General features: G+C 36.1%; 1 protein-coding gene and 1 long non-coding RNA gene across 8 annotated transcripts in view; one reads left to right on the forward strand and one right to left on the reverse strand.

Annotated features, from left to right (window-relative positions):
- Positions 1–23,233: 23,233 nt before the first annotated feature.
- LOC145664381 (phenoloxidase-activating factor 3-like) lies at positions 23,234–92,218 on the reverse strand. Of its 4 annotated transcripts, none has more exons than XM_081731042.1 (7): positions 91,839–92,218; positions 54,772–54,837; positions 40,992–41,276; positions 37,216–37,318; positions 33,561–33,748; positions 30,924–31,013; positions 23,234–23,805 (listed from the first exon to the last, which is right to left on the reverse strand). In XM_081731042.1, exons 2-7 carry the CDS (start codon positions 54,824–54,826, stop codon positions 23,477–23,479), a joined length of 1,050 nt encoding a protein of 349 aa, XP_081587168.1. In that variant the 5' UTR covers positions 54,827–54,837; positions 91,839–92,218; the 3' UTR covers positions 23,234–23,476. The 4 variants fall into 4 exon arrangements, with proteins under 4 accessions (XP_081587168.1, XP_081587170.1, XP_081587166.1 ...); XM_081731044.1 differs by having other exon boundaries at positions 23,234–23,796; positions 91,835–92,218; XM_081731040.1 differs by having other exon boundaries at positions 91,835–92,218.
- Positions 92,219–115,675: 23,457 nt separating this feature from the next.
- Positions 115,676–144,179, forward strand: part of LOC145664384 (uncharacterized) — a 338,163-nt gene continuing 309,659 nt past the window's right edge. For all 4 annotated transcript variants that reach the window (XR_014127428.1, XR_014127427.1, XR_014127426.1 and 1 more), the window contains exon 1: positions 115,676–116,454. This is a non-coding gene — a long non-coding RNA (uncharacterized LOC145664384). The remainder of the gene's footprint in view (positions 116,455–144,179) is intronic.

Raw genomic sequence — 144,179 nt, forward strand, 5'->3', positions numbered from 1 at the left:
TACAATTCTTACGGTGTCAGTGCTATCCGAAAATATAGATCCACTATTGGACGGAACTTTCCAGATCAAATAACCAATCTAAAATTCGACAGAATTTTCAGGACCACCCTTCACCTCTCTTTTAGATACCTAGGTCCTTCTAAAATCTAGTTTAATCCAGTTTTTACCAAATTTTATTCGTTTCAAAGCCCCACCGCCAAAATGCTTAGTTTTGATTGGCTGATAAACCCACGCTATGATATTAGGGCGCAATTATTCCATTCCACGCCGGAAAAAGTGCTACTGAAGACACTGGTTTTTGTTCGTCTAACTTAAAAGTCGAAAGGACTGAGAGAAACTAAAAATAAAGGTAATATTGTGACGTTATTAACGTATAGAAAATCTCTGGAAGCTAAGGAGCCATAAATTTGCCAATTTTTATAGTAAAAAACCGGACTGTAGAGCAGAAATAGGAAGTCAACTCGGTAACGCCATGTTTTGCTGATATAATTAGTGGTGGACAGGTTCTGTGAAGTGCATCAGTTTGCTAGTTGTTCTTAGAAAGAAAAAATCTATAAACAGTTTCGGAAGAGTAGTGTTTCTCCCTTAAAATATTCTCCTCCTGAAAATTACTCCTTTTAGAGTTACGTTAGGCCTGCCCCACTGCCGATTGTGTTCGTGTATGTAGTAAATGTGATTTCTTTTGTACTTATTTAGTAATAACATGGCGGTATTTAATTTCTTTGTAGCTAGGATAGTGATCACAATGCACGTGTGAATTATCAGTAAGGGCTCCTATCTGACTCCCAAATTGGGAGTACGGCTTCCAGCGGGATGAGTTAAACATTTAGTTTGTTTCCGGGTTCCTGCCCCTTCAGGGCAGGGGTCCTATTGTTAGCTAATACTTCGATACGTCCCCTCAGGGCGTTGATTAAACACTTAAGAATGTGATTCAGTGAAACAAGGGCCAGTTGGCCCTGTCCCTTTCTTTCCTTTTCCTTTCGAGCCGATTTAAAATGGTAGAATATGAATGTTTTCTGTGTGTATTTATCAGTACAACATGTATTAATGGTAGTGATAATTGGTGTGTATTGGCATGATGTGTCTTGTAGTTTAAGTAGTATGTGTATATTTGTAATGTAGTATCAGTGGTAGTGGTAGTTAAGTGATGAAAGAGTGTGTGATATAAGTAAATGTGGACAGTGTAGTATTTACTATGCGATAAATTTTTATTACTCCGTCATTAAGTGAACGTAATATAGTATAATAATTCCGTGTACAAGGTCACATTCCGTTGTTCAAGGGTTGATTATATCGTCGCTAGCCCTAGTGTCAAAAGTCAGTACTAACCGCCATTCTTCCGTCGAGGTGCTTAGTGATTTAGTTTTCATGAAATTGACCTTTCTTTCCGAAATAAAATCTAGAAGGTATAATTCACAGCCCATATGAATGTACAGTTAGGTCAAGTGACCCAAAATTAATATATTCTGAAAGTTTCAACATTCTGCATAGTCTAGAAATCGAGATATTTAAGTAAATAAACAATACGTAAATTTTTAACAGAAGTCGGGCGATATGATGCTAGTTCTTCGCTTTGGAATTATATTAGATGTTCATTTTTCTTCGTGGCTGCAGAAGTCAATTGTTGCTGCAGAATTTTATAAACATTAAATATTATCGCGGATAATTCTATTTTCAGTGAACATACGTAGGATTTTTTTTTTGTTCTTAATAAAGCTACCAGGTATTACATAGTATTGTGTGTGGGATGAAAGAGTCTTGGGTTCGAGTGAGGTTGTCGTGCGGTGATCGGAGCGGGAAATGTTTGTAGTGATTATAGATTTTAAAGTATTATGATGAAATGTGTAAATAGGCTGGGCGTAGATAGAGGAAACAGGGTGTTTGTAGAATATAGCGTCGTGGCAAATGAATATTAATGTGAATATGAATATTAATAAGTATATGAATATTGTAGTAAATGAATATAGAATATAGGACACCCATATAGTTAAATATATAGTAGCCCAGTGAATACTTCGCCGCGTGTTGATATATAGATATTGAATAGATACGTGTAACTACAAACATCTCAGGTTCTGACCCCTGCACCATAATATCACGCGGACCGGAGGGCGATATATAGTCGGACTATGGTAATACTTTGTAGTTTAATGTGTTATAGTAATAATCAACCATAGTAATACCATCTGATAGAATGGGTAGCATCATATAATCGCAGACTAGACATATTGAATAATAAATTATGAAAAGACAGTAGCAGTTATACAACAGGGCTGTAGTGAATTATATTTTCTGGTCGGTTTTAAAATAGAATACCCTGCTCCGTGAGATTTTTTTTTTCCTTCACGTTACCTACTCGGGCTAGCTTACAATGTTCATGGAGGCGACAGCTCTGATAGGGTACGGAATCAAAACAATTAGTTATTGGAATTTATTTTCGCGTACCCGGATGTCGACCCCTAGTCCCTTTAAGTATTTTCATTTCTTTTCTTAGTTTAATTAGACGAGGGAAATTAACGACATCCCAGACTGTGGCGTGTCTGCGCAGGGTAGCTATCGGTGAAGTTTGGCAATAGAAATCACCGATCCAAAATTCAGTTTATTTAATTTCTTTTTATTTCGGCAAATCATTAGTTAGGGATATCTTAGATAATACTTCTATTCTAGTTTCATTACTGTCCTCGAACCTTCTTAGTTTTTCTAAGGGGTCGAATATTTTTTTTTTTACTTAGAGATTTCAAAATTGGGGACGTAGTTACCTGGTCCCTTTCCCCCCCTCCTTTTATCCTGCTGGTCTGGGCCGGATACGGGGATCGGATTTCAATCTTACAAGCCAACTCTTGTGGGATTGGGATCTGATGGACACAGAACTTGCATCCTTGGCAGCAGGGCGCCCCTTGAGTCTACGTATTTGAGTAGACCACCCTTTTTGGCATATTAAGAATATTTTGGCTATGGATTTTGTTGAGAGCGAAATTCGACTTCTAACTTTGTAGCGTTAGTTATTTCTCACTTAAGTCTTTGGCGCCCCTATTCTTAGTCTTCCTTCTTCTCTATCTCTCTCTCTGTCTTCATTTCTTCAAGTTTTTTTAAATTTTTTTTCAACCTTCCCCCCCCCCCGAGATTTTGAACTTGTTACTTACGATTTATTTAACGTACAACTCTGATCTGAAATTACCAGCTGAGACGTTGCAAGACACGATTCATGAATGGAGTAGATAATGATTGGGTCCTCCATCACATTTTGACCTATCGCTGAAATGAACAAAGACTTAGTATTTGACGACACTTCGATTACGTTCTTTCACCGTCGTTCCTCTTAAGTTTTTTTTTAATCCGTTGGTCACTTTCCTTTCTGTTTTGGTTTTCAATTACTTTGTAGTTAACCTGGGCCCAGAAATTGTATTTTGATTTACCTAGTTATATCTAGAAATGCTCTGTGTTACGTGCCTGCCTCACAAAGTTTTTTTTTCTTCATGATTTAAACACGAATTGATTATATAAAAGTTAAAAATTTATAGACGCGCGGTATCAGATAAAATTTAATTTGTTTCCAAATGTAATGTTGGAAGTCATTTGTTTTCTTGGACAATGTTGCAACCTTGTAAAATTTTATTGTTGGGGATGATTAATTTAAATGTGTGCCCATTTATTATAAATATATATATATATAGAGAGAGAGAAATAAATACTTTGAAATGTACGTGTAATTAGTATGTGAATATGATGTTAAAGTAAAAGTATGATATTAAATGTATTATGAATATATGTAAGAGCGCTCGTGTCTGTCCCCCTAGACGTGTATTGGTTGCTATAGTTTACCAGAAGTCTTCCGACGAATTTAAGAACGTAGATTTTGTTAAGAATACCGCCGTGCACTTAAGTAATCTTCCTTTTCTTCTGAATCAATGTAAGTGATAACCTCTGTACTTATATAATGGCATGCATTGAAAAAATATCGGCAGGTCTAAACGTAACCCACATCATAACAAATATTATCCCTGAACAATTAACCTAAAACCATTGTGGAAAGTGTACCTTGAATCCTTCTCACCTACATGTGTATCCTATGACTTGACCAGTTTTTTTTTATCCTCAATTTGAACCATCATACTCCGTACACCTGTGGAAGATCATTTTTTTTTTAATCCGAACCATGTATAAACATATACGAAAGTGATCCTAATGAAAGGTCTCGTGAAGTGTCCCAGTGTTGGATAAATAACTTGAAATTATTCGATTAATAAATTTGGAAATAGACCGTCTAAGAGGAGAAACTTCCTCTAGTGAAAGTTATTTTCTCGAAATCCCTAGATGGGTATAGACGTAGCAGTGTGCGATTGCAGATATAAACTGTTACCAGTTACAAACCAAATATAGACGACGAATGGTTTTGTAAACCAATAGATATATATATATACATATAGAGATATATATAAATGACCACAAACTAAGTTAAATGGAGCGAAACGTTTTGGACACTACGACTAGTGCGTGAGTTGTGATTTGGACGCTCGAAATTATTAATATTTTAATATCTCGACGTGAGGTAGAGACTCATATAAGTTCTAATACACCAAAAAGTTTTTTTTTCTTTCCTCTTTGTCCAATTTTTTTTAGTGAAATAAGTTTTTTTTTTGCGTATGTCGCAAATCATCATTTTGCTTTAGCATGCCTAAGATATGATACGTGTAATTATTTTTTTTCTTTCTTTTTCATTTGTCAATATGATTGAATATATAAAAAAATTACTAAAATATAATACTATGTACTCTATTAATATATAACCAAGAACTTGTGCTTTTAATATTTTCTTCATAATTATATGTTTGTCTTTCTTTTTTTTCACTATGAATGTAATAAACTATTTGTACCTTTGTAGTTAGTTGGTTTCCTTTAAACATATATACACTGTCCTGAGTGAGTGAGCGAGTGAATGCATGATAGATTTAATTTAAGTAATTTTAGTGATATCATTTGTCATATTAACATCTGTAATATATGTGTCATGTTTTAATATATGTGTTAAGGTAAATAACCTAGGTCATGAAGGACCGTCACTAACGGTTTAAATCGGCTCGAGGAGTGAAGCAAAAATAGCAGGATAAGCCTAAATACATCTTTCTTCCAGGAAGTTGAGACTTCGATTGATACGACACATAAATTTATATTGAGTTAATAAGTTTTTTTTTTCTCTTGGCTAATTCATATGTGTGGTCGATCCTAGAGGACAGCGTTCAGATGCTGGATAGCTATCAGTCACCGGTCGGAATAACATTACAAAGAATTAAATTTCACTTTTCTCATTTCCAGGTCTAGGTCTGGGCAACCCCATGATCGTGGTGCCTGGAGCTAGGTCTGGGTGGTATGAGGGAACATGTGTCTATTCCGAAGCATTCCAAAATTGATTAGTTGTTAATAACATTTAGAATGATTCATTTTTCAACGACTTTCCCGACCTTTTTACTATATTTCCGGAATTATCCAGTAATCTGTTTCTCATTAAAATACCCTATTTCTTTTCTTTCTTCTTTACCTACCTCCTTCTTTTACCCTTCTACTTTCTTCTCTTTCTTTCCTATTTCTAAATGAAAGAAAACGGAGTCATGATTGAGAGTAGTCGCTATTGGCACGGTCAATAAGTTGTTTCGATGAATTTTCTTCGGGAGTCCGATATGGAATAATTAACAATAACAAAAGGTTTATTGGAAGTTACTCTATTGGAAAATAATCTGGATTTCAATCAGTAAGTGATCTTTCGTAATCGTCCTCGTTAAAGAAAATTAATTTTAGCGACTCCTCTCCAACTCTACATTAGCTCTTTTATCTTCGTTAAATTTTTACGTCTTCTTTCAATTTTGGCTAACCGTGACAGGATCTGTTGCCCTAGAAACGGCGGTTTCTATGGCAACGGACAGGAGTTTTCTTTCAATTTTGGCGACCGTTGACATCGGACAGTTACCATGGAAACAATTGTTTTCCCTGGTAACGAATCTGAAATTATTTATTAAACACTGTTTAGGATCGAGCACATATTGACTTGGCCACAAAAGGTGCATAATTAAAAGTTACAGTGAGATTAAATAATTATAGTCATTGGCTGTTCTGCTATCTTTGTCTCTCTCTGTAGAAAGGGGGAAATGAAGGAATTTGTCAAAGTGACTTCTAAAATTTGAAAATGCTGGAAGTTGACCCAAGGAGGGAATTAGATAGGAGTCCCTTAATTTATGAATAATATCTGATTAATAAGTATTGTTAGTATATAAGAATATAATTGCATGTGTTTATATTGTGTCTTTTTATATGGAAACTATGGCAACCAATAGGGAAGTAGTATCACACGAGAACGCGGAAGTCTCATGTACGCAATGTACTTTAGAAAGTAGTGAGAAAAGAGCTCGCGTCTCTCGTAGGCTAGTGAGGTGTCACGAGTGTGGGCTGAAATGGATTCATTTCAGTTGTATTAATTTAGAGGATACTGCGGAAAATGCAGAAAAGGTCCGGGCTGGTGAGATAGTCAAATATTGTAAAGAATGTGAGGGGAAGCTCCACCAGTCGCGTGAACCCATGAGTTTATCCTCTGAAAAAGAAAATGAGCATCCCGATTCGGACGGTGAGCGAGGGTATAGTACCCCGAAAAACCGAGGCCAAATATCTCCAGTGGAGATATCTGACCTCGATGATGATGAAAAAGATGGGGATCCAATTGGTGATAAACCCAAAGAAAAGCAAAGGAAGACTGTGTCATCTAATAATGACGCTCTCCTCCTTTCATTGCAACAAATGCTACAAGAAATGAATGAAAATAACCGGGAAATGAGACGCGAAATAAATGAAAAAATAGATAATAATAGCCGAGAGATGAGACGCGAAATGAATGAAAATAGCCTGGAAATGAGACGCGAAATGAATAAGAATAGCCGGGAAATGAATGAAAAAATAGATGCCTCGAACCGAGAAACCGAATCTCGATTCGAAGCATTAACTCACAAAATAGACAACATATGTTTGGACTTTGCTTCCTCAATAAACAAATTGAGAGAGCAAACGTCTACTGACATCGATTTGGTCAGATGCGAGGCTCAACAGTCCATAAAGCAACTTCAGCAGGAGACTGAAAGTAAATTAGATCATGTAAATTCTGAAATTGAAGAAATGGATACAAAATTACATAAAATCGACAATAAACTAGAAACACAGCAGGCCGAAATTGATAGTTTAAAGTCAACCTTGTCAGACTTATCATTGAAAACCGAACTGGAAGTAACTGACCAGAAAATTTCGAAAATTCAGAACGACATAGTAAATATTCGAAAAGAAATGACAAAATCTAGTCGCGAAAAATCAGAGGTAACCTATACTTTCCCCGGTAGCGATTTCTCAGAAATATTACCTGCGATAACAACTACATGTAGCGCAGGAAAAGAAAATTTAACGTCAGTTGATGCACGGGATATTGCGACTCACTACCCCATGTATCGGTCAGAACCAAAGTCGTGGTTCAATTCTAATAGTGTACCGAATCAGTCGAGTGTTGTGACGACTACGGTCACTAGCGTGAGTGCTCCCTCCTTACATGGAGGTATACAATCACATAGCGTGTTGCCGGGAAAAGGAGATGGGTGCCATTCTGAGTCGTTGTTCATGGGTGCGATTGGTCCGGGGATGGAGCCCAACATATTCAATACGACCAACAGAATCCCTTTCACTTACATGGGTAGTTATAACACCGCTACTATGTCGTCGGTGGTAAATCCGGTGACGACTCCGATCGTGCAGGAGAATATGTTAATTCCCAGTAACTATTCCCCTACTCATGTTAGCGTGAGCTCTAAAGTGTCCCTCCGGGATATTGAACATTTTCCCACTTTCGATGGGAACATTGCGAACTGGTTACCTCGTGTTTTCCTGCTACCTAAAAGGTGAACTCGCAATTTTCAAGATCTTAAGCTTTTCAACTGTACTGAGGACAAAAAACGGGAACTTCTATCTCAATACCCAAAGTGAATGTTACACTGTCTCATTTGAGTGCATGAGTGTATGAGTGAGTAGTTAGTTTATTAGTATTAATACATGTTAATTCTATTCAACAAAATTTTGTTATTCAAACAAAATTTTTTTTTAACGACGCCGGGGAACTGTAATATGCCATTACAGTCTAATGATATTATGTTCTTAATAGGAGGGTGCCCGAAATTTTTTGCACCGACTGTACTTGATGTTTAACAAAAAATTTCTGGCTGTTCATATAATTCGTAATTTTATTTGTTATTCTATTTCAAATTAACATGGAAAAACTGTAAAAAATTCATTCGGAATGATAGTTTTGGGAATCAATATCTTTATTTATATTTTAAATTAGTTATAAGTCTTGCATATGTATATGTAAATGGATTATTACAATTCTTACGGTGTCAGTGCTATCCGAAAATATAGATCCACTATTGGACGGAACTTTCCAGATCAAATAACCAATCTAAAATTCGACAGAATTTTCAGGACCACCCTTCACCTCTCTTTTAGATACCTAGGTCCTTCTAAAATCTAGTTTAATCCAGTTTTTACCAAATTTTATTCGTTTCAAAGCCCCACCGCCAAAATGCTTAGTTTTGATTGGCTGATAAACCCACGCTATGATATTAGGGCGCAATTATTCCATTCCACGCCGGAAAAAGTGCTACTGAAGACACTGGTTTTTGTTCGTCTAACTTAAAAGTCGAAAGGACTGAGAGAAACTAAAAATAAAGGTAATATTGTGACGTTATTAACGTATAGAAAATCTCTGGAAGCTAAGGAGCCATAAATTTGCCAATTTTTATAGTAAAAAACCGGACTGTAGAGCAGAAATAGGAAGTCAACTCGGTAACGCCATGTTTTGCTGATATAATTAGTGGTGGACAGGTTCTGTGAAGTGCATCAGTTTGCTAGTTGTTCTTAGAAAGAAAAAATCTATAAACAGTTTCGGAAGAGTAGTGTTTCTCCCTTAAAATATTCTCCTCCTGAAAATTACTCCTTTTAGAGTTACGTTAGGCCTGCCCCACTGCCGATTGTGTTCGTGTATGTAGTAAATGTGATTTCTTTTGTACTTATTTAGTAATAACATGGCGGTATTTAATTTCTTTGTAGCTAGGATAGTGATCACAATGCACGTGTGAATTATCAGTAAGGGCTCCTATCTGACTCCCAAATTGGGAGTACGGCTTCCAGCGGGATGAGTTAAACATTTAGTTTGTTTCCGGGTTCCTGCCCCTTCAGGGCAGGGGTCCTATTGTTAGCTAATACTTCGATACGTCCCCTCAGGGCGTTGATTAAACACTTAAGAATGTGATTCAGTGAAACAAGGGCCAGTTGGCCCTGTCCCTTTCTTTCCTTTTCCTTTCGAGCCGATTTAAAATGGTAGAATATGAATGTTTTCTGTGTGTATTTATCAGTACAACATGTATTAATGGTAGTGATAATTGGTGTGTATTGGCATGATGTGTCTTGTAGTTTAAGTAGTATGTGTATATTTGTAATGTAGTATCAGTGGTAGTGGTAGTTAAGTGATGAAAGAGTGTGTGATATAAGTAAATGTGGACAGTGTAGTATTTACTATGCGATAAATTTTTATTACTCCGTCATTAAGTGAACGTAATATAGTATAATAATTCCGTGTACAAGGTCACATTCCGTTGTTCAAGGGTTGATTATATCGTCGCTAGCCCTAGTGTCAAAAGTCAGTACTAACCGCCATTCTTCCGTCGAGGTGCTTAGTGATTTAGTTTTCATGAAATTGACCTTTCTTTCCGAAATAAAATCTAGAAGGTATAATTCACAGCCCATATGAATGTACAGTTAGGTCAAGTGACCCAAAATTAATATATTCTGAAAGTTTCAACATTCTGCATAGTCTAGAAATCGAGATATTTAAGTAAATAAACAATACGTAAATTTTTAACAGAAGTCGGGCGATATGATGCTAGTTCTTCGCTTTGGAATTATATTAGATGTTCATTTTTCTTCGTGGCTGCAGAAGTCAATTGTTGCTGCAGAATTTTATAAACATTAAATATTATCGCGGATAATTCTATTTTCAGTGAACATACGTAGGATTTTTTTTTGTTCTTAATAAAGCTACCAGGTATTACATAGTATTGTGTGTGGGATGAAAGAGTCTTGGGTTCGAGTGAGGTTGTCGTGCGGTGATCGGAGCGGGAAATGTTTGTAGTGATTATAGATTTTAAAGTATTATGATGAAATGTGTAAATAGGCTGGGCGTAGATAGAGGAAACAGGGTGTTTGTAGAATATAGCGTCGTGGCAAATGAATATTAATGTGAATATGAATATTAATAAGTATATGAATATTGTAGTAAATGAATATAGAATATAGGACACCCATATAGTTAAATATATAGTAGCCCAGTGAATACTTCGCCGCGTGTTGATATATAGATATTGAATAGATACGTGTAACTACAAACATCTCAGGTTCTGACCCCTGCACCATAATATCACGCGGACCGGAGGGCGATATATAGTCGGACTATGGTAATACTTTGTAGTTTAATGTGTTATAGTAATAATCAACCATAGTAATACCATCTGATAGAATGGGTAGCATCATATAATCGCAGACTAGACATATTGAATAATAAATTATGAAAAGACAGTAGCAGTTATACAACAGGGCTGTAGTGAATTATATTTTCTGGTCGGTTTTAAAATAGAATACCCTGCTCCGTGAGATTTTTTTTTTCCTTCACGTTACCTACTCGGGCTAGCTTACAATGTTCATGGAGGCGACAGCTCTGATAGGGTACGGAATCAAAACAATTAGTTATTGGAATTTATTTTCGCGTACCCGGATGTCGACCCCTAGTCCCTTTAAGTATTTTCATTTCTTTTCTTAGTTTAATTAGACGAGGGAAATTAACGACATCCCAGACTGTGGCGTGTCTGCGCAGGGTAGCTATCGGTGAAGTTTGGCAATAGAAATCACCGATCCAAAATTCAGTTTATTTAATTTTTTTTTTATTTCGGCAAATCATTAGTTAGGGATATCTTAGATAATACTTCTATTCTAGTTTCATTACTGTCCTCGAACCTTCTTAGTTTTTCTAAGGGGTCGAATATTTTTTTTTTACTTAGAGATTTCAAAATTGGGGACGCAGTTACCTGGTCCCTTTCCCCCCTCCTTTTATCCTGCTGGTCTGGGCCGGATACGGGGATCGGATTTCAATCTTACAAGCCAACTCTTGTGGGATTGGTATCTGATGGACACAGAACTTGCATCCTTGGCAGCAGGGCGCCCCTTGAGTCTACGTATTTGAGTAGACCACCCTTTTTGGCATATTAAGAATATTTTGGCTATGGATTTTGTTGAGAGCGAAATTCGACTTCTAACTTTGTAGCGTTAGTTATTTCTCACTTAAGTCTTTGGCGCCCCTATTCTTAGTCTTCCTTCTTCTCTATCTCTCTCTCTGTCTTCATTTCTTCAAGTTTTTTTTAATTTTTTTTTCAACCTTCCCCCCCCCCCCGAGATTTTGAACTTGTTACTTACGATTTATTTAACGTACAACTCTGATCTGAAATTACCAGCTGAGACGTTGCAAGACACGATTCATGAATGGAGTAGATAATGATTGGGTCCTCCATCACATTTTGACCTATCGCTGAAATGAACAAAGACTTAGTATTTGACGACACTTCGATTACGTTCTTTCACCGTCGTTCCTCTTAAGTTTTTTTTTTAATCCGTTGGTCACTTTCCTTTCTGTTTTGGTTTTCAATTACTTTGTAGTTAACCTGGGCCCAGAAATTGTATTTTGATTTACCTAGTTATATCTAGAAATGCTCTGTGTTACGTGCCTGCCTCACAAAGTTTTTTTTTCTTCATGATTTAAACACGAATTGATTATATAAAAGTTAAAAATTTATAGACGCGCGGTATCAGATAAAATTTAATTTGTTTCCAAATGTAATGTTGGAAGTCATTTGTTTTCTTGGACAATGTTGCAACCTTGTAAAATTTTATTGTTGGGGATGATTAATTTAAATGTGTGCGCATTTATTATAAATATATATATATAGAGAGAGAGAGAAATAAATACTTTGAAATGTACGTGTAATTAGTATGTGAATATGATGTTAAAGTAAAAGTATGATATTAAATGTATTATGAATATATGTAAGAGCGCTCGTGTCTGTCCCCCTAGACGTGTATTGGTTGCTATAGTTTACCAGAAGTCTTCCGACGAATTTAAGAACGTAGATTTTGTTAAGAATACCGCCGTGCACTTAAGTAATCTTCCTTTTCTTCTGAATCAATGTAAGTGATAACCTCTGTACTTATATAATGGCATGCATTGAAAAAATATCGGCAGGTCTAAACGTAACCCACATCATAACAAATATTATCCCTGAACAATTAACCTAAAACCATTGTGGAAAGTGTACCTTGAATCCTTCTCACCTACATGTGTATCCTATGACTTGACCAGTTTTTTTTTTATCCTCAATTTGAACCATCATACTCCGTACACCTGTGGAAGATCATTTTTTTTTAATCCGAACCATGTATAAACATATACGAAAGTGATCCTAATGAAAGGTCTCGTGAAGTGTCCCAGTGTTGGATAAATAACTTGAAATTATTCGATTAATAAATTTGGAAATAGACCGTCTAAGAGGAGAAACTTCCTCTAGTGAAAGTTATTTTCTCGAAATCCCTAGATGGGTATAGACGTAGCAGTGTGCGATTGCAGATATAAACTGTTACCAGTTACAAACCAAATATAGACGACGAATGGTTTTGTAAACCAATAGATATATATATATACATATAGAGATATATATAAATGACCACAAACTAAGTTAAATGGAGCGAAACGTTTTGGACACTACGACTAGTGCGTGAGTTGTGATTTGGACGCTCGAAATTATTAATATTTTAATATCTCGACGTGAGGTAGAGACTCATATAAGTTCTAATACACCAAAAAGTTTTTTTTTCTTTCCTCTTTGTCCAATTTTTTTTTTAGTGAAATAAGTTTTTTTTTGCGTATGTCGCAAATCATCATTTTGCTTTAGCATGCCTAAGATATGATACGTGTAATTATTTTTTTTCTTTTTTTTTCATTTGTCAATATGATTGAATATATAAAAAAATTACTAAAATATAATACTATGTACTCTATTAATATATAACCAAGAACTTGTGCTTTTAATATTTTCTTCATAATTATATGTTTGTCTTTCTTTTTTTTCACTATGAATGTAATAAACTATTTGTACCTTTGTAGTTAGTTGGTTTCCTTTAAACATATATACACTGTCCTGAGTGAGTGAGCGAGTGAATGCATGATAGATTTAATTTAAGTAATTTTAGTGATATCATTTGTCATATTAACATCTGTAATATATGTGTCATGTTTTAATATATGTGTTAAGGTAAATAACCTAGGTCATGAAGGACCGTCACTAACGGTTTAAATCGGCTCGAGGAGTGAAGCAAAAATAGCAGGATAAGCCTAAATACGACATCTTTCTTCCAGGAAGTTGAGACTTCGATTGATACGACACATAAATTTATATTGAGTTAATAAGTTTTTTTTTTTCTCTTGGCTAATTCATATGTGTGGTCGATCCTAGAGGACAGAGTTCAGATGCTGGATAGCTATCAGTCACCGGTCGGAATAACATTACAAAGAATTAAATTTCACTTTTCTCATTTCCAGGTCTAGGTCTGGGCAACCCCATGATCGTGGTGCCTGGAGCTAGGTCTGGGTGGTATGAGGGAACATGTGTCTATTCCGAAGCATTCCAAAATTGATTAGTTGTTAATAACATTTAGAATGATTCATTTTTCAACGACTTTCCCGACCTTTTTACTATATTTCCGGAATTATCCAGTAATCTGTTTCTCATTAAAATACCCTATTTCTTTTCTTTCTTCTTTACCTACCTCCTTCTTTTACCCTTCTACTTTCTTCTCTTTCTTTCCTATTTCTAAATGAAAGAAAACGGAGTCATGATTGAGAGTAGTCGCTATTGGCACGGTCAATAAGTTGTTTCGATGAATTTTCTTCGGGAGTCCGATATGGAATAATTAACAATAACAAAAGGTTTATTGGAAGTTACTCTATTGGAAAATAATCTGGATTTCAATCAGTAAGTGATCTTTCGTAATCGTCCTCGTTAAAGAAAATTAATTTTAGCGACTCCTCTCCAACTCTACATTAGCTCTTTTATCTTCGTTAAATTTTTACGTCTTCTTTCAATTTTGGCTAACCGTGACAGGATCTGTTGCCCTAGAAACGGCGGTTTCTATGGCAACGGACAGAAGTTTTCTTTCATACAGTATATACAAAAGCTGCATATCAGTTTAGTCTTCTTGCCAAAGTTTTTTAAAAAGAAATATGTAAAATGTGTAAAATAGCTGGATTGCTAAATACAACTTTCTTACAAGGCTGTCTATAATCTTTATTATAAATTAACAAGAAATGTTACAGTTTCGGAAGTATATCACTTCCTTCTTCAGACTACTACTTATAGACAAGACTTATAGGCAGTTGTAAGAAAGTTGTATTTAGTTTGTGTTTAAGAAGGACACAAGGCCTTTTTATCATAATATTTAAGCTGGATTGTTTACATTGTCATAATTTGGGCCGTCTCTATGGCTACAGTCGAATTACTGAGGGTAGAGATACTCAATAGCTCAAAGAAAGTCTTCAAATAGTTCTTGGTTTGTACGAAACCTGCTACGCCATACGTGCTCACATACGAACGATTCTGTTTTAATTACGCTCATAATCCCAATTCGCCGTCGCATGTCACGCTTTACTCGAGCCCTATATCCTTCTATATCCTGGTTATGTATTGCTCCGTCATTAGGGCTTACAAAATATAAACTGTGGTTAACAGTATCGTGTTGGTATCCTAAACGCACCAACCTGCTATACCCTCTCCAGCAATACTATGCCTTCAATTTTTTGGCTTGTGTCCAACAGACACATTGAAAGGAGCTGTCTATATTCATTCATCAGTTTTGTGACAGTTCTTTTGTCTAATCCTGTCTTACTTATAATCACAGTGGCCGAGTAAAGCAAAATCCACTTAAGAAGTACTTCTGAAAATCGCGAAATTTTACGTGTGTCATTGCCAAAAAAGTACCTTGCCAAATATACGTTTTTCTCTGAAGGTTTATGTCCCGAATATTTACATGGGCTCCCTACCTACAAGTCAAAAAATGTTTCATCGTTAGGATGACTAATTACGGATTTCTTTTTTATTCAACTTTAAACATTGAAGTAACAATTGTGTTTTAGAGCTAGGAATCCCAGACGTCTCGGTTTAGCCGGGACAATCCCGGATTTAATAATCTGACCTCCAAAATTGTTCAAAACTCCAATTGTCCCGATTTTCTTCCAAAGCATCAGTTACTATTGTTCATGAGAAATTATAAAATTCTAGAATTAAATAATTTTATACTGAGCAATTTAAAATCTCTTAAAAAAAGCTACGAGAGTAGGGCTTCTGTATATTTAAGATAAACCTACATTTACTTCAGATCAGTAGTATCAGTAACTCAGATAAAAATTAAAAGTGGCAGTTACTTAATTAGTCGAAAATAATAGTCTCCTACCTTAAGTACAAGAAAAAAGATAATATGCCTCATTCCGTATTGGTTTTCGCAAAATTTGTGGATTGCAACACAGCAATCAATATAGCATGTTCCTGCGTTAAGAGTCGCCGGTGCTCGTGTGATATTTCATTTTTGTGCGTCGCCATTGTATGCATTGTATTACCTCTGTGCGTGTCTGGTATTTTTGTTTGTATAGATTTTTAACATTACTAGCATCTATGTGCTACACGAGTCACCAGTGACATATCCTGCTTTGGCGTAATGTTGCTTCAGAGTCTGTCAACAGATGGCTGAAACACAAACAAACTATTTGCTGAGCAAAACAATATATTCACATAATAAAGTACATACGTGTTACAGTTTCGCCAAATAACACGTATGTACTTTATTATGTGAATATATTGTTTTACTCAGCAAATCGTTTGTTTGTGTTTAAGTATATACAGAGCAAAGCTTCTACTTATGGAAAATATTACAGATGGCTGAAGTGTGAATTTGAAATACCGTGTCGTCATCTGCGGAGAGAAGCTCAAAGTAAGATCTGTGGACGACTGTACGAGTCACTGCTGACTCGTAACGCACCGACGGACAAACCTTCAACGAGACACACAGTGACTCGTATAGTACTGCGATTCAAACTCGGTTTTACACTGCCGGAGCGAACGTGATAATCGCTGTGCCGATTATCACTAACTAAAACGGAAATAATCCACTCAAACCACTACAGAATGGGACCCTAGGCTTTGGTAGGACCTTACACAGGCTTGGTTTTTCCATAATACTGTGAACATTAATAGCATACTATTAAGATTGCAAGTGCTTTATACTGTTACGATTACAAGTGCTGACTCTCTCTTTCAATCATTTAGATTTGAACAGTATTAACCTAAAATGAATCAATTCAGTATGTTTAGTGTGGGATTTTAATATAAAATAATTTGTTAATATGGGAGCAGAGACAATGTTTAACAAACCACTCGGTAACACTGGTTTCCATGGAAAGATTGTCAGTAAAGAAATTAGACTGTATTATTTAGCATTTCCATTTCCTTAAATCCCGCTGTTAACTCCACACAAGCTACAGACTTTCAAAGGTCTAATGAAATTCCAGTTCAGAGGAAAATCTTTTAATCCGTTCCATTCAATAGCAGCCCGTAGGCTTGTAATACTGTTTAAAGCCTCCTGTCACCACAGCATGGCGCGTCCTCAGGTTGCGGATCGAGGAGAAGGCCTCTAGATATACAGGTTAGCTGCGAATATACTGAATAAGCAGTCGCGGACAGCCGACTAGGAGTGGTCCTCCAGCTTGGAGGTTTGGGTAAGGCTAACAACCTCATCCTGTTAAAAAAAAAAAAAAAAAAACGTTCAGAAATATTCACAAAAGCCTCGGACAAGGATTGATAACTTGGCACGACCTCAGCAATAGAAAATGGGCATGAGATTTGGAACTTGGAATATTAGAAGTCTTTATAAGGCAGGCGCGTAAAAATCCGTAACGAATAAGTTAGAGAAATACAGGATGGACTTAGTAGGAGTTCAGGAAGTTAGGTGGGAAGGAAATGGATCTGTGAATTCCGGAAATTTTACGTTCTTTTACGGGGAAGGAAATAAAAATCACCAGTTAGGAACAGGGTTTTTCGTTCACAAACGAATATAATCAGCAATTAAACAGGTTGAATTTGTTACTGACAGACTTTCTTTTATTACTCTTAAGGGACGGTGATGTGATATTATTGTTTTAAATGTATATGCCCCAACTGAAGATAAGGATGACGATATAAAAGACAGTTTTTCGAAGAAGTGGAACGGATATTTGACCAACTCCCGCGATACCAGATGAAAATTCTATTAGGGGATTTCAATGCGAAGATAGGAAGAGAGGACATTTTCAAACCGATTATAGAAAACGAAAGTCTGCATAAGGAGAGTAATGACAACGAAGTTAGACTCGTGAACTTTGCAACATCCAAAAATCTAATCGTGAGGAGTACAAAATTCCCACATCGCGACATTCATAAATACACGTGGACATCACCAGACGGGAAAACACCTAATCAAATTGTAGATAGAAGAAGGCAATATACCTAATTGATGTCCGGTCGTTTAGAGGAGCTGGTTGTGACACTGATCACTACCTGGTAGGAGCGATAATACGAGAGAGATTATCGTTGAATAAAGGTAATATTCATTGTCCGAAAACGGAGAGATTCAATATAAAGAAATTAGAAGAGAGCCAGGTAAGAGAGGAATACCAGATTGAAGTTTCGAATAGATTCTCGGTTTTAGAAGATTCGGAGTGCACTAGTGTTGAGGATACTTGGATTGAAATTAGAGATAGCATTAAAATTTCAGCAAAAGAAAAATTGGGACACGCGGAAATACGTAAGAACAAACCATGGTTTGACCAGGAATGCATTAAACTAGCAGAGAAGATAAAACAGGCAAAATTACGCTGGCTACAAAATCCGAATGAAATAACTACACAAAGTTTCGCAGATACCAGGCGGGAAACTTCCAAAACTTTTAGAACAAAGAAAAGCGATTTTTTGAAAGCTAAAATTAAGCAACTTGAAGATAATAGTAAAAACAAAAACATCCGGGACATATATAAGGGGATCAGCGAATTTAAGAAAGGCTATCAACCTCGTGCTTATATATTAAAGAAATCTGACGGTACAGTTCTCACTGATACGGATAGCATCTTAAATAGATGGAAAGATTTCTTTGACGATTTGCTTAACAAGTGTGAGTGGAGAAAAGAAGATACACACCGCAGAACCCTACATTCCAGAACCCAACCGAATAGAAGTAGCAACTGCTATAAAGAAATTGAAGAAACACAAATCTCCGGGTGTACATAAAATTCCGGCTGAGTTAATTTTAGCTGGAAGCCAAAAATTGTGGAACAAGATACACAAACTCATCCTCCTTATCTGGAACAAGGAAGAATTGCCACAAGAGTGGAAAGAATCAATCATTGTTCCAATTCACAAGAAAGGCGACAAAACTGACTGTAATAATTATCGAGGCATTTCTCTTCTGTCAACATCCTATAAAATCCTTTCAAATATTCTATTAGCAAGATTGACCCCATACGCAGATGAAATTATTGGAGATTATCAGTGCGGATTTAGACGAAATCGATCAATTATCGACCAATTATTTACCATTCGCCAAATACTCGAAAAAAAGTGGGAACACAATACCCCGGTACATCAACTATTTATTGATTTTAGAAAGGCATACGACTCGGTTGGGAGAGAAACATTATACAACGTTCTTATAGTATAGAACTTGGAATACCGAGAAAGGTAATTAGATTAATTAAGATATGTTTAAATGAATCCCAAAGTAAAGTCCGGGTAGGAAAATTTTTGTCCACGAGCTTTCCCGTCGAAAATGGCCTGAAACAAGGAGATGCGTTGTCGCCATTATTATTTAACTTTGTTCTGGAATACGCTATAAGGAAAATCAAAGATAACAACCAGGGCCTAGAGTTGAACGGTAATCACCGGGTTATGGCATATGCTGATGATGTAAATTTAATAGGGGATGGTAGGAGAACAATAGAAAGAAATGCAGAGATCTTATTAAACGCTTGCAGAGACATGGGTTTAGAAGTAAATGCAGAGAAAACTAAATACATGGAAGTGCGTCGGGACAGTAATACAGCAAATTATGGATGCGTTAAAATATGAAAAAATATTTTTGATAAAGTGGATACTTTCAAATATCTAGGATCAATATTTACAGACGAAAATCATATTCATGAAGAAATTAAATCTCGACTAAAAGCAGGGAATTCGTGTTACTATTCGGTTCAAAATCTCTTGTCGTCGCGAATTCTGTCGAGAAATTTGAAGCTTAAAATATATAAATCGATAATCATGCCTGTTGTTCTGTATGGTTGCGAAACATGGTTGCTTACTCTGAGGGAAGAACATATACTGAAAGTATTTGAGAACAAGATCCTGAGACGAATATTCGGACCCAAGAGGAACGGGAATGGGGAATGGCGAAAACTTCATAACGAGGAACTACATAATTTATACGGTTTACCAACATTATTACGATAGTCAAGTCTAGGAGATTTAGGTGGGCAGGTCATGTAGCTAGAATGGAAGAAAGTAGAAATACTTTCAAAGTCTTGACTGGAAGACCAATCGGAAAACGATCATTAGGATGACCTGGACACAGATGGGAGGACAATATTAAGATGAATCTCGCAGAAATAGGAATACGAAATAGAAACTGGATTCAGTTGGCTAAGGATAGAAGTCAGTGGAGAGCTTTTGTGAACGCGGCATTGAGCCTCCGGATTCCATAGGCCATAGAGTTAGTTAGTTAGTTATTCTTCGTTTCTTACTTACTAGTAATAGATTAATTAGTAAGTTAAATAATCTATGGTCTATCGTAATATGCTACGTCTTCTAAAGCTTCTCAAAAATGTCAGTTTTCATGATGTCCTCCTGAGATTGGAACGTGTTATCCTTATTGGCTGGGGCAAGATAATAGAGATGCTACTCGGGAAAGGGGAGCGAAGCTGATTTGAGCAGGAAGAAACTTTGTTGACAGGTATGAAGAAAGAACGATATTCCGCTGAGATCATATTTTACTGCCTCTTGGAAACAGCTCTTTTTTGTAAAAGAATGCATAAAGATCGCTTTTGGGTGTTACAATGGTCTGTGCAAGCAGCTTGATAAAAATTCAGCATGGCGTAACAACAAAAGATGCTTCTCTTATATGTTAAAAAAAGGAAAGCTTGATAACGTGAGTTTAGGAGCGCCGAATTCTACTTCGCCCCGGGTGCCGAAATCTCTAGCTACGGGTTTGATAATAATACTCGAGATGTAGATATGGAGAGGGATGGAAAAATCACCTGGAAAGAGAAAATAATAAATAAAGAAGATCTGAGAAGAGTGAATGAAAAATAGAATACTGAAGTTGAAGCAAAAAGGAAAGGAAATTGGTTAGGATACTGTCTAGGAATTATCTTATAAGAGATACTTCGGAAGGATAAGTTTCTGGAAGAAGAAGGTGCCAGCTTCTGAACCATATGAAGATTGAAAATTCTGATTCCTTAACAATGGAGAAAAGTTGATTTGCTATAAAGACCTGTTAATATGGCAGAACACTGATAAGGATAGTAAGGTTATAGTCATGCTCATAATGAAATATGTAGGATTTGTTGTCTTTATCACAATACATAGTAACGCCCTTTCGTTGGGTAAAAAATTACGATTGTTTATGCGTTATATTGACATTTTAACAAAATATACATACGACTATAGTGCAGAATTGTAGCTATTTACAAATTCTGGCTGAACAGATGTAGGGGACTATTGCAAATTGCAATCGAAAATATTATTATTATTCTAGCAGTGGTAGTAGTAGAAGATGAAGAAGTAGAAAGTTAGGGACAATTTCACAGTTGCTAGGAAACAATAATGTTTTTACTTGATCGGTAAAATTTTTTACGCATACTAAGGATTTGTCTTACCTATTCATCAATTGTTTGTTATACACATTACATTCCCGGACAGTACGAATCAGGGTTTATACGGCTGACGTCATTATGTAGATATGTTGGTATTTCATCTCTGAGAAAAGCCGTTTTAACTTTAAGACCGAGAGAAATGAAATATTTTTCATGTTATTATCTATCAGAAGTATCAATATTGCAAATGATAACAATTTCTTTGATTACCTGAGCGGGAATCGAATCCAAGTCCCCAAGATGGTGAGACCGACACTTAAGTCACTACTGTAAGACATCATGCTTGAGTAATAGAAAAAAATACTCGGTGTGCAGATTATTTTGCAAATTCTCGTCGCAATAGCTGCTTAACTGAAAGTCTAAAATTTACCTAAAAAAGTGGAAGTCTCGAAAGGGTTAAGCATGTGCCCATAAAATTCTTAAGCCGTTAGGGAGGGTATTCCAGAAATGCTCCCGTGAGTAGAAGTATCATTGGAGTTGCTGTGCTCAGTCAACAAGGTACTATTTTAAAACAGATGGCATTTAAGTAGACCTTACTGTGATTCGTACACTATAAACACAGTCTTTAAACTTTCCAATCACACCAAGCATGTTTGTAAGATCATAGTGAGACTACTGATTGAAATGCGTTACACAAAACATAAGTCCAAATACGGAATGCGTCTTACACGCTGATACACAAAGTTTTATTCCCTATTCTGTGTTGTTAGCTATTTCCTTTGTTTTCTTACGGTGTGCAACAACACTCCAACTAGGTAAAGTTCAGTGAGTCAGTAAATGTTTGGTACACATTTTAAAAAAATGAAATCTTTGAGTTTTACGTCGCACGGTTATGCCGGTTAGGCTAAAGGAGACGGTGATGATGAGAAATGAATGAAATGGTGAAATGAAGAAAGTGGGAGGAAACGGGAGAGCCCCGAGGGACCCCATGCACTAAAGGTGAACGCTCTACCACTGAGCCACCGCGGCCCCCACATATATTTTTTTTAAGTTCATGGTATGTATGTTTTTAGTTCGACATGTATGCGCTAGACATTCCCAGACGCACGCGCATTTACATTTAGTTAACTTTTGTAAAATCCGTATATGTTGTAACTAATGTATCACTGTATTTTCTTAAAAATCTTTATAATATGCAGTGAAAACATTCTTTCCTTGTAATTGAATACACAAAATAAGACGTGTCTTATGTGTCCGCAAATACAGTAAGTTTATACTGAATTTACCATACATTTTTTCTGAGCAGTTTGCTTTTTTCTCTTGATAGAAATAATGTTAATTCATAATGCTTATGTATTATTATTCCCAGTTTCTACATTTGTACATCTTGAAATATCATTTGATTTCTTTTGAATGGTATCTTATTGTAAAAAGGAAAATTACTTAGAGCATATTGTTGCAGCTGTTAGATGTATTATCATTTTTTAAATCACTTTTCCACGAATGTCCTGAGTAGGCATCAGTGACGACGCCAGCTTTAAGTTCTTAGGGGGGCAAAGGAGGGGCAACGGAGAACCCCAAGGAAACCCACGCGCAAGGTGTTTGTCCACCACAAAGTTCACTTGGCGGGGGCTGGGATCGAACCCGGCACCCCAAGCACCAAATACAAACAAGTTACGTAACTGGTTTTACCTTTCTTTTGTTTCCAATCGAAGTAGATCCAATGAGAAGAAAACAAGTCGACCAAATCTACTATTGTTCGCTAGGCACAATAATTAAAAATCATAAGAAAGAAGTATAACTAAAATTTATCGGAAAAGGTGCTAAATTAGAAAACAAATATGCGTGCATACCCTGACGCTCAAAGAAGAAAGCTTGAGGACTAATCTGCCACATAGTAAATGCATGGAAAGTAGACTACAATTTGACAATGAGATTGGTTATGATACTCATATAAAATACTATATGTAAAATGTTTAAAGATTGTAGGAGTCTGGGGGGGGGGTAGTCTAGGTGGCAGTCAGGGGGCAGAAGTAGCTACTAGGGGGGCGCTCGCCCCCATTGCCCGCCTCTGGCGCCGTCACTGGTAGGCATATTGAAAGAAGCGACATCGAACTTACAATTTCACAAAAATACAAATTAGGATGTGAGGCAGAAAAGAAAGTATCCCTATAGATGCAATTAAAATATTCTTTATTTGTCGTCTACGTTAAAGTTAAGACAAAACTATACATCAACAAAATATATTACAGTTATTAGGTTTTTCGCACAATAGAGGCAATTTTAACACAACCACAAAATTAATTTCCAACATATAAATTTATTTTGTATTATATCACTATTCTAAAGAAGCGAGTTTTGTACTTTATTAATACTATTTAATTCAGATTTCAAGGATGTTTCAAGTATCAAAAACTACTCTCGTATATTATCGAGTATCCATTTAAGATAATACGAAACTTTCGTATACACACTAGGTATATTTTCTTCACCACATGGAATAGAACCAAATGACACTATACCAAATTGAAATGTACGAGGTTCAATTTCATCGTCGAATTTAATATGATGCATCAGTGGCCCGCCACTGTCTCCTTTGCATGCGTCCTTGCCTCGGTCACCTCCCGCACACAATTGACTTTCTGCCAATGGTTTCACATCTTCAGATTGCAAAAATTCACAGGCGTCACGATCAATCTCTGGCACTGTTGTGTATTGTAGCACATCACTCCCACCTTTATCAGCTGCAAAGATAAGTACAACCACTGAGAAGAAAAGGAAATATACCACAAGACCTTATGTTATTTCTGCTTTACATAGATTTTGATCAATTTTCTCAAGATTTTCTACAGGATGGTGTGCGAAGTAGAAAAATAACAGTCAGTATGTTTGTCTAAGATTTCACACAGGCATATTAATGATCCAAATGTTAAGAGGAAAAGAACAAAGTTACTGAATTTCATTTACCTCAAGCTTTTATATGCATAGAGTAAAATGACTGAATACCGGATACTCCTTAATCTCCGAACGTAAGTGCTGTCTTCAAGTGACAGACACAGAGTTGTATCACACTATAGGTAATGCGTCGCGTGTCATCTGAATATTGGCGCCCGTCAGTGACAAGTATGGATACCAGAATGCTTTGTATAATTTTCAAGATCAGGATTTTATATTCGAGATTAGTATGCTAGAGCTAGGGCTTTAAGAGCATACGTATGTAATTGTCTTTGAATATGTGTTTTTGAATACACAGCTGAGAGGTTTTAGTTTTCATCTATGTACTTGTATGCTTGCTTTGTCGTTCCTGTTAAACATGGTGCCGGATTATTTACTCCAGTTTCTGTGCTACCTAATATCGGATAAGAGGATTGCTGAACATCGCTTTCTGATATTTGAGACAACCGTTATAAGTGGTGTTGTTTATATATTTTCAGATGTCATCGAGAAAAATGAAAACCTGGGACCCTCAAGCTAAGTAGAATGCAGTGGATGTTGTTCGAAAGAAGATGGGACTTCTAAATGTGTAAAACATACAAAAAAACGTAGTTTAAGTTACAGAACTACATAAACTATACAAAAAAGTGGAGCAAATAATCAGTACTTCACTAGGAAGGAAACCAACTCTGGGAATGGAATTAGAACAACAATTGGCTCTTTATTGTTCTGTGATGAATGAACATTTTCAAGTTCAACAGATATTAGAAGAATGGCCTTTCAACTGACAAAATATAACCTGACACATCCTTTGCTCTAAATAAGAGAATGAGGGAAAGAGAGTGGTTACGAAAATTTCATAAACGTTATCGACAGAGAAATTTCCTTAAACCGTCAAACATTGTCCTTGCTAGAGTGAAAGGTTTCATGAAGCAAAGGTCGATGGGTTTTTCAAATTTTTAAAACCAGTGTTAGAAATAGTGCAGTTTGAAATATCTTAGATATTCAACGTAGGCGAAACTGGAATAGCAACCGTTCGGCAAAAGAATTCAAAAGTTATTTTTGTAAAAGGAAAGAATTGCGTAGCAAAAATTTTCACTGCAGAACTAGAATCATTACATACAAATGTTACATGCATTAGTACGGAGGGTGTAGGTCTATTCGTACTTCCAGTGATAGTGTTCTGATGAAAGGGAATGAAACAACAATTGTTAGACGGTGCTCCTGCTGGAACTGTAGTGTATGCTACCCTCAGGTTGGGTACAGTCAAATATCTTCACACAATGGTTCAACCAATTCATTTATTTTTCATTTCATTTATTTTGTGCAACCCGTTCCTGAAAGGTCTGTAGTGTTACTCCTAGATGGACATTTCATGCTTACACACAATCTCGACGTGATAGACTTAGGATGGGAGAATGGTTTTCATATTGTTTACCCCTCATACAACCTATTAATTATAACTATTAGATATTACTTCTATGTCACCGTTCAAACATTTACTACGCAGTGAAAGTTGTAAACTGGTTGCTATCTCATAATTTCCGTGCTGTTACATCATATCATACAATGTATTTAATCGGTAAGTCTTACATAAAAGCTGCATCAATGAAGCTAACTGTCAATGATTCAGAAGATGTAGAATTATTCTCTACAATCTACACATATTTACCGAAGCATCTAAACATCTTGACAATTGCTGATGGGAGCGACACACGTGAAGTCAACAAAACGCCAATTTGAACACATCAGACGAAAATATTTCCTCGTCCACAACACCTTTTTCCTATTACAACTTTTTTCATCAACAAATTTATTATTAATATCCTTTACAAACAACAAGACAGGTAACGCAAATGTAATAACATCTTTCCCAGATAAACAAAATATCTCAAATAAGGAGTAATTCCAAATACCCACGGTAAAAAAGAAATGTGGATAAGAAATTTGTTTGGCTATCCAATAAAAGACCTCTGCCACAAAATCATTTCATGGGGCTACAGATCAGAGTATGACAATTATATCATGAAATTACTATAAACTTCCAAAAATATATAAATAATAGCTTAAATTACTTTCTTCAATTAAAAATGGGGGATAGGCCCCAGGTTAGATCCACCACTGTGCGCCATTCTTGTAATAATCAATTATTTGCATTCCGCGAGTATTCTTGTTCCCACTTAAAGTGAAATTTTCTATTTAATCTAGGAAGCAATTGGACATATGCGCGCACAAGGCACAGATAACACGATGTTTTACTTTACAGAGTCTGGTAGCAGATTGGAGAACTAATGGTTTGAACTTATTTCGTACATGTTTTTTTTTTCTTCTTCTTATCAGGAGCAAACTAGCTTGAGAGCTTCTAAAATCTTTAGCTAAGTTAAACGAGATATTATTAATCTATTGCCTTTACGTATTCGTGGCAATTAAAGCTGACAAGAGAAAATAATTGGTACGAATGCAATATAATTTCATTTTCAGATATTAAAACTTACCAGTGTTGTAAGTTGGTACTCATCATTATGGTATCCATATGTCCGCTATACAGAATATATTATTCAGTACACCTTTCTATTGCCTGAATATAATTGAATTATTAGTCTAATAAAGACAACGCATTTACCTATCACAAAAAAATTATTCAATTCCATTTAATCAATTGAGTTACTTCGAAGAAACATGTTTACACTTCATCGTTGGTCTAGTGACTAGCATATGTACGTTTCGGACACTAGGTCCCAGATTAGATTCCCTGTAGGAGAATAACGAACGCACTACAATGGTAAAAATCCTACTTTAAATTGTAGGTCTTGCCCTGTAACATTGCTGCTGACAAAGGACATAAATACAAATTAATCCGATCCAATACAAAACATTTTTATACATCGTTTAACTTTCGATGACGTTGTAGTATATCATTTCCAATTCATCATGTAAATAACTTGTAGTAAAAGTACAGTGAAATCTGTTAAGTTGGCCATATTTCTAACCAGGGGCGTAACCATGGGGGGCCCATCGGGGCCAGGCCCCCCAAATGACCAGCTTTAAAACAACATCGTAAGATTACCTCGCTTCAGTCATTTAAAAATAACAAAGTTTACATATGATTAATAATTTACGGTAAAATAGTATGTAAAAATACTATTTTACCATACCAATCGAAAAATAGTATGGAATCACTTTCTTATACCGATCGGAAAATAGTACGGTATACTTTTATGTGCCAGCAGATTACACAATTTACTGCCAATTATATTTGACAGTTTGAAGACAAACGTTTTAACAAGGTACTATAAATACTACCATAAAACAATGGTACTAAACTAATTAGTAAGTACATTACATTTTTTGTATGCTATAACTAGTGTTTTAAACATTTTTTTATCAGATCGAAAATTGATGAAAAACAACGTTTTTATTCAGTTTCACAGTTTGGATTTCATTCGTTTATTTTATGATACCTGGTGTAAACAGGAAGTGAGATACTGCTGTTAATATTTTTTTTAAAGTCACGAATCTATATTATAAAATTGAAAATGACTATGTTTGTGACTCTTAATGTCTTGAACTGCCTGACCGATCTCGATCAAATTTTTGACGTAGATGCGATTCTGACCTGGGAGCGTCTTCAGCTATTCACTTTGACGGTAGAACTTAGTTGAGGGGGAGGTAGGGGGAGATGGAAAAAATAAATAAAACTTAATAACTCTTGAACCAAACGACCAATCTCGATCAAATTCTCAACATAGATGAGGTTCGAGACTGTAATGGATTTTGTCATTTCACTTTGACGGAACAACGTAGGGAAGAAGGATGAGGGGAAGATACATATAAAAATCAATATAAATAAAAATAAAAGTGACTACGTTTGTGACTTAATAACTCTTGAACCACCGGACCGATTTCAATCAAATTTTCAACATAGATGAGGTTCGGAATCTGGAAGTTTTTTTATTATCTTTTTATCATTTCGCTTCGACGGTAGACATTAGGGTAGGGGAGGAGGGGAAATATACGAAAATGAATAAAACGTAATAACTCTTAAACCACCCAACCGATCTTGATCAAACTTTCAAAATGGATAAGTTTAGGGCCTGAGATGGTTTTACCATTTCACTTTTACGGTGCAACTTAAGGGAAGGGGTGGGGGAAGATATTTGTAAAATAAAAAATACATAAATAAAATTGACTGTCTTTGTGATTTCATCACACTTAACCATCCAACCGATCTTAATCAAATTTTCAACATAGATGAAGTTCAGACCTGAGTTGGTTTTTTATCACATCACTTTGATGCTAAAACTTAGGGTAGGGAAAGAGGAGGGGAGAGATATATGAAAAGGAATAAAACTTAATAACTCTTGAACCACCCAACCGATCTCTATCAAATTTTCAACATAGATGACGTTCGGTCCTGGGATAATTTTTAACTTTGACGGTCCAACATAGGGAAGGGCGAGGGGGATACATATGTAAAAATAAAAATTAAACTATTTTTGTGACTTCATCGCTCTTGAACCATCCGAACGATATCGATCAAATTTTCAACATAGATGAGGTTTGGGCCTGACATGGTACTTATCTAATCACTTTGACGATAGAACTTCGGGGAGGGGAAGGGAGGAGTTAAAAAATAAATAAAACGTAATAACTCTTGAGCCAAACGAGCAATTTCGATCAAATTTTTAACTTAGATGTTTTCTATCATTTCACTTTGACGGTAGAACTTAGGGGAGCGGGTGGGAGGGGGAGATACATAAAAATAAATAAAACTTAACAACTCTCGAACCTCCGGGCCAATTTCGATCAAGTTTTCAACATAGATGAAGTTCAAACCTGAGATGGTTTTTGTCATATCACTTTGACGGTGTAACTTAAGAGAGGGGGAGGGGGAGAGACATTTAAAAATGTTCGAAAATGACGAATATTTGTGTCGAATCTATAGATTTTGGGGTCGCTGAGATGAACAGTGACACTTCCGATGCCGTGCCCCGCAAATTGGAAGAGAAGGGGGATATATAAAAAATCATCAAAAATGAAAAATATCAAAGAGAGCTTTAGTAATAGTAGAAAGTGACTGACTAGGGGATATATATTACTATTTTTTCTTAATTTAACCCAGCGAAGAGAGCAATTGATGCTAGTCTATATTATAAAATTGAAAAGTGACTATGTTTGTGACTCTTAATCTTTTGAACCGACCGACCGATCTCGATCAAATTTTTTACATAGATGCAGTTCTAGCCTCGAACTGATTTTAGCTATTCACTTTGACGGTAGAAGTTAGGGGAGGGGAGATAGAACATAATAAATAGAACTTAATAACTCTTGAGCCACCAGACCGATCTCGATCAAAATTTCCATATTGATAAGATTTTGGACTGGGATGAATTTTATGATTTCACATTGACGGAACAACATAGGGGAGAGGGAGGAGCAGGATATATCTATATATATATATATATATACAAGTCAATACAAATAAAAATGAAAGTGACTGGGTTTGTGACTTAATAACTCTTGAACCACCCGACCGAACTCAAATTTTCAACATAGATGAGGTTCGGGATTGGAAGGTTCTTTTATAATTTTACCTTGATGGTAGAACCAAGGAGGGGGGAGGGGATATATATATACATGAAAGTAAATAAAAGTTAATAACTCTTCAACCATCCAACCGACCTCAATCAAATTTTCAACATAAATGAGGTTCGAACCTGGGGCGATTTTGTCATTTTACTTTGAGGGTACAAGATAGGGGAGGGGAGGGGGAGATATATGTAAAAAACGAAAAGAAAGGTAACTGTCTTTGTGACTTCACCACTCTTAAACCCACCCGACCGATCTCGATGAAATTTTCATCATAGGCCTATATGAGGTTCAGACCTGAGACGGTTTTGTCAGATGCAACTTAGGGGAGGAAGAAGGGAGAGGAACATTTATAAATTATTTTAAAAAATGACCGGTATTAGTGCCGAATATATAGTTTTCGGGGTTTCTGAGATGAACAGTGACACTTCTGATGTTTATTAAATCCAAATTCAGGACTGCAGCTTGGAGGAGGGGAAAGGGAAATACATAAAACTGATCTAAAATGACCCATATTAGTGTCGTATCCATAATTTTCGAGGTTGCTGAGATGAACTGTGATCTTTCCGATTCAGTTGAAATTGATGCCACTAAAAATGAAAACAGCATATTTCAGGGCACCAAACACATGAGATGCGGAATTGTGCATTTAATTTTTCATTTTAACCCAGCGAAGTGGATAATAGATGCTAGTAACAAATAAATATTTTTGGCAGGAAATCTTAAAGAAATTATGTGCAATTTCAAAGAAAATCAGTCTTATGTAGATAGGTTTTATGTACAACGGTTAAATTGAAATAGTTATGCACAACAGTGTGTTTGGTCCGGGGCAGTAGTTCTTGGTTAAACATAATAAAAACTACCTGGACTATAATTTATGGAGAGAAAGCAAAAATAAATAAATAAATAAATAATAATCATCTAAAAAACAGTGTTTTTAGTTTTTCGACGGAAGCAAATCAAATCTTTCCTGTTTTTTCAAGCATCAAAAACACTAGCTGCAACACATTTTTTTTGGGGGGGTTTATACATTGTAGCTGGCCCCCCTTGAAAAACGGCGGGCCCCTCCTACATAAACTTGCTGGCTACACCCCTGTCTCTAACTGATCTATTTGCTTAATTTGACCACTCAAAGTGAAACTTACGTGCATTACCCATGTAATCCATAACTTAACTACTTGCTTAAGTACATTGGAATATTTTGTGAGAGAGATTAATTTTGGCCAACCTACATATTTCATTGTATTTGCTAAATAAACACTACTGTATTTGATGTATTACTTGTTTCTAACAAATAGCTTATTCAATGAAAGGGAATAAATAACAAAATAATGCTTACCGTAATGCACTTTTCCCCAACCTGCAATTATATATTTCGCTTTTTCTGGTGCTTGAACATCAAAAGGTAAACAAATTGGCCTTATATAATCTGAAACAAACAAGTGCAATTTAAAAATAGTTTTCAGACAAAACTATAAAATAGTCTGTTCCAATGTGAAAGCTGGCATTGATATAGATATTTCATTAGATGTTGTAATTAAGAAAGAAGAAGATTCAAAGTTGGGAAATAGATCACATGATGGCCAAATTACTACCAACAACTTCACTTTAGACAAATAGATGGCCAAGTATATGATACACAGCAATCATTACAATTTATTTATCACTGCTTAGAATGTTCAAACTTTATGTGATATGGGACACTTCGTGATTGGCTGAAGCCGAAAGCACACGTTAATTGTTGAGCTCTGGAAGGTATTGAAATTGATTTCGTGTTTCGACTCTTGTTTGATCTACTGATCTTGAGCAAGACTATTTTGGTTACTTTTTGAGTGCTATGTGGCTTCAGTGTCTACTGTGCAATAACATCGTAAGAATAGTATCAAACTTAGCTATCGTTTCAATTTTTTACCCATAGAAGGAAACAAGATGGACTACCCAAACTTACAGAAGTACATACTCAGGTTCTATACTACTATACGGATTTTTTAGTTTTGGCAATTTCCAAAATTTAAGAGGATGGTTTTGTGCATCTCTCCCAAAATTTGGGAGTAGGCCGAGGTACACTGCCAAAATCAAGAGAACACTGACTCCTATTACACGATATCAAGTAATCCAGTCATGTGATGTTCCACAGCCAATCAGAGACGAATGTGATTAACAGTTGCAAATACTATTGATATTATCTCTGAATTAATTTTCTCAGCACAGTGTTCGATATAAATCTTTATCCAGTATGCAAGTATTAATGTGGTTTTATGATTTCCGACGTTACTCCCAAAACTGTACGGTTGCAATTATTAGAAATTATATGGTCAAACTTTAACCCCGAACATATCATCCGTATCTTATTTACGCTTTGTATAACTTTTTGTCAATTAATTTCACTGTTTAAGTATATTCAAATGAGAGCTACCTTTGATATCCCTCTGCATATATTAAAATTCCTATTTACCTAAATTCGTGTCTAATAATTCATGTTTGAGTAATTTGTTGGATAGTTTGTGAGATTACCTTTCATGTACGAAGTTAATGCCTATTAATTTAGATTACTCTATAGAATTGTACTATATACGTATTACTAGCATTGCTGAGCTGTCTAGAATATTATACAGTGAAACCTCCCTTAACGGACACCTCTCAATAACGGACACCTCTATACTACGGACAGATTTTTTTGTCCCGGCAAAAATATATGTTATCTTACAGAACAAAACCCTCCCTTTTACGGACACTCTCAGATACGGACGCGGACAGTCCTTCCCCCCCCCCCCCAAACGTTTGAATAACCTCTTCATAACGGACAATAATTATTCTCGTTTCTGCGATATATTTACAGTAGACAGAAAAGCCTTTTCCCCACAAGTGTGCCTATCATGAGTCTTGACTTGATGAACTATCAAACAGAGTAGCTTCAAGCTGAACTTGAATTTCTTCTTTTTTTCTGTCCGCAATAAACTGCTTTCTGATGGAAATCCTAGAAAATTTTCTATAAGCAATAACACTCATGCAGGGTTAGTCATAAGGTCAGGAATTCTATGCGAAAGATCTTTCCTTCCCTAACAAATTTAATCCTTCTCGTCTGGACCTTGCATCTTTACCGACAATTTCATAGATAACAAAACAAACATTGTTTGTTTTACAATAACATTTTCAACCAGCAATGCTACCTCTCTTACTTTTTTTGGAAAAGAAACATTTTTCTTTTACTCATGATACTGGAACAAGTCTGGGTTGGAGTTTTTCCGGCTTCCTCTTTCATTTTCTCTAAAAGAATATTCTTTGTGATTGGGCCTAGGTCAATAAATATGCACCCCCCAATAGCTTGCCTTTTCATCCATTCTGTCAACGAAGATACCGCGCCAGTACACAAACACACCCACACACTTGTTTCTTCTGCAATCGTACTGAGGATTTTTAGAGGACACTCGCTAATGAGTTTTATTACCATTGTAGAGGAAAAAACATGCCTTTTTCGTTAAACATTGCCCAGCAATAATAGGCTGATTTAATAGAAATGAATTTCCCCTTCATCCCTCCCAGTCAAATTGTACTAAATAAGACTATTTTCATATTGAATTTTACGTATTTAAGCCCATACATAATGTATTTACTGACATTACTGCATACAATTACCCTTATGAAAAATTAAATTTCTGTAACCTCTCTATAACGGACACCTCTCAGTAACGGACAAAACTTCATGTCCCATTGCTGTCCGCTATTGAGAGGTTTCACTGTACTATAAAAATGTAGGATCTGTCTGTCGTGGAATGGAATCCTGCTTATGGCATTGATGCTATACATTGTCTTATCAACATTCATTTCACATCGTCCCCTTCGGCTAAAGGGCAGAGTTATGGTGCGTTAAAGTCATAAATATAATACAATAAAATTGGACCATAAAACAGAATTTCCCATCTTGAAGAAACTTAATATGCATAATACTCACTGTGAATAGAAATTAAATATATACCTGTGTAGGTTGAAACGTTTCTTCGTAAACGAATAAGCGCAATATCATTTTTCAGAAAAGGAGAGTTGTAGCTTTTATGAGGGATAACTTCTTCTATTTCGTAGTCTTGAACAGGGTCACTACATGAACGGTTACCCAAGCAGTCTCTTTCACTCGATAGGTTGTATTCTCCAAGTCGCACACCAACTCTGAAAATAATAATAATTCATTTGTAACTTAAATAAGGTTTTCGAAGATTTTAGTTTTATCTTCATCTTCCAATTTAGCGGATTGCCAAACTATTATACTTAACATAAAATAAAATTTTTATTTAACCCTTTGGGGATCTTATGGTACATTTTGTACCATACGCGTTTTTCATGGTACATTGCGTTATTTCTCTTCTATTTGAGCTTTTTCGTCCGGTTTTTTTTTTTTTTTTTGTTTTTCAAGTCCAGAGACATTGTAGAAGACATTACGTATGGTTTCGGACCATCCTGCGTCCAGACATGGGAGGTGATGACGTCATAATCTTAAAATGTATTTTTTCCCTTTTTAAGCCTATGTTCATTATTTTTTGGCGGGCTTATTTTTGAACGTAGAAGATTGAAATTTTGCACAAACATTCAGTCCACCGAGTAGTATTTACCAGATTTTTTGTTCCGATGTCAGTGCTAAACCAGGGGGGGAACCAGAGGGGCAAAGGGGTAAGAAAAGGGATATTTTTACCCCAAAAATCCCGTTTGTCGTCATTTTCCCGCCTCACATACATCATAGGACCACGTGAGTCATACCGTCTGAAAGACCGTTCCATTCTGAAGAGAATGACGGTTGAATTATTATTCTAGGGTAATTAGGGATGTCTCAGGGATTTTTTGAAAAATATACTTCTAAATAGGGAAAAATGGGGCATTGTCGGTATATATATTTTTTTGGCGGGCTTATTTTTGAACGTAGAAGATTGAAATTTTGCACAAACATTCAGTCCACCGAGTAGTATTTACCAGAGTTTTTGTTCCGATGTCAGTGCTAAAACAGGGGGGGAACCAGAGGGGCAAAGGGTTAAAAAAGGGATATTTTTACCCCGAAAATCCCGTTTTTCGTCATTTTCCCGCCTCACATACACGATAGGACCACGTGAGTCATACCGTCTGAAAGGCCGTTCCATTCTGAAGAGAACGACGGTCGAATTATTATTCTAGGGTAATTAGGGCCGTCTCAGTGAATTTTTATCCAAATATACTTCTGTATAGGGTAAAAGTGGGGCATGGTAGGGAATTTTTTTCTGGCGGGCCTATTTTTCCACGTAGAAGATTGAAATTTTGCACAAACATTCAGTCCACCAAGTAGTATTTACCAGAAGTTTTTTTCCGATTTCTGCGTAAAAACAGGGGGGGTCCAGAGGGGCAAAAGTTGAAAAAAGGGAAATTTTGCCCCCCCAAAATCTCTTTTTCCAGGAATTTCCCGCCTTAGATACATGATGGAGATATATGAATGGTACCGCCTGAAAGACAGTTTTATTTTGAAGAGAATGATGGCGGATTATAGTCCTAGGGTAATTAGGGATGTCTCAGGATTTTTTTTCCCTGAGATCATAGTGTTTTATGGTGATTTGGGGCATTGTGGGAATTTTCGATAAAAATTCTCCCGCCCTTACTATTCAAGATAGAAACTTGAAATTTGGCACACACATTCAGTATACCAAGTACTATTTATCAGATTTTTTTTAGATGGCTACGATCACACAGGGGGGGTCCAGGGAGGGCCAAAGTTCGAGAAAAAAATTTTTCCCTCCAAAATTTTTACTTGACAATTTTTTCCCGCTTCTGGTATATGGTATGAGCATGCAAGTGATACCATTTGAAAGCCAGCTCTATTCTGAAGAGAATGAGGTATGAACCATGATCCTAGGATAAATAGTGACGATGCAGTGGCTGCTTGACTGAAAGTCTCAAAAATAGCCCAAAAAGCCAAGATCTCCAAAGGGTTAAAAAAGGAAGTTATACGGGAATCAATTTGATACAACAGTCAATGCTTGTTACCTATCCATTTTCTTTGAATAATTATTTATGAACCCCAACTGACGTAAGTTGAGAATATATAGTGTAATTTCATTTATTATCTATGTTGTTATATTTCGGCGGCACGGACTTAACCAGCTGTGGGCTTTAGTGGACAGTGTCCCATCCAAAATTAGGCTGACTCACCTATTGACAACTTTAATAAAGTTAAAATCTGATATCATGTTATAAGAAAATTCCACTGCACTGTGACTATATTAATATGCTCACATCATGCTCATATTTTGCATCCAATATCATGCATAGTGGCGTAATTGATCTTTATTAGTCAAGATGAGGCTGATGTTTCAATCTAGTACTTTCTTCTGCGACATCCTTCACACTCGTTTCCCTAAAGTATAATCTTACCAATCAATGACACCGCTAGGTTTCTCCAAAACGGGACACGAAACAAGACACAAGAGCAACAGCGAAAATTTTGATTTATACGTATAAATGATACTTCATGTGAAACGACAACTCCTTATGCATAGTCCATTTTATTAACTACCTTAATAAAAACTTATATCATTCTTTATTTTGTAGTCGAAATCACCGACAGATATAAAGAACTATGTACATATTACTCCCTTCACTATAACTCATACAGTTAACTTAGCAGTAAGTTTTCTTATTAAAAATTTTAGTATAGTTTTCTCATCGTCAGACAAAGTTAGCCAGTAGTTCCTTTCTTGTTAATTGCAGTTCAATGTATTCAGGGGATTGTAGCACATAAGAGGAGATGAAAACAGGAGTTTTGCAACCTATCCTACTGGAGCAATATCTAAAGTAGTTCATTCATTATTCTTATCGTAATTTAGTTTAATAATCATAGTTCCATCCCTTCGCAAGTTCTAATTGATGTTTATGTCCAGCAGTTCAGTTTAATGTTGTCTATACATCAAAACACATTCATGAATTTATTGTAGCTTAACTTCTCTTTTCAGCAACAAATCTGAATCAGACGTGGATTTCACAGTTTAATGTAGGATGCAAACCACATGAGCTCACAGCAGAATAGATTCCAGTTCTCTTGCGCACAGGCGAGGATGATTACCGTTTACTGCAATGAATCACTTAAACTAGAATGAAAATAAAACCTAGTAGGTCTATTTTCGATCTCAAGCATTCATATTTAATTTGATAGAATCATACTTGTACAATTAAAATTTTAATTTTAAGAAATTTCTGATTTAGGAAGAGGTTTTGTAGAAAAAGGTGATAAAGTTTATCTAATAAAAAAGTACTATATTATTATATATTATGGTACTAATATCAAGAACGCTTAAACTCTTCTCTGTATCTTTACTTTCTTATTCGCCTCTTCTACGTGCCTCTTCTTTCGTCTTGTTGGCCTCAGAAAGCTTCCTAACATACATGACTCCTCGAATTGCTACCCGTTCAGCATGATCGGAAATGTTTTCCAAGAAACCACAGCTCGCATACACACCTTTGTTCCCATACTGTTTGGCAGATAATACTAACTGCTTTCAATGAGTCCAACAGGTCATGTTATGTCACTGTGTTGACGTACGGTACAGCGTTCTTGATGTTAGTAAAATTGTAAATCATATATTGTCTTAAAAAGAAGATAAACGAATTGTTATGGTACTTACAATGTCACATTTGTAGCATTTAAACAGTGGGCTGCTGTCAAAATGTATCTGTTATTAATAAGTGTTCCACCACATAAATACGATATGCTGCGAGTAGTCTGATCTGTAATTAATTTTTCGTATTAGTTTATTTACCAAACTTGAAAGATATAAGTAAAACGAAAACAAATAATTGAACCTATGGAATTAGGTATACCATAGAAACAATTTCAGTGAGTCTCTATTGTTGTTAGTATAAATACCATTATTAGATATTTTATGTTACATCGCAGGTAAAGAGCTGTATATAAAAAAAGTAAGCTGTATATAAGAATTAATACATAAGGGAACTTACCTCCATTAGCATGTAGCTATAAAGATTGAATTTTTAATGATATTACTTCGATCAAGATCCACCAAGACTGATTCTGTGTTTAATAATTTTTGTAGAATATTTATAAGGATTTGAATGATACGTTTAAATGATCTTATACACATTAATGTTTCGAGAAATTTCCTAATGATCGGAATTCATTCAATTCAGTTACTGCGAAATAATTCTCACAAACTATCTGAATATATTTAATTCACGTTTGTCTCAAAAACTTATATTTTGTCAAAAATATTAATCTTAATGTCTTCGTCCGCAACCTGGTTAGTTTCGTAAACATAAACCTACATAATGGTTATATGATTGAGTTTGTCTATTTACCATTGTCTTCATGGAATTAGTAAGAACTGTAGAAGTGTGTTGTATGCAGAGGCGGCTCTTAAAGGAAGTCACATAGGTCTGAATTTAAAATTTATTGCTGTAACCTAAAGAAAGAAAGCTTCATACAGCTTCAGAAAGCTGTATATGAGAATTAGCACATAAGAGAACTTACCTCCCTTAGCTTATAGCCATCAACGTTTAATTCTTACTGATATTACTTCCATCAAGAGCTGCGACTGGTTCTGTTTTTAATATTTCTTTAGAATATTTATTTTATACAATTTTAACATTTTTAATTTTACAATATACAACTGAATCCAAAGAATTGATGCAAATAAAAATACAATTAACTAGAAGATAACGATTTATAACATTGAATTATAGCTATCCTAATTATAAAAGAAAAACATGCTAGTTTGTACGTAACGCTAATCTGAAATGTTACGAGTACATAACCTTGAGTATGAGATTTGTAATGTTGTGATGGAAAGACAAGGGCCATAATGAAAATACCTACAATAAACAACAATCACCTCAGTACGTCACATTAATTCCTAATAGTAAACACATGTCGCTAAGTGCCTGCCTGACGCTAATAGATATCTCTATCTGCGGGATTGATTTGTACTTGAATAATTGAATAAAAATATGGTATTGAGTTTTGGATGATTGACAAAAAACTCAAATAAATTTATTAAATCTGAACAATACAGCTTTTAATTAAGCGCGATGTTAGCCTCTGGTATACAGAGGGCGGAAGGCTTTTGCATTGGTTTATGTCCATGGTGCAGTTCCTGAAATCATGATGTTTCACCAACCAGTAGAAGGTGGAAACTGCAGTGACTGACTTCTTTGCCTCTAAGGACAAGACCTGATATAGACGTGGAATCATGGCCGTGGCAGGAAGATGACTGCAGACAGTCCAAGACGAAGAGATATAGTTTAAGCGTTTGCCTGCTTTCATTGAACTGTAATAAATACAGGTATATTGGGTACCAGAATATTGTATGACATGTAAGTTATCTTTGTAACGTCCGAAAATAATTTTGCTATTACGTGAAATGAAAAAGTGGTATTAATCATTTTCGATCAGCAACATAGAAATTAAATGATCTTGAATGCTAATTACTAGAAAATAGCCATTCATGCTTAGTTAATATTTAAGAATGATTCCTTACTTTCTTAATAAGATTTTATAAGGCTGTATTGTAGGATTCTGAAACATATTATCTATATTATCCTTAAACCGCTTATAATTAGGCCTCATACATAGTTTTCAAGATATGTTGAAATACAAGGTCTGTATGATAAGTAATGAGACTCGCCGCGCCGCGGCGCGCGTGTCGCTGGAGCGGGTTTGTCGGTGATGGAGGATGTAGGGGGGGTCCGAGCAAAGCAACGCACCGCGCGTCAGTTGGCTCCGAGCCTTAGTGGAGCGCGGACAAGCCTTGGACAAAGCCCTTGTGAACATTCTTGTCACGGCGGAAAATCAACAAACATGGAGGGTTCCATCGAACAGCGTTATGCGATCAAATTTTGCGTTCGCCTGCGGAAAACGGCTACTCAGACGCTTTCTCTCATCACGGAGGCCTACAAAGAGGAAGCCCTATCCAAAGCCCAGGTGTTTCGTTGGCACAGTGCGTTCCGGAACGGCCGGGAAAGCGTTGAGGATCTGGACGAGAGGCTGGACGCCCGACAACAGTGACTACGGACGAAACTGTGGCAAAAGTGAGGGATCTCCTGAACTCAGACCGTCGATTATCGTTGAGATTGATTGCTGATGAACTCGATATGAACCACACAACAGTGCACAAGATTGTGACGAACAATTGGGAATGAGAAAAATCTGTGCGAAACTGGTGCCGCTGACGAACAAAAGCAACGACGTGTTGATTGTTGTCAGGAACTGTTGAACCTCATGAACAGTGTGACCCTAACTTTGAAGATGACGTCATAACAGGTGACGAGTCGTGGGTGTTCCAGTACGACCCTGAAACGAAACGTCAAAGCGCGGAGTGGCACACTCCTGCGTCCCCGCGCCCCAAGAAGGCCAGAATGTGGAAGTCAAAGGTGAAAACAATGTTGATTGTTTTTTTTGACAATGTGGGGGTGGTCCACAAGGAGTTTGTACCCCAAGGACAAGCCGTCAACGCCGCCTTCTACAAACAAGTCCTTGAGAGACTGCACAGGAGCGTCAAGCGGAAAAGACCGGCGATCGCTAGCCGGTGGAAGTTGCATCACGACAATGCCCCTGCCCACACCGCCTTCTTAGTGACCTCCTTTTTGACCCGGATTGGGGTGGAAGTCCTTCCACAACCACCCTACAGCCCAGATGTGAGCCCGGCCGACTTCTTCCTCTTCCCGAAGCTGAAGCCACGCTTGAAAGGAACCCGTTTTGCAGACGTCACAGCCATCCAAGCAGCCGTGACCACATTTCTAAAGGACATGCCGGCTGCTGACTTCCAGGGGGCGTTTGCAGCGTGGAAACATCGATTGCAGAAGTGCATCGACGCAAGAGGAGAGTACTTCGAAAGCTTTTAAGTCCCTGTACAGATCAGATCAATAAAACAATGTTTCCAGACCTGGTCTCATTACTTATCATACAAACCCTGTATAGTTCCCTACCAACCACTTTCCATCACCGGTAAATATACGCGTAAAGTGAGATACTAAATATCGACTTTAATATTGAGTATTGCTGTTAAGTTGTTACATTTTCGAAGGAAGTGTAGATATTCAACTTAAATAAATTATGCTTTATACTTTCTGGAAATTTACCAAATTATCTTCTGATGGAAATTCATACTGTATTCACTCTTTGTATATTTATCGTGGGAAGTTCGTATATTTTTCACTACCTAAAGTGGCTTTGTTTCTATATCTTAAGAGTTATTTCTTTTTAACCATAGTGACATAATTTAGCTGCTTTCGTGCATATCGATTTTGCATTCCTGCAATTACCCTTTAGAATTATTAGAACAACTTTGCTTTACGGTATTCAAGCCTATATGAAATCATTTGTCTCGTTCATCTAGCTATAGATATATGACAAATACACTACAGTTATCTTAATGTATTATTTTACCTTGAAATGCTAACAAAGCCATCCATGGAAATTGTCCAAGATCAGCATCCTTCCCACTAGTTATTCTGTCTCCATTTGCAATTACTCCACATGTTTCCTGAGGTAGAAGTCGGAGGTTAGGGTGCAGTGGACAACAGACTTTCAAAATCAACCTTTGAAACCCACACGCAAAGAGAATAGTATCATTGGAAAGGCCTCCATGTCTTTTCAGTAAGGATTTACATTCGTTTATCACTGTACAGCTTTCGTGTTGTCTACAAAATTCTTTGGCTGCAATCTGTATTTCTGTAAAATAAAAACTTAACAGTTACATAGCCTATACAGAACAATTGAAGAAATTTGATGTTATTCAACAATCAGAAAATGATTCAGTCCATATTCCGAACATATTATAATACTCTAACAAATATGTACAAGTACAGTCATGTTCAGAATCTTTGAAAATGTATAGGGGAGAGGGGGGTACATTTGAACAAGGGGTACCTTTGAACATTTAAAATAACAGGCTAGAAATAATAGCATATCTGGTGGTTTCAAAATTTTTAGTTTGGCAAAACTGCGTTGCGTGACGGTCAACTGTTATCTGTCATTTTAGTGTAACTGTTGATGAACAGCAGTACTTTGTTATATTTGTGGGGTGGAAAGTTGGAATTTTTGTGAAGTTTTGTAAGATTTTTGACAGAAGCCTGTGTTTTGATATTATCTGCCATTCATTGCAGAAGCAAGTACATTAATTTACTTAAATAGTTTGTACTATCTGGGTATTACCAAATTCCGCTTGTTCATGCCGGTTGGGGCAGTTTTGAACAAAAATTAGGGGGCACATTTGAACATTGTTCTACCTCTACTTTTCTGAAACTTATAAGTACCACCAACATGTTTGTGTTCTCAGACAAGGAAGACAAATGTTCAGTGCCAACTGCTGATATTGTGTGTAGATTTTCTAATCCCACAACTCCTGGAGAGACAAAGCGTACTGCAAAAATTCTGACATTTCATGTTGATTTGCAGAATTTATGCTAGAATAAATTTTCTGTCCAGTACCCGGTTACTGGTGAAAAAATGTAATTTCTTAGATCTCTTAGATTGCTAGTAGTAATAGGTTTTCCATTAAGCCTATCAGGTATGTCGAGCAAAATTAAAAAGTGAATCATAATCATATTTTCACAGATATGCTACGATGATCGTATTCTTTTAAATTTTTCTTCTGATCACACCTACGCCTATAGATATGTTGTCCACATATCCTTTTGTGTGTGTGTGTGTAACGTATAACGTACAGCATATATGCAGGCCCGTATTTAGGTAACTACTATTCTGTGCTCGAACACAGGACGTCACAATTTAGGGGGCGGCAAAATTTTGGATTTTTTTTTTAAAAAAAGATTCACAATAAAGCTATATTTAATACTATCACACTCAGAGTTTCGCGCAAGAGCGAGAAAATGTTTAATTCGTTCTAATTACAGTAGTTATTAATTAGCTAGCTTATCTGATTATTTTTAAAAAAAGTCATTCTCTCCTACTCCCACCCCAAGGGGTGAGGATGAACTTGAACATCATGAAAACTGATACCCTTAAACTCAGCGACCTCGAAAACATTGAATTCAACACTAATATCTGTCGTTTTCGATTACTTTTAAAATCTCGCCCGCCTCACTCGGGAGTTGAGTATGACCTTGAAGTTGAATTGGATTAAAACTGTCATTATTCATCTGTGAACCCAAAAACTATGAATTCAACTCAATTCAGATGTGTTTCCGAAGGGGAGACAAATTATTTAGAGCACAGAGGCGCACAATATACAAATACGGGCCTGCATATATGTTTCAGCAATTATTACTATTATTATTATTTCCTTGCCATACGCGATTGGTTAATTCTTGTGCCTTAAACCTTTAATGGTGCTTTGTTACATTAGCCTTGTTGTTCGTAAACGAATTCATCCTGAAAATAACGATTATTCTAGTAAAATAATGGTTTGTTCAAAACTGCCCCACGTATGTTCAAATCTACCCCATGCTTGTTTAAATCTACCCCCAAGGGGGTACATTTGAACGACACCCCCTACGCCCTTGCACAGAATGACAAGATCAAACAAAGTATTCTATTTTATGGCAAATATAATGTATATTATATTTAATTTTTGCTATAGTTCTAGGAGGAAATTTACTGTGTGTTTGGAAGCAAAAACGAATATTCGAAAACAGATGTTCAAATGTACCCCCCTCTCCCCTAATTCTTTTAACATGTCTTTATTTACCCCGCACGATATAAAGGCATGTTGATATACAAGGGAAACATGAAGAGGATATACGAAAGAAAAATCTTGTGTCCGAAACATCGTCATCCAATATACTACGTGCACAAAACCTTGCGAACCAAAATCTCAACTGATCAAAACCTCGTGGGTTCAAAGTTCGCTAGGACAGAACCTTACATAAAAGATTATGTAATCCAAAATATTCCAAAAATATATAGAAATGAATGACATAATAAGCTTAATTGCTTCCGCGCTATGCAAAACCTCGTTGTTCTTGGTTTCATTTATAATGGCTTTTAATGGAATAATTGCAAAACATTACAGAAAATGAGGATAATAGACGTTAATAAGGATTTGGTTATTTAAAATTATTAAATTGGCAAACCTATTTCGAAATCGTAAATATATGTAGTAATAAAGACCGCATTACAGTAAAATCCGCAAAAATTTAATGAGTTTTTGGGATATTATTATTATTAATAATAATAAGAAGAAGAAGAAGAAGAAGGAGGAGGAGGAGGAGGAGGAGGAGGAAGTGGAGGAGCATAAACAAATTAACGCGTTCAAAATAAATTAATACATCAAAAAATCGTAAAATAAATTCAAATCAAAGGAAATTTTACCCATCACATATTTGTATTTTAGTCAAATTATGAACATGTACTACGAAGACTTTTTTCGAAGGAAATGTATAGTATGTTAATCTATGCAGGGAAGCAACTGCTAAGTTTTCTTTTTTCTCTTTGTAAAGATTAATAAAATCGCTTGTGTTGTATGGCTAGTCCATTATTTACAATTATTATTTTCTGTGCGTATGTTGGAAATGATCTTCGCCATTTTTAGAAAGCAATTATGTGTTATTTTCTAATATATGATTTATACATACAGCAATATGTTTAACCGTCTACATCGAAGAAATCGTTATGGCCAAATTTAGTTCTGGAGTAGTTATGTCCTATTCGAGATTTCGTCCCACGGGGTTTTGTATCCAAACTATAAAGAAGAAGTATGCTGTAATCCTGTTAGGGATAAAGATATAGAGCTTCTGGGAAACAGATTGATGTTAAATTTCTTTGAACATAATTGTGCAGTCACCGGCAAAATTGTATGCATACGACCTACATGTTCTTTTGTTAGTAACTTCCGAACAAATTGCCATAAAATAACTTAATATTTATGAGCTTTCTGACCGCGTGTTACTTTCATTATTATTTTCAAGTAAATGTGCATATTATAATATATTGCTGGAATAACCAATAGGGTAGGCATATCTAAAAAAAAATGCCATTTTAACTTAGCACCAGTATCTTATATCGTCATACGATTTTACAAGATCTATCGATCGTTGTAAGAATCATCAGCGACGAAGTCTTCATTTCTGAGATATCGAGTTGATGAGAAAGCGAATTTTAAGGCGAAAACACATTTGCCGTATCACGAAAAATAGTAAGTCGAGTAAAGTGAAGTAAAGTATTGAAATTTGAGATACGCCTATTGGCTATTCCAGCGACTATAAGTGAAACTAACTTGATGGAACTTTCACTGCATTAAATTAAAAACGTACCCTATGTAGATAACATTATTTAAGTAGTTTTTAAGTAGTAGTAGATTTTAAGTAGTTTTATACGTATTTTAAGTAGTTTTATATCTGGAGAATATCATAGTTGGTTATCAGAAATGCGAATAACATAAACCATATATCTATATCAGTTTTAGTACTTTACTTTGCACATCCAAAACCAAATATGTAAAATCCATTAAGCACGATGAAATTCCAAGCCGAAAGCATTAAGTTCAAATAAGTACACTGTATTTTTCGACTTTAAAAATCCATTTAACAAATTTGATTTCAGCCTGTTGCGGAATTTGAAGATTTCACCATTAGATTGAGCGTTCAACATTTAGTTATGATACGAACATTAACATTTTGATTAATATTTTCACAACACTCATTTTCTTCAACTTTAAGGAAGGTCACCATGCATGAAACTTATTTTCTCACCACATTTCCAATACAAATTTTTGAGCAGAGGAGGCATTTTTTCATGCTTCATTTTATTATTTTTCTGAAAATATCAATCACAAGAATATATATCGTAGACGGTCGATTTCATCATAACCACATTTGGAGTGATAGTAGACCTTCACGAGCTTAGTAAGCATATAAAAACATTTTAACAAATAAACAATATTAACCGACTTCCACGAAAGCCCTAAAAATTAGAAAATACTAAAAGTGCTAAAAGCTGAAAATAATAATAATAAAGAACTTAAAAGCAGAAAAAAACTCACTAATGTTAACTAAAAAATTTGGAAGTTCGTGGCAAACCAATCACATTATTTCGTGCAAAACTGATACATTAGGCATTGATTTGTTTGGATTGGCACAAACTTTTAAATTTTTTTAGTTAATGGTAATTAATTACTTTCTGTTCTTAAATGTTGTTTTACTATTTTTTGCTTTCAGTACTTATGTTATTTCTAATTTTTAGGGATTTTGTTGAAGCCGGTTAATATATATATATATATATATATATATATATATATATATATATATATATATATATATATATATATATATATATATATATATATATTTCAACTTTCTAGTGAGTTTTTTCCTCTTAAGTTCTTTAATTTTTTTCCCAATTTTTCCTTACTCCAGTGGTTTAGTTAGATATCTAAACTAAAGACAGGACGCTAACTTCTTATAAAATTGGTCGGCCTACGAAACATGCGCGAAGAAATATATTTTCTTTAAAAATTCGGTCTATGTGTTACGGAATCATACGTAAACATACAGTGTAGCGACAATTACGGCCTGCGACATTGGTTATGAACAAGTAAAGTTCATTATTCTAGTTATTTTAGTCTGAAAACTTTACTGACAATTGCGACCAATTTTCGTAGTTTTCGACCAAAACGAAATTTTACTAATCATTACTCTATGATATCACTAAAAGTTTAGCTGACGGGCTAAAGTAGACTGAGTTTCCAAGTCGGATTGTTGAGTCATCGATGACAGAAGGTCATTCTTTACTCTTGCAAGTGCACTAAACGATCTTTCAGACAATGGTAAAGTACAAAAAATACGAAGAGCAATAATAACATTCGAAAAAATGTTGTCAAATTTTTGGTCAAGAAATGTATTAAGCAGCTGAAATGGTGTCAGAGCAGCACTGAAGTTGGCAGATTGAATCGCTGGTAGACGAATCATTTCGTTAATGATATCATCTAATACATCATCGCTGTATAGTTCTAACCACGTTCTTTCTTTTCCCTCAAGTTCATCATTGCTCAACATTGGATACTTACATAACAAATCGAATTTCGTGCTTAGATCATATATTGGTCTTATAGCGGCATTTAAGGTTGAATGTAACACAATCCAGAATTAAAAAAATGACTGAAAATTTCTTTGAGGCTGTTTCTTTCTTGTTCTTCAACACTTGTCTGCTAAACGTTTCCTGATTATGCGCTTTTCTGGAAAATCTAAAGCCGTTCCTAGATTATAAGTTTACATTCTTCCAAAATGTTTTCCTATTTATTGCGTAGTAGTATTAGATCTTCTATCAAACTTGTAGTATTGTCAACTTCGACATCCAAAGTAATTTCTCTTGCTTGCAAGACAACGCTTATGTGGTTGATGACTGTCAATATTTTAAACCAAATTGATTGTATAAATATACACTCAAACGTGTTTAGGTAACTTTATATCATACAGAGTTTCAGCACTCAGTTTGAGCTCTTTCAGATCCATGATACATTCTTTTACCTTCGGAAGAATAGTTGCAAATGGCTTCACGCATGCTACGCTTGCAGACCAATGTGTATCTGACATGCTTTGAACAGAGCATCCAATTCCTTTCTTAATTAAATCCCATCTCTGAAGACTAGAACTGAATATATTATGCAACTTTTGTAGTACCAAAAATTTAATAGCTTCAGGACAACTTTCAGCTGCCTCAACACCACAAAGATTTAAAGTATGGCACGCACAAGGAGAAATAAGGTTAGAGGATTTTTATCTGACTATCCGACTTTGCGCACCCTTGTACTGTTCATTCATATTACTTCCATTGTCATCTCTGTAGTTACTAAGCGGAATGTTATTCTTTTCTAGGGTAGAGCTTCGTAGCTAAGCGGTTAGCGTACGCGCCTTTGGCGTGGAAGACTCGGGTTCGATTCCCGACGGGAGCTCATGTGATTCGGATTCCACGTTAAACTGTAGGTCCACGTCTCATATGGTCTTGCTGCTCAAAAGGGACGCTAAACTGAAAATCAAATCAAATCAATAAAATATTTTCTAGGGTAACACAAATAAGATCTGCTATTGCATTTCCACTTTTCTGGTGACAATCATCAAAGGCTATATTTCTGTTTCTGTTATTCATCAATCACTAAACTCAGAAACCGTAAAATGAAAACTGTCTGTTCAACATATGCGGAATCAGGGGTTGGATCAACAATTATAGAGTAATATTTGGCAGCTTGTCTCTCATCCAGCCTTGGTTAGGAAAGCTCTGGGCCTCAGTCACGGCGCTTAAAATATGCAGTAGCCGGCCCGGATCCGGGTTGAATTTAAGAACTTCTAAAACCACAATGGTTAAGTATTTTAACTATATTAAACAATAGCCACATTCTTCAAAACATGTAACTTTATATGTTCCGAAGGAATAACATAAAAGAATAATCTGTACATGAAAATGCTTATTTTTTATATACCTCCTTATAATTTTGGAATGATTCAACCAGTGTTCCTGTAATTAAAGCCAGTCCGTCGCTCAGTCTAGTACAGTGCGTAAAGTTTTCACTTATCACCTTGACCTTGGTTTATTATTTAAAAGTTACGAAGCTAACCGTTTTCATTTCATGCGCTCAGTGTTTGTGTTTCGTGAGCGGAATTTCTGTTTGTGCTACTGCTCCAGCTTCCTTTTCAGAAGGAAAATATTTTCTTTTGATACAGGAAGTGATGTAAAGGATACTTTTCTCTTTTTGTGCACACACATAGCAAAAAAATCAAGAACTAATAAACAATCTAACAATAAATAAATAAATGAACATTATACGATATCGAGGTAAACATATTTTTTAAAAAAATACGGGAAATATTTATAGCAATTTTCTCTTTAACATAAGGGTTATAACACTTTCTGCATTCGCCGAATCCCTAAGCAGTCCGGGCCCCTGGGGAAGAGCCTCGGCTCCCCCACCCTCTCGTCGGGTCTGCGTGAACGTACCCACAATATATATATAAACGGGACAAATTGAGAACCACCTCCTTTTTTGAAGTCGGTTAATAAAATATTATAGTGTGTAGACCTTTGGTTTCCAAGCTATTGGACATTAAAGTAGGAATACTCGATCGAAAAAGTGTAACAGCTTTCTTGAATGAATCTAAACCGCAAAAATGGTCAATAAGTCAGGAACCAATGACCTGCACAAGAAAGTATTTCTTTCTACTGAGCTCAAAGTCTACTATCATTTCAAATGTTGTCAAATGGGTACCTTTGGCTCCCGAGTTATTGGCCATCAAAGTTAGGGCTTTTATTTAGTCCAATTTACGAAGAAAGAAAAAAATTCTACGAAATGAAATTATTTTTTTTAGTTTAACATCCCACGCCCTCAAGGCTAAAGAAGATCGATAATTAATAAAATTAGTCGCTCCGCGTAGCTCGAGCGGTCCTGGTTCGATTCTTCGTGGGGACACTCGGTCAAAAAAGTGTAACAGCTTTTTCAGATCAGCCATTCTGAGTGAAGTTTCTTCTGGGTTTTTCTTATTCACATCAGACAAATTGCGAATTTATACCTAACATACAGGTCCCAGGCCTCTTCCTTCCTTGCCCTTCTCCAGATAGTGTGATCATCGATGAACGTCATTCATTTATTTATTTATTTCATTTTCCGCCGTAAAAACTTTGCGTTCATGGCTTTCTCAAGATATACATTCCTACAATTATATGCGACGAGCTTAAGGCCATAGATGTCGGTAATGCCCAGAAATATATATAAATAAATAATAGATTAATAAAACTAAATGACAGTGAAATCAAGATTTCCTGCTCCCCTACCGGGAATCGAATCCTTAATCACACCTGCTAAAGGCACATGTACTAGTCACTAGCACAGGAGAGAGGGCGAACTAATTGCTATTTAGAGGCCAAAGAAGGAGCTCATCCGACCTTCATAAAATTTGACCTGATTTTAGAACTCGATTAATTTTGCACATATACGAGACATTATGGTGTGTGTGCATATCTTTTGTTCTCTAGTGGCCATCAGAGTTGGGATTTGAACTTATTTTTAAAAGTAAGTCCAATTTTTTTTTAAATTTGAGACAAAGGGCCTTATGCAGAGTCGTTTTGACGTATGATTAGCATCATACTAAAGGCCTGACTACTGCAGGAAACATATGTTAGTCGAACTCTTTAGTAAGGTACTAATCAAGCGTCAGAACGACTCTGCATAAGGCCCGAAAGCTCGAAAACTAAACTTCTACACACAGTAATATTTCACACACCTACTGTGTTCACCATTCCAAATTTGCTCAAGTGAAACCCTTTGCTGCCCGAGTTATAGGCCATTGAATTTTGTTTAAGTAAATACAAGTTATATTATATATATATATATATATATATATATATATATATATATATATATATATATATATATATATATACACCGTAAGACGGGGTTACTTACCAAATGGATACCCAGTCCCAGCAGTTTGGATACCCAATACACTCCACTACTGCAAAAGGTGAAGTGTGCTGTCAACATCAATGACGAACAAGTCCTTGATATGACTCTCCGAAGAATTCCTGTCCGTGTGAAATCACAAGGACAGCTGAAAGCATATTTCGCATTTGAATTAGTCCCTTATCCATTATCCCTTTTGAATGACGTGGGAATGTGTAAGACACGCAAATCAGCTATGTATAATTTGTTCATTCCAGTCAGCGCTACTGATATAAACAATACAGATTACGTCGTCGATCGAGGATTCTTCTTACACCAAGTTGCGTGGCACACTAAGGAGCAGTTTTATCTATCATTGACAAGAAAGTGAACTACGTTAAGAGTTACTATAGGCCCAATGCTACCATTGTATTTGATGGCTATCCTTAAGATCCAACATAGACAAGCATCAAATCAGCAGAATGAATGCTAAGAGCTCTTAACTCGTCTCAGCTTCAGTTGTGTTTGATAATACTATGACAGTGATGATGCTACAAGAACTGTTCTTGTCAAACAACCACATAAAAAGCGTTTTTTGAGCTCCTTCGTGGCTAAGCGGTTAGCGTACGCGCATTTGGCGTAGGAGATCCGGGTTCGATTCTTGGCTGGAGCTCATGTGGTTCGTTTTCCACGTTAATCAGTAGGTCCCGTCTCACATAGCCTCGCTACTGAAAGGGACATTAAAATCAACTCAACACATAAAAAAAACATTTGATATCAATGCTTACTGATAAATTGACAGGTCAACGTTTTTATGTCAAGCAGGCCGTTGAAGACGCAGATTCCTCGATTGTCAGCACCGCAACTGATCTCGCTAAACGGGGCGGAAGTGTTTTCATTGTGGAGGAGAACATCGATCGATTGGTTCTTCTGGCTTATTGAAGGCTAGAAAAGGACACCAAGATACTTTGATGTATAGTCCTAGTAAAAGCTGTCTAAGAAGCAAAGGAGAATTTTGTATTCTTGAATACCTTCGGTGGATGTGACACCACGTCCGTATATTTCAAATAGGGGAAACAAAATTGAGAAAAACACCAACCTACAGAGAACAGTAGCAGCATTCATGGACTCTGACCCCTCATCAGATCATGTTGCTGAGGCAGGAGACAAGTTTGCTGTGACATTGTGTACTAGTAGCATTACCGAATTATTGAATGAGACACGCCTTGAACTCTTCTAGAGAGTATTTTCAAAACATTACTTCAAATTGGCATGTTTGCCTCCAACGAGGCAGCTGCTTGCTAGTATTCCCTGGGGATTTATTTCCAGCTGCAAGTTTGAAAAATAACAACTTCCTCAACACGCAGCAGTGTGATTGGAAGGCCATCAAACACAGTGTCCTTCCAAATACCATACATCAACCAGCAACACCACAAGAATTACTAAACAAGGCTTCATGTACTTGTGAAAAAGGTTGTTGGATACCTAACTCTTGCCACAAACCAGAGGTCAATTGCTCGATGTGCAGAAGACACATATGCACCAATTTCCCCATCTCCAGACGAAAATCTCCAAGTTGACGTTAATTTTGATCCAGACATCGAAACGACAGAACATGAAACTTTCGAAAAGGAAAGCCCCTGTTCATCTTATTGCGAATGAAGAAGAAAATAGTAAATTCGTTGTATTGATTATTCATGTATTGCATTCTTTGATTTTCTGTATTTTTATGTTGAAAAATTTGTATTGAGGACCGTTTATATGATTCTTTGTATCAACTTTGGCGTATCCATTGCAAAATTTGAATTTATTTTTGTTTTAAAATAAAACTTAGTGACGCTAAACTATCTTTTTTATTTTTTATTTTAAAAAAAACATTATTACATTTCTACAATCACTAGCTTCACTTTCATGAAAAGTAAACATTTGCAGAACCATTATGCCTGCTGCAATTATTATTTTATATATATTTTTTTAAATTACGTTTTTTCAACTATCAATTAAACAAAACGTGTGCAGATATGCAACATTAATAACATGCAGAATAATGTTTTATGAAGTAAACATTAACTATGAGAAGGAGTAGATTGACATGATCGGTTTCCGAAGTCAAAGAAGCGAAAGTAAGACAAATGTATTATTACTATTTTTTTAAATCTCCAAATTCTATATTTTCCCATTATTAAGTGACGATTTTGACCATATTTTGCTGTTGCTACAATTTCAAAATTTAGGTACTCATTCGATGCAGCAGTTAATATTCTACAACTTTGAGCATAGCAGCTTGTGACCAGAAATGCTTGTTTTCGAATTATTTTCGTAAACCTGAAACAAAAAGCAGAAATGTGCCTTCTTGACTATAGCGTATGAAGCACCACTGAGAAAATGCTGCAAACTCAATTTTTTACTCTTATTTGCACGTCTCAAGTGAATTAAAAACACTTCTGGCGTTACCCTAAATTTTTGAAGACATGGCCTTTTTCTGGACTAATTTGACTGGCTTATATTAGTATAATATTGATTAATATACTGTATATGTAGGCCTATGTAAAAATCAGGGGGTAATTGTCTACGTCTCCTAAATGACACTTCTGCATCCAATACTGCATCGACTTGTTGTTACACTCTTCCTGCAGCCCTTCATGATACTGACGTGCATTTTTGACATGAGTCGTGGATTTCTATCCAATAATCCACGACAAGTTTCGTACACATACTTAAGGACACCTCACACAACATGGGTCATTTCAACAATGCATGGTACCACAATTACTCGTTTTACCGACTAGTTTTGGCACTTAAAAACCTCGACAATGGTTTGCTTTATCAATTTTCAGACTCACTTCACGCACAATCATGTGTATATTCGCCTTCCGATCAGGGGGTCATTTGGAAAGGCAGGAAGCAAATGCCTCTCCCCTGAATTTGAGTATAGGTGCTTTTTTAATCAACTGTATACTAATAAAAAAAACTTGGAACTCTCTTCTCGATGGACAATACCTCCCCACAGCAAAATCTGAAATAACACTACACTTCCGGCCAGGTAAGATTTCCTGGGGAGGGAGAATTCCTTACTTAATATATTTTGCTGTAAAATTTCTCCGTTAATACTTTTTTGGAATAATATAAATTATTGAGGGCTAAACAAAGTTACACTTTTGTCAAAAATTCGCAAAATAATTATAGTAATTATATGTAACTAGCAAACCCGCACGTCCTGCGCAAGCGCAGGACACTATTGTTGTCTGAATGATTGCATATGACACAAAATTAAAAATATTTATGGCTAGCAAAGTAGTTTTAATAACACGTTAATAATATCGTTAATCAAGAATTTCTCGATAATTACTCGAATTTAAGACGTTCGAACCTAAGACGCACCCCGATTTCGCTGGGTTAAATTAAGGAAAAATAGTAATATGTTCCGTTTTTACTATTAGTAAAGTGCTCTTTGATATTGGTCATTCTTTGTGATTTTTATATATCCCTTTCCCCTCCCCATGTTGCGGGGCACGGCATGATAAAAATTATCCAGGCCCGAATGTCATGTATGTTGAAAACTTGATCGAAATCGGTCAGATGGTTCAAGAGTTATTAAGTTATATATATATCCTTTCCCCTTCTCCTACCCTAAGTCCTACTGTCAAAGGGATATGATAAAAACTACTCCAGGTCCGAACCTCATCTATGTTGATAATTTGATTAAGATCGGTTCGGTAGTTTAAGCGTGATGAAGTCACAGAGACAGTCACTTTTATTTTTATTTTTTTTAACATATATGTCCCCCTTCCCCTCCCCTACATTGTGCTGTCAAAGCAAAATGACGAAAACATCCCAGGTCTGAACCTTATCTATGTTGAAAGTTTGATCGAGATCAGTAGGGTGGTTCAAGATCAAGAGTTAATAAGTTTTATTCATTTTCATATATTTACCCTCCTCCCTTCCTCTAACCTAAGTTCTACCATCAAAAGGAAATAATAGAAAACTTCCCAGGTTCGAACTTAATCTATGTTGAAAATTTGATTGTGTTCGATCGGGTGGTTCAAGAGTTATTAACTCACGAACATGGTCACTTTTATTTTTATATTTATTGATTTTTGTATATCTGCCGATTCCCTACGTTATTGCGTGAAAGTGAAATGGTAAAATCCATACCAGACACGAACGTTATCTATCTTGAAAATTTGATCGAGATTGGTCGTTTGGTTCTAGAATTATTAAGTTTTATATATTTTCTTATAATTCCCCTCCCCCCACCCCTAAGTTCTACCGTCAAAATGAATAGCTAAAAACACTCCCAGGCTCGAACTTCATCTATCTTGAAAATTTGATCGACTTCGATTGGGTGGTTCAAGAGATTAAGTCACAAACATAGTCACTTTCAATTTGGATCTGAAGTGTTTTTTTTTTTTTTTTTTTTTTTTTTTTTAGACACCGCTATTAATATATAGATTAGCATATATTTTATATGTAATTAACGGATGATCTAGTGATTAGCAGTGTCCCTAATCTTATGTCGTTTAATAATTATAGATGTTCAAATGTGTGAACTCTCTACGTCGAAGCATTCAAGCGCGAGGATTATATATTTGCATATTACACATCTCCCCTCTTCCACATACATTTCAACTGTTACGATTTCGCACCCTGCTTTCGCCACTATTGTCAGTAGTTTATTTACAACCCACGTATATGTGAGGATCTACACCCAAAGGTAATAATTGTTCACTTAACACAACATTCAAACTTACACTTAAAGAGGAGAGAGGAGATCAAACGGTATAGAATAAAGGAAAAGAAAACTAGATTTTCTTTGTATGAGAAGAAATGAACATTTACCTGGAATAAACAATACTACGAAGATGGCCACGAGTGATGTATGGTAAATCGTCATGGTTTTTTAACCTGAAAGAATAGATATGATTACGTAAGCAACATACAAGTAAACACTTCCACGTTTCCTTATAAAAACAATACATCTTTATATTATACGTATATTCAAGAGAGTGTCCTTCGGTGACAGGAAAATAGTATGCTCTGTAGAATTTAAATACAAAACAAAATTATTTTTTGAAGGAAATTATTATATATAAAAGAAACAAACAGTGTTGTGTTTCGACTCGTGGTCTTCTTTACATAAAGAGAAATCTTCACAGTACGAAATTAAATTTGTGATTTCATCTATTCAAAACAAACTAAACACCAGTGGCGGATCTAGAGGGTAAAAGCTAGGGAGAACAGCCAGAACTTAGTCTATGATAGATTTATCATGAGTTTACAAACTTTCAAGAACATATAGCCTAAATAGTAGCTTAAATTATATTTGTAATTTAAAAAACTGGGGAGGTGGCTGGGTCCTGCTTCCCCAGGCTAGATCCGCTACTGCTAAAGTGCCCTAGTGTTTCAGCTCACAAAGGAATATGACCAGCCAGAGTTATTGAAAGAGTATTATTTTGTTATACACAGCAGCAGCGATTTTCAACTTCAGTAAAAAAATATGGAAAGATGTTGGAAATCGAAAAAGTAGAAATAAATCCTGCTTGATTTGAAAGCTTCTTTTTGTGACATTCACTACTAAATTTCACAATTTTTAAGAATGAATTCCACAAATATTGAGGCTTATGTTGGTAACATCTTGTAGTAGGGCTTTTTTTTTATATAGGGTTTCCTTAAGATCGAGTTCTTTACCTAATAACCTTCAAATAAACTAGGATAATTTGTATGCAGTTTCAGGCAAATTCAAGAGAAAGTGCTGCGATTTAAGACGTTAAACACTTTACTCTCATTTCTCAATTCATTCATAATTACTGGTAGAAAGAAGTACCAATATCACGTCCACACCACGTCAAGGAATTTGGTTTGTGTGGCGTGTGTCTTCTCAATTAATATTGAAACTAGGGTATCCGGTCAAAACAGCGCAAGGACAAATGAAGCATGGACAAAAACAGCGCATGCAAATACCGCGTGGACAAAAGCAGCGCATGAACAAAAACCGCGCAAGGACAAACAGCGCATGCAAATACCGCTTGAACAAAAACAGCGCATGAACAAAAACCGCGCAAGGACAAAAACTGCGAATGCAAATACCGCGTGAGCAAAACAGCCCATGGACAAAAACGATAGATGAACATTTTGAACTAGGCTCGCTCGCGCTCGAGCTCGCTTTTTCAACTGGGCTCGCGCTCACTCGGCCTCGCGATCACTTACCTCAATTGGGCTCGCGCTTCCGACCGCTTCCCTCAACTCTTCTCGCAATCACTGGCGCTCGCGGTCACTTGGGCTTGCACTCACACAAACGGGTCAAGATATGAATTAGGTTGAGAACCACTGCCACAGACTGTTTACAATTTTTATAGACATCCTTAGAAAAGATGAGTCACGAATAATTACAACTTTGACAACCCAAATGTCTTTACTGAATTTCAGGTTGCATAATTGACAGGCACTCTTCACAGTTAAATAGATATAGAGATAAAAACAGCGCATGGACAAAAACCGCGCAAGGACAATATCAACGCATGCAAATACCGTGTGGACAAAAACAGAGCGTGAATAAAATCCGCGCAAGGACAAAAACAGAGCGTGAATAAAAACCGCGCAAGGACAAAAACAGCGTATTCAAATACCGTGTGAGCGAAAACAGCCTATTTACAAAAAAAAAAAAAAAAAAAAAAAAAATGAACTAGGCTCTCTTGCTTTCTAGATCACTTCTTTCAATTGGGCTTGCGCTCAGTTACTTCAATTGGGCTCGCGCTTCCATCGACTGTTCTCGCAATCATTCACCGCTCGCGGTCACTTGGGCTCGCACTCACCTCTTTTAACTGGGCTCGTGGTCACTCAAGCTTGCACTCACACAAGTAGGTCAAGATAGGAATTAGGTTGAGAATCAATTTTGTTTTATTTATTTTATTTTTTAAAGAAAGAAGAAAATGTATGTATTGGATGTATCCAATATATTAAAGAATATACATAAAAATACATAAACATACCAAATTATAAAAAATAACAATATAGAAAATATTAATTCAATAAAATAAAAGTATAAGAATAAATTAACTGCTACTGAAATTAGCAACTCAAATTTCCTACTTATAAGTGCTATTACTTCTCCAAAGGAAGACGGACTTCCTAGATTCCCTTTATTAACAGAGTTTAACGTACCCGGTATTTATAGATGACAGGACTTTGGACATTCAGAAGTCATGTCTAACTTCCTGTGTCGGGCAGATTAATTCAATGCACTTATTTCTATTACGAAATTTTTGTATTTCTTATGCAAAGAATACAGAAAAGAAAATGCTTGTGTGTGAGCCTGATTCTCATGTTTTATTTATTTGTTTTCTTACCGTAACATATGAGGTTTATAATTCTTAGTTTTAGCTAACAATAGATTTTAAATACTTTGTGATTCTTTTAACCACTGTAAAATTAGCCTTTTATATGCTTTGAAATTACTTTCCTCTTTGATTCGGAGTGGGAGTTCGTTACAGATCTTCGGAGTTCTGTAATATGTTTGGTATTGAGTTATAGATTTGCTCGTTGCTTTAATTTCAAAATTATTGTTTGTCACATTTCTGGTTATATGCATACTTCTGTTTTATTACGTTGCATTACGTTCTGTTGTCATATTTCTGTTTTATTACGTCCCATTTGTTATTATCCTTTTTAATATATATTAATATCTTCTGCAAATATAATTTTGAAAGTGTTAACACTGAAAATTGGTCATAGAGTCTATCTAGTCTACTTTCAAGACCCTTTATGGATCAAGAGATTCAATATATTTCAGGCAAAAATTTTCTTTTAGGCCTTAGATCTCGAGAACTATATATAGTGTAGCCAAACCAAAAATAACAATTGATGAAAACAATTGAAGTAGGTACTATGCTCCATAATTCATTTAAAACCAGACGAGCCGTTTTCTGTGATACGATCACAAACAGCAAAGAATTTGAACTCCATTGTAGCGAAAAATATACAGGAATTGCCCACTTCCTTCCTTAAGACCATGTCCAATACCTCGGAAGCGATAGAACTTCCCTATATAATAACATGTCATATTTTATTTCCAAAGTGTAATGAAAACTATTTTATACATTTTTGAAATGTATCCAGATGTTCTCTTTTCTTTTCAATATCAATAATGTATGTTTGCTTTTTTTTACTGGGGTAATATCTGAATACCGTAGCAAAAAATTAATTTTCTTCCATTTGGAAACCCTTTGAAACATGACTTCCATTTGACATCATGTAGCTAGACACGCTTATTTGGTTCTCTTTCTCCTTCAAAGACACGCGCATGTGCTTCTGATTGTCGCCGGACACAAAGAAAACGATGAAATGCAGATTGACTGCTAATAAGCCCAAAGTCTGTTCCCTCTTTCTTTATTGAAAGTAAATATTTTATCGATGCTATGTAGATATCTCCGTTAAGAAAGCCATGTTTATAATTGGAGGCATATTGCAACTAACGACATTCGTAAATTCAGATTTTTTTCTTATGCTATTTACAAGTGAAGTAAGTGCTATGAATTGGTGTAGTTTCACAGTTCGTTCTTGTACTCGTAAGATAAGCATGGTTGCCTATCCTGGGAGCCGGGGCACCTGAAGTTTGATTGGGGAAAATAGTTGTATTAAAATCTTCATTGATATGTTATTAGATGATATCTTAGAAACCTGGATGGACTTCCCAAAAAGTTTACAGAAAATCGGGTCCACTGGAGTGAGATGGTCTCATTTATGACAATGAAATCGAACAAGGACATAGTAGAATTTTTTCTTTATTTTCAAGCGACGACAAGATAGAAGATCGTTAGGGAAAACAAATCGAATTCGAGATTTCAACGAATATACACGTCTGATGGCCCCTACAAGTAATTTTGAATTGTATGATTTAATAAAAAAAGAGGAAAAAAGAACATAAAACATCAAAAGTGAAAGAAGAATGAATCGTAAACTCGTCTGTTTGTTATTTGTCCCATCAGTTGAAAAAAGTTTACATATCAAACAGATCAAATACCATTCTCTTGTGACGGTTAATCAACTTCAAATTAGAAGCCTGGGGGACGTGGATATCGGCACCAATACAGCTTTCTCCTGATTACCTATGTATTTTCTATTTATTCCGTTCGGTTTGTGATTGCTCCAGTTTACAATAAGGCCATTTCGTTCATGTAGCGACTAATTCTCATTTGAGAGGTTGATAATATTTCTAAGCTAAAAAGAACAAATCTAGTTTGAGACAACAGGAAATTGGTTCTTTAAATAAATTTAGAAAGGATAACTAACTGAACCAGTTACCCTATATTTGTTTTGAAATTATAAGAGTTACAAACTTCATAGAAGAAATATCAATAAACTTCTCTTCGTTCAAAAGGTGACACAATTGGAGATTCCTAAGAAATAATGGCCAGGAAACTGAATTAAAATACTGAACTGCAATGCATAGTATGAAAGTTAGATACAGTTACAAATATTTTAATTGTGTACCGCATCTTACGTTACAAATCCTATCTACTGACCAAATGTTAAATTTCTAGCTTAAGCGGTTTGATCAGTCAGTCATCCAAGACTTCCTTTATATGGAGAGATTTATTTACTTATTATTTGACAATGGGCACCCTGTATTTACAATGGGAACATTACCAACCCTCTTATAGCACAACTACCAAAACATTCGTCCAAAGTCACTCTTTTATAACCAATCCGAACATGGACTAATAGGCTTTACTGCATTAGGTAGTTTTCTGTTTAGCAGAGATTCTGCCTAGACAAAATCGAACGCTGGAGCGAGTGTTCTCTTGAGCAATATAACACCACATCAACTATTTGGTTGTACCATTGATTTTCGAATCAACCTAAGCTCCATTTCCGGGAAAATTGAGTTATTGGGTGGAATGGGTTGAAATCGTACCACAAAACAGTATGTACGTAGATAGTTTAATTTCGAAAATGTACAGCAGGGGAAACTTGTTTGGCATGTGTCATTAGGGCGTGTCGATTTTTTCAACTTTCAAAATCCTAAAATGAGGGGTGCTAAAAAGTTGAGACCTGACATTGTATTTCGAAGCATATATTTACAAATTCGATATAATGTTGTTTTGCTAGGTAAATAACAGTCCAAAGTTTTGTCATTTTCGATTTTTGTTTTAGAAATTTAATTTTGTTGTTCATAGATGGCGCCAGCGTTGTATTTCTATTATTAAGCAGAAATACATGCTTGTTAAGATTAGTTTTATCTATTTGCACATTGCTGAATTACAGTTTTAATATTATGTCAAATTTATATTCTACAATCATTAAATTAGATACATTTTGAATTTTAAACGGGTGCTAAAGTTTTCACATTTATTACTTAACTCCAAGGGTATAAGATTAAGAGCTTCAAATTTGAGTGTGTAAACTTTTTCAACTAGTTTTTATATTAACATCGTGGTTTCTTGATGTTTTTTTACAATGACTTCTAAGACAAAAACAAAACGTAATACATTTACGCATAGGAGTAATTTGATTGGAACCGGCAGAGAATTGTTACCCTCTGAACTTCCCGTCATTAAGCTATGTTGTTATGCAGAGCATTTGGTATGGTGTCGGCTTACGTGTCCCAGCTGGCATATCTACTGCCATCCTTATGGATGTTGGCTTGATGACCGACAAAAATCAAAGGCTTGTGATTGATCACAATAAAATGAAGAGAGCACAAGAAAAAAGTAATGAAATCCGTGGACCAAGAATTTGATGAGATCTGTCAGCAAAGTATAATCGACTGCATCTTCTTTGACGGCCGTGAAGATATTACGAACGTTATGTTGGTAGCAGAAAATTCAAATCACCAGTTCCCTGGGATTATATGAGAACAAACACTATTCTGTTTAAAGCGAGCCAGGTGGACGCTATCTTTGTCATTTTACTCCTCAGAAAGATTGTGACAATAAAAACAAAATGAAATTTTTGCTGATATTCTTGAAGATTTTAGAAGGGCATTGATAAAATCTTACAAGCAATTGGAGGTGATTCCACCAACGTCAACATTGGTTGGGGAGGTCCTACTATGCATTGGGTAGAAGTCAAACTCGGTCGTAAGATAAATTGGTTAGTGTGTGCTCTTCATACCAGCGGATCACCTTTGCGACACTTAATCACAACACTGGATGGCATAATTTTGTCTAGCAATCAGTGGAAAAGTACTATTGGAGATATGCTAGACGCAGTTACTGGACTTGAAATCAATCCTTCATAGCAAAACTCCCAATTGGAGAGCCTCTTATTGCGCTGAGTGAAAATATCGTAAAAGATTTATCTACAGATCAAGCATACGGATATCAGATTACACAGGAAATTCTCACTGGAAAACCTGCATGGGATCTGGCGCTTCTTGAAATTAGTCCAGTCAGTCATTCAAGATGGTTGACTACAGCAAATAGACTGCATCGTTTGTGGTTTTTTAAACATGAACTTAACGTCAAATATCTCATAAATCTTAGGCGGATAGTGAAATACATTGTTAGTGTCTATTAACCTGCTGATTAAACATCAAAGTCAAGCATTGCTGGGAAAAAGGGCCACGCCACATCTTGTTTCAACTGCAGTGACTTAATATGCAGAAAATTGTCGTGGATGCTGTACTTCAAAATACACTTAACTTGAGAAGTGAGGCAGTACAAGGAAATCTCTCTGTACGTCCGAGAAAAACACCTGCTATCGACCCCAATGTTTCGTTGGTGCTAGAGATGATCGACTGGTCTAAAGATGTTTATGAACCTCCCTTGACATGCAGACTTTCAACAGTAGTAGTAAAGAAATTTGTAGACGTTCTGATGAAAGTACCACAGAGGCCAAATCACGCTCAATCTATAAAAAGGTGTATGAAACAAGACACAGAGGCTGGCGGCAGCAAAAGTCTATACGCATGAGAAACGTGAGGGGTGCATGATAGTACAAGAAGCAAGTCCACAGATGATGTCCGAAAATGAATCAAAACAGGACATAAAGAAACTTGTTTTGTGAATAACTTGTGCGTTAATAGTATTGCGTACTTGTTGCTGTTTCTTGAATACATTTGTATTAAGTAAAACAAGGACAGCTTTATCACAAAATGTAACACAAATGTAGCATATATATAGTAATACTATAATAGTAAGTAAGAAGTGTATGAACTGTATGATGCAGGAGTTACAAAATAATTCATGATAATGAAAATTAGTAGTTTGTCAATGTGGTTGAGTAATGTATTTTTAAAATCAATGAAAAATGTGTTTCTCAAGATTTGAAACAGAAGCTACACACTTCAAACATGGAGAATGTTACATGTTTTTACTAAAACCAGTGGTCGAAGTGAGACCGTATTCGGAGGTATGCCATACCACCTCTCGTTTTTGAGGGATGAAGGCATACCGTCTCTGGTTTTCCAATGATTAAAACATACCGTCACTGGAAATGAAATGACAAATACCTTCACTGAAAAGTAGATGCTAAATACCTTTAATAAATCCAAATGTATACATAGTAATTGACGAATAACTTTGCACATAAAAAGATTTTATTTCTTTATATAAAAATAATTTCTAAGTTGACAACACCGACACTTTTCTTCTTATCTTTTTCCTACCTTTTGCTTTTAAAATGAGGTGTCTTCAAGAAAGTTACCTATTTTATATTTTGATGTCCCACATTGAATTGTTTCTTTTTTATGTATATGTATGTATCCTTTTCCATTAGTGAATATAAATGTCATGTTTTGAGAATTGTCGGATTTAAGGGTTAACTGCTGTGGGGGCGGACCTTCCGGGGGTTGGAATAGTTGAGTGGGGAAACTGGGAGGTTTCCCGCAGGAAATTAATATCTTCATTTTGTTATTGAGCATTTTCGTGTATAATTCTCTATAATACAACATAAGGGGATTTTTAAAATATTTTTTTCAGAAAGTTTTTGACGGGGAATCAAAGTTTCTCCATATCCTCCAACGTTACTACAAACAAGTTCTCCGGTGGTTTTCAGTCATTATGTATATAGAAATGCAATCTTTTAGACAACATACCCTCACTGCATTTCAACATTTAGATAGCCGGTATGTTGAGTCAAAATCGTAATTAAACATACCGTCTCTGCCTTTTTTCCACTTCGAACACTGTCTAAAACAATTATAAAGTATAATAGTACGTAATCAAAACAATGCTTTTTGTTCGTAGTAACCGCAATGCAATAATATAAAGCCTAAATATAGTATTTCAATAGTACATCTATATATGGAGAAATTTTATTGAGTGTTTTCTCAAAGTATTGGTTATATACTCTTCTTACTGTACCTCTAGCTTTATTAATATGTTTGATGACTAATAAAATGTTTCATACGGAAAAATAGTTTATTTTATAGCATTGCATGGCATTTTCGAAAGTATTTCAGTATTAAATTCCGAAAACTGCTCGTGTGCTATATTCAAATCTTGATTTACCTAGCTAGAATTTCTTTAATCACAAAACTAAGTACGGATTTGAATTTCTCATTCCTAAAAACATACTTTTAAGACCCCTCATCATGAAAAATTGCAAAAAGTATATTTCACCCTCAAAAATGACACACCCTAATGTGTCATGTGTCGCATTGCATGAGAATATTGAACTTTTTTTCCAATTTACTCGAAAGTTAGAAAATGTGACATACTATTGTCTTCCCCCACGACTACGAAACTAATCATTCCAAAATTGTGTCATGTTCTTCTATAACAGTCTATTAGTACGCTAGCTATTGATTGATTGTGCGTATTTAGCAAATTCATTTGCACCCGTTAAAATATGTTACACAGGTACCACAATATTTACCACAGATTAAGTATAATACTGCTTTGTTGTCAAATAACTAACATTCCAAGTACATTAATTTTGTTTTGTTAAAGGAATAACAATTACACAAATACGTGTGAAAACGTAAAATATATTCTTTTTTTTTTTTTAATTTCTTCAGTGGGCCATAATCTACCAACACAAGAGATCGAGACTCCATTAATCTTGATCGTATTCCTACAGATACATCATCGAATTAGATTTGTGTGAGGTTGTATTTGCTATCATAAAATGAGCCTCAGGAGATGAATTACAGAAGTTCGGAATCAAAGGAACGCTAGAGTCCTAGAATTACAGTTATGAATCTCAATCAATCTTCATGCAACAGACTCATGATAACACAAACGAATTCGAATTTGGTTGTTTGGATGTCGGAGTAGAATTAGCATAAAACTACACTAAGATTTAAGAAATGTTAAAGTCCCTTATTGCATCATTCCTTGAAAAAAAGACCATGTGACAAAATCTGTACTGAAATCAGTTCGAATAACTCACATCCAAATCCAGTAGAGTAAGACTCATATCCAAATCTTCTCCGGTGTACCAATCTACTGTAGGCCTATGTATCTTTAAAGATCTTTCCAGATAAGTAAAAGGCTCTCCCTTCAATGCCAACCTGAGATACCAATAGCTAGACCAAAATCTGAAAGTTTAATATTTGATAACATGCCCGGTTTCCGCAATTATAGAAAGTTTATTCCATAGTCCATAGTGTTTTTTTATGTTCCATGAGTTGTAGTAAGTCACATCGGGATTTTGTCATAGGTTAAGTCATATCCAGGCAAAATCTAGTCAATAATTAGGAGCAGTTACTCTTACGAGTAGCTGGATTGTTAATCGACTTGCGTGTTGTATTGCAGTGTCGCCTTGATGTTGGCTGTCCATACTTAAAAGTCTTATTCGGTGAAGTCATTATTAGTATTGCCAAATTTATAGTCGGTGCCAGTACCTTCAAAGCAATGATGTTTTTCTACTAAAATTTAAATCACTAAAGAGATTTGATATTGTCCTTCTAACCAGCTCTTCTGGTGAGGAATGTCTGCGACTGCATAAGAAATCATTCCATGGTCTTCGTCTGATGCTGAATTACTTATGGCTTGTATTGAATGTTTAAATGAAAACTTTTTGACAGTTTATTGTTCATTAGTTAACTATGTAAACACGTTCAGGTACGAATTGTTATTAATCATCATCATCATCATAGGTATTCTGCCTTTATTGGCAGGTCACTTGCCGCAGCTGAGAAGCTTCCATGCTCCACGGTCCTCCGCTAACTTCTTCGTCTTCGCGTATGATCTTTCTGTTTTTATATCATCCATTAATTGTAGTCTCCTTCGCCCCCTCCCTCTCTTTCCCGACACCATACCCTCTAGGACGTCCCTCATGATACAATCTCTTCTTAGGCAATGTCCCAACCAGTTTCTCTTCCTCTTCCTAATAATATCTAAAAGTGTTCTTTTCTCACCCACCATTTCTAACACTCTCTCATTCGTTTTGCGCTCGACCCAACTAATTCTTTCCATTCTTCTCCACACCCACATTTCGAAGGCTTCCAGTCGATTTTCATCACCTTTACGTAATGTCCACGTTTCCGCCCCATACAGTACAACACTCCACACGAAGCATTTTATGAGTCTTTTTCTCAACTCTTTGTTCAAGGTCCCACAAAACAGACTTTTCTTCTTCTTAAAGGTTTCTTTCGCCATTCCTATCCTTGCTTTTATTTCACGTTCGCACTTCATGTTATTACTAAGTATACTACCCAGATATCGAAAACTATCCACTTGTTCTACTTTCTCCCTTCCTACTTTTATATTTGACACAGACCCCTTCGTTCCAATCACTATGGCTTTTGTCTTTCTAACATTTATTTTCATCCCATAGTCTTCAAAGCCCCTTCTCATTTTTTCTAACATTTTATTTATTTTCTTTTCAGATTCTGCAACAAGCGCCATATCATCTGCAAATCTTATGCATCTAATCATTCTACCTCCTACCGAAATACCATCATCATCATGTAAACTCTTTTTCACTATCTCTTCTAGATAGACATTAAATAGTGTTGGCGAGAGGCAGCATCCTTGTCGAACTCCCCTTCCAATTGCACTCTCTTCCGTCAGTTCTTCCCCTATCCTAACACTTACTTATTGGTTCATGTATAAGTTTCTTATAAGTCTTCTATCTTTCCAATCTAACCCTATCTTCCTTAGAACTCCCAACAACAATTCCCAATTCACGTGGTCAAAAGCCTTTTCTAGATCAATAAATATAACATACACCTCTTTCCCTTTTTCTATAAATCTTTCACCGCCGCCCTTAATAATCCAATTGCATCTTTTGTGTCCTTGCCTCTTCTGAACCCGAACTGCTCCTCCTCAACTTCTTTATTTGTTCTTTCATATAACCTTCTGTTCAGTATTCGGAGCAGAATTTTAGCTGCATGAGATATGCGACTAATAGTTCTATAATCCTCACATCTCTTTGGGTTCGATTTCTTAGCCATCGGTATCATGATCGTTTTCAGGAAGTCTTTTGGCCATTCTCCTGTTTCATATATTTCGTTGCATAGTCGGAACACTTCTTTCTTTCCCTTGTCTCCTATATTTTTAATGAATTCGATTGGTATGATATCTATTCCGGTTGCCTTCCCATTCCTAATCTCGGATATAGCCTTTTCAAACTCATCCCTAAGAATACTAAATCCTTTATCATCCTCGCCTACTTCATTTTCTACTTCAACATTTAGGCTACACGGTCTATCCCTACTCTCATATAAGTCTTCAATGTATTCTTTCCACCTTCCTATGACCTCATTTCTCTCGCTGACTACCTTCCCATTCTTATTTTCTACTGCCATCATAATACCCCCTTGTTTCCTCCGAAATTCCATAGATTTCACCTCCTTGTACATTTCCTCATATTTCCCAACTCTTTCTAATTCTTCTATGTCCTCGCATTTTCTTTTGTAAAACTCTTCCCTCGCTCTGTCTGTTTCTCTTCGTAATTCATTATTTAACTTTCTGTACATCTTTCTACATTTTTCAGTTGAATATCTACTTCGGCCAGCACAAGATTATGATCGGAGAAAATATCAGCCCCGGGAAGGGTCTTCGCGTTCTTTAAGCAATTCCGATACCTGTCCTGAATCATAACATTGTCTATCTGATATCTTCCGCCGTCTATTGGTGATTTTCATGTATATCTTCTTATCTTGTGCTGATTGAACCAATTGTTCCCAATTACTAGTGAATTCTGTCTACAGAAATTCACCAGTCCCTCTCCCCTTTCATTTCTTTCGCCTAAACCATATTTGCCTACGATACTACCTTCTTGTTTTTCTCCCACAACTGCATTGAAATCTCCCATTAGAATTATGCATGCACCTTTCTTCTCCCTATCTATAATCTCTTCTATTTTCTCATAATTTTCCTCTACTTCTTCATTTGCATGCGAAGTCGTCGGTGTATATGCTTGTATCACCACTAGATCCTTCGTTTTTCCTTTAAGTCTTAACATCATAACTCTATCATCAATAAATTCTACTTTCACTACCTTCTCTTTTAAGCGCTTTCCAAGAATTATTCCTACGCCATTATGACCGCCCTTTTCATTACCCGAATAAAACATTCTATATTCTTCGCTGTTCAATACCCCATTACCTTCCCATCTAACTTCACAAACTCCTACCAAATCTAAATTATTTTTTTCATTTCTTCTTTAAGATTTTCTAATTTTCCTCCCTGTAACATAGTACGTACGTTCCATGTCCCTATCCTAAACCTTTTGCTCTTCCTTGTCTTTCTTTCTCTGTCTGTCTTCCCCCCATTATTACTTTCTCGTCCAATAGTCCTTCCCAAGCCATCCCCCTCCCGGAGATCCGAATGGAGGGATATTTTAATATAAAAAGTTATAAAAATGTCAACAATCACTTTAAATCTCAATTGTCTATTGTTTCCTGTGTACGTAAATTATGTTCTAGTAGAAATTCTACAATATCATCACCATTTAACGGGGGAAAATGTCCAAATATTATATCAATTGATAGAGCTATTTAAGGTGAACAAAATTATACGAATGGCTGTATAATTTATTAGGAGGAAGCTGATACTGAAGTACACATTAATTAAGCTTTTCATTATGAAAGTAGGAAGACGAAAGAACACAGCGTGGTTAATGACGCATAGACCAAATTTGTGATCATTTCTGAAATCTTGCTATTATGGTAGACTATTACTGTCTTGTTTTATTGATTAATTGGCTGATTAGAGCTTAGCGTCCCGGTCAGCAGCGAGCTGAAACGTGGATCCAGGCCTGTATCCATGGGGTCTAGGGGGGCCGGGTCCCCCTAAATTTTTGCTGCCCCCTAATATTTTCACGGTAGGCTTGAAAATGAACTACAATATGGTGATGAACTATAATGTTGTTGGATCGGGCCCCCTTAACTTCTACCGGCCTTCCTACATTTTTGGGCTGGCTACCGGCCTGCGTGGACCTACAGCTGAATGTGGGATTCGAACCATATGAACTCCCACCGGGAATCTGTCAGTTATTGTAATGTGCATATTGCTTAGATATTAGGTATGTACCAGATATGTTAATATCGTGGCCCTTGAGTAATTTTTTCTGCGGTCTTCGGTTCATTCCGAGAAAATAATAATAAAATATTATTTATTTTATAAGAGCTTATAGCTTAAACTAGAGAGAATTATCTGCTTTCTTGGGAGACTTAATAAGCATATATTCTGGCCTTCCTTATTACGTAAAAGTGCGCTGACTATCATTGTCCATGGTTCTCGAAACGTTCTGCAACTTGAAAGACGAAATTTTCTACATTAAAAAAAAAAAAATCAAAAACAAAGTACTAGCTTACTGGTGTATTCTTTGTGGCTATGAGATATCTGTTTTATGGCTGATAGAACGAATTGCCAGTTCGAGTTAAAGGGAGAGATATAATTATTAGGAACATGAAGGATCAGGTAAAAACATTGAAATGCAAGTCACTGCTCTGGAAGAAGCAGATACAGAAACATAAAAAAATGAAAAGTAATAATTAATTACTTTTTTTTAAATAAAATTTCTGCAACAGCTTGAAAAAAACCATCCTAAAATATTCTGCAACCAGAAAATCAACAAAGTAATTCGGGTTGCATACAACCATACGGGTACGAGTCCTTTTCAATCAGCTTTCCTCCGAATGATTTAGCATCTGTGATGGATGGCGATGTCATGACTGTTTACATGCCGGCTTTGCTCAAATTTTGTCAAAATATCATGCACTTTTTCTATAATTGGTTACCCACGGTGAGAAGCATATTGGAGATCGAAATTTCCAGAACGAAAGCGACTGTTTTTTCTGACTTTCGTGTCTTGTTTCCTGTTTGAAGTACTTAAATATTCGCAGCTTGGTAAAAAGCAAACCTATAGGGAGTCACGATTGCCATTGATACAGGATTACATCTTGCTTCAAGATTCAAACGTTTGATCCTAGGCAATATAAGTTCGTGATGAACGAAATTGAGAAATTCAAATATGAGGTCAGAGAAGGATACACTCATGTATGCAAACTCAGAATATTGGTGAAACAAATGATCAGATAGCATCCATATTCTGAGGAAACTTGTGATTTTATGAATCGTAGGTTCTCAGTAAAACTTGTGAGCATCATATTTACAGTTGTCGAATTAAGATGTAGAACTATTTTTTTCTTTCTTTTTTTCTTTCTTTTCTTTTTTTTTTAAAGCATCAGATGATTGCGCAGGAAAGATCTTTACATATGGAGAATGAAGAATTAAAAGTTTCACAGCTTTCGAACTAAGAACTTTTCAATTATGAAGTCACGACGTTAACCACTCACTTATGGAAAATGCTACGTGATAAGAGATGTTTTTCTTGCATATCTCGATAACGCTAACGCTTTCAAGGGATAAAAGTTAGAAATATATATTTTAATGTGTCTATATTTCATGTTTGAAGTGACTAAATATCTGCAGCCTAGTAACAGGGAAGCTATAATGAGTCACGATGCTCAATTGGTAGAGCACTTGCATATGGTTCAAGAGCCGAAGGATTGATCCAAGGTCATGTGAGTTCGTGATGGAGGACATTGAGAGTGAGATAGATTCAAATATGGGGACAAAAAGGAATATATATATTCACATACGCAAGGTTAGAACTGGAGAAACAAATGATCGGACAGCATCCATATCTGACTGAAATTGTGATTTTCTGAAGCATAAGAATCAAAGTTTCTCAGTCGAACCTGCGAGTATCAAACACGGTGGAGAACTCTTTTGAAGCATCAGAGGGTTGTACAATAAGAGAAAGATCTTAACATACGGAGAATGAAAAATTTAAAAATTCACAGCTTGTGTTTCGATCCAACAATCTCTTGGTTATGAAGCCACGACATTCCGTAACCATCGCCACTCAACCACAGAGAAATGTATTTGATAAACCATGTTCTCGCATATCTCAAGAATACCAACACTTTCGAAGCATGAAAATTAGAAATACTATTACTTCTACTAGAGATAGTTACTCAAACAGGCGTTGCAATGTGTCGAAAAAAACATTTAAGGTAAATGACAGGCGAGAAAGTTGAATGTTTGAAGTACTACAAGGTCTCACAAGTAAACGTTCTCAACTAACACTCAGGGGTCTAGACATGGTATATATATATATATACATAGATAGATATAGATGTAGATATAGATATATTCGTAAAGTACTAACCTATATGAGTAAAAATATGGAATCTGATAGAAGGATATAGGAGTTAGAAGGATGTAAAGCTAACATTGTAATCTATGAAAAATCTTATTTGCACGTTAGTCTCGATCTTTTACAAGCTCTCTTTGCTGGTCTAGTGGTTAGCGTGTGTGTCTTTGTGTACGTGGTGCCAGGTTTGATTCCCGATGGGAGAGTATAAAATTTTCATTTCCAATCATTTACTTTTAATAAATATCCGTCTCCTTTAGCATATAAGGAATAATCATGGGAAGTAAAACTAAACAGTTTCATTTCTCGAACTTCTACTATATGTTCAACTGAGAAAGTTTGATTCGCATGCTTTACAAAATCACAATTTTCCTCTGGATGGATGTTGATCCGGTAATTTATTTCTCCGATTCTAACCTTGCGTGTGTAAATGTATCCGTCTCCCTCCACATTTGAATTTCTCTCTCTCTCAATGTTGTCCACAGCGAACTCACATGATATGAGATGAAATCTACTCTTGGTACTGTATCAGATACAAGCGTTCTACCAATGGGTAATTGTGTCTCCTCATAGGTTTGTTGATAGTAGGCTACATATATTTAGGCAATTCAAAGAGGAAACATAAACAAAAGTCAGTAAAACAAGAACTAAAACTAGGCATTTAAAATAGCCAAAATTGATGTAACGTACATCTAAAGTACACAAGGACTATATGAACATTTGTATGTAGTTACTGAGAAAGAAAGGAAATGAATCAGTAATTTCTTTCAGTAGTTTGTAAGTAAATGAGTCCAGGCGAATTTAACTCTGAATGCAAGGAGTATAGACCTATTATGTCACAGCAGCAATGAGTTGACGATGCTTGTTTTAGACAATTTGCATCTTTACTGAAATAAAATTGTAAAATGTAGCGCAGTTCTTTGGAAAGTTCACTTATTTTCACACGTCTGATTAGAAGAATTAAAACTCATTTCACCTGTTCTAACATCAACTGTCAGCTGTTAAATGATGTTAGGCCGGACTCGCTGCGACTGATATACCTTGCGATATGAGCCACTAATGCTATCTCATGCGGAAAAGGCTAACTACATTTTAGACTATACGTGATATTTTGATGCAATTTTCACTAATGTAAAGAGCTATTCTCAAGAAAAGCTGTTTACCTATGATAAAAAAAAATCAATAATGTGACAATTAATTATTACGCATTTCTTCATACATGTTTCGTAGGAAGGCCTATTTTATACGGAATTTATCGTACCTTTAGTTTAGGCATCTAACTAAACTATTGGGTAAAGAAAGAATGAAAAAATAAAAATAAAAAACAGAAGAAATACTGACTTAAAATGCACTAAAAACAGATAATAATAATAATAATAATAATAATAATAATAATAATAATAATAATAATAATAATAATAAACAAGCGCTTGAAAACAATAATTTATTATATTACTTATGAAAATAATTTAAAGTTCTGCTAAGCCAAATATATTAATGACTCATAAAATTACTATCGAAATAATTTTATATTAGGCATCAGTACAGATTTAAGCGAAATCGATCAACCATCGATAAGATATTTACCATTCGACAAATACTCGAAAAGAAATGGGAATACAATAGTTCGATACATCAATTATTTATTGATTTTAGAAAGATCTATGACTCGGTTAGGTGGGAAACATTGTACGATATTCTTACAGAATTTGGAATACAGAAAAAAACTAGTTTGATTAAGATGTTTAAATGAATCTCAAAGTAAAGTCCGAGTAGGAAAATTTCTGTCCGCTAGCTTTCACGTCGAAATGGCCTGAAACAGGGAGATGAGTTGTCGTCATTATTATTCCAGGGGTGCCCACAAGGGGGGCTATGACGCAAACTGCGTCATTGAAATGTTTGGGGGGTTAAAAATCTATATAAATATGTTTGAGGGGTGTAAAAATTAATCGAAAAGATTTTTTTTTCATGGAAGAACACCTATGGATAGACAATTGCGGGGGGTGCGTCATGGACATAAGGGGGGTTGGCACCACTGATTATTCAACTTTGTTCTCGAGTATGGCAGTATGCTGTAAGGAAATTCAGGACCTAGAGCTGAATGGCATTCACCAGGTTATGCATATGCTGATGTTATAAATCTGATAAGGGATAATATAGTCCAGTAAAGATAGCTTATTTTTCTGCCAAGAAAGGAACAAATTAGTAACAAGCTGAAAATTGGCATGGAAGTAGGGGAATGTGTCAGGAATAACATACTAAAAGTCTTCTAAAATACCATTGTAGCTTTTCCCACAATTTTGAAAAATGTCCGCCATCCTTAGACGACGACAAGGAATTTATGGGAATCGTCACCCTTTACGTTTATTCCTCTAGCCACCGTTCTAATTATCACAAAGCCATGAATCATATATTGTTGGAAAGTTTGAAACACACAAAATCTAAGTAAATAACATATCCCCACCGTGCTAATTTCTAGAAGAGGAAGAAGAAAATAACTTTTTATTTCAAAAAGATATATTTTTACAAATCACGGAAAGTTTGCAACACTGACAGTTATTGCACATCAACAAAACATCATCAACAAATGTCCTTGATATTTGTCTCAAACATAGCCAACAATGACATAATTCGGTGCAATACAAGCTGAGAAAAAAATGATAACCAATAGGTACTACTTTCTGACCTCTCTGTACAAAAGTGCATAAGGTGACATTCACTTTCATGGCTCTAGTCGCCTTCTGTTATTACACAGAACTAAAAGCTATATATCATTGGAAATCTTAAGAAACGTAAATTCGAACGAGGTAACACATAGTAGTAATGGGGTTACTTTGCCTAAGTTTTTGGCCCCTGGGTCCCTGCCTCAGGACCCATGGTCCCTGGCCGGGGTCAATGACCTAGGGGTACATAGGACCACCCCCTCTAAATTTTGGCAGGGGTACCATGGCCAACCCCCTAAATTTTGGCAGGGGTACATAGGACCACCCCCCTTAATTTTTGGAAATTGCCAAATCTAAAAATTTGGTATGGTAGCCTAGGACCATAGTATGTACCTCTATCCGTATTGGGTGTCTATGTCGTTCCCTTTCATGGGTAAAAAATTGCCAAAAATTCAAATTTCGGGGGTTTTTGACCTAATTTATCCTCTTGGATGAGGTGTTATTACCCTATATGGTTATATGGGCGTATACAGGGGTCCATTCCCTTTCACAAGACATGGGTATATTAATGCACCCCTTGAAAAATTTGGGAGGGGTACCTTAGCCCACCCCTTAAATTTTGGAAATTGCCCAATTTCAACATTGGGTATTATAGTATAGGACCCTAATATGTATTATGATAAATTTGGGTGGTCCACCTCATTCCCTTTTAGGGGTACATAGGACCACCCCCTTAAATTTTGGAAATTGCCAAATCTAAAAATTTGGTGTGGTAGCCTAGGACCATAGTATGTACCTCTATCAGTATTGGGTGTCTATGTCGTTCCCTTTCATGGATAAAAAATTGCCAAAAATTCAAATTTCGGGGGTTTTTGACCTAATTTATCCCCTTGGATGAGGTGTTATTACCCTATATAGTTATATGGACGTATACAGGGGTCCATTCCCTTTCATAAGACATGGGTACATTAATGCACCCCTTTAAAAATTTGGGAGGGGTACCTTGGCCCACCCCTTAAATTTTGGAAATTGTCCAATTTAAACATTTGGTATTATAGTATAGGACCCTAATATGTATTATGATAAATTTGGATGGTCCACCTCGTTCCCTTTTAGGGGTACCAAATTGCCAAAATATAAACGTAAGCAATACGTAATACCACGTGTTTGGTTTTGACCTAATTTATCCCCTTTGATGAGGTGTTATTATCCTATATAGTTATATGGTCATGTATAGGGGTCCATTACCTATCGTAAGACATAGGTACATTGGTGCACCCCGGGAGGGGTACCTTGGCCCACCCCTTTAATTTTTGGAAATTGCCCAATTTAAACATTTGGTATTATAGTATAGGACACTAATATAGATCACTATAAATTTGGGTGGTCCACCTCGTTGCCCTTTAGGGGTACAAAATTGCCAAAATTTTAGTACAACCACGTGTTTGGTATTTGGTCGATTTTATCCTATATAGTTATATGGGCGTATACAGGGTCCATTCCCTTTCATAACATATGGGTATATTTGTGCACCCCTTGAAAAATTTGGGAGGGGTACCTGGGCCCACCCCTTAAATTTTTGGAAATTGCTCATTTTATATATTTGGTATTATAGTACAGGACACTAATATGTATTATGATAAATTTGGGTGGTCCACCTCGTTCCCTTCTAGGGGTACAAAATTGCCAAAATATAAACGTAAGCAATACGTAGTACCACGTGTTTGGTTTTTTTGTCGATTTTATTTCCTTTGATGAGGTGTTATTATCCTATATAGTTATATGGTCATATATAGGAGTCCATTACCTTTCATAAGATATGGGTATGTTTGTACACTCCTTTAAAAATTTGGGAGGGGTACTTTGGCCCACCCCTTAAATTTTGGAAATTGCCCAATTTAAACATTTGGTATTATAGTACTGGACCCTAACATGTATTATGATAAATTTGGGTGGTCCACCTCGTTCCCTTTTAGGGGTACAAACTTGCCAAAATATAAACGTAAGCATTACGTTGTACCACGTGTTTGGTTTTTGACCTAATTTATTCCTTTGGATGAGGTCCTATTACCTTATATGGTAATGTATAGGTGTTCATTCCCTATCATAAGACATAGGTACATTGATGCACCCCGAGAGGGGATTCGGTATCATAGTACATGACTCAACATGTATTATGATAAATTTGGGTGGTCCACATCGTTCTCTTTTAGGGGTACAAAATTGCTAAAATATAAACATAAGCAATATGTTGTACCATGTGTTTGGTTTTTGGCCCAATTTCTCCCCTTTGAGGAGGTTCTATTACCTTATATGGTTATATGGTCATGTATATATTGGTCCATTTCCTATTATAAGACATGGGTACATTGATGCACCCTTTAAATTTTTGGAAGGGGTACCATGGCCAACCCCTTAAATTTTGGAAATTTTCCAATTTGAGCATTCGGTATCATAGTACATGCCTCAACATGTATCATGATAAATTTGGGTGGTCCACCTCGTTCCCTTTTAGGGGTACAAAATTGCCAAAAATATAAACGTAAGCAATACGTTGTACCACGTGTTTGGTTTTGACCCAATTTCTCCCCTTTGATGAGGTTCTATTACCTTATATGGTTATATGGTCATGTATATGGGTTCATTTCCTATCATAAGACATGGGTACATTGACGCACCCCGGGAGGGGTATCTTGGCTCATCCACTCGGTTTTAGAAATTTTTTAATATAAGCATTTGGTATCATAGTACAGGACTTCAATATGTACCACTATAAATTTGGATGGTCCACATCGTTCCCTTTCATGGGTAAAGAACTACCAAAAATCAAATTTCGGAGGTTATTGACACCTATTTAGCACGTTATATGGGTATGTACAGAGGTTTATTACCTTTATATGTTTATGTTCCCTTTTAAATTTGGGAATTATCAAATAACAAAATTCGGTAAACGTTTTCTAGGACCCATTGGTGTTCCTCTTATGACGAAATATTCAAAATTTAAAGGTTATTGACCGGCTTTATTATTGAATAAGTACAGGATTTATTACTTTTTCATAAGACACAGGTGTATTTGTGTACCAATCTTAAATTTTGGGAGGAGGTACATTTCTTATTGTCATATCAATAATTGGTAATTGGATAGTATCTCATTCATTGGGTAAATCATTGTCAAATATGAGTATGATCACGTGATCAGTTATTAACCTATGATGGGATTAGGAGTCCAGAACATTGGTACATTGAAACTTTGTAGGATAATTTGAGAATGCGTCATTGGTTTTGATTATTCCCGCCAAATATAAACGTAAGCAAGACGTTGTACCACGTGATTGTCCTTGATGAGGTAGTGTACAGGGATTCATTTCCTTTGTTGTGGTACTTCTTAAGTTTGAGTACACACACACTTCTAGAAAACAGTTGGTTCTACTCAGGTAAACAATTGACGGACATTATTGACCTTATTGAACATATAATGATATGATTAACTCTAAGACTTAGGTATATCAAGAGAAGTATTCTTTAAATTTGGGAATGGTGATAAACAGAATTTTAACATAAGGTGCGAAATTTGAAACAATACATTGAACTTTAGTCACAGCTCATAGTCTAAGATCATTGGTGGTGATTGATTTGAAATCTGATAGCTAACCTTATTGAATCTTATGACTCATAGACGAAAGGCAATACATGCTACAACAGTTTGAAATTTAATCATAAGGTGATGTAATCTGACACTAGCAAAGTTATTGTTAATGCAATTTGATTGGATGATCACTATCTTTCCTGCAATCTGATTGGTTGATCACTATCTTTCGTGCAATCTGATTGGTTGATGATTTTCAAATCTTTGCTGTATTCAGTTTTAAGTTTTGTTTAACATTTAAAAATCTTGGTTTCGTTCAACATTTTGCACTCACTGATAAATATGATCAAAACCGTTTATTTGTTAATCGAATAGTTAAAAACCGGATAAAGTTTGACGGTTAACCGTGAAACGTAAAATTTTTAGTTTGAAATTTTTTTGTTTGAAACTTTGTTTGAAAATTCTTGCTTTCAAATTTTTGTTTGAATTTTTTGTTTCAAAATTTTGTTTGACATTTTTTTTCGTTTGAAATTCTTTCGTTTCAAAATTTTGTTTAAAATTTTTGTTTGAAATTTTTCGTTTCCAAATTTTTTGTTTGAAGTTTTTTGTTTCAAAATTTTGTTTGAAATTTTTTTCGCTTCAAAATTTTGTTTGAATTTTTTTCGTTTGAAATTTTTTGTTTGAATTTTTTTTGTTTGAAATTTTTTGTTTCAAAGTTTGGTTTGACATTTTTAAAAGTTTGTGCACTCGTTAGTAAAGAACCGGAACTGTTAGAACAAAAACCTCTGGCAACATTGTGGTGCAATAGTACACGTCAGAACATGGTGCAATAGTACACGTCAGAACACGATAATGCAACGTCATCAGTTTTGCATCATATATAAGTATCGTTCGAGTTAGTATTCATGATAACGTCATCATGGCTACTTGTCTGCAGTTTCTAAACACACGTGATGTGATGAAATCATTTACCAAGATTACTGATTTACAACAGAATGTACCTTATAGAATCTTAGCTAGCCAAATGATCCCTACAAAGTTTGGATTAAGAATCGTAGTGAAGCTTGAAAATGATAAGAATATAATTTTACCAGCAAGATATTTACCCTTGGAAGCATCAAAACAAGAAGAACTGCTGCGTTTCTTAAATACTGGATCTGTATCTTTATGTTACAAAGGATTCTTGGGTCGAAGTCATCAATTTGAATTTAGTACACAGCCGGATTCGTCAGCAAAATCATGAATCAGCACATTCCTTTGACGTCAGACATAGTTGTATGAATTTGGTTGGTCGGCATGACGTCAGCAACTGTGATGAAATCATGAATTCAAACGTCAGCACATTCCTTACCAATGACGTCAGCAATAACTATAAACCAGCAAATACAGTGTCATCCCACGAAATCATTTGAGCAAGTGCTTTTCAGGAGGAAAGATGTGTACTTCTAACGATAAAGAGTTCATCTTCGCAAGCTATTATCCAATAAATATATTTCAAACAAAACATGTGATGATTGGTATCAGTGCTAGAACATTTGAACCTGTGATTCGATTGGGCAAAGCAGAACAATTTGGTGTACAACTGACCTGTGAAGAATGGCAAATATTATGTTCACGAATCGACCAAATGAACGATTATTTTCATGATGAGCTAAATGTGACCATAGTCAAATCATTAGGCTCAAATCATGAAGTGGTGCTGCGTACAGTCCTCGAAGAGAAGATGGTGCTGTTACGTAAAAAGAGTACATTTCATGTCCCTCGCAATATGGTGTATCTAACACAAACGGAATGCGCGTATTTCAGTGTGTTAAACATGCAGTGGAAGTGTGCAACAAAACTAGTATATTCCTGAAAAAGTACTATTTTGAAAAATGTGTTATGCATATTGTACAACATGTATCTAGATATTGTGATGGTTGTCAACATCGTTCGTGGGTGCATACCTGTATTGATAAACAGTTTATTTGTGATCAAATGGACATTGAGTTTCCACCAATTGATATTGCAATAGACCTTAAAAGACTTCAACTGGAATTAAAATTATATGCTAAAGACAAACTAGTGCAAGAAGTTCAAAATACATTGTATCGACAATATCCAGAACCACTATCTGGTATGGATGTATGTGGAGTGTAATAAAATGATCCATTTCAATGAATTGTGTTTTTTCATTTCAAGTACAACCCCAGGTTCTGACGTGTACTATTGCACCACAATGTTGTCAAAGGTTTTTGCTCTAAACAGTTTCGGTTCTTTACTAATGGGTGCACAAACTTTTAAAAATGTCAAACCAAACTTTCAAACAAAAATCTTTGAAACAAAAAAAAATTCAAAGAAAAAATTTCAAACGAAAAAAATTCAAACAAAAATTTGAAGCGAAAAAACTTTCAAACAAAAATTTGAAACAAAAAATTTCAAACAAAAAATTTGGAAACGAAAAATTTCAACCAAAAAAATTTTAAACAAAATTTTCGAACAAAAATTTTCAAACAAAATTTCAAACGAAATTTTGAAACAAAAAATTTCGAAACAAAAATTTTTAAACGAAAAATATCAAACGAAAAAATGTCAAACCAAAGTTTCAAACTTTTTAAATGTTAAAATAAAACTGAATGCAGCAAAGATTTGAAAATCATCAACCAATCAGATTGCACGAAAGATAGTGATCAGCCAATCAGATTGCACGAAAGATAGTGATCAACCAATCAAATTGCATCAACAATAACTTTGCCAGTGTTGTAGCATGTATTCCCTTAAGACTATGAGTCATAAGATTCAATAAGGTTAGCTATGTATCCCTGTACACTACTTCATCAAGGTCAATCACGTGGTACATCGTATTGCTTACGTTTATATTTGGCTGTAATAATCAATACCAATGACGCATTCTCAAATTATCCTTCAAAGTTTAAATGTACCAATGTCCTGGACTCTTAATCCTATCATAGGTCAATAACTGATCACGTGATCATAATGATTTACCCAAAGAACAATTACCAATTATTGATATGACAATAAGAAATGTACCCCTCCCAAAATTTAAGATTGGTACACAAATACACCTGTGTCTTATGAAAAAGTAATAAATCCTGTACTTATTCAATAATAAAGCCGGTCAATAACCTTTAAATTTTGAATATTTGGCCATAAGAGGAATACCAATGGGTCCTAGAAAACGTTTACCAAATTATGTTATTTGATAATTCCCAAATTTAAAAGAGAACATAAACATATAGAGGTAATAAACCATATAACGTATTAAATAGGGGTCAATAACCTCCGAAATTTGATTTTTGGTAGTTCTTTACCCATGAAAGGGAACGATGTGGACCATCCAAATTTATAGTGGTACATATTGAAGACCTGTACGAAGATACCAAATGCTTATATTAAACAATTTCTAAAACTGAATGGATGAGTCAAGATACCCCTCCCAAATTTTAAAGGGTGCATCAATGTACTCATGTCTTATGATAGGAAATGAACCTATATACATGACCATATGACCATATACGGTATAAGACCGCTTCAAACGGAATAAATTGGGCCAAAAACCAAACACGTGATACAACATATTGCTTATCTTTATATTTTGGCAATTTTTTTACTCATGAAAGGGAACAAGGTGGACCACCCAAATTTATCATGATACATATTAAGGTCATGTACTATGATAGCGAATGCTTAAATTGAAAAATTTCCAAAATTTAAAGGATTGGCTATGGTACACCTCCCGGGGTGCATCAATGTACCTATGTCTTACGATAGAAAATGGACCCCTATACATGACCATATAATCATATTAGGTAATAGGACATCATCCAAGGGAATAAATTAGGTCAAAAACGAAACATGTGGTTGTACTAAAATTTGGCAATTTCGTACCCATGGAAGGGGACGAGATGGACCACCCAAATTTATAGTAATATATATTAGGGTCTTATACTATTACACCAAATGTTTAAATTGGGCAATTTCCAAAATAAAGAGGTGGGCCAAGGTACCCCTCCCAAAATTTTAAAGGGTGCATCAATATACCCATGTCTTATAATAGGGAATGGACCAATATACATAACCATATAATCATATAAGGTAATAGGACCTCATCCAAGGGGATAAATTGAGCCAAAACAAACACGTGGTTGTACTAAAATTTGGCAATTTCGTACCCCTAAAAGGAACGAGGTGAACTACCCAAATTTATCATAATACATGTTAGGGTCCAGTACTATATTACCAAATGTTTAAATTGAGCAATTTCCAAAATTAAAGGGGTGGGCCAAGGTACCCCTCCCGGGGGTGCACAAATGTACCTATGTCTTATGATAGGGAATAAACCCCTATATATGACGATATAACCATATAAGGTAATAGGACCTCATCCAAGGGAATAAATTAGGTCAAAAACGAAACATGTGGTTGTACTAAAAATTTGGCAATTTTGTACCCCTAAAAGGGAACGAGGTGGACCACCCAAATTTATCATAATACATGTTAGGGTCCAGTACTATAATACCAAATATATAAAATGAGCAATTTCCAAAATTTAAGGGGTGGGCCAAAGTACCCCTCCCAAATTTTTAAAGGGGTGCACAAATGTACCTATGTCTTATGATAGGAAATAGACACCTATACATAACCATATAAGGTAATAGGACCTCATCCAAAGAAATAAAATGAACCAAAAAACCAAACACGTGGTACAACGTATTGCTTACGTTTATATTTTGGCAATTTTGTACCCCTAAAAGGGAACGAGGTGGACCACCCAAATTTATTATAATACATGTTAGGGTCCAGTACTATAATACCAAATATATAAAATAAGCAATTTCCAAAATTTAAGGGGTGGGCCAAAGTACCCCTCCCAAATTTTTAAAGGAGTGCACAAATATACCCATATCTTATGAAAGGTAATGGACCCCTATACATGACCATATAACTATATAGGATAATAACACCTCATCAAAGGGGATAAAATCGACCAAAAACCAAACACGTGGTACTACGTATTGCTTACGTTTATATTTTGGCAATTTTGTACCCCTAAAAGGGAACAAGGTGGACCACCCAAATTTATCATAATACATATTAGGGTCCTATACTATAATACCCAATGTTTAAATTGGTCAATTTCCAAAATTTAAGGGGTGGGCTAAGGTACCCCTCCCAAATTTTTCAAGGGGTGCATTAATATACCCATGTCTTATGAAAGGAAATGGACCCCTGTATACGCCCATATAACCATATAGGGTAATAACACCTCATCCAAGGGGATAAATTAGGTCAAAAAACCCCGAAATTTGACTTTTTGGCAATTTTTTACCCATGAAAGGGAACGACATTGACCCCCAATACTGATAGAGGTACATACTGTGGTCCTAGGCTACCATACCAATTTTTAGATTTGGCAATTTCCAAAATTTAAGGGGTGGGCCAAAGTACCCCTCCCAAATTTTTCAAGGGGTGCATTAATATACCCATGTCTTATGAAAGGGAATGGACCCCTGTATACGCCCATATAACCATATAGGGTAATAACACCTCATCCAAGAGGATAAATTAGGTCAAAAACCCCCGAAATTTGACTTTTTGGCAATTTTTTACCCATGAAAGGGAACGACATAGACCCCCAATACTGATAGAGGTACATACTATGGTCCTAGGCTACCATACCAAATTTTTTTAGATTTGGCAATTTCCAAAAATTAAGGGGGGTGGTCCTATGTACCCCTCCCAAATTTTTTCAAGGGGTGCATTAATATACCCATGTCTTATGAAAGGTAATGGACCCCTGTATACGCCCATATAACTATATAGGGTAATAGGACCTCATCCAAGGAGATAAATTAGGCCGAAAACCAAACACGTGGTATAACGTATTGCTTACGTTTATATTTTTGGCAATCTTGTACCCCTAAAAGGGGACGAGGTGGACCACCCAAATTTATCATGATACATATTAGGGTCCTGTACTATAATACCCAATGTTTAAATTGGGCAATTTCCAAAATTTAAGGGGTGGGCCAAGGTACCCCTCCCAAATTTTTCAAGGGGTGCATTAATATACCCATATGTTATGAAAAGGGAACGAGGTGGACCACCCAAATTTATCATAATGCATGTTAGGGTCCAGTACTATAATACCAAATGTTTAAATTGGGCAATTTCCAAAATTTAAGGGGTGGGCCAAGGTACCCCTCCCAAATTTTTCAAGGGGTTCATTAATATACCCATATGTTATGAAAGCTAATGGACCACTGTATACGCCCATATAACCATATAGGGTAATAACACCTCATCAAAGGGGATAAATTAGGTCAAAAACCTCCGAAATTTGAATTTTTGGCAATTTTTTTACCCATGAAAGGGAACGACATAGACCCCCAATACTGATAGAGGTACATACTATGGTCCTAGGCTACCACACCCAATTTTTAGATTTGGCAATTTCCAAAATTTAAGGGGGATGGTCCTACGTACCCCTCCCAAATTTTTCAAGGGGTGCATTAATATACCTATGTCTTATGAAAGGGAATGGACCCCAGTATACGCCCATATAACTATATAAGGTAATAGGACCTCATCCAAGGAGATAAATTAGGCCGAAAACCAAACACGTGGTATAACGTATTGCTTACGTTTATATTTTTGGCAATTTTGTACCCCTAAAAGGGGACGAGGTGGACCACCCAAATTTATCATGATACATATTAGGGTCCTGTACTATAATACCCAATGTTTAAATTGGGCAATTTCCAAAATTTAAGGGGTGGGCCAAGGTACCCCTCCCAAATTTTTCAAGGGGTGCATTAATATACCCATATGTTATGAAAGCTAATGGACCACTGTATACGCCCATATAACCATATAGGGTAAAAACACCTCATCAAAGGGGATAAATTAGGTCAAAAACCTCCGAAAATTCAATTTTTGGCAATTTTTTACCCATGAAAGGGAACGACATAGACCCCCAATACTGATAGAGGTACATACTATGGTCCTAGGCTACCATACCCAATTTTTAGATTTGGCAATTTCCAAAATTTAAGGGGGGTGGTCCTAGGTACCCCTGCCAAAATTTAGGGGGTGGGCCAAGGTACCCCTGCCAAAATTTAAAGGGGGTGGTCCTAAGTACCCCTAGGTCATTGACCCCGGGCTAAGGTCATTGACCTTTGACCTATGACGTCACAAAGGTCGGGGTCAAAGTCCAAAGTGTCCTATAGTAACGCCATTACTACTCACATACTAATCAAGCCCAATCTGCGGAAGAAGCATAAAACCGAAAATTTCGGGACAAAACGTGATTTTCACATAAATTGTTTAAAATTTGCAACACTGACAATTATAGTATGTTAACAAAACTCCACCACCGTTTTCACTATCATAATTATTAATTTACTTTGAAAATGGCGTAGTTTTTCCCAGTGGAGTGAGTTTATGTGACACACAGTTTTACACCACGTAAATATAGCACAAACATTATTTATTGACAGTATTAGAAATTAACAGAAATTTGTAGTTGGTTTGCATGGGAAAACCGTAATTCACACACTTAAAATCAATCTCAACTGCAATAGTCATTTGAATGTAATTTTATTTTTAAATGTCTTGTTTATAACTAGAATGCAATTTTCCTACTAGCATTTAGACTTATTTAATTAGAAATCAATGAGATTATCATTGTTATCTCGTTCATCTCCATGGTCTTCATTATTTGGTTCTGCATTCATACATCCAATTCCTCGACACACGACATAAATTCGAGCACACAATTTCTGCTTTTCGACACCGCACATACGATCACCGCTCATTTTTGTGAGCTTGGTTTTCACCAGTAAAGTTCAGGTTCAATCCCAGATACCGTCTATACTGAATATTTTTCAATATTTTATTATGTTCCATCGTGATGAGGGCATGTTTAAGGTTGTACGAACAATTACCTGAAGAGCAAATGTAGTCCCAATGCAGATCATAACTACAATGAAAATTGAAAATCACACCCATTTACAGGAAGTAGGAACATACACTCATAATCATTCATATTAATTTGTAATGTTGCTATTAAAGTGTTTCTCGACCTTTGTGGGGGGCTACTATAAACTCTTACCAGATTAAACATTAAAAGTATGTATATTACCACAGGGATGCAAATAAGAAACAAACTTTTACTAGCCCAAGAAAAAAGAAACTATTAGCCCACATCCCACAATAGACATCATTTACTTACTTCGGTATGATATTAAATACTCGCCCGCACCGATGACCACTCGCCCCGGGCGAGTGGTTATTTGCATCCCTGTATTACCACAAAATATTACGTAACACTGAATACCATGAACAACTCAATCGTTTTACTGTAAGTAGCATATGTATCAGTGTCAGGAGAATTGACATAAGAATTGACCCAACCTGCTAATTTCATAAAGAGTACATACTCAATACGCAGTAGAAACTCAATCTTAAGATTAACTGCTCATTGTGGTTATTCCCGTATTGTAGGGTATTAATGAAGCATTTACTGATGAAATATGAACAATCACATAATTCTTTCTTTTTTCAGAGGAAATTTAAAAGAATTCAGCTTCAGAAGTAAACTATTCCTTGTGGATGTTTTCAGGACTTATGCTATTGTCAAGCTATTAAGAAGCCATTTATTTATCAAATATGATCGAAATCGGTTGACTCGTGTTTCAGAAAATCGCTCAGAAAGAGCTCACACGCAAGACAAAATTGCTTTTTTTTAAATTTATTTTTTAGAGAAATAACTTAGAGCCTACCGGAACGTAAGGTTCGTAATAAAATGTTGATGTATGATATATAAACAAATCGTTAATTAAAAAAATACCCTTCAGTAAAATACTCATTTTTGCGGGGGTCGGGAGGGTAAGAACAAAATTCGGAAACGTTCCTTAGGAAATCTTATAAAATAATTAAGTTTAGGAAGTATTTTCAATTGTCTCTTTAAATGAAACAAAAGATCCACTATTGAGTTCACCCGTACTACGCCTCTATTGTTTTGTATGTATATATACACACTTCGGATAAAATTTACTCTCCTTTACTCTCTGATTATCTCGAGACAATAAGCTTATTTCGGAAGGTGAGAGGAAACTACACATCAATCTTCAATAAAATTGTATTAAATCATCATTGTGTCTAAGCCATGCATTAGGGCTATGCGATCTCGAAATTTCGATATCGACATTCGATATTATTCTGATATCGATATCGAGTAGATATATCGATATCGACAATATCGATATCGAATATCGGCAATATCGATATCGACAATAACGATATCGAATATTGACAATATCGAATATCGGTATGGGCAATATTGATATCGAATATCGAAACATTGAATATCGATATCGACAACATCAAATATGGATATCCAACCCATTGATTGGTCTTGAATACTCATGTTGATATAGACAATCTGGTCTCAAAACCTTTCAATGTGGAAAATCGCAAAATACTTGTTAGTCACAGAAAACAGACCGTTCCTTCTAATTCACCAGTCTTTCCTCCGAAAAAAAATATTTAATTGTCTTTCCCAGCTATCATATTAGCCATCATTGCGGAAATAATGAGAGTGAAACACTATGACATAGAATAGGCCTATATGTGTGTTTTATTTGTGTGGGTATGTATTTCATGTGTGGGCATTTTGCGAATGTGCACGTGTGCCGGTGTGCTTTTGAGTGAAAATGAAAGAGAAACACACACACACACACACACACACACACACAGAGAGAGAGAGAGAGAGAGAGAGAGAGAGGAAGTTATTTCTATAACTTAACACGTGCGTTGTATTTTCAAGCTCACGCACATTCATCCAAATGTCGGGAAAATTCCATCCAAAAATACCTCCCATCAACTTTGGTCCCCTCTGGAGTGGCCCTGGGTAAGCACACAATCCAAATGCATCTCGAAAAATACTACAGGATATAAGAAATGAGTGTACCATATTTTGTTTTGATAGACGGAATAGCTATAAGGAGAAAGGTTGTATACCAGTACGCTGTGTACATACAAAAATGAACCTATGACGCGACCTGTAAAGAGAGCATAATATAAAGAAAATACAGACGCAGTACTATTTATCTTGATATCAAGATTTGTACTCATTCCCTGTAGAATGAAAAAGCTCTTTAAACAGCAACTGTGCTACAGTTGTATTGGGATAAACCCACGTTATCCAACAACACCCCCACCCATGCACTTTTGTTCTCTATTCCGTTCTTACGGTGTCATATTATATCCTCTCCCTTGTTTTATGAATATATCTCCTACCCATATACCTCACAGTATTTTTCAAGATATATTTTGATTGTGTACTCCAACCAGTGTGCGACTTACCAGGGAGGATGAGGGGGAAAATCCTCCCTCTGAAGAATTGGAACTTTTGAACTTCCTCATGTTAAATTTCTCGGATGTGCACTTCATTCCTCTTTAAAATGTCCTTTAATTAGCACACTGATTCCTACCGGCTCTGGTGTCGCTTCAGGGCACACAACTTCAGAATAGACATTTGCGACTTATCCCCAAATTCCCTCTCCACATATCACGGAACAATATACGTGATAACTATTGGAACTCTTGGTTTATTTCACAGAGAATGTGGTACAATTCTTGATACCAGGATAAATAGTACTGTGTTTATGTTTTCTATATTATGTTCTATTTACAGGTTAGATCATAGGTTCAGTTTCGAACATACAGAGCGTATTGGTATATAACCTTTCCCCTTATACCTATTCCGTCTATCAAAACAAAACTTGGTTCGTTCATTTCTTATCCCCTCTAGTATTTTTCGAGATACATTTGGATAGTGTGCTTTTACCCAGAACCATCCCAGAGGGGGGCCAAAGTTTTTAGGAGGGATTTCTGGAGGGAATTTTCCAGACATCCTCCCAATTTTCCCTGTTCAGATACGTTATGAGCCCCAAAACATAGCATCTCTGGAAAGCTTGTTTCATGCTGAAGAGAATGAACTATAATAAACTTTCTAATGAACAGTGTTGATGCAAAAGCTATTTCACTGCGAGTCTACGATTTTTTTAAAAAATACTAACAGGATTAATGGGTCTCACGGACTTACTCCGTTGTCCATGGCACCTAATTTTTTGCACAAACATTAACTGTAGTGAGGTTATTAAGTTGACTCAGTTAAGGAATGCAGCCATATTAATGATGAGAAATATTTTGGAGGGCATAGCTCCCCGGCTATGCACTGGTTTGGCTCCATCTTCGAAAGGGACAGAATTTCTGCCCAATACAGTGTTTGCACAAAGTTTGGTTTGATTCGGTGAAGAAATGCAGCCGATAATATAAGTTAAATATACAATAGCCCTATTTAGGTGAATTATGTAGACGTAGAAACACCTCTACCCCACCGCTGATTTGAACTATCTTCAAAAGAAACCGAATTTTCAACCCATACTAATCCTGTGTAAATTAGGTTTTATTCTATTAAGAAATGAAGTCAACAGCAAAAGTTAAATATTAACATGGAATGTTGGAGGGGCATATTTTTTCTGCCTCATACGAGTATCATTCGGTTAAGAAATGCAAATGCAGCTGGTATCGCGAGCCAAAAGCCTTATAGTCTCAGGAGGATAAATAGATGCTTTTCCTTTTTGCAACATGTTTACATGTAGTAGAAAGAAAAGATTGTTGAATTATTGTAAAGTCGGCGATTATTTTAATTAAAAATAGCGTGATCAGGATCATGCAATAACTTTGCCTGATTGAAGTACGGTTAAACGTTAGCAGTTAATTCCTTTTTATAGTTACCCCTGGAATATAATTCCTTAGTATACAGGCCTTATCAGACACAAATAATGTCAGACCTTTACATTATTAGTGAACAATATTATAAGATAGAGTACAGTGACGTTTTGAACAATCTTTGTGTGTATTTTTGCCTCTTCTGAGGGTTTGTTGCTGTTATTGTTAGAAATCACGGACAGAGGTAAGAACTTAAGTGAAGAGGCACACGTTGGAATCATTGCGCGTCATAACGTGGGCTTTTCTATTCGTTAAATACCTTTCAAACTCAAATAGACTCCATCTATTTTTGGTGACTCCATCAAGTGTTTTCAGCGAGGACGAAAGAACGTGGACAAAAATCAAACTGGAAGGTCACGTATTACGTCACGTACGAAAGATCATATTATTGTATTGTTTAGCAAAAGAAATTTGAAACTTACTGCAGCGGAACTCCAATTAGAATTTAATCATAATCAACCTACAAACATTTCAGTTATTACTGTGAATCGACATTTGAGAGTAGCTGCACTCTGGGTAACAGTTGCTGTGCAGAAACAGTTGATAGTTCAGTGGAAACAAGTAATAGAGGCTCCAATGGACCCTGAAGAACAAAGATTGGACAACAAAGCAGTAGAAACGCGTATTATGGACTGCTGAGTCAAAATTTCAAGTTTTTGGGCAACGACACCGAGTTTATGTTCGAAGATCTGTTATAGAAAAGACGCGTCCTAACTATGTATCCCTGATTATTAAACATAGAGGAGGTTCTGTGATACTTTCGAGGTGTTTCGCAAATTCTGGAGTTCGTTGTATTCACAGAATACAAGGAAATCTGGACAAAAATGGTTATCATTCCATTTTAAGCAACCATAATATTCCGTCAGGATTGGATTTGATTGGTCGCAGAATCACTTTTCTGCAAGATACTGATCCGAAGAACACGTCAAAACTTTGTTCTAATTATTTTAAGAAGAGAGAAGCCAAAGGAGATAGTTGTATCATGGAATGGCCTCCCCAGTCGCCAGATCTGAAGCCCATCAAACTTCTCTGGGAAGAGCTTGGCAGAAGTGTACAGAAAAGTGTCCAATATCTGCTGATAATCTTTTTGATATTCTGCAGGACGCCTAGAATAATAATTCGGATGAAAATCTTCAAAAACTAGGAAGTCGCATGCCCCGATTGGTGAAACAAGTGATAACTGCGATGGGCGGTTTCTTTGACGAGAAGAACATTTAAAGAATTTGCCAATCTCCATTGTTGGATAACGTTATTATATTATTCTGATGTTAAAACTATCACTGTGTTCCTAAATTACCAACTATGCTGTCCAAAATTGCATCGTATTACAAGCCTAACTTGATATTTCCCTGTTTTTTGATCTGTCCGGAAACTTTTGACCGGCAATATATATATATATATATAAAGCAAGACCCGCCGAATTTTTTTCGAGACAGTGTACAACACCCATATCGAATATCGACAATATCAATATCGATGATATCGATATCGAAATATTGATATCGGCGATATGAATATCGATATCGAATATCGGTATCGACGATATGAATATCAATATCGATGATGTTGATATCGAATATCAATATCGACGATATGAATATCAATGTCGACGATATTGATATCGAATATCGATATCGAATATATCGATATATCGACGTCGATATTTTTGCGATATTGATTATCGATATAAGCCGATATCGATATATCGACATATCGCACAGCCCTATAGTGCAAGTTGGAACAGGAGGTGGGCCAAATACAGAGAACTTACTGGCTTCGAGGGCCGTATGTATTCAATGGAGAAACTCGCTCATCCTACACTAACATCACAGGGACACAAAATATGTTACAACGGTAACCAATATATTTACTTTTAGATTGGGCCGGAAGTGACAAGGGGGTCGGCTGTTGCAAACAGATGGGCTAAGCTCTTCCGAAGTACGTACCAAGAAATTTCTTTATTTATTTTAAAGTTGATGCTGATTTACTTCATCAGCTACGCGTACTTTGACTTCAAATATTAATTTATTGCTTACACTTGAATTCATTTATAATATTGCATCTAAGGGCATGAGCACGATTATGTTTATCCTAGTGATACGATCTATCCTTTTGATTCTGCAGTGACGAGGCGAGGGTTCATTAATAGATAATTTTATTCTGTTTTGAGTGTTGAGTAACCTTAATATATTCTTCTCTAAGAATTAATGTACTTATTCGCACACCTCTTCAGTGTCTCACTGTAAAATTCACGTCCTTGTCTAAATATTTCTATTTCTTGTGAATTTTTCCTTTAGTTTCTTCAACAACACGTTTATAACATTTGCACTTCATAGCTTTTGATCAACCAATCCTGCTCGAACATCACTACTTTTCCTTGGCTTTCGGTCATAAATTCACGCACAGTGTATGGGCCACAGTACGAGCATGAATTCGCAACATGAACTTACACAAGTACGTTTCGGCCGTAAATTTACGATAATCTATACGTACCTTAAGGGGAGTTAAATGTCAGGCATCGTTACATACATAGACAAAGAAAGTCAATGGTCGCGATGTCGTGGGTTATTTAGTCAAGTGCATCATCAGTCAAAAAGGAAACGACTGCACTACAGAGACAACAGTACATAATATGATGAATGAAATACAGCTTAAAGCTATAATTAACTCTTAAATATTAGCTTCTGGTTAATTAAAACATGATCCAAATATAAGACATATATTAGATGATAGACCACATCGAGCTGAACAAAATAAAGTTAAAAGGTTAGTTCTCATGTGTAGTTTTTGAGAAAATGGAGAAAACGGATCATTTATGGTGCTAGATCATTTTGGTATCTGTGTAAAAAAATATTTATTTATTTATGTACTGCACTGCACTATTAAATGTTAACTAGCATACACTACTAACTAGCAAATTATTGTTTAACTTTTCCAAACAATAACCGTAATTCTTCGCACACATTACTTACAAGAAGAAAAAAATGATTCTTCAGTATTTTATGCCAAATTGGTGAATGAAAAAATAATACTACTGTTAGATTATATTAGAACATAAACTTATTACCATTCTTCAAGCTGGAGTTTATGTGACAGTGAATATCTAATTATTTTATAAATAGAAGTATGAATATTAAGGTTCCCACTCCAATGAACAAATTTATTGACGTAAATACACGATTTCGCACAACAGATACGAACAGATGCACACTCTGTGTTATTCAGCACGTCTGTCACTAGCATATACAGTATATTAGTTAGTCTCAGTGGTATACAAAATGAACAAGAGAAGACTTACCTACTTCTGCTATTCGCATTCCACAACACACTTTGACATCTTAAAACCATAACAGGAAACAATAGTCTCCTGTGGTAAGTTGAAAGCCTTCATATACAACTCCATTTAAATAAGAATCAGATGATTGCTTGCTCATACATCCAGTTCCTCTGCTCCAAGATTTGCAAACGTGAAAACCGGTTTCTTATTTGTTTTCTTTTCTTTTTAAGTTTCGGTCTCTCTCTCTGTCATGCTCAAACGCATCAGTGATCAGCACAAGTCCTGAGGCTAATTTGTGAAGCTTTCAGTGGGAAAATCCCACACACTGTCTCCATCTACACAAGTGATGTACTGCACGTTTTAAGTACTTCATCCGAACGCGGAGAAGTACAGCAACACCTTGGATATGCTTACACCTTTTACCTTGCGCTCAGTCAGCACGTTCAGGGTCATTCGCCATTCCGCGCCCCTCGGCCCCCTTTTGCATTACACACACATTACAAGGAAATGATGACATAAATGATAAACCAATGATAAACCAGAATTAGGAGAGGGAAGATCAATTTAGGTTTGACTAGAACTACTAATACATTCTTTGACCTATGACTCCCTTTAACAGGCATCGTGGGGATATACAATTAGTATGCATTATAATGGTTCGTGATTTTTAAAGCAATAACAGTCAAATAATGCAAAGTAGTCGCTTCCAAACGACTTCAGGGCGTAATAATTACCATAAAATGAAATGTATCTCCAAGCATTTAACAGTTTCTTTTTCCATTTTGTAATTCTTATCTTCTTATTGTCTCGGAATATGACGATGTGTTTCATCAACAGTAATTGAGGAAACACATGAATATGTAAATGGTTTAGAATATGAGTGGAGCATTAAGTGTAAGTGAAAATTCCGACATAAGCTGTGATTCAACTGTGTAATTCATTCATGAAATTTATTGGCTATGAATCAACCTATCTTACGTTAACTATTAAGAGTTCTTAGAATAAATAATACGTTAATTGCAGCGGCGATTATAGGGATAATAAGCAAGACTAGTCACAATTGAAATTAATTGAAAATTTTACTTTTATTGTGTTAGAAGTAATAGATCTTACGATTTTTTCTTCAGTGAATGTGAAATGTTTACAACCCAGCTCGAAAAACCAATTAAAAACAAACAATCCTCATCTGAAGGTACTACTGTAAGGGTATTTATATGTAATTAACTCCATACCTTAAGATTTCTGAAGATTCATTGCCGCAGAAAAAAAGCTCATCATATGAGTCTATCCTCTACTAAGTCTATCATGTACGATTGTTGTTACCAACCTTCCTAACAGCATATTTCGTGTTATTTTCCCACCTTCTTGGCCTACCGAAAGGTCATTTCCCCCTAACTTATGATTCATGTGTATCCATGCGAATAAGGAACCATAACTTTAGGTGTAACTAAAAATACGCTGCAATTGTTAGCAATATATTCAAACTAAGAGAAATTGAATTGAATTGAAATGAAATCTTTGAGTTTTACGTTCCACGATTATGCCGTGTGTGGTAATGGAGACAGTGAGGATGAGAAATGAATGAAATAGTGGAATGAAGAAAGTGGGAGGAAAAGGGTGGAACCCTAGAAAATCCACGCACACGGTGTTTGTCCATCACAAAGCCCATTTGGCGCGAGGTGGAATAGAACCAGGAACCCCACGCATGATAAGTGAACACGCTACTACTAAGCCACCACGGCCCCTCAGAGGAATTGATTAACGTGTTAACGAGAAAGTCCGATCCAATCGCCGGACTAGCCAAAGTGTCTGAAAACAGTGCATCGAATTATGACTGATAAGCTGAGGTGGTCACAAACTATATGCGAGGTGGGTGCCAAAAATGCTGATAGACGCTCAGAAAGGGCTGGACGTGAATTTCTGGCCCATAGGGGATAGAATAGGAAAAATGAAATGAAATCCCCCGATTGTGCCCTTTAAACTAAGGGAGACAATGATTAACGCAAGTAAATTATGAAAGTATTGGTGAAATGGGAATGTGGGAGAAAATGGCATCACCCCCGAGAAAACCAACGGACACGATGTTGTAAACCACATACTTACTTGGACGGGGATCGAAAATCAGGATGGGGCTGACCTCTTTTCTCACATAGTGACAAAGGACGAAACCCGAATATCATACGCCACTGGGGAGTCGAAGCTGCAGTCAATGGAATGGCGGTACTTTTAGAGCAATCGAATTAGGATTCTCGTATATACGTAGTGCTCGTGGACATAAGTAATGATTTTTTCTCTTCACAGAATTATTGTAGTAGTGATCCTAATCAACATACTAAAAGTTCTGAATGATCCGCGTTGTGCTGACTCCACCATCTTGGAAAATGGCGGACGATTACACATCTTCATTCGGCTAATTTCTCAAAACCGGCTAATTTCAGAAAGAAAATGAGCTAGACTAGTGTTGTAAATAGAAAAAAAAACCGTTCGTATTTTTTCAGAAATGTACGTTTTTTTAGAAAAAAAACATTGCCTCTCGTTTTTTTTCTATTATAAATTTCGTTTTTTTTTTTCAAATAGTCATTTCTAATGCATCTTACGTCTATTTAAGTATGAAATATTTTTATGTAGGTATAATCACCGTAAAATGCAACATAAATTAAACGCTAGATACTGATACGCTACAAATATTTTACAATTTACATGAATGCCATACCTATTAACAATTCGGGTTTCAGCAGTTTTCATCAATATCAACTAAGAAATAAAAGTAGAAATGAAATTTTGTTTTTTCGTGAAAGCAGGCCTTTAATAAGTACGAAAATAATGTCACGAACAGTATAAAATTCAAATAACTTGTCTAAAGGTAAAAACTAATACTAATTTGGCTAATAGTATTTTTCTAAATGTCATATATAAATAATTTGTCGACTAGATATATATGGTATGCCGGCTCTTTATGCAACACGTGCATTTGCGTGGAGCGGCAAGTTTGGATGATCCGGTAAAATCTGTCATAAGTATATTATTTAAATTAAATATTTCTTGTTGGAAACAGATTTCATGATGATGGTAGTTACATTTACTAAGCTGACCTTCTATTTGAATACAAATTACGTTTGGGTTGCATTAGTTTAAGGCCACATGGACAATGCTAAAGCAAATGGTCGAATAAATCCGAGCACAAATTGCTTGATTGTTGCCAAATGCAAGAATTCAGTTCTGGAATAGTAGTGAATATCTGTTCCATTTAGTAAGTTATCACAGTTTTGATATGACAACTAGTCTTGTTTTTGTCAGAAACAAGTTCCTTATCATTGAAGATAGAAACAAGTTTTTTTAAAAAAATGTTAACAGATATTGAAGGGAAATCAAGAAATAAAGATAAAAGAGCTAGTTGCACTGGAATTGCAAACTGATACATTGAGATTGATACAGTGAATTCTATAAAAAGGATTACCATTTTTCCTCTGCAGGTGTGTTTGCTTTATTTTTCACTAACGTAATAGATTAATATTTAAAAAAAAAAAAAGACACAACGGGATTGCATTTTTAGTAAGTATTTAATCCTTTCTGAGTGCAACTGCACTTACCCTCACCTTTGTTGTTCATGCTGGAGAAGCATACTTAAAATAATGACTTTTAAGATTTGTTCTTTCTGGAGAAAAGGGGAGGCGGCAAATTATGCCATTGCATGGGGCGACAAATTGACTAGGACCGGCCCTGATGGCATGTATATAAAAGACATGAATATAGGATGACACAATTTGAAGTAATGCACGGTGTTTCAAAATTAATATTTGGGTTTTGAAACTTTGTAGTATCTATTACAATTAACTTACAATTATAAATATTATATCAAATGAAAGAGCAACTCAAACAGTTTTGTACTCACGCATGTACACTCATGTCCAAAATTATTGTCGCATGTCTATAAATATGTTGTTGTAGGAATATAATTTGATAACGAATTCGCCCGATATTTCTTATAATGTTAGTATGTGTATAATCTGCAAAGACATGTATGGGGCAAATTTCATGTCAAAAGAGCAGTAAATAAGAACAATAAAACGAAAATAAAACTTTCTTGTCCATTTAGCAACTTTTTGTTTTACTCATTCTAATTTTCGTATTTATGATTCTTTTCCCATGAAAGTTACCACAATTATACATTTCCCGATTATAAATATAGTATCACTATTAAAAGTACCCTGCAAAATCATTATCGAATTATATTCTTAAAAGAAGACAGTTATAGATATGTGACAATCATTTTGGACATGAGTGTACATGCATTGTTTCTTCTGTCTGCCGTTAGAAAGAGCAAGCAGCAAAGATGGACACTAGAGACCAGAAAGTTTTTTGTGTTTTAATAAAGACTGAATCTGTACAGTGCAACGTTCTATGTGAAGAATATTCAGGAGACGCTTGCAACTACGTCCTTATCGTTTGCAGTTGCTACAGGTCTAAAGCCTACAGACTACGGTTTACGTGCCAATTTCGCAAGTGAAATATTCCTGCATAATAATGAAGATTTTCTGGATCGTGTCGTCTTCAGTGATAAATCGACATTTCACCTAAGAGCTAATGTGAACACTTATAATGTTTGTATCTGGCCGTCAGCAAATCCTCAGGAGATGGTACACTTGAAACGAGACTCCCCTAAATTGAATGTGTTTTGTGCCATATGGCGGAAAGTTTATGGGCCTTTCTCGCCTATCGACTAGATGTGTGCCGTGTGACAAATGAATCTCACATTGAACACTTGTAGCAAAGACTGTTTGAGGTGCTCTTTTATTTGATGCATTCCTTATAATTGTACGTAAAATATAATAAGTACTACGAAGACTTAAAACCCCAAAATTCATTTTGAAACACCCTGCATTTCTCACCAACAGTGTTGGAACTAAGGTGTAAAAAGGAGAGAAAATTTTCCTTATAAAGTTATTGTTTACAACAACTATATTATTATTAGTCGAGACTATAACTACAACAACAACACGAGTTAGTAGTAAAAAAAAAATGTAATCAAATGTATACTCGGTGGCCCAGGTAGCCAAAGTGGCACACACAGGTGTCATTTGTTTAATCCGCTCCTGTGTGGACACTAATTAAGATATCAGGATATTATTCTTGCAAAATATGGTTGGACTATAGTTTATCATATTTTTTTCTTCTGGTGTCGAATTTCCTTCTCAAATTTCACCCCAGTCAAAAATTCGAGAATTTTCTAATTTCTAATTTCCTTTACTTCTTTTTTCCCTGTAGCTTCCTTTGTTGTAGAAAAATCTCCTTATACTTGCCAGGTAGATACCTCGGATGGATACCTATCTGTTGACATCAATTGAACGGGCCTGCGCGCAGTGTTGCCAATTAGGAAAATTAAAATTTTCCTAAATTTGGGGGGAAAATTAGAATTTTTTTGCTTATAAATCCGTACCTATACGTCTGAGTGCAAGTCAACTTACGCCAATCGAACATTTGTCCTTACTTAACAAACGCAAGTACAGATCGTTAAAATGGGGTAATTATGGAACGCACGAAAAATTCGTATTTAGGTTCTAACCCTTGATTTTTCTAGTTTTCCCCTACTTTTCTGTTCACAGTAATATATTTTTGGTACTTGGAAGTTTTGTTCCTTAAATATCTTCGTGTACCAATGTTTAATTTAAGATACTTTGCGTCTGTCTGGTAGCAGTGTTACCAGCTACAGAAAATTTTAATTACAGATTTTAGGGTGAAATTTTGGAAAAATTATCTGTTTTGTCTCTATTATTTATCTCTTGTTGGCTATATTGGACCAAACGTACCAGTATCTGGAAGTCCCGTCTTTGCGCTACACAACGCATTATAGAAAGTTTCAATAGGATAATTAGGGGAAGTACAGTAGACCTTGTTCTCTAATTGGGAAGATAACTGTGATTTTTATAAAGGTAGAATGAGATATTTTTTATTGACATGCTTACTTTATTAGATATCGTCACAATACTTGTAGGAGGGATATATTAGAGGGATACCAAAGCTTATTTTAAGATAGTTTGTGTGTGTCTGATAGTAGTGCTGCCAGCTACAGAAAATTTTAATTCCAGATTTTAGGAGCAAATTCTGGAAAAAATTCCCTTTTTAATTTCTATTATTTCCTTCTTGTTGGCTACATTCGAACAAACGTAACAGTGTCTAACAGCCTCATCCTTAGCCTACACAGCGTACCATAAAAAGTTTCACTAGAATGATTAGGGAAAGTACAGTTGAGGTTTATAATAAACCATGTTCTGTAAGTTGTAAGAAAATGGTGAATTTCTGAGGTAGAATGAGATTTTTTTTTAAAAATTCATGCTTACTTTGTTATATATCGCCATGATACTTGTAGAATATATTCTTGGAGTACTAAGGGCTATTTTCAGATAGTTTTCGTCTATCTGATGGCAGTGTTTCCAGCCAAAACAATTAATTCCCCCTTTTAGGTGAAAAATTCGGAAAATTTTCCTTTTCCCCTCTATTATTACCCTCTTACTGGCTACATTGAAACAAACGTACCACTACCTGAAAGCTTCCTCTTTGCCCTACAGAACGCACCATAAAAAGTTTCAATAGGATAATTAGAGAAGCTGTAGCCCCGGCATATTTGATTTTTGCTTGTGAGGCGTAAAAAGTGTCAAAATTTCATGTGTATGACAGAATTTTTTCTTTCCCTCTTTGGATGGAAGCAAGCGACTTCAGGATTTCACTGTACCTTGTCAACACACCAAAGATTTTTTAGGCGACTTGAACCCATATAGCAGCAGTGGTACTAGATACAAAAAATTTGAAATTCGGTTAGGGAATTTTTTGTAAATTTTTACCCCTACATTTCCCTCAATAATTTCCCAACCATTGGCAATACTGCAATGCAACTTACACCAAAAGATAGCCACATCTATTTTCTAAAAAACAAGGCCTTAACTATATCAATCGAATGAATGGTTTTTGAGCAATAAGTCACTAACTGGAAATGTAGGAAAACGCCAAAAATCGCACCCCCACTAGAAGAGTGTTACATCTCGGAATTCAATGTTTTTAGAAAACGGCGTTTGAAATTTCAAGAAGCTTAAGCTCTTTCTACTGGCTACAAGTAAGAGTAGCCGGTGATTGTATAGCTGCAAGAGGACTTCCTAAACATCGAAGATCATGCGCTAACAGAAAATACCTCAGTATAACAACTTTATTACTTAAAAAATGTAATAATCTTAGATGTAACACTATTCGAATAGGACTTTTCACATAATTGCAGTTATAACATACAAAATATAATGAAATTTTCATGATATTTTCACATTTTTATGACTCTCTTATCCACATCCGCTCCAATTCTCTCTCTCTAAACGTCTAATGTATGGTTGGGGTGAAAGGTGGTGATGTGCAAGTAAGATATTAAAAAATAGAGTAGGTGAATTACAAAAAAAAGTAAACAAAAAATAGAGTATAACTTTTGTTATAAGTATCTTCAAAAATATTTAAAAAAAATTCTTTTTGAAGTGAAAACCTAACACGAATCACACATTCTTTTTATTAACAAATCTATGCAGCTTCTATTTATTTACAATAGTAGAATAATGAGGATTTTTTCCTTAAAAATAATTCTTCAGTGTTATGCAGTTCAATAAAAACACAATTCGGAATCACTGAACGTGTAAACTTAATAAAATATAACTACAACATTAAAGTGTACGATAATTTTAAACATATTTTAAAAATAATTCTTGAGTGTAATGCAGTTTAATAAAAGGATACACAATTCGTTATCACTGAGGTGTAATCTTAATGGAACATAATCACAACATTAAAGAGTACAATAGTTTGAAACAGACTATTATAAAATTTACAAATTCCAATTGTTAAGAATTGAGTTTAGTTTGTGATGTTCAAAGATGCATAAAAACCCTTATAAGCTTGTGGTATGGCGGAGCAGTTCACCAGAGACATAAGATCTTCTTTCGTGCAGGAATGACCGGAGGTGTTTTGTACGCTGGTTTTATTCCCCATACGTTGAATCTCTCAATCCCAGAATAGGAAGCTGGGGTCGCAGAAACAGTATGCTTTCGGGTGGTTCTTGCTTCATGAGTCGTACGTTTAGATTGGTCAACAAACACTTCTTCGAAATCAGATGCACCATAAGATGTTTTGTAGTAAAACTTCAATGGGTTATCCTTCTCAACTTTGAAAACTCTGATGTCATTGAAACTGAAGCATTCAAATTTACTATTCACGTTGAAATTATTGCCTACTTTATCAGCTAGATCCTCGAAATTCACAAAATCTTCATGAGCGTACTCAACAACATTGAAATATGGTTTTTTTTTGGCGTTCCTTATTATCTGGTAATACTAGGAAGGAACATAAATTGCATCAGCCTTACGTGATGTTTTAATTTCTTTTTCTATCACAGAGTGGACAGCATCACCCTCGTTTTGCGTGTGACCTTTAAAAAGATATTTATGTGTGATGCTATTTACATTGTCCAGTTTGTAAACAGCATACATGTACATCACAAATAAGTACTTATTTTTCTGTTGTCCTCCACAATTGTCTGAATAAAATATAAAGTCTACCTTATTTGGAGACCTTTCAGAAATATTTGCCATGTACTTGTATACACAAGTTGAAATCTCAATAGATCCCCTTTTCCCTTCTCCCTCGTGCCACACATTACAAACGGTTTCCTTATTCTTGACATCATAAATGGTGAAGTTGTATGTCGATAGTTTTGACTTATAATAAAAGAGTGATACGTCACCATTAGGTGTTGGCAGAGCTGCTTGCAAAGCATAGCAACAGACGATGACTCCAGCTGATTCCACTCTCTTATCGGCTTCTTTCTCTGCTCTACAGAGATCTTTCTCTTTTAGATGAATGTCATATTTTAATGTAAGTTCTGCGTCAACACAATTAGCAGATTTGGCATTGGAATATTCTACACACAACTCGCACAAGTCTTTTTTGGGGACAAAAAAGCCTAGGTTAAATTCGAAATTGAAATTTTTTTCAAACAGTGATTGTGTCCCGTACTGTTTTCCTTCTTTCTTACACATTTCGACATAATAACGGTAAATACCTACAATAGTTTTTCCTCCATCGAAATACTCTCTATTACTTTGTGATCTCAAGTAGTGACTCTCAATTCTAGGGATTGAGTTAATGTGTTTTCGCATATCATCTTTTATTTTGTCGGGTATTTTCCGATTGCGATCATGCTTCCCTCTTAAATCTTGCTCAATAACACCATCTTCTGATTTCTTCTTCATTACCGTGCTAACAACTCTGTGATTTATATCTAACGTGGACATAAAGAAATGTTTGCATACACGTATTTGTTCTTCCCCTTTGAAGAAATAGTACGCCACATTTAAACCTCTTTTAGTTGTTGTAGTTCTTGTTCCTCTGTTTACTTGTGTGGTACATCTTGCAATAAATTCTCTTTGACGGTTAATGTCTCCCATTTCCCAAAAATCTGAGAATATCTTTCTCCGATAATCTTCATACATTTTGGTTGAACAAGCAAACTTACAATTCTGACAAGTTTTTTTCAATGATCTGGCTGCGACTTCCTTATGTGTAGTCCTTGATACATATTTTTGACCAGCATTTCTAAGTTGTTTTACAACATTTTCTTTCCATAATCATGGATCTGCCTTTCGTTTTCTTCCTCGTTTCGTGGTATCGGATGAACCAGAGTCATCGTTGCTCTTTGACTCCGTCGACGCATGATCTATGGGAGATAGTAAGGTAGAAGTGTTTTTAATTTCTTGCGACCGCCGTTTTCTTGCTGAAAGCACGTCTGGATCCTTATCTGGATCATCACTATCCAAAATATAATCACGCCAGTGTTGTTGGTCTAGATGAGACCTTTTTTCGATAGAATGTGTTCCTGGAAGTTGCACGGAACTGTCACACTTAGGAAAAAACTTGTTTCGCAAATTTCTAATAGTTCGATAATCAACCGATTGGAAAAAAGAGTCGTGTTCAAAAGGCATCGGTTTCCAACACTCTTCTTCAAATCTTAAACCAGTAGTTTTAGTTCTTTCAGTCTGCTCTAGTTTTTCTTTACAATCATTGCCAGAATCACTTTCATTCTTGTGTGCACTGGATAGCCGATCATAAACCATATCCACTATATGTCGTCCGCGCTCCATTTTCTGAAAAGATGTAAAAAAATGACATCGTAAAATTCTAATATTGATTAGTATTATTTTACATTAAATTACCAATGTCATGTAGCATACAAAATGAACCTGAAGCTCCTGGAAATGAATAGAGAAAGTTGAAAATGAAATGAACGCTCCACACGGGAACTGAGATTATTTTGTCTCAAATTGAAATTACAATTTTGCATTTTAATAATCAAGGTGGTATTTATTAAAAACAAAACTATAATAATGGATCTGAAAAAAAAAAATACATATGTTTGACATTCTGATAATTTTTAGTACCATTATGTCCGGTGGAGACAAAAGTGATTCGGATTCTACGAAAATGAAATAACGCTTAAATTCACAGAGAAAACATAATAGAGCACTTATGGAGGCGTGCTTTTGAAGCTGGAATTGGCCGACGTCAAGGCATGAACTAGATGTCAGCGTAATGCCACTCGTAACGTCATTATCTGCTTTAGTTCTTCATAGCACCTGCCACAGCAGCTATGGCCGATTCTATCGGCTTCAACATGCGCAATGCTTTATAAAAGGAAATACGATGATTTAATTCTCCATAATATCTATGGTTAAATTTCCCTTCAACATTTGCGGTTTGAGGAATAAACAGCAGACAGTAACCCAATACCAGGAACAATCCCACTTCTGTAAGTTAGAAAATGCAGATGAAAACAGACAACAATGCTATTCCTGTAAAAGAAAAATATTCGTGAGCCTCAGCGAAGTTTAGATACTCTTATACTATTCTGATATTTAATTGATTTTTAGAAGGGATATTTACGAAAAATGTGTTGTCGGAAACAGCATACCTTGGAAAATCGAAAATAGTATTACGATAAATTTAAAGTGACATTATTCAAGATGTAATAATATTTCGTCGTGTTATAATGCTAAGTGATGTAACTGTAAAGTAGGTACATTACTAGAAACATCAACATCCTTTTACATTAATACATTTACCTCCCATTTAGGTAAAAGATGACTGTTACATAATGTTAGATTACAACAAGAAGAGTGAGATGGGAAATAAATACTGTTTCCAAGAAGTCGAATATGGGAGTATCTATATAAATAACGTTGTTCTACAAAATGCAATCAATTGAACATTTAACAATATAAGACGAATACAGTTGCATCTGCATATGTAACGGTCATCTGTTGAAGAGAAGTTACTTTAAAAAGTAACTTACCTTCAGCCGAATACAGTTGCAACTGAGATGTAACTGTCCTCAGCGATGTTCACCCTTCGGAAGCTCGCTCACTACTGACGTATAGATGATGCAACACTACTAGACACTCGTAGGCTGTCATTTACCCAAAACCGATGACCGTTGTTAACGCTCCCAAGCGGAAACCAGACGAGATATCATTATAATTTTTTTACAGGTGAAAGAGCGCATTTTTCTTTACTAGATTATAGGTTTATCTCAAAATCGCTATTTTCGGAGATGTAACACTCTTCTAGTGGGAGTGCGAAATGACCTGGGGCCGAAAGGAATAATCACACAATTTTGCTAGTATATAGGTGCAAAGAAACAAAAGATTTGTAAGTTACGAGGGCTTCGACTCAAGTTCTGTTGATTATTTCAGTAATCTGCGACGTAAATCAATAAATAATAGTTGCCAGAAAAAAACAGGCATTTGAAAAAAAAAAATGAAAAAGAACGGTTTTTTTATTGAAAAAAAAACTTCACGGAAAAAAAACCGTTTTTTTACAACACTAAGCTAGACCAATTTGAAAGAGCAGAAAATTTTCCACTAGATATAACTTACATTTCTCGCAAAACGTAAACATTCTCAAAAAAAAAAAAAAAACTTTTCGGATCAAATTATAAGTTTGCTAAAAAAAATCGTAACTTTTGCAGAATTATTGACATGTTTTTGGAATTAATTGATCATTATTCAACTCTGAAACTAAAGTCCTTATTTTTAGAGACCCGAAGGATCATCGCAGACCATGGTGAGGTGAAAATCTACATTATCATTAGAAACCCTCGAATCTACTCAAAGTATATCAATGAAGAATTTTCACAGGACGAGGGCTTACGAGCAATGGTCGTGCAAGATGTACACACTTTTCATCCAACTGAATTAGATAATCCGATGACTGATTGTGGTGACGTACTTTTAATGTATGATAAGTGGCTAAATACTCCCGGACTGCCATCTTTAGAGAACGAAACATATACCTTAGGAAGTTACCAAAGTCAAATTTCTATACAATTTGTGCACATGCCAGCAAGCAATTACGACACCATGAACAGTGTTCTTCGCTACACTTGTGAAGTGTCCCAATAAACAAAGCAAAAACTTTGTTTTGTGACATTCTATCAGCTACTACACGCAAAAGCATGCGATATCGTAGCTTCCTCTTTAGATTTATCTAACATTACAGTGCGACTTGGAGGTTTCCATATTTTCCATATGTTAATGTCCTTCATGGGAGCCATCGAACACATCAGGTGAGACAGCGGTTTGAAGGAGTTATGGGAAGGAGTTCATGCTACAAATTCAATTGATAAAATTATGTCTTGTCACCATTACGCAAGGGCTGTTAACACAAAGAGCACTGGCACATATTTTGCTGAACAGAATGAACATTCTCGATGAGATGAAAGTAGAAATATCAAACATTGCCAAAGAAGCTATCAATGGATTAAGTAGGCCTACTTATAAATCAGAAACTATTGAGTAGAAAAAGGTGAAATAAAAAATGAAAGAGGAAAAAGCCATAGGCAAAGTAGAATGGTGTTGTCGCGGTGTCCCAAGGGCCCCCATCATGGGGCCCAGGACTAACTTGAAAATTTCAAACTGGAATATAAGTCAAGTGATACCTTGTTTGATAGATCGTGGAAAACCAAATAGCTTAGTACAAAAATTGTTTTGATTTCGGGCAACCCTGTTTCAAAATGGCCGCCGAAACTTTTGTACTAAGCTGTTTGGTATTTCACGATTTATCAAAGAAGGTATCGCTCGCCCTATGTTGCTGTTTGACAATTCTACGTTCACCCCTCCCTCCAAAATGGGAGACGGGGAGAACCTCGTGTTTCACCCATATTTTAGGCCGTCTGTATTGTACACCCAACCGCAAAAGTATCTCCCCCCTAAGTGCTCTAATTCCATTACTTGGGGTCAAAGTAATTCCATTACTTGGGGTCAAGGTACTAGGGGTTGTGAAAACGCCTAGACAGATGCAACCCAACTTACACGTAACTTTTCTCGATACTGACAGCAGTTGGTAGCCCTGATCCAGGTGTTTATCCAGGTAAAATTGTGAACTAGGTGACTCACGAAACAGTTCTCCATTCTAAGATGAATCTCTATGGTTCGGATCGTGTTTTAGAAAGAACACCACATATTTATCTTAATATTGCTGTGTATGTATTTTATTATTTCTTTATATACTGTATGTTTAGAGAAATAAAAATACTGACCACGCATGAATCAGAAAATGCTTGAAAGTAGATGAAAATATCAAATCTAGAACAACTGCTGGAAATAAGTTAGTAAATGATTGCCTTCTCCAATTCTCCTCATTCCAACATCTTTTTCTTTCTGGAGGAAAGAACATATTGCTTGTCACACTGAGTATGTATAAATTGAAATTGAAACATTTGGAAAAGATAGAACCTGACCGGGATCTGAACCCGGGTCTGCCGAATAGAAGCTCAATGCGCTAACCACTAACGAACCGCGTCACTTCATCTTCCATCTAAACTATTAGCTAGTTAAAAGCATTGCATGTAAGATCATACACAAAATACTCGTACTAATACTCGTATAAGGAGACGTTCCTTATGAGTGTCACAATGACTTACTCGAGGTTTCCTTCTTTAACTCAAAAACAAGTGATCTAGACCTTCGTCAATAAGGAACATATCACGAAACGTTCTTCAAGTTACGGCTACGTCACAGTTTTCAGCGATGGTCCCGATTTACATTATAATTCTTTAGGTATGGGCACGAGTCGAGCTAAAACTCGACTCGACTTGAAACTCGAAGCGAATTCGAGTCGAGTCAAAGGTAATTTTCTCGAGCCGAGTTCCAAGTCGAGTCACTGTTCTGAGGTCGAGTTTCAGTCGAGTCCAGTTTGACAAATGGCTCGCTCGTTTAGCTCGTTTTAACTCGTTTTGAAATCATTAGCTGATTAGACTGGAAAGCGAAAGCTATCAGAAATGTAAGCAGTAATGTGCAATATTTTTAGTGTTGCACATGAGATGGGACACTGCTCGCATCTCGTCTCGTCCCGATTAACAAGTCGACATTGGATTTTTATAATGAGACAGCCTCATATGTCGTAAGCACTAACATAAGTATATATTGTATTTCTTACCACCAAGGCTAAGACCTGCACGGTCGAAGCAGCCCAACCCGGGTAGTGATGTTAACCAACTCAGCTCAATTCAACTGAGCGAACAGCTCGAACCGACTCGGTTGAGATGAGGCACCTACTCGGCTCAGGTGAGCCATCGACTCGAGCCAGCTTGGTTGGGGTAAGCCATCAGCTCGGTTTGGTTCGGCTCGAGCCGGCTTGGGTGGGTGAGCTACTGGGTCGCCTCGATAGGGAATGAGCTGTGAGCCGATCCGTTCGAGCCTTTGAAAACCCTAACCCGGGTCAAACAGTTTTGAACAAGTTGGCCGGCGCCCTCTAATTTGTAACGATTTTTCGTTTGGGCTCGGATGCTTGCTTCTTCGGAACTCAAATCCAGAGCCTCGTGAATGATGTCCTTGCCTACTAGACTTCACGACTACTGAGGTCAGTAGTCAACTAGTGTTTAGTATTCAGATATACCTATCTTTCATGTTTATACATGGTGTTGTTATAATAATAATAAGTAGTAGTAGTAGTAGCATCATTGATAATAATTATATTGTTTATGTAGGATACTTGAAGAAAGTACTTCAAACTACACACAGCATTTGGCTCGAATTTCCTCGTTTCAACTCGACTCGAATCAAAATTCGAGTCAAATTCGAGTCGAGTTGGAGGAAATTTTTCGAGTCGAGTTCTCGAGTCGAGCTCAAGGATGTCTGTTTTGAGTCGAGTCGAGTCGAGTTTGAGTGAAAACTCGCTCGAACTCGCTCGTGCCCATCCCTACAATTCTTTACCTTCTAGTTTCCAAAGAAGAAAAGACGATAGAAATTGTTTTCACATTCTTTGAATTATATCAACATGTGTAGAAATAGTGTGTGCTATGATTACCTAACATAACTACTAGTTTATTTTTTATCTTTGTCGGAGAAATTGATGTTAAAGTATGAGAGAACTGCCAGGCGTGGCATTTATTATTTTTTCTTTATTGGAAGGTATCTTTTACGTAATTGATATTGTATTTCTGTTATTCCTTTATTATTATTATTATTATTATTATTATTATTATTATTATTATTATTATTATTATTATTATTATTATTATTATTATTATTATTGCAAAGTCGAGACTTGGCTACATATTATATATTTTATGAACTTTCTCATTGGATTTCACGTCTTTTTGTTAAATAATCAACACACCCCATTGAAGGAGACTTGGCGGAGGGAAATATTATCCTGTTTCTTTTCATTTGTTTACTAGCATGCTACACCAAGCCTGGATACTACATTTCACCTTTCTATATCTACGGGAAGTACTCTAGAGGTTGTGATTATCATAAGAGAGTAAGCGAATAAGTGATGAGATCAATGAACTTTGCGTATTAACAACATTTAAAGTATCAGGTTGTCGGAAAAGTCATTACGTATTTCGGTAAAATGTGACAAATGATGATTTGTGGATATACTGGAGTTATTCGGATCGTGCAATAGTTATGTCATGAATAGCTAAGATGTTGAGAGTTTTGTGTATTAATATTGCTCTTTGTTTGGTTTGGTTTTACAGATTTGACAACACATAGAAGATGGAAGACCAAAAATTGCATATTCTCCATATTTTATTGTTTTACTTCAGGCAAGGGCAGAACGCGTGAATAGTGTTTGTGCTTTTTAGTGTCCTTAATGTTTCTGTGTTTTTGTCCCTGCTCTTAAAGAGTTACTGGAAAAAACTGTAAAAGTGAGTAAAGGGGCACTCCATGTCAAATCAACAAGTCATCAGATTTCACCATTTCAGACTTTTGTTTAAAAATGATGCACAGCTTTATTACAGTGGGAGATGAAAAAATCCCAAATATTAACTCTCTCCTCCTGAAAGTGTCCCCATACAGGGTGTTCAAAAATGTCAAGAAAGGGCATTTTTTCAGTTACAATGATTATTAAATATTGTCATAAAATGGTTAATATGTGCACTAGAGGCGTGTAACAAACACCATTAGAAAGCTTAAAGATTGGTCTACAAGTTGTATTATATTGAAAAACCTGTAAAATAAAAAGTAACAATTGAAAAATTCAAATTAAAATGTGAATTTTGAATTTCGCATAGAAACCCCATGCCATAAACGTCGCCAACACCTAGTGGCCCACTTGCCGGTAAATATCGATCGTCGCTATAGCGACGCGTCGAAGGACTGCCGCTAGTGTGCCACTGGCGGCAGGGTTTCGTCGAGTCGAAAGAGATATCTAGAGTCGGGGTACTGAAGTTACCACCGCATAGCAGCGAGGACTTCACTTTGGTCCGCGCTTCTTCGATTTGTCGCGGAGAATCGCGAAGGGACCAACACGAACTATCGCCAGTCATATGCATGTGGTTATCATTATATATATTTTTTTTCCTGACCAATTGTTCCTAAAGTGAGCTACGGGGGTCAAGAGTAACCCCTGGCTCTATATCATGAAGTGAAAAATCTTGAGATGAGTGCGTATAATTCTGTGAATTTAGATGACAACTGTAGTCGATCATTTGAAAGTGAATATGGGAGAACCATGAAATAAAGTAAATAGACGCAATCATTTTGTTACAAAATTACATGGCGAACGATGATCTCAAACGGTTTTCGTCGAATATATACAGTTACAGGAGCACTCTGATTAGCTAAATTAAAATTACCTCAGGGATTTATGCCTCTACAAACGACCTTTTCATCATCGCTTCCGTGGCCAAGTAGGAAGACCACACGCCTAGTAATCCAAAAATTGATGGTTCGCGCCCACCCCGGGACATTTCTTTGAAACTTTTTTTAGTGTTTTTCAGACTCTCCTTAATGTAAACAAATTACGCATGTAGGCGATTTAACATATTTTTGGGGAGTAATTTTAAGGTTCATTGGCGTTTTGTCGCGTCTCTGCCACTGGTGGGCGCTGGCTGGTGGTATATTTTTAAAACGGAAGAGGGGCCAATGCGGATCGTAGCTGCGGTGCCGCCAATTTTTACCGAGATATCGCTAGTTGCCCATCGGTGGCCCACCGACGTTTACGGCATGAAGTACGGATTAACGTGAATCCGAACCACATGAGCTTCCGCCGGGAATCAAACGCGGCTGTATTTCTTCTTTCTCAACTTGATTCTCAACTAATATCGATCGTTTTCGATCATTTTTACAAACTAACCCACTATCTATTTACCATATGTAGAAAGTACACTCCTCCTCATAAAGGAGAATGTTAAAAAATGCTAGGAGACGTTCTGTTCATTTTCAACAAAGAGTTAATATACTGAATTTCAGCTCCGGCTTGTGACTAATTATTTTCGCAAATATTTGTATCCCCACTATCCCTTATGATATTATTACAATGAACGCAATATGATAACATCACAGTTTGGATTAAGGCCTAACTATATACCTAAAGCCATTTTATTTGACTGCAATTTCGCCATGATGATTAGGCACACAGTTACAATTATTTTTTATATAATAATTTATATATTACAGTGATTCAAAAATGTATTGTTTCCAGTAGTTAGCTCCTCTAAAACTCAGGCTGTGTCTCGAAAGCCAAGTAGTAGTGTACGTCCTATTGCTGTTATTACAACTAGAAATATCAATATCCAAAAATGCTTCAAGTTCTTTTTTCACTTAGAGATAGTCAACCCAGGCAAGTAAACAAACAAATGAGAAACGGAAATGGATGCCTTGAAAGCAAAACGCAGATAAAATGACCAGTGTTCAGAAGCATATTTTTAAATCACGCTCGACCCTACTCATAGGAGCTAAATACGCGGTTCTGGTATGTTGTAATTATCAGTTTCTCGCCACGTAGAAGAACAATAGCAAAAATGAAGTGTCTGTTACTGGCGGCCTTCGTAGCCAAAAGTACTAGCGCAATGGGCTAGTAATTATATTTGCTTTTGGTGTAGGTTCAAACACGGGCTAAGGAAGTTTTTTATTTTTATATTTTATTTTTAAAATTTTCAAAACACTTTTTCCATTAAATAATACTAAAAAAATGATTATGTTATGTGTGCAGTTTTGCTATACGAATCCACAGTATAAGTAGTAGTAGTAGCGGGATATACTGTTTGCTCAGGAAATGACCTTGACCGACCTCCAAGGCCTTTATCAGCACACCTTTTTTTCTAACGAAACTGTTAACGGCACGGGTACTGCACTTATATATCGTAATGATATAGAATTTGAACAGTTATACAAACATCCCACCGGCCGGATTATTACTGGAAATGTGGCCAATATCCGGTTGTGCAACTCGTATGCCCCTGCAGGTACACACCGACGGCGTGAACGTCATAATTTCTTTAATTCCGAGGTAGCCTCCGCCTTACATGACAGTTCTCGTTTGATTATATGGGGTGGGGATCATAACAGTATAGTTTCCGCTCAAGATTCCACTTCTGCTTCGAACTTCTGCCCTACTTTATTACAGGTGATTAACCAATTTAATTTATGTGATGTCTGGCGTCATTTTCATCCCCACAATCCTGGACACACTTTTTTCTACGCCACTGGATCTTCACGCCTCGATTCTTTTTATATCTCACGGTCATTACTTTCACATGTGCAATCTGTGGAAAGGATTCCTGTTTGTTTTCGGATCACATGGGCCTAGTTATGACTATCCAGCTACCGCTTCAAAAGCTTCTGAACCATAATAGCTTATGGCACCTCAATACCGGCATCCTTTCTGAGCCAGAATTCCAGCAGTTGCTACGCCAACGCTGGAGAGAAATTAATCAGCAACGTTTGCGACGGAACAATATTATCCAATGGTGGGAGCAACGGGGCAAACCAGCTTTGAAGCAAATATGTAAAGAATACAGCAGAGAACGGTCACAGCGATTCCATGAACAATATAATTACTACTCTCAGCTTCTACGCGACTATCATACGGCATTCCTTCACGGTGAACCTGTACTTCCACTAATTAAACAGGTAAAGGCTTTCTTGTTAACATTACACCGCAAAAGACTCCACGGTATTACTGTTCGCAGCAAAATCTCATCAATGTCACCCACTGAGCCTCCGAGTCTTGTACATATCAGTGCTGAACGTCGCAGAGGCAAACAAAAGATTATTCATAATATACTGGATGATAAAGGTGTTTTATATGAAGGAACTAATATTATTCCATACTTTGTGCGCTATTTTGCTGATTTATATCGCAACCATGATGTTCCAGCTAGTAATGACGGTGTTTACGATACCTTGAATCCTCTCCCAGTTGAACTCCAAGCAGAGCTTGATGCTCCCTTTACTGAAGCAGAAATTCAGCATGCCCTCCTCCAGGCAAAATAGAATAAATCTAGTGGCATTGACTCCCTACCTTACAAATTTTACCAGACATTCCCAGATCTTTTCATTCCTTTTTTTACTGATTTTTTAATGCCTTTCGTTCTAATTTACAAGCCGGCAAAACATTTACAAAAAGCATTATAGTGATCATTCCTAAGCAGTCCAAAAGCACTCGCATCAACCAATTTAGACCTATCAGTCTCGCATGTTGTGATTATAAACTTCTCGCAAAAGTTCTAGCAGCTCGGTTACGTAATACTTTAAGTTCCATTCTGTTACCGGAACAATTTAGTCACGATCAGCAGCATCCTACATATCTGGCTTTATCGAATATTAGGGACACGATCACTTATTTTGAAAGTCGTCCGAAATTAACTGCAGCGCTTTTGAGTACTGATTTTTCTCAGGCCTTCGATAAACTAAGCCATCAGTACTTATTTACAGTTCTTGAGAAGCTTCATTTCGGGCCAGTATTTTTAAATATGGTTAAGACGTTATACTCCCAGCGTACTGCCCAACTTAAACTGAACGGAGCCTTAACGCGGGTCTTTCCAATTAACCGGGGGCTTATTCAGGGCAGTCCCTTGTCCCCCATGCTTTACAGCATTGCCGTTATGCCGGTTCTGTATAAGATCCGGAATGAAATGACGGGATTGTGTGTTCCTCCGGCTACTATTAAAGTTCAGAGTTTCATAGATGATATTTGCTTTTTCTTTCGCTCCCAGCGCGATTTAGATACTATCCTTACTAATCTCCAGACATTTAGTCAACTGTCTGGTGCGGAATTACATCCCACGAAAACCAAATTACTTTTATGAATGATACGTCTTCTTGCCCTTTCGTCTCCCCCTTCCCTGTCGTTAACACTCATAAAATTCTCGGCATTACTTGGCATACCACTATAAAAGCATCTATTCAGGCAACATATGGAGTGGCTGTTCCTAAGGTCATTAACTTGCTTTATAAACACAAAGCTCGCAATCTTACATTACATGAGCGAGCGACCTTCTTAAATATTTTTGCCTTCAGTCTATTGTACTATATAATGCAGATTTTTCAGCTTTCTGTCTCAGACGCTAACACACTTAACAAACATTTGTTTACCTTTTTGTGGTATCAATCGACACTGCGAGTACATCGTCGAACTGTGTGTACGACCAAGCAAGTAGGAGGGTTAGGTATTAAAGACGTGGCTCTTCAAGGCCGTTGTCTACTACTACAACGCACGTGTCAGCTGTTAACTTCCTTTTCTGAGTCTTTCTTCGCGTGCCATATCATGCGTTGCCTTCGGCACGTGACTCTCAGTTCACCTGTTTCTATTCTGAACTGGTCCCAACCTTACCATTACCTGCGCACCGTCATTCTAGACATTTCGTATGCTCTTATCAGTCACACAGCTATTGAAGATATGACTGCGAAGAAATTGTATACTTATTATGCAAATTATTTCTATACCCCCCCTAAATGTGTTACTCGCCATCCCAATTGTTCTTGGGCGCAAATTTGGCATAATATTAATTCCTCTTTTTTACCCTCTGGAATGAGAGAGTTATGGTATAGGTTAGTGCATAATGTATTTCTTACTAACCATCGAGCATGGGAACTCGGTTTTCGACCAGATGCTCAATGTATCCGATGTGGACAAGCTGACATACTCATCCATCGCTTGCAAACATGTCCAACTATCCAGCATTTGTGGCGTAGCTATACACATATTATAGCACGAATACTTCGTGTTGATCAACGGATTATTAATAGTGAGCCGTTTTTTCTTTTGCCTGATTTCAAATACTTCCCACGTCCTAAACACAATATCATAGTGTGGTTAACTATTCACACAGCGGCTATCCTACTTACCGAAAATGAGCTGGTGACACAAGCAATGTTCATTTTTAGACTACAGTGCTCTTTAAAAAAAATGCCTTCAGATCTACGCTTGCGTCATTTTGCCCACTACCCGACTGCTGTTTACTAATTTTTTTCTTTTTTCGTGTGTGTGTTTGTGTGTATACTTCATGTGATTGATTTTCAATTGTAGTGCAGAGGTATCCTTTTTGTAATTTGTGATTGCTCTTTTATTCTTATTATATATACATATATGTAATGTAATTTCTTGCAATAAAACTGACTGTTAAAAAAAAGTGGTTAGCGCGTTGAACTTCTATTCGGTAGACCCGGGTTCGAATCGCGACCAGGCTGGAACTTTTTCAAGTGTTCCTGTTTGAATTTAAATTTCAATGCATACTCACAATTGTCAGTGTGACAAGGAAGATCTTCTCTCCCCTATAAAGAAAAAGATGTTGGAATAAGGAGAATTGGAGGTCTGTCAATGGAGACAGTGATTTACAAACTTATTTCCAGCAGTTGTTCTAGATTTGATATTTTCGTCTACTTTCAAGCATTTTCTGATTCATGTGTGATCAGTGTTTTTATTTCTTTGAATTATAGCATATAATGAAATAATACATTATATACACAGCAATATTGAGATTAACATATGATGTTCATTGGACAACACGCTCTGAACCAGAAAGATTCAGAGCGGGGAAATCTCAGAATGGGGAAATGTTTCGTGCGTCATCTACTGACAATTTTACTTGCATACAGACTTGACTCTGTGCTACCAACTGCTGTCAGTGGCGAGAAGAGTTACGTGTAAGTTGGGTTGCATCTGTCTAGGCGTTCTCACAACTGCAAATTACCTGGACCCCAAGTAATGGAATTAGAGCACTTAGGAGGGAGATACTTTTGTGGTTGGGTGTATGTTGACTCTTAACAATTTTCTTATTTGATGCATAGTTCGCGGGATATTGGCTTGTAACACTCAATTTGAACACTGCGCTTTGTATCTGAACATGGAAACATTTTCAGCTGCCATTTTGAAACAGGTTTGCCCGAAATCAAAACAAATTTCGTGCTAAGCTGTTTGGTTTTCTACGATCTATCAAACAAGGTATCACTCGACCTATATTCCCATTTGAAATTTTTAAATTGGTTCCGGAACCCCATGATGGAGGCCCTGGGGACAACGCGACAACACCATTCCACGTTGCCTATGGCTTTTTCCTGTTTCATTTTTTTGTTTCATCGTTTCCTACTCAACCGTTTCTGATTTGTAAGTACTGGAAATTTTATCTGACACAGGACCATTTTTGGGGCCCATCTTGAAAATGGTACCCCATATCAAAAATGTTACTTCAAAACTTGTTCAATTTTCCAAGCTCTTTCGAAGGAGGTATCATTCGACCAATGTTCCCATTTGAAAATTTCACGTACACCCCCTACCCCCAAAATGAGGGCGGATGAACCTCGTGTTTAACCCATTTTTTATGCCCCTCTATATTATACATTGACTAGTAACATTCCTCTTATTTGATGTATAGTTCGCGAGATATTGGTTTGTAACACTTATTTTGAGTCACCCTGTATCATATTCTTACGCTTGTGCATTCGGTAGGAATGCTTTCGTCGTCGTTTTGAAGAAAGAAAGGAAACTATTATCGTTAACTTGGGAAATATAGCTCACTGGTAGAATTGAGAGGTAACTGAGAAGACGACGAGCGTTTTAGTTTATAGGGCATGTGGGTAGAAATAAATAAAAACAAATATTTTTTAAAAAAAAGAGAGTCGAGAGTTTGTTTAGGAAGAAAGAAAAGGAAGGTTGTTTGGGCGTTTAGGACCTTGGATGTGTATTCCGTACCTCCGTTCCTGGTCGTCGACTGGTGGTCTCCATGTCTCGGCTTCTGTGTCGAATTGGCGAGGAACTTGGTATAGGTCTCTCCTGTCGTTGCTCACACTCGCTCCTCGTGAACTTTACCGCTCCTCGTGTACTTCACCGCTTCTCGAGTGCTACTCCCCTCTTCCGGGTCCTGGGACGTTTTTATATGAAACAAAGTAGGAAGATGGCCGACGAAATTACGGAAAAACATCCAAAGTACGCACGTGTAGGATTCAGGAAAGTGCAAGGTAAATGGAATTCTCGACTTATTTAATAATTTGTCAACAGTTACAGAACGCTTTGGTTACATCAGATTACATAAGTTACATAAATTTACCAAGAATGAAGAATGAGGAATCGTCTACTAAAGAGAATTTTGAAATGTTTGCTGACTGTCTTATTATTCCAAGTTGTGTCTGTCTCTCATCATCCACAGAAAATAAAGAAAGAAAAAAAAATAAAAAATAATATCGTTTTTAAATCTTGATTTGTTTATATACTGAATATTAAAAATATTAGGGAAATCCAATATCTCTACATTCCCGCCACTAAATCTTACTGAACGACGAAAAGAGGAACGCTGTCGTTTCAGGTCCAATTACTTATTGAACGCACTGTATATCTTTATGTATGTTAAATACATATAAAAAAATAATTAATCACACATCACTAAAAAAAAACACTTAAATCACTAGCGTTAACAGATAATAAAATGTAGCACTAAACCAATCAATCAATCAATATTTGAAGAATAAACACACAAGAAAGTTAATTTGTCAATTTGAAAGCATCATCTTTCAATGTCTTGGATAGTTCCTGTCTTTTCTCCCATTTAAATAGTTGACGTAATCGTTAAGATACTGAAGCACATGGTCTTGTTTATAACATTGAACTTGAAACTGTAGAATGCTGAATCGGCAGAGTCTCAGCTGCAAGATAATCTACTCCAGCTTGGTCGTTGACGTAGTGAAGTTGAAGTAGCTGTCACCAGATGGCAGATGTTATCGGCTTGGCTGGATAGATGACGCTGGGCGTGATGGGGTGTGGCTGTGAGCTTCTTGAAGATGTATAATTATAATATATTTATATGTGCAGTATTTATGTCCGTGACGTGTGATAAGGTGAGTTTTACGTGCATCAAAAAAAATTAGTGTGAACAAAAAGTGAGAGAAAAAAACGTTCAGCAACATATCATTCCTTGCGTCGGTTGGTGGGCAAATCGTGAGGTTCAAATCTGAGCGTCGATATCTCTTGATGTCCATAAATCCTCTTCTTCTTAGTGGTGTAATGCTGCATTGAGGTACGGAAAGGGGTTGTGGGGAGATAAAAATTTTTTTATAAAAAAATATTAAAGGAAAAAAGGAATAGTGATTGAAGTTATCAGAAACATGTGACTCTGTATATGTGTATCTAGGATGAAGATTAAGAAAGGGTGTATATCAGAAGGGTAGAAAGTGAAAATTATAGATGTTATAATATAAAGAAATAGGAATTGTAGCGAAAATATGGCAAAGGAACACAGTCTCTAAGCCGTGGGAAAATGTAAACATGAAAATTTTCAAGATGGCTGCCATGACGCTATGACGGAGGGATGGGAGTTTTCGCAAAGGCTCTCGGTATAGTAATGGCCGATGTTTGTTTACAAACAGAAGGATAAAAGCAAAACGAATGACAAGTTATAATGGCTGTTTTAAATTTGGGGGGGGGGGCACAAGAGTTCAAAAACAAGGATAATGATATTGGGAAAGTAAGATTTGATTAAGATAACTATTATTAGGCTTTTGAAAGGCGATTTCAAAGTCAAGGTACCTAAACGTGAATCCAGTGGCGTCTCGGGGGGGTTGGTTTTACGAAATAGTGGAATTGTGGAGAAGATTTGAAAGTAAGGAAAATTAGAGTGAAATGCGGTAAGGTTATTGTCCGAAGACTTACTTCCGGTGAGAAACAGGGTTGGCAACTCAGGTAAGAATATCAAGGTATCGTAAAAAAAAAAAAAAATCAGGGAAAATAAATAAAGGAAGTGTCGTTATTTGAGGACTGTGAGGGTGATTTTTATGAAAGTCTGAGAGTGATCGTAGTATTTCAGTAGAGGTGGGTAGGAGGCATCAGAAAAATTAGGACAATAGAGAAACATAAAAAAAGAAGAAAAAGAAAGAATTAGTATTAGAATAAGTACTTCATATTCATGATCTGACCAAATGCCCAAAATATCTAAACAATTTCCTATTAAAATCTTAAATACAATTTCCTTAATATCATATTCTAAAGGGGGCCGGGGGGCTCATTATTTCCAACATAAACCTAACCCATTTCCTGATTAGGTTGGGAATTTAAGGTAACTAGAGGTTGGATTGGGTTTTATCGCCCAATACTCGATTGTGTTAGTAAAATTATGTTGGAAATAAAAATTGTGGGGGGGGGGGAAGAAGGTCTCTAAATTCATAAAAATAGGTATGTCCGGTAATGATTCTCAATTTTATATGGTCGTGCGTATATACGTTCTAATATCTTCTTCTAGATGCTGTTTCACAAAATGCGTGAATTACTCGACGTCTCAGTTTCCGTATCCGCTTTTAAGAATACACTATGTAGTTGGAAATGTACGAAGATTTTACGTTAGAATTCCTTAATTCCAAGACGGTAGAAGGTGGTACTATAATCTCTGTACCAAAACTTCCGTCATTAACTATCAATTCTTCCGGAGGAGGAGGTAAACTCAATTCTGACACTGAATGTGCATCCTCATTTCTGTTCGAAGTGGTGAACTTTTCTGGGGTCACTTCAGGCTCTTGATCTCTTTCTTCAATCCTCTCGTTACATTTATTCTCAAAACTCTTCATCTGCAGTGGCGTATCATCACCAATTTTTTTCATTAAACTTTTCATAACTCTATAGAGCAAAATTAGACTTACAATTGCAATAACGGTTTGCACAATGTCTAAAAAGTAGCTCAATTCTTGCAAAGAAAATTCCGTAGACGCACTACATTTTCTACAAAACCATATAAAATTGAAAATCCCATGTTCTCTTAGCAAATAAATAAGTAGAAGAGTGATGATGATATTCCAAATAATAATAATTCCTGGTATAAAATATTCATGCTTATAGATAGGCATCTTAATGGGCGTCTGGTCAATTATCGTAAATGCTGATATATTCATATGTCGGATCGAAGAACTCCAAACATCGTTAAGTAAAGATGAAACATTAAAAAATTCATTCCCTTTATACGTAGATCGTAATAGCATCAGATCATTAGAGACTAGCTGGCTCGGAAAAAGATGTAAAAATACAGGTTCTGTAAGATCATTGTCGAGACACGGAAAATCCGATCTGACGAAAAGATTTCTCTCCACAATTAATTTAGTATTGCATGGTATTCGAATTTTAAGGGCTCCGTATAATCTGGCTTCTTCTGGAACTCGAATGGTAGACACATTTTCTCTAGTCTTCAAAGTTAGAAATTCTGGTGGGTGTATTAAAACAAACTCATGCGATCCAATGTCTATAATCTGTGCCTCTTTCGAATCATAGCACGTATGGTCACAGTTGTGTAATATTTCCCTGACTGTACTGGCAACGAAAGCTGCGTGAGCACAATTTATTAAACGAGAACGTGTCACAGTGTGTGTAGGTATCTTACATAACTTTGATTGGCTATAATGACAAGCAAGTAGGCTTGTTCCTGTTATTGGTATAAGATCTTTTTTATCTTGAACTACCATAACTAAAGGCTGGATATCAACGGTACAAGTTTGGTTGTTCTATTGATTATTATCTCTGTTAGCCTAAGTATATATGTTCCTGTTAAATTGCGTTACTAATTTCAATGTTTCCTTCTTTTCTAGGTAAGTGGAATGCCTACTAGTTCATCTCAGTACTTCACCTAATTTTATTTTCAACAATGGAGGTAGACAAGTCATAGCAAAAACTGTTTTTGAGAGATGGTTTAATACTTCCTCTGGACCTGCACTTTAACAGAATAATGGACACAGGATTTTTTTTTTGGTGGTAAAAGGTTGTACTAACATACTGCAAATTAACATAGAAATAACTCCCTGTTAGGCCAGTAATAAACTAATCTCTAGGTTAAGTACATTATATAAATTTTATGCTCTTGTAAAGGACAAAAAACTCATTTCGGGAAATATTCGTGCATCACTTTTTCGTAAATAATTTGATTTTGTTTATCGAATTGAACAAAAATTATTTTTTCGAAATAATCGAGGTACTCCTCGAGATATTCCCTTACTACGTTCAAAGCAATTCTTGCAGCCTCTAATTTCGGGTAGTTAAATACTCCTGTAGCTATATTTGGAAAGGCAATGGTCGTTATGTCATTGTCCATAGCCAACTGTAGGGATTTCTCATAACACATCTTTAGGCGCTTAGCATTTTTATCATCGGGTGCAGATACATGTATAACATAATCTACAGGTAGATTATATCCTGAGGTTAATACGGCATTACCTGGGTTCAAGTGACCAATTTTCTTGCACTCCTGCCTCATTTCACTTCCCGCCAAAGACTGTACCATCAAGTCTACACCTCCTCTTGGTTGCAACTGGGTGTTGGATGAATTTACGATCGCTTGTCCTGCCAGTGACGTAATAGACCCATAATACAAAGCCACTTTCCGGTTAATTTCCTCGTTGACGGCAAACTTCGGTTTTTCAACATCAGCCATCGATTTGGTGTCGGGTCCGGTCTCGTCCCACGACGGAATTTCGGTCATCAATTTCACATCTCGAATGAGCAATGAATCCGCTTCCCCCGTGCTTTCCTCTTCCTGATACTCCATCAAAAAAGAAGTGGACTCCTCCTGCTGGTGAAAATCCTTTTCCTGGACTCCTTCACCCAATATTTGTGCATCCTGATTCTCTAACTTTTGCAAGTCCTTAGATATTCCATTCTCAGGTGGATAATACTTCTTAAGCCGGTCTATAGAAAATGAGTCTATCTTAATCTGTCCTCTAGGTGTTCGAAACTTAACATAATAGCTGTTGTCATGTTTTTTGGACACAATTTGACCAGGTCCAAAATACTTTCCCGAGAAAGCAGCACATTGTCCTCGTTTTCTAGACAGATCAAAAATCCAAACCGCTTCACCCTGCTTGAATTCTTGTTGTATTCGCTTCTTGTCGTAAGACTTCTTGGACGTCAGATGTCGGTTGTACAAATTTTCTTGGGCTTTTTCGCGTATATACTTCATTCGTTCCAATCTGTCTTGGTTTTCTGAAAATTGACATTCCATACCCAACATGGCGGAATGCAACAACCGAGGAGAAAAGCCGTGGAGGAGTTCGAAAGGAGAATATTTCATGCTCAAATTGCACGTGACGTTATAGGCAAAGGTTACTTCTGGTAGAAGTTCAATCCAACGTGATTGGTCAGTTTTGTCTAAGGCGATCTTCAATTGCTGTTCTATATTTCTTACTGCGATTTCTACACTCCCAATAGAAAAATGCCCTTGAACGTCAGCGAAATGTATTTGAGTCCCCAGTATTTTACATAACTCCTTAAATAATTGACTGGTAAATGCAACACCTCTATCACAACAGATTTGAGTTGGTATCCCATACTTCAATATGACGTTGTCATATATGAAAGCACTAACAGAAGCTGCAGAAGCATCTGGTAGAGAACCAGTAATACAAAAACGAGTTCCTTCATCTATGACTATAATTAGAAATTTGTGGCGTAAGATATTATTACTAGGGTAGGTCCCACCAAGATCCACATAGATTCTAAAGAAAGGATGAACGCTAGGATGTGTCTGAAGACTACCGAACTGTTTTCCACTCCTCTTTTTTAGCAATTGACAAGTTACACAAGATTGGCACTTATCATACACAAATCTTTTCATATTGGGGAAATAGACAGACTTTAATAAAAAGTTGTATGTTTTCGAAAATCCACCATGGCACGCACCCAGTTTCCCACAATGCAGTTTCTCAAATACAATGTCTCGCAATTTCGATGGTACTGCTAACAAATAGACTTTACCGAATGGTGTCTTATTCACTTTGTATGCTACATTATTCTTCAAAACAAAATACGATGCCTGCCTTTCATAGGCTGGATCCTTTTCTGCTTGATCCTCCAAGTGATCAATAATTTTCTTCAGTACTGCATCTTCTCGCTGTTCTTTTGCGATATCAATGAGGTCCATGTCTTCGATTAGGAAAATTCTCGGGTCAGAGGCACTCTCTTCTTCATCTTCCTTGTCGCGACTATGCTTAACAAAGCGACTCAAACTGTCGGCTTCTATGTTGTCGGTACCTTTCACGTGGGCGATCGTAAAATCGTAACAATCAATCTCAGACATCCAGCGTGCTAATTTACCTGTCAGGTTCTTACTGTGGCGAAGAAACGTAATAGCTTTGGAGTCCGTATGAAGATAGAAATGTCGACCCACCACGAAATATCTGAAAGATCGCAGTGCATACAGCAGAGCCAAGAGTTCCAAATGGTACACTGACAAATTTTTTTCTGAAGGTCCAACTGCTCGACTGGCATATGCGATCGGTACTAGTTCAGCTTCAGGATCGTCTGAAATAGGTTGTTTTGCTACAGCTGCGAGGCCCTTCTTGCACGCATCGGTGTAGATATGTAGATCCCTCTCTGGTTTGTATGCCATCAATGTTGGGGCTTCCAAAATTGCTTTTTTCAGAGCTTCAAAAGATTCTTGTTGCTGGGTTCCCCACTTAAAATCTTGGTCTTTTCGAAGCAGAGTTTGAAGAGGATAAGCGATTTCCGAGAAATCCTTAACATACCTTCGCAAAAAGGAGCACACCCCTAAAAAACTTTTTAAATTCTTCTTCGTGCGTGGACGTTGGAAATTCTGAATCGTGGCTAACATTCGATCTGACACTTGTACTCCAAATTTTGATAAACGATGTCCCAACACTATCAAAGAATAATGTGCGATCTTTGTCTTCTCGGGAGACAATTTTAGTCCCCGTTCTCTAAGTTTTTCAAAAAGGACCTTGCACCAATGCACCATCTCGTCTACAGATGACGCGATAATGTAGAAGTCGTCCACATAATGCATAATATTTGTACTTGGAACGCCTGCTAACGTCAATTTGACCAGTCTATTAAGCGCTGCTGCAGAAGAAATGTGTCCCATAGGTAGGACACAATATTGATAACTTGACATGCCTGGTATCGAGAAGCCTGTACACTCTTTCGACTCCTCTGTAATCGGAATTTGGAAGAATCCTTTGGTCAAATCACTCGAGGTATAAAGGAGATGTCCTGCCATACGATTGATTATGTCATCCACCGACGGTGTCGCAAAATTCGAAGGATGGGACTGCTGATTGAGACCCCTCAGATCACTTACGAATCGGAACTGATTATTACGCTTCCTAATCAGCAAGATGGGGTGGTTCCAGGGCGAGATTTTTTCCCTCAGAATCCCTTGACGAAGCATCGTGTCTAACTGCTGCTTGAGTATTCCACGAAGATGATAAGGCACTGAGTAGGGCGTCTTATTCACGGGTGTAGGATCGGATAGACGAATTTCATGAAGGTAGCCTCGTGCGAGTCCTATGTCCTCCTCAGACCAACTCCAAACATCAGGAAATTCTCGTATGAGACTGTAGAATCTTTCTTTCTCTTCTGGAGATAGCTCGGGGTTGACATCGACACGACTAGGATCACAAAGTCGCCTGGAAAGCTCCATCTTCTCCGGGGACGGTAGGCTTTCTTCTACCGACGAAAAACTCCTTTCCTCAGGCTCCTCTGGGACCTCCTCAAAATCTTCAGCATCCCCAAGGTGTGTACCTTGTCGTAGTTTGATCTCCTTAATGGTGGGATTCGTAACATACACCACGGGGCATCCTCCATTCACTATCGCACATGGAATAAAAATGTCCAGTATTTCTTCTATCCGGCGAGAGGGTGACAATAATAACTTCTTCCCCAAAATATCCCAACAACTGCGTAGCTTCACCAGAGTATGCGAGCGAGGTGGTAAAATCGTGTTTTCCAAAACTCTAAAAATAGCCCGAGATCCCTGCGCAAGCCTGGATGTTAAGACTTTTGACAAATTGACTTCTAAATTCCTCGGAGGTAACGTTTTTGAAGGAGGGCGTCCGAATCGAAAAAGAGTTAAATTTTGCTTATTGTAATCTAAAACAGCCCTGTGCTTTTCCAAAAAATCGGCGCCAATCAAAGGCCCATAATCAAAATTTGGAATAACTCTGAATACATGAGTAAACCATTTTTTACCAATCCTAAATTTTAATAAAGCTATCTCAGAAACTTGTATAAACTTCCCTGTTACTCCCCGAAGTCTAGTATTAATACGGAAACGTTTAGCATTTTCCGGGACCAAATTTTCCCCCAGACAACTGATCTGGCTGCCGCTGTCAATCATCAGTTCTACGATTTTCCCGTTCATTAAAGCTGACACATGAGGCAATTCGTTAAAGGACACTATAGGGACTATAACGGAACCTTGAGTAGATTCGTCCCGACCATCTACTTTGTCTGCGTGTTTAAAGAAGGCATACGACAATATCTCGCAATATGATTCGGTAATTTGCATCTGTAACAAATAATTTGGCCTCTATCCGGAGTCGAACCCTGACCTGGCGAAGAATTACTATTACTTGAGGACGCAAAATCACTGCTGGACTTTTTATTAGTATCAGCATTATTATTCTGACTTCTGTTGTTTTGATTACCGTTCCGTTTTCCTTGGTAATCCTGACCTACATTTTTCGGCTGATTAAACTGCTTTTTCCTATATTGAAAATCATCGCTTCTTTCACAATTTGTTGAAGGAGCTAAGGCTGAAATCTGCAGCGTCAACTTTGACAGTTGTTGCTGTATGTCAGTCAACGGGTCGATTACCGGTTGGTTCTGTTGAGTCTGCTGGTTTTGCAAGTATGCTGACTGTGTATTATATGGTTGAGCAGTAATCGAACTTTGAACCCTTACTTCAGCATTATTCTGAGTATGAGCATCTATGCTAGCCGGAGAAAATAAAGACGACTGCAAAACAGCAGAATTCTTTTTCAAGAATTTCTCTAATTCCTTACGCTTCAATAACAATTTAGTCCTTTCCTCGATAATTAGGTCGTTCAGAAGGTCACTGACCGTGTTGTACTCCTTTCGTACTACAACTTTAAAGTAATCGGGTAAAAGTCCTTCCACAATAAATTGTAATTGTTTCTTTTCATTGGCAGTCGGGTCTGCGCGTAAAATCAAATCCTGCTTCGCATAAACGTACTCTAGAACGGATTCTGATTCATTCTGATCACGGGCTCGCATCTGAGCTTCAGATAATTGTGGCACCAAATTGTCCTTAAAAGCGTTTATAAAAGCTTGCTTGAACTGGTCGTAAGTCATTTGGGCAAATTCTGGCTTTCTTTCTATGCCAGCAAACCAGTTTTCAGCGGGGCCACGGAGTAGGCTCCCCAGCACCAATTTTCGTCTCATACCATCCCATGAATTAATGCTAGCGATGGTCTCATAGCGTCTGATGTACGTGTTTACATCGTCACCCAACCGGGCATAAAAAGGCTCTGGTTTCACAATCGTGCCGTGCATGGACGGAGGTGGATCGTTTCCTCCTGTAGCCATACTGCTAGAACTAGAACCACGAACAGTTACGTCTAAAGAATCAGGAGAAATATCCGAAAATGATTCCGAAAATTCTAGCTTCTTTTTAAGTTGCTCTAAATAATTACGTGTAAATTTAGTCGATTTAGGAGACGAACAGGCCGCGGGATCGAAATAGACAGTATCACTTAAGTTAAAAATATCCTCTAAAGGTATCAAAAATTCGTCCGCTAGTCTTCGCAACATATAACACAAGTAATAAAACTATTGGGCACAAGTCAAGACCTTAAATATGCTATACCTACACTAAAAACTAAATACAACACATAAAACATACACAAGAGGTATTGGGGCTCCACCACTCTCCAAAAAGGAGAGAAAAAGAAAGGTAATTATAGAATAGCATAAGAAAGATTGCTCAAAAATAAAAAAAACAAAAGAGAAGAAAACTAGTTTCATAGAGGGTTGGTGGCGGGGAAGTTGGAGGTGATTCTAAAAAGCCTTAAAAATGAAGAGAAAACAGTTTAGAGGTTTGAAAGAAAGCTAGCATTGATCACCATCTTACGCTGATGAGAGAAAAAAGATCAGCATCTCCATCATCTTACGCTTGTGCATTCGGTAGGAATGCTTTCGTCGTCGTTTTGAAGAAAGAAAGGAAACTATTATCGTTAACTTGGGAAATATAGCTCACTGGTAGAATTGAGAGGTAACTGAGAAGACGACGAGCGTTTTAGTTTATAGGGCATGTGGGTAGAAATAAATAAAAACAAATATTTTTAAAAAAAAAGAGAGTCGAGAGTTTGTTTAGGAAGAAAGAAAAGGAAGGTTGTTTGGGCGTTTAGGACCTTGGATGTGTATTCCGTACCTCCGTTCCTGGTCGTCGACTGGTGGTCTCCATGTCTCGGCTTCTGTGTCGAATTGGCGAGGAACTTGGTATAGGTCTCTCCTGTCGTTGCTCACACTCGCTCCTCGTGAACTTTACCGCTCCTCGTGTACTTCACCGCTTCTCGAGTGCTACTCCCCTCTTCCGGGTCCTGGGACGTTTTTATATGAAACAAAGTAGGAAGATGGCCGACGAAATTACGGAAAAACATCCAAAGTACGCACGTGTAGGATTCAGGAAAGTGCAAGGTAAATGGAATTCTCGACTTATTTAATAATTTGTCAACAGTTACAGAACGCTTTGGTTACATCAGATTACATAAGTTACATAAATTTACCAAGAATGAAGAATGAGGAATCGTCTACTAAAGAGAATTTTGAAATGTTTGCTGACTGTCTTATTATTCCAAGTTGTGTCTGTCTCTCATCATCCACAGAAAATAAAGAAAGAAAAAAAAATAAAAAATAATATCGTTTTTAAATCTTGATTTGTTTATATACTGAATATTAAAAATATTAGGGAAATCCAATATCTCTACAATATATATACTAGCATCAATTTAATCCTCTGGATTAAATTAAGAAAAATAGTAATATGTTCCTTTTTACTATCACTAAAGCGCTCTTTGATATCGGTCATTTTCGATGATTTTTTTACAGCCTATTTCCCTCTCCTCCCCATGTTGCGGGGCACGATTTCGGAAATGTCATTGTTCATCTCAGCGAACCCGAAAACAATATCAATTCGATACTGATATTTGTCATTTCGATCATTTTTATATATCTTTCCTCCCCTAAGTTGGGGGGATGAATTTGGATTTAAACGGCATCAGAAGTAAAATTGTTCATCTCAACGACTTGAAATCTATAGATTCGGCACTAATATCGGTTATTTTAGATCATTTTTATGTATCTCTTTCTCTCTCCAAAGCTACGGGGTTGAATTTGGATTTAAACAGCATCAGAAGTGCCACTGTTCATTTCAGCAACCACCAAAACTATAGATTCGACACTAATATAAGTGATTTTCGATCATTTTTAAATATCTCTGCCTCTTCCTTTCCTTTAAGGTACAGCGTCAAAGTGATACGACAAAAACCATCTTAGGTTCGAACCAAGGCGGATCCAGGGGGAGGCGATCGCCCCACCAGAAGAGGAAACTTTCTTATTATATATATATATATATATATATATATATATATATATATATATATATATATATATATATATATATATATATATATATATATATATATAACCCATCCCAAAGTTTGGAGCCCTTAAAAGTAGCAGTACAACAACTCACCTCCCCCTCCAGAAGTCGGTCCTGGATCTGCCCCTGGTTCGAACCACATCTAGGTTAAAAATTTGATCGAGATCGGTTTAATGGTGCAAAGAGTTATTGAAAATGAAGATGAAATGAAATCTTTAAGTTTTACGTCCCACGATTATGCCGGTTAGGCTAAAGGAGACGGTGATGATGAGATATGAGTGAAATGAAGAAAGTGGGAGGAAACGGGAGAACCCGGAGAAAACCCATGAGCACGGTGTTTGTTCACCACAAAGTCCACACGGCGCGAGCTGGGATCGAACCAGAGACCCCAACCACCGGAGGTGAACGCTCTACCCTGAGCCACCGCGCCCCCTCAAGAGTTATTAAGTTTTATTATTTTTATATATATCCCTTTCCCTCTCCTCCCGTAAGTTTCACCATTAAAGTGAAATGATGAAAAACATATCATGCCCGAACCTCATCTTTATTAAAAATTTGATCGAGATTGATCGTTTGGTTCAAAAGTTATTAAGTTTTATTTATTTTTCTTAACTCCTAACTCCCCTTCCCCTAAGTTCTATCGTCAAAGTGAATAGATAAGTACCATCTAAGGCTGAACATTATCTATGTTGAAAATTTGATCGAGATCGGTCGGGTGATTCACGAGTTATTAAGTCACAAATGTAGTCACTTTCATTTTTTTATGTCTACCCCCCTACCCTATGTTACACAAAGTTAAATGATAAGAATTATCCCAGTACCAAACGTCATCTATGTTGAAAATTTGATCGAGATCGGTCGGCTGGCTCAAAAGATTAAGTCACAAACATAGTCACTTTCAATTTTATAATATAGAGTAATATAATTAACTAAACTATGTGAATATAATTTAATCTGTATAAGGCTGCTTGGCTTTTCAGGACACAAAATATAGAAAAGTAAATGTAAAGTGAATGTAAAATCATTTCAGTAATATTACCAAGAAAACTATGTTTACTTGCTGGAATTACACTTCAAAAACACAATTGCGTTGATCCATTATGTTCCTTTGGCTTATATTGAAGTTTTTTCTCCCCTTATATAGTCTCAATGAAAAATGTAAATCACAGGTGGCACGGCTGTGGGGGAGGATTGTTTATGCCGTAATATCCGCGCCTCCAAGCAGGTGCGTGACTTTGAACAAGTTCTTTTATTTTGTAGAGCATAAACTTCCCGGTGCAGGTATATCGCGGGCGCAATTTTCCCTCTTGAGGTAGGGCGCAAATTTCCCTGGCTCAAAATTCTCGACGCCCTCCCGTACACAGAATTGCACAGCAATGACACACACTTTATACGTATATATATATATATATAAAGTGTGCAGGACCGGATTTAGGGGGTGCACGTGCCCCCCTCCATTGTAAATATATACTACCTAACAGGGGCGGATCCAGGTGGGGGCGATCGGGGCGATCGCCCCCCCAGAAGGAGAAACTTTCTTATTTTATATATATAAATAAAACCCATCCCAAAGTTTGGAGCCCTTAAAAGTAGCAATATAACAACAAACCGCCCCCCCCAGAAGTCGGTCCTGGATCCGCCCCTGCTACCTAAAATGAGAAGCTAGCACTGAAAATAGCAACACTTTCCGACACTTTCTGCTGTCATGTTTTCTTTTGGGGCTTAAAAGAAAGAGCGTTTTACAAAAGCAATAGTTTAAGTCGATTTTCTGAAGGTTGAAGGAAAAGGATTCACCAAGCAAAGCAATATAACATTTGTCAACTAGGAAAGAGAACAGAAGCCAGGAAGAGAGAACAATTTTTCATGCATATCACTTGCGACCATGTTTAAAATATTCCCCCCCCATTCTATGCAGTGTTGAATTCAGACATTTTCACCCGGGGGGGATGTCAACTCCTCGGGGGGGGGAGGGTTGTTTTCTGTATTTTTGCAAGAAAGCAGCATATTTAACAATTCCATTCACATCCACATCTTACCTAATATTGAGACTAATTGCTGCTAAATATTCGAGAGATTATAATTAAAAAAAAAACAATCGTTTAATTTTATCTAAAACATTAAATAAAGACTGGCAAAAAATTTTACACTAAACTTTAACTGCTATTTACAGTAACTATTTTTGTTATTATTTCCTATATTCAGTAGTTACTGTTTGTTACCAATGTAGAAGTTTTTAAAAAGATTTAAATTAACTGAAATATTTTTTGTCCTAAAACAAACATAGGGCTACATAGGAATATCTTAACAAAAAGTTATCATCCTTTCTCACACTTCTGATTCTAAATCAAGCATATTAGCCTTGGTTTCTTCACTGCATACACATCAATAGTTTAGTTTACGAAATCTTCAGTAGGATTAGTGCCGTGTCGTGGAAAATCAGCACTTGGCGCGAGAGTATACGATGGCACCCGTATATATGAGTGAGGTCGGCAGACCAGCCGCGAAAGGTGAGAAAATTTTAAAAAGTAAACCCTGCTTTTCCTTGATTTTGATCACTTTTCATTACTTTTTTCCTTTCATTTTATATATGTGCACATGTGCACATGTGTTTTATTCCTATGTTTTTCTTTCCTTCTTTTCTTTTCTGTTTCCCTCCCGAATTTTACAACCCCATTACTTCATTACTTCGGCGCCCGGGGCCGTCGCCCCGCTTGCTCCTCCCCCATGGCACGGCACTGAGCAGGATCTTCATCACCTTCAATAGCAATCTTTTACTCATATACTACTACCATATTGATAAATTCTATATAAATCTCTAACCAAGGAGGGATAACTGTTCCTCCCTGATCCCTCTAAATGACGCACTCTGAATCTCATCCTTTAACTGAATTATTTTTAATTAAAGAAAGGTGTGTTTACTTTAACAATCGTAAAACACATTTACGTCTGTTACTTCCGATGGGAGAAATGGGATTTAGGCGCCCTATTTCAAATAATGCAAGAACTGTACATTTTCAAGAACTGAAGTCTGCTGACATCAGATATCATATGGAATGATCGAAAGATCTCCCCTATCTTTCCTTTCCTATCTCAATCTGTGTTAGCGCTACCTACTAATATATAATATAGGGCGAGAGTATAGTACCTACTAAAATACAAACATTTCTTCAACAGTTAACAATTTCATGTTCTGCCAAACTCGGTCATAGCGTTAAGAAATAGAAGTTTTATTGACTATTTGGTGTTCTATCTTAGATGTTACGTTTAATATTTATATAGAATGGGTCTGCGTCATTTATATGTATATTGAGAGATCGGATTTCGTCTGCACGTGCACGGAAAGAAAGCAAATAATTGGGTGAAGTAATTTCTACATTTTGTGACTGATTTTTTTTCAGTTTCTCCGGGGGGAATGAATTTTCTTCGGGGGGAGATTCCCCCCGGGCTACCCCCTGAATTCAACCCTGATTCTATGTATCAGGTGTAAAGAATATTGTCACATGTCACTTTGAAGAGTTCCAATCAATTTTTATAAGAAGTTTGGCTACGGACACCGCATCTGAAGTACTCACCAGCTAGCTCTATAAAAATTGTTGTGGATGTACCGCAGGATTCTGAAACATGGATCTTTGGATAGGACACATAGCACTTCCTAAGTGAAGTTGACCCGATTACGGCAGGTCCCATAGGTTTTTTTTTTAGCTTTACACCTTCAAAGTTGATGTTTTCATGTTTTCGGCAGCCTATAACTCCGAAAGAAAGCATTTGTGCACCCAGGTTGGTCTATACTTTTTTGTCATATTTTGGTGTCAGGAATCACCTCCCAAATGTTGTCGGTGTTGTTTTGAAACACCCTGTATAGGCTAATAATCGAAACTAAATTGGCTCAGCAGAAGATTACATACAATGGAATGGATTTTGTCTCTGTCAAAACGAACCTTTAAGCTAATTTGTTAGCTATTAAGAGAAAACAAGTACTCGTCCAAACATACAAGTTGTGACTGTTATACTGACATGACTATCATCTATGAGGCTACTCAGGAATGTAAAGAAACAAACACATTTGCAAGTTAGAGGGAAACTGTGTACCTAAGTTAAGAACACTGACAAGGATTGCGAGTGATCCTTGATCCATATGATGAGAAATGGAAGTGATTCGTCTGTATTGTAATTAGTCGCGCGTTGGAAAATGGCAGCAGCACTACCAAATCATCTCCAGGTGTGAAGAGTGCAGTGCGATGAGATTTATGCAGGCACCATCAGAGATCCATCGAGAAATTGTCTCTGTGTACTTGAGTGTAATGAATCGGCAAAATGTAGAGAAGTAGTCCCGTTCCTTCGTAGAGGGTTGGTGTGATATTCACGATGAAGAGAAGAGTGGGAGGCCACCCGTACTCATTGACGACCTGAGCAATCGCATTGAAGCAGAGATGCGTGCGAACAGGTGGGTAACAACTAGAGAATTGTGATGATGTTTCTTGACGTTTCAAGAAACAATATTAATAAAGTTGTGATTAGGTTAGGATACACAAATGTGTCCACCTGGGTCCTGAAACCTTTGACTGACGAACAAAACCACACGAATGGTATATGCACTGGACTTTCTTACATGCTATGCAGAAGGAGTTACATTCCTGGACTCCATTGTGATAGGTGATGAGACTTGAGTGTTCCTCCATACACCCGAATCCAAGGAGCCGTCATCGCAGTGACAATACATATTACAAAGGCACAAAGTTTAAAACTTCATTTTCAACCCACAAACTAATAGCAACAATTTTTGGTATCGGCACAGCATCTTACTGGTGGAAATTCTGGGATACAAAAACTTGTTTTGCGTTTGAACAAATGTTTGGATAATGGTGGAACTTATGTAAAGAAACAGCCTTTGTAACAGTGTAGCTTTCTTTTCGTCTAGTACATTTCTTGTATATTTTATTTTCCGTTTGCATCTTTACTTTCCTGACAAGTTTCGTACAACCCATGAAAAAGACATAGAAAACACAAAATATCCAGTATTTTGTAGTTCCCATTGTTTTAATATTGATAAAGAAATCAGTGGTAAATTATTTTCTTATATAGTCACTCCCGATGTAAGAAGTGTTAACGTACCGTAGTAGAGATGAAAAAAAAAGTTGTAATTCTTTTAGGTATAGTGTATTAAATTTTGTAATTTTCTTGCAAGAGTGTGCTTATCTTTATCAGGAAAATCCAGTTCATTTACACACACACACACACACACACACACACACACACACACACACACACACACACACACACACACACACACACACACACACACAAATGTACACAGGATTCGAACTCCATGCTAAAATTAACATCTACATACGATTCGTCAAGTACTGATTACACTACTACTGCCTTTTATGGCTTCATGTCTTAGTAATTTTGCGTTCTCTATATACGTGGATATTATCTATAACCCAGCATGCCAGTTTTTCTTCTTTTTGTGTCTTATGACTGTTTATTAATTCAAGTTATTTATTTATTTGGTGAAGCTCTTTGTATACTCTTCTTATATGTGCTAGTTTGTATGACAACAGAAGCAAAATGCTCGTCATTGTGTGCAGATGGAAGGACCTAGGAATGGGGAAGGATCTAGGCTCAATTATTTAGACTTACACTCTAGTAGCTTTGGGTTTCTGTGATTAGCAGTTTACTTATATTTCTGTATGTTACACTGTAAGGAAAATCAAAGAGAGCAACCAGGGCCTATAGTTGAACGGTGTTCACCATGTTATGACATATACAGATGATGTAAATTTAAGAGGGGGATGACAGGGGAACAATAGAAGGAAATGCAGAGATCTTATTAATGGGTTGCAGGGACATGGGTTTATGTAAAGAAACAGCCTTTGTAACAGTGTAGCTTTCTTTTCGTCTAGTACATTTCTTGTATATTTTATTTTCCGTTTGCATCTTGTAGCATTTAGTACATTAGTGAAACATTAATAAATATCTCGACTGATCCAATTTATAATACCATATACCCACTGGGTCGGAATTGAAATAGCATCTCAACTTAAAAAAAATCTCCTAGGTAATCAACCTGAACTTCATCAAAAGAATTTTAAAAAAAATATTGACTTGGTTTATTCGAAGCGTCACTTTTCGGTATCGCAATTACTATATGGCTTGAGGAAAATAATTTAAAAAAAAAACAACAAAAACCAAAAAGTAATCGCGAGTGACTCTGAACCAGTGAAAAATTTACAGCAGCAGCGTACCTGAAAACCTCCCAAAAATAAAAAATGAAAGGTAAATAGTTAATATTATAGCACTCCACTCTCTCTCGTTCATACAATAAAAAAAAAACTGGTTGGTGAATGCAAAAACATAGGAATTAAACAGATAAATTAAATTTTTGGGACAGTTTTAATAAGCTTCAAAAATTTTTAGATTTAAGTTACAATATACAATTAAATGTAGCCAAACAATAACAATAGCTAACAATTACTAATCTTTCAACGATATATATAGTATCAGGAGTGAAAATCATTGTATTTAAATCAGTTTAATTTGGACTATAAAACCAAACATTTAATGACCAATAGAGAAATTATAAGCTTGAATTGCGAACACCTTTTCTTTGTTACAAATTTATTAAATTTAAATGTAATCGATGTGGACATTTGGCTCAAAAGATTCAGTGTATACTTTAAGATTTTTTTTAACGTGTGCATTCAACACCCAGTGACTATTTCTACTGTTTCTAAGTAATAGAAAAAAATAAATTAAGTACTTACCACTTGACATTTGGAAAATTAGAAACAGAAAGGAAAGAATTTTTTTTTACCCCAAAGGCTCCAATCATCTGCTGGGTCCACGATCTAAGACCTTGTCTTTCTTCTACTATAGTGCAACCCGATTTAGCAATAAATTTAATTATTTCAGTGCTTATTAATTTTAAAACGCTCTGTATAATCTTACTATGTAAATTTTACAGTTAAATAATTTCCTTTAATAAGTCTAAATTTAACGTAATTTCTACCTCAATTCGATCAAACTGGTACTGTAATTTATTTTCCTACTCCTCTTGAAGCTCCCTATATAGTCTCGTTAAATTTATTCAATTAGAATTTACCGTTTATTAAATTAGGTTTGACCTTTTTAACCACTACTTAATTCAATTTACACCCACTAACGTGTTTAGGCACTCTTCTACGTATTAGCACTACCATTCCACTACGTAGTTTAATTACAATTTTTAAAACTTAGAAGTAAGTAGAAAAATCATTTAGAAATTACTTATTCTTTACAAGCTCACTTTTTTTAAAAAATATTTTTTTTCTTTCTAATCTCACTTTTAGAAATTAATCTCACTATTAATTGTTAACTTTGTTAATTTCTAGCAACAAGACGGTATAAGAGGAGTCCTAACTTAACTTTGATTAAATTGAGACAGCCTACATAGCCTAACAATTTTGCAGTATCAAACTGAAACAAACTGACGTTAAGTTACTTCTTCATACATTTTTTAAAAAAGAAAAAACACTCCACAATCACTACATTATTTCACGGTATTTTATATTTTATATTTTTGCACTGACAAGGAAAGAGAAAATGTAATACGAATTTCCCGACTTTAACCAAACACTGCTGCATGTACGTAATCTTCCACTTGTTCCCCGTATCGCCTTCAAACCAAGTGACGAGGCATAGCTAGCACGAGACAACCGAAGCCACAAAAGGGGGCGTGTCACTCACTATCTCGTCTTCCCGTGCTACGTCATTCAAACACACAGCTAACGAAAAGAAAAGGTGTTTCGCTTACAACTTCAAGCTTTTACAGAAATAAGAGCGAAAGAAAGAAAAACAAAACGAATTCCTTCCTACATATTACAATTCTTTTTTTTAACTTTAATCAATTTCTTTCTCTGCCCTTTTTAAACAGTAAATTTACTTCACAACACCACAATTTAATATATATATATCATAAAAATAATGTAGCGTATTGGAAATCGCTACAAACACCACTGCCCCGAAAAATATAAAAAATACTACACGGAATTTTTTATATTTCAAATTTGCATATTGGAACAATTGAAAAGTATTTCATTAGTTAGAAACATTTTTTTTAAATTCATTATATAACATTTTATATCAATTGTCTTTTCGGCCGTTAAGTCTTCCTCGAGAAACATTTCACAATTATATAACAAACCATTTAAAATTATTCCAGTTTAATATATTCAGGCGAGTTTATACTATTCTTCGTTCATCCTCCATGGATATGAATCAATGCCAAGCAAAGTAACATGTCTGAAATTTGGAATTCCATTGGTAGAAGTCAATATCTGGTCAGGATTTCTAATCTTCATAGCATAGGTAAAGAAACAGCTGTTTACATCAATTTTAGTACATCAACAGATTTTCCTATAATTATACAAAAACAGATTTATAATACAAATAATTACAAACAACTAATGATTAGCACCAATGAAAATGATTTATGAAAGATGAGATGATTATGGATATGAATGAATTGAAAAATTTAACATTTCTAACAATTCTACGTACTAATTCTAAATCTAATATCTAACCTAACAATCTAACTTAATCTAAATTAATCTCTATTCTATAGTTATCACTAATTACGTTGATGATGTTTTGAAGGTTGAACTGCAATGAGTAAAATATTGAATCAGTTGTTCAGGCTTAACCTAAGATTCAATTTCTACGTGGAAAGAATTTCTTAACATCTGTAACATGACTACGTTTAACCTTTGATGGATCGCTTTCATCTTCTAACAACAAAGAATTTGGAGTCAGAAACTTGACTATTTTAAACGGACCAACCCATTGGTACATTAACGATTTGGTAACTTTATCTTTCAACGAAGGCTTCTCATGATTTTTCACTAATACAAGGTTCCCAACGTCCAAATTTACTTCTCTTCTAGTTTGTTCAAACAATTTTCTCCTTTTCTCCCAGCTTTTTACCATATTTTCCAAGGCATTTTTCCACACGTCCTCTAAAGTTTCTTCACAAATATCAATCTCCATAACTTTCCATTTAATTTCCAAGGGGCTATTAACAATTCTTCCTAAAAATAATTCTGAAGGTACTGCACGCATACCTTCATGTTCACACATATTAAGGTTAAATTGAAGATCTCGTATTACACCACTCCACTGGTTTTGCCGTTCAGCGAAATACGATTTCATGGAGAATTTTAGCGTTTTGATGTAACGTTCCGCCACATTCGCCTCTGGGTGGTAAGGACTAAGTTTAATGTGACGAATTCCCAAACTATACAAAAATTTTTGAAAGTAATCGGACGTAAAAACGGATGCATTATCACTTGACAGGGATGCAATGAATCCATAACGTGTGAATAAATCATATAATTTATCACTAATTATCTTAGATGACAATTTTCTCAGCCTTTCGAGCATACAAAACCTACTACAATTGTCGATCACTATTAACAAAGAAGAAAATCCGTTGGAAGCCGGAAGAGGTCCTAAGCAGTCCACCATCCAGTTCGAATTAATCCTAGTAACGACACTTGAACCAAGACGACCCATTTTCTTGGAATTCGATGGTTTAGATTTCTGACACTCTGGACAAGATTTCACGTACTCCTTGACATAATCTACTATCCCAGTCCATGTAAATCGTTTCATAATCTTCTGTATAGTCTTGTATATCCCAGAATGCCCTCCTGTGAGATATTGAAGGTGATAGTACTCCACTAGGTTCCTTTGAAGGTTCTTTGGAACAATGATCTTCCACTCATTCCTTTTGGCTTTAGTTTTCTTCAACAAGAATCCACTTCTAATTTGCATATCCACAATATTCTCACCTCCTTCGATCCTATTAATGTAATCGCTTGGCTCAGGGTCCTTACGCTGCAACTCAGTCAAAGGTTCACTCAAGAATGGTAGTTTCCAAAGGTTAACTAGAACGAAATCTTTCCTCTCGGATTTTTCTTCAAGTTTTGGTTCAACTTCAAAATTGAAACTATCATATTGTCTAGACAGAAAGTCAGCGACCTTATTTTCGTTTGTTTTTAGATGGTGGATCTTAAAAGAAAATTGAGACAACTGTTCTATTAAAGACCCATATTTTAACAACCTTTTGGAATTATTGATTATCCAACTCAAGGCTTTATTGTCTGTATAAAGGTCAAACTCTTTAAACAGATAATGTTTAAATCGGACAATGGTTTTTACTAAGCTTAAAAACTCAAGCTCATATATAGAACGATGTCTATCAGCTTCACTTAATCTCTTAGAAAAAAATCCAACTGGACGAAGTTCATTGCTATCATCTCTTTGAGAAATTACGCCTCCTAATCCTCGACTTGAGGCATCAACATGGATCACGAACCGTTTATTAAGATCTGGAACCTTTAGAACTAACTCTTCTGCTAAAAGTCTTTTAATTTCTTCGAAGGCAAACTGCTGGGCTTCAACCCACACAAACTTCTTTTTAGTTGACCTCAATTCTGAAATAGGAGCAGCTACTTCCTGAAACCCAGGAACGAAACGAGAGTAGAAAGTTAAAATTCCACAAAAACGCTGAACTCCTCTACGAGTCTTCGGTACAGGTAAATTTAGAATGGCTTCAATCCTTTTGGGGTCCATAATAATGTTCTCACCATCTACAATAAATCCAAGATATTTAATTCTTTTTCGAAAAAAGAAGGATTTCTCTGGCGAGAGCGTGAGACCATTTTCCATAAGGCGATCAAGCACCAAAGTTATAGCTTTCATATGCTCTTCTTTCGTGCGATTTGCTATTAAAATGTCATCAAAATAAATAAATATACCATGGTCTTCTAAATCTCCAAGGACATCTTTCATACAACGAGCCAGAATACTTGACCCAAGCTTTATACCTGCAGGCAATTTCTTATATTGATAAGTTCCAATGGGTGTGACAATAGTAGTCAAGTCCCTGCTCTGTTTTTCAACCTCAATTTGGAAATAAGCTTTCCGTAAATCACAGATTGACATATAAGAACATCCCGCAAGGTTTCCCAAGCATTCTTCCATGTTTTGAGTGGGATACACATAGTCAGATAACATACTGTTAAGTTTAACGTAATTAGCAACTAATCTGTGCGAACCATCACGATTCCTAACCAAGAAACACGAGCTACCAAAATTAGAATGATCTACTTCCTCTAAAACATCTTGAGCAACAAGTTCTTTTATTACATTTTCAAATATCTGACGCTTTTCCCTGGGAATGGGAAAAGGCTTATCCTTAAAGTAACCAGATTCTCGAAGATAAAGCTTACACTGAAAATTTTTATAACAGCCCACTCTCTCAGTCACAACATCCGGGTAGGAACGTTTTAACGATTGAACAAATTCCAAAATATCCGAATCAGTCCAAAATTCACTTTCGTCTATTGAAGTTTTAACATCACTGGAATCAACCATATTCGATCTTTCGTTTTTGTCCCTCGGCAATTCTTCCTCAGTGTGCTCTTCACCTATTACAATGTCACTGGAACTACTCATTCCTAACTGCCTTTTAAGTTCCGCAAAACGATGAGAAAACTCTTCTTCTAAAGACACAGACCACTGGTCTTCACTCCCATTAACTGAATCTATACGGTCGACACCCTTATTTCCTTGATTTACAGAGCTCTCCGTCATCCAACAAGAGTCTCGATAAGTCTCATCTAATCTAGCTGTCCCACGTGACTTCACATTCTCAAACGCTGAAGCAGAGTCCAATTCACACTGAACAGAAACATCTACTTTCTTCATACATCTATGTGAAATCCGGTTCTTATTTTCAGTTAGATAAATACACACAGGTTTCCTGTCAGCACGATCTGGTTTCTCTCCCGGTAAGTCTCTTTCTCTTCGATTAGGTTTCTCTCCTGGTATATGCTGCCTATCATTTTCAAAAAAGTCAGTCAATGATGACATTTTACGTAATATTAGATATCTATTACTGTCTCTAAAACAAATTCTATTCCTAGACACATCCAGGATAGCCCTCGTTGATTTTAAAAAAGGCGTTCCCAAAATAACATCACACGGAATCTCAGCAATTTCGAAGAGGCTTATGTCGAATCGCAGTACACCAAAATTTACTTCCACAGTCACCATGCGGGGTTCAGTTCTACTAGAACACATCATGGAGTTAATCGCAATTGAGTCTGTTTTCCTACAACTATATTTAGATTCATCCAACAATGAAACTAAACGAGAACTAATAAGATTTATAGTGCTTCCAGAATCTATACAACACGGTACAGTAACTCCTGCTATTGTAGCTAGGACAAAGGTAGCCGAACTGTCATCCATACTTGCCGGAACCTCTAGTTTCTTATCAGTCATAGGTTTGTTCAGTCTTAAACACCTTCCGTTTCCTCCCGAATTGCCATGAGTGAGAGAAGTAGGGTTTCCTTTATAATTAAATCTCCCATCGTTCGTCGAATATTTTTTATTTTTTCCAGAAAAGGTAGAAGTTACAATTTGTTTCGGATTAAAATGTTTATTATCATTTGATTTACCATAATTAACTTTTTGCTTACCAAGTTGTACATCTTTCAATTTCCCACAAATTTCCTCAACACGCAAAGTTTCAGTAGAATTTTCTGAAAGTCTGCCTTTTTTAAATAATGAACCCATATAATTATAATCTCCCTTAGTAACAAGGCAAGACCTAACATTTTTTCCTTTAAACGAAGTTAAGTTTTCATACTCTCTTTTAGAATGCTTATATCTATCGAAGTTTTCTACCATACCCTTCATTTGCTGAACATTTTCTGGTATTTGATAAGAAAAACACTGAAACCTATATTCTGGGTTCATCCCATGCAATAACAGATTTACAATATCCTTTTCACTATCACTAAACCCAAGAACTTTAGCTGAGTTATAAACAGAATCAATATATTCAATTACATTCTCCGTCTGTTTCATATGACGAAATACTCTGGTAGCAATAAGGTGACCACGCACTGTCATCGATATGAATCTACCCCTAATCGTTTGCCTAAGATCTTCCCAAGACTTATTATGTGCTAATCCATCCATAATTTCAGCATATAACATTCCCGAAGTCTTGACCGACACTGAGTATAACAACATTCGCAGGGGATATTTGTAATTCACAACTAACTCATTCAATATTACCATCATGTCAAAAACCCTATAACTATCAGTTCCATCAGTTGGTTGTACCTTACTAAGTTTCGAATCAACAATAGAACTTATTTTCCCAAAGACATATTTATTAATCAAAGGATCTAGTGAATTTTCTGAAATTCCACAACAGGGTTGCGTACAAGTTATATTTTTACCCTCTCTGGCATTAAATAACAGATCACTGAATTTTTTAGAGTCTGGGATAGTTTCACCCTGAATATTCGATAAATCCTCACATTTACTTTCCTTTTTTATTTTTTCATTTATGGAACTTGTTCGCCCAACTTCCCTAACCGTATTATCCGATTCAATATTACGACTCAATCTTTTATCCAACCCATAATATAGATGACTAGGAACTCCCTTGACTTCAGTTTCTAAGTCCGAAATTCCCTTGTGGAAACCATACATTTCTGAGAAATTTGGCTGAGAGGTTAATCTTGGATTTACATATTTAACCGAATCGCAAAATTCATTAATAGTTTCCCTGAAATATTTTGATTGAGCTTTACGATCATTATTACTATCAGAATCCGAGTCACTTTCCTCTTTCTTACTCAAAAAATGTGACCTCAACTCATCACTGCGTAAATGAGGAGACTGTGCCTCCAAACTACTAGGCAACAAATTATCAAACTGTACAAAGTCTGTAGAAAAACGCGCTTGATCCCTATTTTCAAGTATATCATTAGCATTATGCTGAACCACTTCAACATTCCTCCGTCCAGGACTACGTTCACCACTAAGAAATTGTATTTCAGAAAACGGGTCCAATTCTAAACTCAAATAATTTGGTTCGCCAGAGTGGTCGGAAAATGCCATCTCTAATATTTTCACAATTTAAAAAAAATTCAACGAAATGCAACAGATATTAAATTTAAGAATTATTTCTACTACTACCAATACAAATATTTCCAAATTACTATCAAGCTACCCAACTTTCATTCACTCACACAACCACACAAAATATTCACAAAATACAATAAATATATCATACAAATCAAGTCGTAACAAAATTGGGTTTTATTTTCTTTATTGAATTACAATTTAGCAATCGGCCCCAATTTTCACTGATAAGGTCACTCACTTATAGAGGTTTCTTCAATTTTTAATCTACCACGGACTACCTTAAAGGGATACTTATTCAAATAAATTTCATAATACTGAATATAACACTATGATCAAATCCTGAACAACTAACATCTATTCCATTTCCATATTTCTTCGAAAGCAAATTTTAAAAAAAATAATTTTAATTTCTCGTTCAATATTCTACTCATCCAGTCTATCCTTACACTAATTAACAGTAATTTTATCCATTTTGAAAATTCTAAATCAGTAATGCTTATTATTACGTTGCAACAAGGAGGACTATTATTATTACTAATTACAATAGCCCAACCTCCAAAACGTCAACAACGGACTTGGTTTGAATTTAATGTTGTAGCATTTAGTACATTAGTGAAACATTAATAAATATCTCGACTGATCCAATTTATAATACCATATACCCACTGGGTCGGAATTGAAATAGCATCTCAACTTAAAAAAATCTCCTAGGTAATCAACCTGAACTTCATCAAAAGAATTTTAAAAAAAATATTGACTTGGTTTATTCGAAGCGTCACTTTTCGGTATCGCAATTACTATATGGCTTGAGGAAAATAATTTTAAAAAAAAACAACAAAAACCAAAAAGTAATCGCGAGTGACTCTGAACCAGTGAAAAATTTACAGCAGCAGCGTACCTGAAAACCTCCCAAAAATAAAAAATGAAAGGTAAATAGTTAATATTATAGCACTCCACTCTCTCTCGTTCGTACAATAAAAAAAACTGGTTGGTGAATGCAAAAACATAGGAATTAAACAGATAAATTAAATTTTTGGGACAGTTTTAATTAGCTTCAAAAATTTTTAGATTTAAGTTACAATATACAATTAAATGTAGCCAAACAATAACAATAGCTAACAATTACTAATCTTTCAACGATATATATAGTATCAGGAGTGAAAATCATTGTATTTAAATCAGTTTAATTTGGACTATAAAACCAAACATTTAATGACCAATAGAGAAATTATAAGCTTGAATTGCGAACACCTTTTCTTTGTTACAAATTTATTAAATTTAAATGTAATCGATGTGGAGACATTTGGCTCAAAAGATTCAGTGTATACTTTAAGATTTTTTTTAACGTGTGCATTCAACACCCAGTGACTATTTCTACTGTTTCTAAGTAATAGAAAAAAATAAATTAAGTACTTACCACTTGACATTTGGAAAATTAGAAACAGAAAGGAAAGAATTTTTTTTTACCCCAAAGGCTCCAATCATCTGCTGGGTCCACAATCTAAGACCTTGTCTTTCTTCTACTATAGTGCAACCCGATTTAGCAATAAATTTAATTATTTCAGTGCTTATTAATTTTAAAACGCTCTGTATAATCTTACTATGTAAATTTTACAGTTAAATAATTTCCTTTAATAAGTCTAAATTTAACGTAATTTCTACCTCAATTCGATCAAACTGGTACTGTAATTTATTTTCCTACTCCTCTTGAAGCTCCCTATATAGTCTCGTTAAATTTATTCAATTAGAATTTACCGTTTATTAAATTAGGTTTGACCTTTTTAACCACTACTTAATTCAATTTACACCCACTAACGTGTTTAGGCACTCTTCTACGTATTAGCACTACCATTCCACTACGTAGTTTAATTACAATTTTTAAAACTTAGAAGTAAGTAGAAAAATCATTTAGAAATTACTTATTCTTTACAAGCTCACTTTTTTTAAAAAATAATTTTTTCTTTCTAATCTCACTTTTAGAAATTAATCTCACTATTAATTGTTAACTTTGTTAATTTCTAGCAACAAGACGGTATAAGAGGAGTCCTAACTTAACTTTGATTAAATTGAGACAGCCTACATAGCCTAACAATTTTGCAGTATCAAACTGAAACAAACTGACGTTAAGTTACTTCTTCATACATTTTTTAAAAAAGAAAAAACACTCCACAATCACTACATTATTTCACGGTATTTTATATTTTATATTTTTGCACTGACAAGGAAAGAGAAAATGTAATACGAATTTCCCGACTTTAACCAAACACTGCTGCATGTACGTAATCTTCCACTTGTTCCCCGTATCGCCTTCAAACCAAGTGACGAGGCATAGCTAGCACGAGACAACCGAAGCCACAAAAGGGGGCGTGTCACTCACTATCTCGTCTTCCCGTGCTACGTCATTCAAACACACAGCTAACGAAAAGAAAAGGTGTTTCGCTTACAACTTCAAGCTTTTACAGAAATAAGAGCGAAAGAAAGAAAAACAAAACGAATTCCTTCCTACATATTACAATTCTTTTTTTTAACTTTAATCAATTTCTTTCTCTGCCCTTTTTAAACAGTAAATTTACTTCACAACACCACAATTTAATATATATATATATCATAAAAATAATGTAGCGTATTGGAAATCGCTACAATCTTTACTTTCCTGACAAGCTTCGTACAACCCATGAAAAAGACATAGAAAACACAAAATATCCAGTATTTTGTAATTCCCATTGTTTTAATATTGATAAAGAAATCAGTGGTAAATTATTTTCTTACATAGTCACTCCCGGTGTAAGAAGTGTTAACGTACCGTAGTAGAGATGAAAAAAAAAAAAGTTGTAATTCTTTTAGGTATAGTGTATTAAATTTTGTAATTTTCTTGCAAGAGTGTGCTCATCTTTATCAGGAAAATCCAGTTCATTTACACACACACACACGCACACACACACACACACAAATGTACACAGGATTCGAACTCCATGCTAAAATTAACATCTACATACGATTCGTCAAGTACTGATTACACTACTACTGCCTTTTATGGCTTCATGTCTTAGTAATTTTGCGTTCTCTATATACGTGGATATTATCTATAACCCAGCATGCCAGTTTTTCTTCTTTTTGTGTCTAATGACTGTTTATTAATTCAAGTTATTTATTTATTTGGTGAAGCTCTTTGTATACTCTTCT

The sequence above is a fragment of the Thermobia domestica genome, chromosome 11, assembly GCF_964235325.1.
Source record: "Thermobia domestica chromosome 11, izTheDome1.hap1.1, whole genome shotgun sequence".
In the NCBI taxonomy this organism is placed as follows: Eukaryota; Metazoa; Arthropoda; class Insecta; order Zygentoma; family Lepismatidae; genus Thermobia; species Thermobia domestica.

What these genes read in the sequence shown, in the direction of transcription:
- LOC145664381 (XM_081731042.1), bottom strand. Translation starts at nt 54,826, where the DNA reads ATGACGATTTACCATACATCACTCGTGGCCATCTTCGTAGTATTGTTT. An exon ending in AATGCTACAAATGTGACATT is followed by an intron (nt 33,749 to 37,215) that starts GTAAGTACCATA and finishes TATTATTTTCAG; the next exon opens with AGTTGGTGTGCGACTTGGAG. An exon ending in TTGGGGAAAAGTGCATTACG is followed by an intron (nt 23,806 to 30,923) that starts GTAAGCATTATT and finishes TTATCTTTGCAG; the next exon opens with CTGATAAAGGTGGGAGTGAT.